This window comes from Carcharodon carcharias, chromosome 11, assembly GCF_017639515.1.
Source record: "Carcharodon carcharias isolate sCarCar2 chromosome 11, sCarCar2.pri, whole genome shotgun sequence".
NCBI classification, from domain to species: Eukaryota; Metazoa; Chordata; class Chondrichthyes; order Lamniformes; family Lamnidae; genus Carcharodon; species Carcharodon carcharias.
In genome coordinates this window covers 160,499,887-160,644,065 of record NC_054477.1, presented here as the reverse complement: position 1 = coordinate 160,644,065, position 144,179 = coordinate 160,499,887, and the positions used below count along the sequence as shown (strand labels likewise).

General features: G+C 41.6%; 1 protein-coding gene across 3 annotated transcripts; it reads right to left on the bottom strand.

Moving 5' to 3' along the window:
• Window positions 1-27,778: 27,778 nt before the first annotated feature.
• Window positions 27,779-133,461, bottom strand: clybl (citrate lyase beta like). 3 transcript variants are annotated; one of them, XM_041199961.1, is made up of 9 exons: window positions 133,401-133,461; window positions 127,999-128,076; window positions 45,640-45,847; window positions 38,728-38,916; window positions 35,648-35,749; window positions 34,628-34,721; window positions 33,818-33,985; window positions 30,032-30,156; window positions 27,779-28,964 (listed from the first exon to the last, which is right to left on the bottom strand). In XM_041199961.1, the coding sequence occupies exons 1-9, from the start codon at window positions 133,427-133,429 to the stop codon at window positions 28,869-28,871; spliced, it is 1,089 nt and encodes a 362-aa protein (XP_041055895.1). In that variant the 5' UTR covers window positions 133,430-133,461; the 3' UTR covers window positions 27,779-28,868. The 3 variants fall into 3 exon arrangements, with proteins under 3 accessions (XP_041055895.1, XP_041055896.1, XP_041055897.1); XM_041199962.1 differs by lacking the exon at window positions 38,728-38,916; XM_041199963.1 differs by lacking the exons at window positions 27,779-28,964; window positions 30,032-30,156 and adding an exon at window positions 33,031-33,114.
• Between the last annotated feature and the right edge of the window lie 10,718 nt (window positions 133,462-144,179).

Below are 144,179 nucleotides of genomic sequence, written 5' to 3'. Positions count from 1 at the left end.
GACAAAACTCCACCTTTACAATATCTTCCTTCGTTCAGAATCATCAGAAAACCTTGGATATCTCGGGGTCACCACCTCAAAATACCACTCGTCTTGAAAACACTTTCCTTGCCCGCTTTCTGGTTATGATGGGACGGGGATTTCAAATGTACACGCACTTTCAGCTTTGCTTCAACGTGATGATGGAATAAAACGACAACTTTCATTTATATAGCGCCTTTAGCATAGAACGTCCCGCGGCAGCAGCAGCAACAAGGCCCGCCTCAGCCCATCTACCATTCTGCTCGCTTCGTAAAAGGTTATTTAGAAAATGACACAACCTTTACCAAGTTCGCCCATTGGATTAAGAAAAATATGCAGCTTGAAAACTGTGGATTTCCAATCTTTATTTGCAAACAGTTACTTAAAAGTCATTTATTCCTGCGACCCGGGTCTTACCTTCTCACTAATGTAATTAAGAACAGTGACTCAAATATGGATTTCAAATTTTTTTGGACCAAATTATTTTCCACCTAAAATGATTATTATTTAGTCTATACCCGTGAGATGAATCATTTGCATATATCCCACTCCTATCGTGTCAGTTACTATCTTATATATACCATTACCACGCAGTAATGTGAAGTATAGATATACAGGATCATTATAAATGTTATTTTGGTGTTGTGATCCTGAATTATCAGTCCCAGATTTACACCTTTAACTATGTGTTGCTTAACAAAGGATTTTTTTTACCTGACATTTACTGTGAAGATGGATAGATATACCCTGGTTAGGGCATAACAAAGCTCCTGGTGAAACTTGATAAAAAGAATAAATAAATGGAAAAGGTGGAGAGTTTTTTTTAGAAACTGTGTCCAAGGAAGGAGTGTAGGAAAATTAAACTTCAATTCTTCAAAAATTCAATTCACAAAGCAATGGTGATTCTCACACTCCTGCCCAATATTAAGGCACAATAGAAAGAACTTGCATTAATATGGTGTGTTTTGCAACCTCAGGATGTTCCAAAGCACTTTACAAATCATGAAAGGATTTTGAACTTTAATCTCTGACACAGCAAAGCCCCACAAACAGCACTGTCTTAGTGACGTAGACTGAGTGATAGATATTTGCCAAGGCACCAGGTAGAACTCTGTTACTTTCAATCAAAATGGTGGCCTTGGGGGCTTTTACACCCACCTGAGAGGGTAGATGGGGGTCCTTGGTTTAAAGTCTCAAATTCCTCTATGGCAATATCTCTCCCTATCTCTTTACCTCCTCCAGCTCTACAATCCCGTGAGATCTTTGTGGTTTTCCCAACGAGCCTCTTGTGCATCCCCAATTTTCATCGCTTCACCATTTGTGACTGTGTCTTCTGCTGTCTAGGCTCTAAGCTGTGCAATTTTGTCCCTGAACCTCCCTAACTTTCTCTCCTCCTTTAAGACACCCATTAAACTTACCTCTTTAACCAAGCCTTTGGTCATTGGTCCTGATATCGCCTAATGTGGCTCAGTGACAAATTTTATTTGCAACTGTTCCTGTGAAGCCTCTTCAAACATTTTACGATGTTAAGGGTGTTTAGATGCAAGTTGTTGTTGTTGTTGTACAAGAGCTTAGCTTTACAGAAGCCTTTCTCACAAGATAGGACCTAAGCAGCTTATGATTTTATATCTATTCATTTTAATGGATGGAAAATCTCAAGCAGTTTATGCCCAATTTTACCATTAAATCTCCCACCCCATCAAGCTCTTACTACACTGATGATGAAAATCCAGTCCCATGAGTTTTAACCAAATGATACACATCTTTAATTTGTTAAAGGACACTGCATTGGTGTAGCCAAACAAGCTAAAATTCTAGATTAAAGACTAATCCATTCTTCCAATTATTACTTTGTTATCTATTCTTTTCTCCAGCCTCTTAAGTATGTTTATTAACATACTTATCAGTGTATTTAGTGGTCAGTTATTTAGGTTACATTGGTTGCTATCATATTTACATTAATAAAAATTATAAGAGAATAATTTTTAGATTGATCAAGTACATTTTTCATCTGCCTTGAAGATGCACGCCTATGGTGTGTTATGTCTTCATGGCTGCAGGCATCCCTCCAGCATCTCATCAAAGGCATCCTCAAGAAGGATCATTCGATAGCAATCAGGAGCAAGGGCTCTGGTCAGTCTCTGCACCTTCCAGGTACTGGGGCACTAAACTCTAATTTTAGAATCCCTAATGCCTCCCTGGCTGTGATCAGCTAACTCAGTGCAAAGTGCTGATGGATCCTGTGGGCCTACATAATCAGTCTGATTGAATATCATACTGGGTATTGGATTTGTCCATTAAACTGGCAAATTGCATCTCTAGAAAAGAGAGGCTAATGGGAGTGGCCTGCTAATCAAAGAGTTCAATAGGGTAGATGTAGAGAGAATGTTTCGACTCGTTTGGGTATTCACAACTAGAGGACATAAATATAAGCTAACCACTAATGAATATAATGGGGAATTCAGGAGAAACTTCTTTACTCAGAGAGTGGTGAGAATGTGGAACTTGCTACCACAGGGAGCGGTTGAGGTGAATAGTATATGTTTAAGGGGAAGATAGTTAAACATACAAGGGAGAAAGAAGTAGAAGGATTTACAAGTAGTGGTAGATGCAGAAAGACAGGGGGAGGCTCAAGTGGAGCATATTCTCCAGCATAGACCAATTGGGCCGAATGGCCCATTTCTGTGCTGTACAGTTGATGCAACCCGATTTGTATCAAAAGCACAGGTTACATTACTCAACGAAAATTGATGTCAAAGGGATACAAGGACTAGGGATTTATTGTGGCATAATTGATCCACAATTTGCCATTGGAAGGAATACACTCTATCGGGTTTACAAAGCACTATTAGTACCAATACAATAAAAGTACAGTCCCAAATTCTTCATTAGTGCATGTAGATGGGATGGAGTAACACTACCCAACTGCACTGTTCTGGGGGCAAAGAATGGCTCAGTACTGTATCATTAAACACGTGACTTGACAGAGATCTAAAAACACCTCTTCAAATGTTCATGGATTCTTTTAAAATGAGAAGAAAACTAATCATCCTACTGGTTTGTTCCTTTGACTAGAAATCTAGGGTGCAGTTATACGACACTTAGTTATTTCAAACTGTATGCTGGCCATGGTTTAGTGGGTTACACTTGCACCTCAGACTTAGAATGTAGTGGATTCAGGCCCCACTCTAGAGCCTCAAGCACATAATCTAGGCTGACACTCCCAGTGCAGTAGTGAGTGTGTGTGCTGCATTGTCAGAGGCACCACCTTCCAGATGAGACACTAGACTTGGGGCCACAGCTGCACTCTCAGATGGAATCAAAAGGTCCTATGGTGCTATTCAAAGAAGAGTGGGGTACCTCTACTTGTGTACTGGTCAATACTTATCCCTCAACTAAAACTGATGATCTGGTTGTTTACTTTATTGCTGTTCATGGGACCTTCCTGTGTGCAAATTGGCTCCTGCATTTCCCATATTACATCAGTGACTACATTTCAAAGAGTATTTCATTGTACACAAAAGGACTTTGGCATGTTCTGCAAACATGGTTGTGCAAAGTGAAGCGGAGCACTGTAATTCTGTGAAACAATAAACCAGTGAGGAACCTTCAGAGTAATTAATTAGGAAGGTAAATTCCTAATGAGCCAAGCCATATCCAGTAAGGCTGCATTTAAACAACACAAAGTGGTTATGCTTCACAGCTACATAATGGTTTGTACTGCCGGTCTGAAAATATAACATGGAAGGAGGCTATCTGGTCCATCGTGCCCATGTTAGCTCTTTGAAAAAGCTGTCTAATTAGTTCCATCCTGCTGCATTTCCCTACAGCCCTGCATATTTTGCCATTTTCAAGTACACATCCATTTCCCTTGTGAAAGTTCCTATTGAATCTGCTTCCACCGTCCTTTCAAGCAGAGCATTCCAGGTCATGACAACCAGCTGGGTAAAAAATATTCTCCTCATCTCCCCAGTGGTTCTTTTGCCAATTATCTTATTTCTGTGTCCTCTGGTTGCTGACCATCCCTACCCACCAATGGAAACAATTTCTTCTTAATTACTGTACCAAAATACTTCAGAATTTTGAACACCTATTAAATCTCCCCTTAGTCTGCTCTGCCCCAAGGAGAACAATCCCAGCTTCTCTAGTCTCTTCACAAAATGTAAGTCCCTCAATCCCTGAAACCATTCTAATAAATCTCCTCCTCACACTCTCCAAGACTTTGACATCCTTCCTAAAATGTGGTGCCAGAATTGGATACAATACTCCAGCTGAGGCCAAAGGGTTTCTTATAACGTGCTTGCTGTTGTATTTAATGCCTCTATTATAAAGTCAGGATCTTGCAGTTTTTTTTTCATATTAAAAACAGTCTTATCAACCTGTCCTGTCACCTTGAAAGATTTGTGTATGTTAACCCCCAGATTTATCTGTTCCTTCACCCAGTTAAGCTTGTACCATTTAGTTTATAGTCTCTCTTGATTCTTCTCTCATGAAGCTATTGTGTTGGACCCAAATTCACATTATAATTTTAGCTTTGGTGTGAAGCAGAAGAACTTGGCATGACTTAATCACTGTAGTGTAAATTCACCACAAAATACCAAAAAACATCTTTTTTAACTTAAGAGATAATCACTTATAATATATTTAAGGAGGTATGAATGCAAATGGGGAAGCATTAGAAGTCATATTGATATGTAAAGGTTATTAGACTGTAGTATGCTTTACTGCAAATGAAAGCAGAGTCAATCACAACTGGGGCCAGTGAAGAATCTAGTAGCATAGGAATGATGGGATAAGCAGCCTTATATTGTGATATACGTAGGAGTTTGCCATACCATTGGTTGCTGCGGCTTCGGTTGCCAAGATCCTAATTTCTAGAATTCCCTGCCTAAACCTCTCTGCCTCACCTTCCTCCTTTAAGATCCTCCTTAAAACCTACCTCTTTGACCAAGCTTTCAGTATTCTGACCTCATATCTCTTCATGATCACGATAAGGCACTGCACATAAGACTACTTAATAAGATAAGAGCCCATGGTGTTGGGGGTCGTAAATTAGCATGGATTGAGGATTGGCTAACTAATAGAAGACTGAAGTAGGATAAGGGGGACATTTTCAGGATGGCAACCTGTAACTAGTGGAGGGCCACAAGGATCACTGCTGGGACCACAATTATTTACAATATATATTAATGGCTTGGATGAGGGAAGTGGATGTACTTTTGCTAAGTTTGCAGATGACAGAAAAATAGGTGGGAAGGCAAGTGGTGAGGATGACACAAAGAGTCTACAGAGGGATATAGACAGGTTAAGTGAGCGGGCAAAAACTTGGCAGATGGAATATAATGTGGGAAAATGTGAGGTTATGCATTTTGGCAGGAAGAATAGAGGTGCTGAATATTATTTAAATGGAGAAAGACTGCAGAAATCTGCAGTACAGAGGGATTTGGGGTCCTCGTGCATGAATCACAAAAAGCTATTATACAAGTTCAGCAGGTAATAGGGAAGGCAAATGGAATGTTGGCCTTTATTTCAAAGGGAATGGAGTATAAAAATAGGGAAGTCTTGCTAAAACTATGCAAGGCACAGTTAGATCACACCTAGAATATTGTGAATAGTTTTGGTCCCCTTATCTAAGGAAAGATATACTGGCATTGGAGGCAGTCTAGAGAAGGTTCACTAGGTTGATCCCGGGTATGGAGGGATTTTCTTATGTGGAGAGGTTGAGTAGGTTTGGCCTGTACTCATTGGAGTTTAGAAGATTGAGAGATGACCTTATTGAAACATAGAAGATTCTTAGGAGGCTTGACAGGGTAGATGCTGAGGCGTTGTTTCCCCTTGTATGAGAGTCTAGGACTGGAGGGCATAATCTCAGAGTAAGGGGTCGCCCATTTAAAACAGAGATGAGGAGGAATTTCTTCTCTCAGAGGGTAGTGAGTCTGTGGAATTCTTTACCGCAGAAGGCTGTAGAGGCTGGGTCATTAAATATATTCAAGGCAGAGATGAATGGATTTTTAATCAGCAAGGGAATCAAGGGTTATGGGAAAAAGGCAGAAAAGTGGAGTTGAGGATTATCAGATCAGCCATGATCTCATTGAATGGCGGAGCAGACTTGATGGGCCAAATGGCCTACTTCTGCTCCTATGTCTTCTGGTCTTTGCTGCATATTTTGTTTTAAAATTCTCCCATTATGCGCCTTGGGGCATTTTATTAATTAAAAGCACTATACGAATGTAAGTTGTAGTTGTTTGAAAACAAAACCACATATATTTAGTATAAGCATAACTGAAAATATACCAACAATTTACATTTTTGAAGAAAGCCAGGAGAAGTTAGATCGATACATCAAAGAAGAAAATAATTAATAAATGATTTAATAAATATACAGCAGATAAAAGAGTTTTTCAGTCTCCTAAAGGAGTATTATGGTCATTTTGAACTGCAGCTGTGATTTTAGTGATTGTTAGATGTGAGTAATTGACAAATTTTCAATAACCTGCTACGATTCTAACAAGCTATTAAATTAGGTAGTTTATTTTTAATTTTGTCTTCCTGGTTTAATCAAAACTTTTGATTGTATTTTTATGAGGTTAAAGGCTTTGTGCTTTTGTGTACCCTCCACACACAATTGTGGAAAAAAATTGATTTGTGTAAATTTGAATAATTCAACACAATTTAAAAGTAAATTGAAAAGACTTGGTAGATAGCATGAAAGCTTGAAGCATAATTAAAAGCTTTGCATACTGCTCACTGAATCACCATCATGGCTGAAAATTAACTGTTTTGTTAAAAAAAAACATGAACCATCGTGGAAACCAGTACTTTCCTTTCATTTTTACTCCTCCTTCATATCAATTCGTAACATAAAATCTTTTTTTTCAGTTGGATGCAATTATTTGTGGCTGCATTAAAAACATCCTCTCTATTTTTAGAACTTTGTGACCAGCGCTACTCTTTGAAACCACCTCTTAGTTGGGTGTATTATTGGATTTCTGTCTCATATTAGAATTCATGAAACCTCATCCATCTTAAATCCATACCATAATCACCTCCAAACCCTGCCTTAACCATTGATCCATTCTCATTGAATGCTTGGCTCTAATAGTATAATTACCCCAGAAGTACAGCAGCAAACTGTACAGTCTAGTCTGATGCAGTAGGGGCTCCTGGGGAGTCCTCCAGTGGTCAGGCGCCATGATAGAAGCTGGTGACGTCAGTCTTGCCCAAGATCACCCCCTCCCCTCAGATGTGAGTGACGTGTCTCGGGGGAGTGTCAGCTACTCTGCTACATAAACAGATCGCTGACATTTAACCCGGCGATTTAACCAAGATAATGGGACTTATCAATCATACATTCACAATCTCACAGCACCACACACAAACACAAACCCGTAGCAAAGAACACAATAGAAGGAAGGACAATTGTCAGCATTTTATTCCACTAATAGTTACTTTAAAGTTTACCTTTAGTGACACTGTTATTTATTCCTTAATGAAAATATCACTTTACACATTTTCAATTAGATTTCCCGAGCCAACGAAAATCCTCTGTAGGTTTCCACCGCATATTAAAATAGAAGGATAATTAACTCAGGAGTGTTAACGACATAAAGTTAAACTTGTGCTAACCAAGCGCTGAAACGTTTCTTTCAAAATAATCCAGCATTTGCCAACCAGCCACGTAATTCGATCACAAGAAATTATATATTATATAATAAGTAAATTTCACCCAGCATATTTTCTTCAATGCCAACATTTTAGGGGCTCGTAAATATCCTGTAGTAAATTGTGTAACACGCATTGAATTCATTAAATGGCTGCTTTCAAACCCTTAGTTTATCGCTATTCATTCTGCATGAAGACAAAGCAAATGTTTTGGCAATTTTTTCACAGGTTGGGTGGGCGGTATGTTACTTTTGACACTTAAATTAAGGAAATAGATGAATACGTAATTTCATATTAATATACTCTTGTTACCAGGTAGAATTCCCCCTCCCCGGTTCGGTCTACAATGACGACGCGCGTTTCATTTAAATCTCCTGGTCAAGAAATAACAACTTGCATTTATATAGCGCCTTGAAAATACTGAGACGTCCCAAGGCGCTTTTTTTTTAAAAAAAAATCTCACAAACACAAATCACAGGACGGCCGAAATTCTCCGAAAGTCGAACAGGGGCTCGTTGACGAAGGTGACGAGGTTAGAGCAATTTTCCTCAGAGCAGCAAATTTTAAAAGCGACCGTGTCTCTCCCTTTCATTATGAAATGATTTGTGCTCCAGATTTACTGCCGGTGCCCGCGCGAACTGTGTAAATCCTAATCGGCTGACTGTCATTACTGGATCACATTCAGGGCGCTAGCCTTCATTCCTTTCAAGTAAAGAGGAACAGCAGTAACTGGGAAGACATCGCCTCCCCTTACCGCGAGTTCCCTTTTTTTCCAGGTGAGCATCGATCAGGAAACTTCCCAAGAGAAATTCACTTGCGCCGCTCAGGAAGCATCTCCTTCAGGATGTCGGCTGGTTCCTCATTCTCGTGAGGAAGGAAACAAGGGATAAAATTCAAGGCGGGGAACAGGCAACCTGGACAACCCAAGAAAAGGCACATGGGTGCTGTGTGACCCGGTAAATGAAAGCACTAAGAATTACAGAATGAAAAAGCAGCCCCAATACGATGATTAAATCCAGACAGAAATGTGCAAGAATGTTCAACCGGCGAGTATTCAGCGACTTCATTCTGAAATCCCAAGTATGATGCAAAACCCAGCGAGCTTAACCCAGAAATAGTCCTCTCTCTTCCCATAATGCAAAACCTGAGGCAGGTGCAACCCAAAACGCCAGAACACCACCACCAAACTATCCAAAACAGGAACACAGCAGATAGAACAAAACTAGCTCCTCAAAGTATCACGAGGAGAACCGTCACATTGACCAAAGCAAACCAACGGACTATCCAACCGGGGTAGATGCAACACAGGCATCTTAACCAAAACACCCAGTTAACACAGCGAGAACTGAACAGGGACACACAAAACAAACTCAAAAGTAGCACCCAGGCAGCCACCCCAACCAGGGGTAACCTCAACGCACACACACACTCAAACTGGTTAGGCTGAATGGCTTATTTCTGTGCGATATATCCTATGTATGTACAACTAAAATAATAACATAAGCCCAGCCAACCAAAAGTGAAGCAGGGTGAACACACAGCGATATTGCCAAGAACATACCAAAACCAAACCATAGCTGGAAGAACACACGAACCACTGAACCATCACCACAAGAACATGTCAAACACTGAACCATCACCACAAGAACACACCAAACACTGAATCATTGCCACAAGAACACACCAAACACTGAATAATCACCACAAGAACATGTCAAACACTGAACCATCACCACAAGAACACACCAAACACTGAATCATTGCCACAAGAACACACCAAACACTGAACCATCACCACAAGAACACACTAAACACTGAACCATCACCACAAGAACACACCAAACACTGAACCATTACCAGAAGAACATACCAAACACTAAACCATCACCACAAGAACACACCAAACACTGAACCATCGCCACAAGAAATGCCAGACACTGAACCATCACCACAAGAACACACCAAACACAATCATCACCACAAGAACACACCAAACGCAACCATCACCACAAGAACACACCAAACACTGAACCATTACCAGAAGAACATACCAAACACTAAACCATCACCACAAGAACACACCAAACACTGAACCATCGCCACAAGAAATGCCAGACACTGAACCATCACCACAAGAACACACCAAACACAATCATCACCACAAGAACACACCAAACACAACCATCACCACAAGAACACACCAAACACAACCATTGCCACAAGAACACACCAAACACAACCATCACCACTGGAACACGCCAAACACTGAACCATCAGCACAAGAACACGCCAAATACCGAACCATTACCACAAGAACACACCAAACACTGAACCATCACCACAAGAACACACTAAACACAACCATTGCCACAAAAACACACCAAACACTGAACCATCACCACAAGAACACACTAAACACAACCATTGCCACAAGAACACACCAAACACTGAACCATCACCACAAGAACATACCAAACACAACCATCGCCACAAGAACATGCCAAACATTGAATCATCATCACAAGAACACACCAAACACTGAACCATTACCACAAGAACACACCAAACACTGAACCATCACCACAAGAACATGTCAAACACAAAATTAGCTTTCAGTCCAGGTTTAAGTTTTAGCATCAGTTTTGAGCTACTCGCCCATGCTCAATATAGATTGAAAGGTACTTTTAATTGAATTCTAGACATTATGGGAAAGACACTGATTGCTAACCTGTCTGCGAGGTTTAGCGGTGCAAACTGTGCATCCTTTGCATTTTGCGGATATTTACTATATAGATCGATAATGTACAGTGCATTATTTATAAAGTTGCATAAAACTCAGCAAGAAAATAATTGGAAAATCTGATGCTTCCAACAAAAAAGCGAAACAGGACTTCCCCAGAACGCCTCCACACCCCCCCCCCCCCCACCCCCACCCCCAACACAACTAAAACAAATATGAACAGAACACACCAGCACACCCAGAGAGGGAAAACGAAGGAAACACATGCGATCTCCTCCCCCTTAAAAAAAAACACGAACCATAATTCACGAGGATACAGGCAGAGCGGCAGAAATTCCTTAATCTCGAGACAACATTAAACTCTGTCCAAGATCTGCAACAGTCCCTTTAAAATTCTCTGAGGTTGACCTTCACACCGAACACTGAAAATAATCTAAACCAATTAGTAATCAGCAAGCAATGTTTCAAAGTTAATCTCCGTTCTAATTTTCAGAAATTCAGCACTTTTGGGGAGAATTCTAATTTATATTTTTAGAAAGTAAGGGAATCTTGCAAGAACATTTTCGATGGCACAGGGAGGAGGTAAAGGCATTAACACCGTTTTAAACTGAACAGGTTACCTTCTGTCTAGGACCTCTCAGATTTGAATTTCTAGCGATTAAAATGTAATTTTTACAGCTCACCATGTTTTTTTCCTGAAATTGGAAATAAACAAAACAAGGAAGCTACGAGTTTCGGACTCTACTGAGAGAGATTCGATGGTCCAATCTATCAGAACAGAATGGCGACAGATCAGTCTAATTTACAGTATCACCCTCTTCTTTAATTCAATTTAGCACAGTTATCTGAAACACGTCCGTATAAAGAAAAGAGAACACAACACAATTGTGATTCATGTAATCTTAAAGCCTCGAGATAGACAAGAGTCCCACTAGCTTTTTATTCTGTGGCTTGTTTGACTTAACACTGAATTAAAATCCATCTTGCAGAGTCACGCTTCGTAAAGCGAGGTCCGTGTGCTATGTAAATTAAAATTACAATTATTCAATTAAATGGGGGAGATTGCGGATTCACAAACGAGTCTCGGCGCCGATTTATCGATTTTTACTGAAGTTTTGTTCTATGAGAAATAATAAGAAGTTGGTTTAAAACAAACGAATGCATATTCGCAGAGGTGCTGTCACATTGTCATAGCACTGGGATAATTCTCACAATATTGTTGTTAACTCAAATATTTAATACTACTGAGTTTACCTAAAAGCGTACTCGATCCGTTATTTACATGTAAGACCGTGCACAGAGACATAGATTGGAGGGTTTTACTGTGAGCTCTAGTCCCCGACTGTAACAATTCCTTAAAAGATTTCCTTTATTGTGTAATAACATTGAGGAAAATAACATTGATAACAAGTTATTGTTCAAAGACAATCTGAAGCAGTTAGAGATTGAACTGCATTTGGGTGATGTAAAATAAAACCCCAAGCATAGCAACACTCCAGACATCTTCGTCTAGAACCATTTGCGAAAAGCGGTTTAATGTTTCGTTTTCCTATATTGATCAGAAGGTGTTCCTCTTTTGCGAATTTGTGCTAAACAATAGGTCAAATGAATAGCGGTTCAACCTTCATAAACAATCACATTTATCCCTTAGAAGCTTCTCACTAATACTGGCTATTAAAGCGAAGTGGTACATACATAATGATTGATATTTTAGCTCAAATAAACATGTGGGACGCTTTGAGAAGTGGGAGTTCGTGTACAAAACGTGTGTGTGCTTTCGTGTGGATTGTTTTTTTTTACATTTTGTTTATCTCCCTATCGTTTTTTTTGGGGGGGGGGGGGGCGGATGGAAAGCAAGACCATGTTGGTTTAAAAAAAAAAGTTCCCTGGCTTCAGACACGCCACAGCCGCAGGTGCTGTGGGTTTTGGAAATATTGCTGAAATAAAAAAAAAGTTGGAGAGGCAATTGTCACACTGTAACGCGTCTGATTAGCATGCCCGTGACACTTTCTCCTTGTAGATTCGGATCCTAGCAACAACAGACAAAGGATAGAGCGGCCTTAGTGGGGTCCACTGGGAGACACTGAAGCCTTTGATCTGTCACTATTAAACACAGAGAGGAGAAAAAAAGTCAGAACCATTAACCCGGGCCAGAACAGAGCCGGGCCGCGGCACTCCTATCCACACACACTTCAAACTTAATAACCAGCTCCCAAAGAAAAAAGGATTATCTTTCGGTGAAATAGACAGCGACATCTTCCTTTAGCGATAGTGGAAATGACATTGAATTGAGAAAGTTGCACTAGGTATTTGGGCCAAAAGTTAACAGACTGTGTCACATTTATCTGGGAGTGTTTGCTGTTTATCTTTTATTTGCCAGATTTGATGTTGGCTTTTTTTTCGAGGCGGCGGGGTGCAGTTTTACCCTCATTTTATGGCTTAAAATTCACTTTGGTGAAATGAAACAGCGCGCAGCGCCAGATATCACAATTATTGAACATAAAATAATTCGCACGGGTTAAATATAAACTGCAGGTCTGGGTTATTCAGTGTAATCGTTGCATCAATAGGGTGAATAATGCAATGGCAACTTCTAAATTTGGAGAACTAATAATGGTTAACAATTCGGATTTGGCGGAAAAGTCACTATACAGGAATCTTTCGTTTGATTGCTACTAACTAGTCTGTAGATTATGGTGATTTTGGGATCAGCCTTTGAAGACTTGTCTCTTTCATTTATTTTTGACTACAACACAAAGCACTCATGTTTGGGCTGTTATATGTGCTCGCTACAGCAGAAACAACACGGTTCTGCCAACAAAAAACGTGAGGTTGAAATACCTCTGCCACATCAGCTTTATCTTTCCTGTTCAGAAAAGAGAGAGAGAGCGAGAGGGAGAGAGAGAGCTCCTGAAGAGAGAGCTTTTCAGCACCAGTCAAATGTACCACTCTCTAACAGCCCCACACCCGCCCCCTCCTCCAACTCCAGGAGCACCGAAAGTTGGGCAGGATTTAACACAAACTCACCCCACACCTCTCCAAAAAAAATCCCCCAAACTGCTTCACTCAAATCCTCCCCCCACACCAACCAAAAAAAAAACAAGCGAAGCGAGTATGAACACATCGTTAAAACCGAAGGGAAACTTCTTAAGAGGTTTTTAGGTGCAACTTGAAATTAGTAATGAGGCTTTTCGCTCGAATCCGTCACCATTTCGATTCCTTTTTGCACGTTTGTAATCAATACCTTGTGTGATTAAATATGGCAAAACCGATGCAAATTGTGCAAAAGCGAAACACCCAGCATTTAATTTATTTCCGTGAGATGGAGGAAATGGACTTGGCGTTTGATCAGCTCGCGGTTTAAAACTTGCACTGCCTCAATGTTACGAATTCAAACGATTTGTTGATTTTCTCCTTTGTATTTTGTTGTGAAATAGAAACTTAGCGGCTTGTTAATAATGCAGTGACAGACAAAAGAACGAATAACGAAACATGACTCTCGTTCAATTGTAAACCAGTTTGACACAGAAAGTAAAGGTTTCATTTTCACGGGTTGTCTAACCTTAGAAAGTGAGGGATTTTCAAAAGCATTTTATTTGGGGTTATTTGGGTTTGCGACGGTGATAATATTAACAATACTAAGAGGGATATGTGTTTCAATTCGGACTGACTTTCATCCCTGGCCACCTTCAGTCGCATTTTCAAATTTGCTTGCAAATTATTTGCAAAAATCGGAAGTATGTTACCTCTTTCAGGTTAGTCTTTCTGCAGGAAAATGTTTAAGCTACTTTCCATTCATTGCACCGAGTTATGTTTGCATCTCTCCTTAGGACACAAAGGAGCCACTAGTCCATTACGGTGATATTAATGGGAAGAGTTGAATATCAGAAAGTGATTTGAACTCGGAATGTTTGTCTGCCATGTGGAGCAGAAAGACAGAGAGGAATACACGGGGGAAAGAGGATCCCAGCAGAAACACACTTCCAGCCCTGAAATTCGATGTAAAACAATGCTTTATTTCAGTCCAAACAATCCACACCGACCCTTAAATTCACCTTTGCTAGTTTTCAGCGACTTTTGGGAACTTACACAAGTTTTAATATTCCCAGAAAAAATATTATAAAGATCCTGGTCAGTCAGATACACCGGCAAAATCGGAGTTATCTTTTGTGAATATTCAAAGGGTTTTTAAAAAAAAAATAATCTTTAGGGTTTACAATATGTCGGTGAGTGTAATGTAGATTTAGTCTATCAGACCGCAGGCAATATACTCCTCCCCTGTACTAATAAAATCCATTAAAACTGAGTAAAATCATACGGTTACAGTCAAACTCGTTCACCGCAAATTCTATCCTACTGTCATTTTACGAGAAATCATTTTGACAGTAACTGGACATTTTACTTTAACAAATTGCTTCGGAGAAAACTTTTTAACAATAGTTCTACACCCCACCACCACCCCCCCCCCCCCAATTCCCAATTCCATTCTCCTAACAGCAAATCTAAGCACTCGGTTCTAATATTTACTGCACCTGCTATTTTACAATCCCAACCGGTATAAAAAAAAGTGATCCGCACACCAACTGCATGCCGATCTCATAATGTCCAAATACGGATACTCGATTAGGAGGGTTTTTTTTTGTTGTTTTTAAATCTTGTCTTACTCTGGATTTAAAAAAGCGGAGGATCCTTTATTGCAGGAAAATTGACTGTCTTGACCTCTCACATAAAAAGCTCAGTAATAATCAGACTAACACCTGATTTGTTTTAATATTACACGCTGAACAAATACTTTACAGGATGCATCAGGCTTCTGGACTGGAAAGTGGGAGCTAAACGCTTGAAAATTCGTTCATTCCCGATACTAGGATTGTTCTAATTTTCCAAAATAAAACAAAAAAGCTCTCGGTCAGTAATTAAAGTTAATCCCCCCCACCCCCCCCCCCCCCCCCCCCCCCCACCTCCCCTCGCACCCCAGAAAGATTAAATTATTTTTAAAAATGCAAATTTTCAGACTCATAATGGAGCGTGCGTCTGATTCAAACTTTTTTTCTCTCAATCTAACGGAGATTTCTATTTAATTTTCCTCCTTCCTTGGCCAGCAGAGCAACAACAATTGACAGAGGTTTTAAAGATTTAAGTCTGCAGAACTGGTAATTGCTTTTTTCCCCCTACTTCTCTCCCGAGTTCCGCTGTAAAATATCGGCGGGAGGTCGGATCGGTACAAAGCAATGGGCTCCATTCTGGTGTACTAAGATCTACAATTACAAATGCATTATTTGCACTTCGGGGTCATTAGTATGCACAAAATCCCATAGCTAATCTTATAATCCGTTTTGTTTCATTAATTGCCTTGCTAACGCAGGCGGAAAAGAAGGAAGGGTTAAAAAAAATTTACTAAAAACATCTCGAACCTTCTGCTATGGTACTCAATACTTTGTCTCTTAAAGAAGATGGGGGGGCGGGTGTGGGGGGAACAGTGCGCGGACATATTTACACGTTTCACCAGGGATATCAACACATTTCGGCATCTGGCACCAAACCCCTCCTCCCCCACCCCCCCAGTCCGACATATTAAAGTCAACAAAGAACAATTTTTTTTGATATAAAAAAAATAAACACCAATATTAAACCGATTAAGCTGCCTCTGCCTGATGTTTAAAACTCATTGGTAACCTTCGCTCCATTCCAAAAGCAGGGCAAGTCCCAATATTCCTCTCTGATTTGGCCGCCCAATAACAGATTGCTGTTCCCTCCATTAGCATTTATCATGTCACACAATGGAGCTCGGGCAGGCACAAAGAGTGCAAGAAACGGCAAGAGCCACTCTAGAATGTCAATCCCTCCACCACCTGGCCCCTCCCGCTCCCTCCGTAATCTGCCCCAGCCCTCTGTGATGTCTGCAATCCCGTCCACTTGCTCCCGCCCGATTTTAACCATCCCACCATTGGCGGCCGCGCCTTCGGCCGCCTGGGCCCTAAACTCTGGAATTCCCTCCCTAAACCTCTCCGCCTCTCTCTCTCCTCCTTTAAGACGCAGCTTAAAACCTACCTCTCGGGCCAAGGTTTTGGTCACCTGCCCGTATACCTCCTTATGTATGTTGGGGTCAAATTTGGCTGATATTTGCCCTCTTTCTTATATTAGGTTAAAGGCGCTATATAAATGCAAGTTGCTGTATAAATGGAAGGAGTCCATGGTCAATTCTAAACAAATTAACATGAAAATACTGGGCAGGGGTTCAGGGTTATCACTGCAAAAGTGGGGTTCAAAGGAGTCAAGAGAAATAAATGGGAGAGGTTTTAAAATGTTCTCCCATCCCCACCTGGAGGTAAAGCAGCAACCTTTCACTTTTGAGGTGCCCATCATTATATTGCCACATGTAAGACCAGGGTCTGTGTAATTTCAGACAATATACTGGATTTAAATCAATCTGGGAGTATTGACAATTTTTTTTATCACATGTGAAATGTAACGCATGCTGTGGTATAGATTGGAAGAGGAATATGCGCCTTCCCCTTGAATACAATTGACTAATGAAGAGGAAGTCGTTTTCTTATTGGCCAACAGCCAACTGAGTATGGATCAGGTGACTGACAGAAGGCTATTACAATCCTTTGTGAGGTCATCACGGAAGGATTACAGCAGAGATTGACTTGCCACCATGCTGTTCGATAAAGAGCAACAGATTCATGGGAATTGTTACCAGGATGGGATATTCAAGAGTGCGGTGACCTCACCAACATCGCTTGTATTTTCTCCCAATGTTAACCCTTCATTCACACAGGTAGAGAGATGGCAGGGGGTGCATTTACTCCAAAACATCTAACACACGGTGCCATCAGATAGGACCTTGGTTTACACTTGGTGGCTTCACACCCAATACACTCTTCACCTTGATTGAGCCATCAAGTACAGCATGTTGACCTGACTCAGGGAAGAAGGGATGTATCTACATGGTATTTACATGGCTTTTATGTTTTCATTTACATGGTAGCTTCATGGCTCAAATTGCCTTGACATCATTGCAACGGCACAGCTGAGACATTGGGGATCAATGAACGGTGCAAATAACTTGGAGGAAATTGGGGAGGAGGGGACACGCCACATTTTCCTGGGACATTCTGCACTGCTCTGCCATTACCTTCATGAAAATTAATGATCACGGGCCCAGAAATGATGGTAAAAATAAAGACAGGTTTACAGTGCTAACTGCCAGCCATCGTTGGTGAACACAAACACCCAGCAAACTGTGGCGAGGGTGAGATCCCCGCGTGAGTTGTGAATCTCCGCAAGTTCCTGGATGATTGGCTCCTCTCTGTCGTTCGCCTGGTGAAAATGGCAGCTCCTCCTCAACTTCCCTGCAATTTTCAGGAAATCGCTGCAATAAAAAGTGTTAAACCCACTGCAGAAAGTGAGGCCTGGTATTTCATGGCATAAGGATCCAGTGAGTCATGTGATTTACGTTCCTGACATGAAACTCAATCAAGGAAGTCCAGAAAAGGAATGATTGAAACTGTGGAATCTCATTGTCATAGGTAGAAACTTGCTCCTGGAGGTTTACTAAACCTTAAATTACAATGTTTTTATTAACTTTCCTTGTTGGTGTATTATCTCTCCCTTAATCCAATCTTTTTCTTCTCTTTTTTTTCCTTCTGTACCTGATTTGACTCTAAATCTTTCTCCATCATTCCTGTTTCTTTCTCAGTCCTTCAATCTCATTGGTTGAGGAGATAGGCTGTTGGAGCCAGTGCCCATTGCTCAGGGAGATTGTAGAGGCCCCTGTTGCAAAAGTGAGTGGGGTGGGGACCAGGGACTGGGCAGTGCAGCAAGTGGGCCATGCACAGCAAAGGGAAATTGGAGGGGAAGATTGGCGTATTGTCCCTGCCATTCGCATTTCCCACAACTTGCAGTGATTTGAATGATGAGAGAAGTAATCTGATTCAGAGTGGTCACTGTGAGATGGCCCAATCCAGCAAATTCTGGTTTGAGGTGTCCAGAAACTCCAAAGGGCCACCTGAGCTCTTTGAAAACCAGCAGTTGACACTCTATTGGAATTTACAACCCATAGAGCGTCAAAGCGAAGTCATTGAAAACTAATCTTCCCATAATCACCTCTTGCTTCAGTCAGTTTAGGCTGTGCTCTGACTGCTGATGAATACTGCCAATTTTTGTTTTTAAAAAAGTATTATCTCAGGATGTCTTCTTCTTTCATGTGGTAGTAACAAAAAAAGGATTAAATATCAATATCTAAATCAAATATCTAAGCCAAAGCTCAAGGTCTAACAGCGTGAATATCTTGGAGGCTGTCTGTGAATTTCCTCAGAGCCAGTGTTTGAGGATGTAATCCAGGGACTGATTAGATGCTCTGCAGTCACATGATGTGAGTAATGCTGGCAAGATCCCATTTATTGTCCATCTCAAGTTGGCTGAGATAGACTGCTGTCTTGAACTACTGTCATCTTGCATAGTGTGAAGCAGAAAGCATTTAATATTAATGCTGAACTGACAGTCACCTTCGACCACTGTCCTGAACCAGTTAACAGGCTACATTTGACACAGCAGTGAGTGACACGTCCCATCTAGAATCATGGAATCATACAGCACAGGAGGAACACATTCGGCCCATCAGGTCTGTGTCAGCTCTTTGAAAGAGCTATCCAATTAGTTCCACTCCCCTGCTCTTTCCCAATAGCCCTGCAAATGTTTCCTTCTTAAGAATATATCTAATTCCTTTTGAAAGTTACAATTGAATCTGCTTCCAGCATCCTTTCAGACAGTGCATTTCAGATCACAACAACTTGCTGCCTAAAAAGTAAAATCCTCATCTCCCCTCTGGTTTTTTTGCCAATTACCTTAAATCTGTGCCCTCTGGTTACCAACCCTCCTGCCAGTGGAAACAGTTTCTCCTTATTTAATCTATCAAAACCCATCTCTTAGTCAAAGAATGGTGTTAAGACTATGCAGGCACTGAAGGAGGGAGGGTGATAAAATAGAAAAACTGAAGCCAAAGAAGGATTTCTGTTAAAACAAGATGTGACAGCCATACTGATTGTAATTGGAATGCAGAAGTGAAGGTTTGGAAGCAGATTGTGTTGTAGGACTTTCAGGATAAGGACCTTTCTATAAATATTAACATTCTGGAGTCTGTTGAAGAAACTCAGTGTCTCTGTACTTTTTTATATATAAACAGCTAACCTGCAAATTGTCAGGTGTAAAACATTTTCCTGTCATTTTCAACCTCTGATATCAGCCAGCTATAATTCCAATTGTCCTGTGTTAATAACTATCTTTACACTGTGTACTTCACAGACAATTTCAACTTCTTAAAGAATAGTACACAATTTATGGATATATGGTCATAAATAAAAAACGTATGTGTAGGGGTACCCACATGAAGTTATGGGTTGTACAATCGCTTTTACCACATTAGTCACAAACCAAATCAGAACCATCCGTGAATCAATATGCATACAATACTTTACTATACAGCATTTATTTTGCATTATCAATCAGTGCAATATATCAATAAACTGTCACATCAACGACTTGCATTTATATAGCACGTTCAAACATAGTAAAACATCCAAAAGGCGCTATGCAAGAGTTTCATCAAATGAAATTTCACACAGATCCACATAAAGTGATGTAAGGAAAGAGGCAGGTTTTAAGGAGTGCCTTAAAAGAAGAGAGAGAGAGAAAGTTGGAGTTTCAGGTGTGGAATTCCAGTGCTTCGGGCCCAGACTGGTAAAGCATGGCCACTAATTAAGGAGCAAAGGAAATTGGGGATTTTACAGGGCTATTATACTACACACATAACATGGAGCTTTTAGGAAGTTCCCCTACATGTCTGCAAATCACAGTAAGAAAAAGGAGAGCAACCACAACTGTAAAATCGACACATTCAACAACAAATCCTCTCTTTCCCTCTAACCCCATCTGCCAATAAGCCCATCTGCCTCTGCTTGGAGTTGATTCACTTCTTATTAGTTTTTGCACTTCTTAATCATTCCACATCAGATTTCCCTCCAGCAACCCCCCACCCCTGCACCCACTAAGAGCCCTCCATCCCCTACCACCCAAACGTCTTCTCCTCTCCTGTAGGTTCATCCTTATGCAGGAATAGAGCTCCGTTGACACAAACCCTTCAGTTTTTCTTTCAGGATATTTCTCAACATGATATTCAGAGGACAAACCTATTCCTATCTAATGCTCAAATACATGAAGTTGCAGCGTAGGTAACTCAATAAGAAAGAGAAAGAACTTGGAATTAGGTAGCAACTTTCACAGCTTCAGGACATGCTGAAGCACTTTAGTACCAATGAAATACTTTTGAAAGATATTCACTGTTTTACTGTAGGAAACACGGCAGCAAATTCATGCACAGCAAGCTCCCATAAACAACAATGTGATGATGACCAGGTAATCAATTTTAGTCACTGGTTGTGAGATAAATATTGGCCAGAACTCCCCTGCTCTTTTTCAAAATAATGCCCTGGTTTCTTTTACCTGAGAGGGCAGGTGGGGCCTCAGTTTATTGTCTCATCCGAAAGACAGCATCTCCAACAGTGCAGCACTTCCTCAGAAGTGCATTGGAGTATCAGCCTGGATTTTGATTGTGCTAAAGTCCTGGTATAAGATTTGAACTCATAACCCTTGACTCAGAGGCAAGAGTGCTACCCACTGAGCAGTGGCTCAGACTAGAATCACTAGGAGTGAGAAGACTAATCATTCTTTCCCTGCCAGCATTCTAGCACGTTTGAACTATTTGTTGCAGCCCTACTGCACTCCATTTGAGCTCAGGCAACTCAGCATAGATTTATTTTTGTTAGGTAAGGCTAATAAAGATTACAAAAGTAAGGCAGGCAAGATGGAGTTGAGATACAGATCAACCATGGCCAAATTGAATGGTGGGAAAGGCTTGAGGGAGTTTAATAGCCTATACCTGTTCCTATGTGTTTCAGCATCTTAAAGAGTTGTACATTTACCCTCTTGAAACATTAAGTATTTGAAAACATTTTTCCCAGATCTCTGCTTCTTAGTGATATAGCTGCTGTCATACCCTCCTGCCATAGTTGCATCACATATTGGCAAGGGGCTAATCACGCACTCCAAGAATGACAATATTTCTGTCCAGAAAATTTACAAGGCTGTGGTGAAAGATCAGGTGAGAATGGGAATAATTGGACATCTCTTTAAATGTCCGGCACAGGCATAATAGGTTGAATGACCTCCTTCTGTGTTGTAAGATTCTATGAAAATTAAACATAAATGATGATATAATTACAAAAACCAAAGCTTTCTAGATGTGATTTGACATTTAGTTTACTTGTGGCCAGAAGACCTAACAATCTCTCAGCTTTATTGCTTGTGCTTTATTGGAATCCATCCAATTATTTGAATGTTGTATCACTATAACCATTGTGGTATCTTTTATCTTCTATAAGACTACAGTCATTTATAATAAGCAGCTTGGCTGCTTGTCATGACAATTTTATTCTCTCCTGAAGGCATTGGCACTTTGCAGTGTCCATGGACACTGGTTGCAGTCCTTGGTAACTCTCTCTCATGTGTATTCCCATATAGCGAGTGCTTACAGGTTGTTTGGCTGTGGGGGTATTGGGGTGAAGAGGGGTGGGGAGAAGGAATCACAAAGGGCCTAATCCAATGCCCAAACCGCTTCAGCAGGGGCTAATGGATAACAATCAGGAGAGCAAAGATTGTATGTGTCTTTCTTCCAAGGATGTTGATGCCAATTGTAGCATTGCCTATTGTTTCCCCGGGTTTGACAGAACAAAGTTAAAATCAGCTGTGATGTAGCCCTTGAACAAATAGCAGGCTAACAGGACTTGGACATAAATACAAGTAATAGTATTCAATTACCCTTTGGAAAAGTTTACTGATAGATTGGGCTTGTTATTTTTAAGCGAGGTCAACAACCTGAATTTATATAGCACCTTTATTATAACAAAATGTCTCAGGGTCTTTCATAGGAGGGTTATTAGACAAAAGCTGACACTGAGCCACATAAGGAGGTATCAGGCCTGGTGACAAAATGCTTGGTCAAAGAGGTAGATTTTAAGGAATATCTTATGATGGGAGAAAGAGGTGTGAAAGGAGAAAATTCCAAAGTTTAAGGCCTGAATTTGCCAGCTGAAGGCTGTGGAGTGAAGGAAATCAAGGATTGGGAGGAGGCCAGAATTGGAGGAGTGCAGGGATTTCTTTTCTTTATTCTTTCATTGAATGTCAGGGCCAGCCAGCATTTATTGCCCTCTGAAATGTTCAGTCCAAGAGTCAACCACATTGCTCTGGATTTGGAGTCCAGACCAGCTAAGGATGGCAGATATCCTTCCCTAAAGGACATTAGTTAACCAGATAGGCTTTTACAATAATCAGTGATACCTCTCACGGTCATCATCACTAAGACTTAATTCAAATTGCAGGTTTAGGAATTGATTTTAAATTCTAGCAGCTACCATGGTGGGATTTGAACCTATGCCCCTAAAACATTAGCCTGGGCCTCTATGTTACTAACCCAATGATGTTGCCACTGCCCCACCAGATCTTTGTAGAGTTGGATCTTTGTAGAGCTGGAGAAGGCTATAAAAATAGAGAGGGATGAGGTCCTGGAACAACTTGAATAAAAGAATGAGAATTTTAAAATTGATGCGTTGCCAGAATGGGAGCCACTGTAGGTCAGTAAACACAGGGGATGATGAATGAATGGGACTTGATGCAGATAAGGATATGGGCAGCTGAGTTTTGGATGAACTCTAGCTAAACAGCTAAAACTATAATGGTTTTCTTATGAAGGAAAACTGAAATCAGTTATCACCCAAACCTTCCTTTCAAAAACTTTCTCCTGTGAACGATATTCCAGTCTCTTACACAAAGGTGCTGAGTCCATTTGGAACGATGCTACAATCCTCCTGACTGGGATCTATTAACACAGTGCAGACTTTAGAATGAATCTGACAATTTCCTAATCTGGATTACGAACAGGATGAATTCATTGAGCCATCAAGAAAATTGCATTTACATTTCTGAGGATAAGCCACTGTAAATGGAAATATTACATGCTTTTGCTAAAGATAAACTTTGCAAAAAGCCAAAGGGTACTGGGATTCATTAAGCCACTCCTCCTCTATGCTTTATTAGGCTAATGAGTGTTAGACAGGCAAGATTTGATGCATTTTCCCTTTGTCCCCAAAGATCAATAAATTACTCCAGTCGGTTTTAATTTAAATGAAACGATTTATTTAATTGGGAAAATTCTCTCTGTTGCGAAGATGATGTTGTCAAAGATTGTAATAAAGGACCTTGAAACAATGAAGACATTGGTTGGGAAGCCCTAGGCATGAATTAACAGAATAAAACAAATGTTGCCTGTGTATCCTGTTGAGATGAATGAAAATATTATGCAAACACATACAATGTAGATTTTATTAAATTCATAGGGTTATTTTGGTTTTGTTAATTTGGAGATTTAGAGCTGCTTTATTTAACCGTAACATATTCACTTTTTGCCTAATACATTTTATTTTATTATGCTTTGTGCATAATCTGGTTACATATGCTATTCAAATCGAAATATTTTAAATTAAAAAGTACCAAACAGATTTCAATATTGAATTAAGTCACCGACTCACTCACTAACTGTGATACATTTACTAATTCATGGTCTCCATTAAGGCATTTGACAAGCAGAATACTTATTAGGATATAGTGCAAACGTCCTGTAAAACAATTACATCTAACACTAAGTCAATAGGTTAGGGGAATGCAATAAATAATATAGTGTACATTTGAGGTCAGGGACAGATATGTAGGTAGGCTTGTGTACACACTGTATGTGACAGTGAAAGATGGAGTTCATTTTTGGTGCATTCGGAAGTGTGCACTTTAATTTCATAAAATGACTCTTTTGTCACAATGCCAATTACACACCAGTTGAAGGTTGTTATCTGAATGTGGCTGTGTCATGTTTTTAATAATACTCCATGTAAACTTCAAAAATAATTGTAGAGTTACATTTTGGTGGAATATTGCCATACCCCTATTTGCCAGGCATGGACTTCGCATGTGCTCATCGTTGGAACATGTCACAAAGTGAAGATCAAGATCGGACAAAGTAAATCAGAATTCCTGGAAGTCTTGACTGTCTTGGGATTTGTAACATGCTCCAGGTATCTGAAAGAATTTAACAGACAGAAACGGGTCATTCGGCCCAACAGCTCCATGCCAGTGTTTATGCTCATAGAAGACTCTCAGCCCCCTTCATCTCCAACCCTGTCTCCCTCATCCTTTATGTAGCTTTCGCTTAAATGCATCTATACTATTTGTCTTAGCTATTCCATGTGTTAGCGAGTTCTAACCATATTCTAACCACTCTCTGCATAAAGAGTTTATCTTGAATTCCTTATTGGATCTACTAGTGACTATCTTATATTTATGCCCCCTAGCTTAGGTCTCCTCCATAAGTGAGAACATCTCTTTCACTAATCTATTAAACCATTTATAATTTTAAATACCTATCAACTCACCCTTAGCCCCTTTTCTAGCAGAGAGCCTCAACCTGTTTAGTTCTTCCCAATAGTTATAATCTTTTACTGCTGGCATCATCTTTGTAAATCTTCCATATTTATGATCACAATCCAGCTTTCCTAAGAGTGAATGCCTTTTAGTAGGAGCATAGAAACAGGAGGGGGCCATTCAGCCCCTCAAGCCTGTTCCCCATTCATTTAGATCATAGCTGATGTGTCTTTTCTTCATCTGCCCTGGTATCATGATTTTTAATAGCCTTGTCTAACTAAAATCTATTAATCTCAGTTTTGAAATTTGATATTGATGCTTCCCCAGCCTCAATAGTGTTTCTGGGTTTGGGGGGGTGGGGGTGCGGAAAGAGTTCCAGATTTCCACTCCCCTTTGTGTGATTAAGTCCTGCCTGACATCACTAAAATAAAATCAAAATATTACAGATACTGGAAGTCCGAAATGAAAACAGACTGTTCTGGGAAAACAACATCTGTGGAGGGAGAAACAAATTTAACATCATGTGTCTGATATTCTTCTTTGGAACCCTAAATAAGTAATCAGAACTAGTTCTGATGCAGAGTCATACGGACTCAAAACATTAACTGTATTCCTCTCCGCAGATGCTGTCAGACCTGCTGAGTTTTTCCAGCCATTTTTGTTTCAGATTTCCAGCATCCGCAGCATTTTGCTTTTACTTAAATTAGTCATGTTGGTCTTGCAACGTTAACTCTGTTTTTCTCTGCATAGATGCTGCCAGGTCTGCTGAATTTTCCCAGCACTTTCTGTTTTCCTTCCTGATCTTACCCCTGAACAGCCTGGCTCTAATTTTGAGGTTGTGCCCCCTATGTCTGGACTCCCTCCTCCACAGGGAATGGTTTTTCTTCATCAACCCTATCAAATCCTTTAATCAAATGCCTCAATTGGACCACTCTTTAATCTTTTATATTCAAGGGAATGTAAAGCCTAGTCTATGCGACCTGTCTTAATTAAACTCTTTTAGCCCCTGTATATCATGCTGGGGTGAATCTGGGCTGCATCTCCAAGTCTAGAAATGTGCAACTTACTGCCAGAGTTAAGATCCTTTTGGACCAGAGTAAGCTTTTCACTTTAAACACCGAAAATTGAATATTTCTGAAAATAGAGACATGTTGCTGGATCTATGTTCAAGCCATGCGTCTTTTTGAATTACCTAGAAGCATGGGGTGCTGATAAATTCCCCATTGCTTTTCCATGGCAAAACCTCAGCCAATCAGTGTTGACTTACCAACCAATCAACACCATTTTCTCCTGTAGTATAAATTGTTGTGATTGTTTGAAATTTGTGTTCTTGTGTTTGTCCTGATGAGAGCAAGCCAAAAATATACGTCTCTCTTTTCAGCAATATTCAAGTTCTCACTACCAAGTAATTGTTTGTGTACACTGAAAATTACATTCTCCAAAACATTGTAAGCAATATTCCTGTACTTGTTCAAATATAAAATCAGAGTACAAGAGCAAGGAGGTTATGTTATGAACTTGTATAAGACCAGTTAGACATCAGCTTGATTATTGCGAACAGTACTGGAGCTGCATTTTAAGAAAGTTGTGGTTCGGGTCAGGAATGCACTGCCTGAGAGTGTGGTGGAGGCAGGTTGAATCGAGTCATTCAAGAGGGAATTAGATGATCATTTGAAAAGAAACGATGTGTAGAGTTATGGGGAGAAGGCAGGAGAATGGCACTATGTGAAATGCTCACTTGGAGTGCTGGTGCAGACATGAAGGGCTGAATGGCCTCCTGCTGCACTGAAACAATTCTCTTAATTCCGTGATCAGTAATGTTTGAATAGATATTAACTATTAACCTAATGACTCATAAGCTTATGAATGTACCTCAATTTGAATGATTAATAAAGATTATATGCTGAGGCATATATAAAATGGATAAAGAACATTTATACATTTAAGGAAATATACTTCACACATTAAAACATAATAGGTGATAAATCTATATATAGCTAAACAGAATGTGTCAGATGCTAAACCTTTCCTGATTTTCCATGGACTTACATTATCAATGTTTCAACTGAAATGTAGAATAATGCTATAGGCAACTGTGAAATAACAATTCATTCCAGAATGTTTCAAACGTGAAGAATGACATGCACTTATATAGCACCTTTCATGATCTCAGGGGGTCTCAAAGTGCTTTACAGCCAATTAAGTTTTTTTTAACTGTGGTCACTGTTGCAATGTAGGAAACGTGGCAGCTAATTTGCCAAAAGCAAGTTCGCACAGGCACAATGTGATAACGACCGAATAATCTGTTTTTAGTGATGTCAGTTGAGGGATAGGTTTTGGCTAGGGACAGAGGGAGAACCTCCCCTGACCACCCTCCGGTCTTTAATGCCCACCCGAGAGGGCAGATGGGGCCTCAGATTAATGTCTCCAATTTTAGGTCTAGAAGGAAATATGCATTCAATCGTGATTTAAGTGACTTGTTCACTCTAGAAAAGCTTGAGAAATTGGGCTGTTAGCAGCAATTGGACACTCACAAGATAATGGTGATGCTTAAAGTGCCTTATTTTGTTTAGTGCCATGCAGGAACACCTGTTCTACATTATTTACAGTACAAAATGACAAAGATGGAGTGTTCAGCAGTGCTATTTGCACTTTGAACGCTACATGACTTCCAGCCCTATTGGAGCCACATGTAACTCTAGATCCAGATTACATGTTTGATTTGAAAAAAAGGATTTTTTTTTTTTGGACTGCTCTTCAGCTTGATTTTACAAAAGCCCATGTGTATGGTAGATGTGAAAGTAAAGCACATCAAAAGCATTTCACTTTGTATGCAGCAATTAATTTTATTCAGATGATGGTCTTGAGTCACTGTACAGTTAAAAAGAATTTCCAGTGTTCATAATTGTAAGCAATGCTGATGCAGTGAAGCAATCTTTGTTCAAAAAGATACAACAATAAATCTTTGGCAGCAGAAAATACAATATGAGAACAGAAAATTATCACTGCGTCAAATATACTTCAATCATTGCCTTTTATAAAATGTTAGAGTGGAATTAACCATAGGATAGCAAACCAATTTTAGAACTTGTCCATTTTTAGATTTGTCATGCAATAAAATCAAAAATACACCTCGATTAATTAAGATTTCTTTTTAAAAAATTTCAGGAAATATTAAAGAATATCCAACTCTGAAGGAACCAGATTTGCTGATGAGCAGGGCTTGGGGCAGGGTCAAATATTTCTTTAATTTTAAATTCGTGAAAAGCCCTGTTTTTCTGAGGGGCTTTCACAGCAATGTGAATTTCATTTGGGTTCCATAGTAACCAAAATTCGGCCCTTTGCAACACTTGACCCTTCTGCACAGGATGCTCTGCTGCACCGTGTAACAATGGGTGATTGTTATGCTTATTTACCCTGTTAAAAGCTGGGCAAACCTCTAGTTAAAGAGGCTTGTACCCCAGCCTGTTAACCAGCCAACACATCTGACCTGCAGCAGTGTTATTTTTTTAAATGTGATGCAGAAACTGACAGGGGTCCACCCAGACAAGTTCTGCTGCACTGTGCTTCTAATCGTTGCAACAGAAAAAATTGCTACAGCTTGGTATCTATCAGTGTCCCTAACTATACAGTATGAAGTTACTGGGGACTAGTTATGCACGGCTGCTGCACTCAGTAGGTGGGGGGGCTTGGTCTAGACAATCTCATATGACTACACCATGCAAAAAATTGAACTAAATGTTTTTTTTTAAAATTACCATGGCACAGGCCTTAAGGTATCACATTATTAAACCCCGGCAGTGATGCAGTGACCTCCATAACACTTCCCACAGGCAACTGGTCTCTGTCTTCATTTTCTACTGACCACTGCATCTGCCAAGTGATCTCTGGCACGAACCTATCGCCTCTCGAGCTTTCATGCTTCTTTGATGGCTGAGGCCAGTGTAATGATGTTCTGTGCCTGCTTCAAAGATGGCATGTCGATCATGCTTCCATGAAAAGTGAAGGCTCCCTGGCACAAGTAAAAAAAAAACAGGAAGAACAAAAACTTTCAGCTTCTCAGAACGACACAGTTTCACGTTTTATTGAGACTTCCCTTCCCATTCGTGCACTGCAAATTCAAGTATTTGAAGATTGAAAACGTTAAAGCTAAAATGTTACCTTGCACAGAGAATAATATTAAACATTTTCAAATCAGCTCATGCAAGACTTATTACAGTAAAAAGGCACACGCATTTTCTCTCCATGTTGGAGTTAACACAGTGCACCAATTTATTTCCTATTACCTTGGCACAATAGACTATTATCTAAAAATATAAAGTTTCCTTCAAATGCTTCACAATTAATAACTGCATACATTTCCTAATATGCACCTTGCAAGTAAAAAGAACACAAAAACAAATTTCATAGGCATTTTATATCACATTTCATTTTGCAAGGAGTTAATTTCACAGAATTGTAATTAATTGTAAAGATTTGTTTCTGTAACTTATCAAGTTTTATGAATTGCTACTCCTGCAACTGAAGAAATAAAAATAGAACATTGTTGTTCATGCCAACAAATATGATTTTGCACAAAAAATTCTTAGAGAGGAAGACCACAAGCTAGGGCAACTGTTGGGATGGATGATGAAGATTATGTGGTGTTAAATAGTTCCTATGGAAGAATTCGTAGGATGCAAACATAAGGTTCTTCTAAGATAATTAACTGACAATGTCGCGATTACCACAAATTCTTCCTCGAGGCTATCCTTAATCTGAGCATCAGTGGGACAAAGCGGGCGCAGACTGTGGATCACCACTGAAATATATATACAACAATAACCCACAGAGCAGGAAGCACAATGCGATTCAATGATGCAATAAATTAGGAAAGCAATGCGACATCACTAATTTACTTCTATTTGCCACACTAATGGGCCTCAAAATGTTTTAATCCCATTTGAAGAATTTAGTTCTCATACGGAGACTTAATAACCTTAGCATTCACGTGCAAAAACAACAAAACTTCAATTTGGTTGTTAACCAAACTGTTCAAATAATTAAGCAAGGATGTGGTGTACAAGTATGAAAGTTCACCTTTCCTAGTTTTTGATGTTCTTCAAAAGCATCAATCAGTTCCTGCGCCCATTTCATTTTCTCAGGGCTTGGTGAAAATGCTTCTTGTACAATTGGAATCTGACTGGGGTGAATCACTTGTTTACCTGAACACAGAAACCACATCGCAATTTATTATTCTTGCACAATACTCACAAAGATATACGTTCAGAAATATACAGCACATATATTAATTGTGAAATATTGACTAATATCCTGCATGCATCATTACTCGGCCCAGCTGTGGGATTTTGTCACATCCATCATCCTCTGTAAGGGCAACTGCTTCTGTTTTATATTTGCACACACAGGTATATCTTTCTTCAACATATCTACTGTGCTAGCAATGAAGGTATTAAATAAGTAGGTTATTCAGGAGAATTAACCTTTCAATTAATAGTTTCAGTATTGTGCACTTTATATTGAGTCATATAAATACTGTTATTTTGTGCTTTAGAGATAAGAATTATCTGTGTACATATATTTACAACAATCATTTCACACCTTGGGCTGTTAGATAGAACGTTCTGGCCACCTGCAGACCATTGAGAAACAGAAACACTCTCTATAAATTAATTATGGCAATTAAGATTTCTTTTTCGACTGCAAGTACAAATTACTTGTGTTGAGTTGACTGTTATACATGCAATTTACTGAGTTGCAGATCTCACCTCACTGAATACATTTGGTTAGAATGCACTTTGCATTCACATCACGATTTCGTAATACCTATAAGTTAATGTTGTATGTTACTGGGCACCATCATAAATGCAATTAAACATTTCTTAGAATTTCAAGTTAAATTGCAAATATTTAACATTCTAAACTAGAGACTTCCAGTTGTTATTAATAAGAATACAAAAGATAAAATGTGTTTGATTTGATGCAAGAAATGTGCAAGGTCAGATGTTAGTCATATCTCAGAACCTCAGTTAGGCAACACTGCTAGAGTTCCAAATACATAATCAATATATATTATTTTATACAGATATATATCTCTATAAATAATAGTGCGCTTTATTATTTTTATATATAATTATAATAGTGGGTACTAATTTATATTAATGGTTAGTATATTATACATATTGCATGAAAAGTGTATGATGGACATGATATAACATATAAATTAATGGAATTTGTCCTGTAAGCCTCCTGATCAGAGTCACAAGTTTGAATGCTAACCTTGATTAGACACTCAAATTTATCTGACTTCACTGATCAAGCTTCCTTCAACCAGCAGTCACAACAGCAGCAGAAATCTTCTATCTCCGGGCACAGTGTGAGAAGGTAAACAGGAAAAAACTGGCAGGATCAACTGTGTCCAGAATCAACAAAGTGCTTCCAATCTGCTGACCATGGGACAGCGCAGCTGGATGCTCTGGACATTCCTGTGTCTCGGATTATGCTGCCTCCCAGTCAAAGAGGGAGAGTATTGCTGGGTGCGAGCACGACGAGGCCATTATTTGTTTGTGTGTGTATGGACATGAAGGGGTGAGAATCATGTTTTAAGAAGTAAAACACGAATTAGCTGCATGCTTAATGTACCTCTGAATGTCGGTGAAAAGCTATAATCACTGGATTCTCAGCCTGTTAATGGTACAAAATGGAAAATTCCCTTCATCACTGTCATTACTTTGACCATTGTATGCAAACTTTAAAAATAATCTTTAAGTCGATTTCCATTGTTAAATTTTTCTCAAATTCAATTCCTTAATGAAAATACTTTGAAGTGCAAAGCCTCAAATAGTGAGCTACATAAGCAAAATGACTGAATTGTTACTTAAGCTTGGCCCTGTTAGTTTTTATTGCAGATTGTGCTGACTGACACAGAAAATCATTCCTTAATAAGCCTCTGCAAAAAGACACTGTATAAAACTGATAAATTTGTGCCTTACATTAGTAATCGAACTACTGAATGCATGGCTTTAGAACATTTCATATATTTATTTACCAATCTGCCTCATCTAAATGGATAATCCAAATAATCTGCTACTATTAGCAAATTAATTAACGTTTCTGTAAGCTCTCAAAATTATCTCTGCATCAGAAAGAACATCCATCAAAAAGATTGTCATTACAAAGTGAAAGTATAGACATGCAAGGAACTTATTTAAGGTTTATTCATTTATAAAAATATTAATTAATATTTAATTGTGGTGCTTTTAAAGTGAACCCCAGAATATCGGCATTAAAATACTGATTAAGTTGTTTTGAATGCTATAATTGCTGTTTTGTCAAAAAACTTCCACTGCACTTTTTTTAAACTTGTATAAGTTCATATTCATAGTCAACAATCATATTGCTCACTTAACAGAATTGCAGCAATCAATTGCAATCAGCATCATGGTTACATCTCTTGAAACATGTTTCAAATTGGTTTCTCAGGATTTAATTATATGAGCTGCCAAAAATTTCTTAATAAAACACCAAACCATATTCACAGGAATGTTGTTCTTCTCTATAAAGAAAATGTTTGGTTTTTAAGCGCAGTAAGGTGATATTTCCAGTGGACAAAAATTACACGCATTAAGAGCATGAAAATCAGAAAAGATTGCTAAAGCGTGATAATTTGCAGTTGGGGAAATGTGTCATCCTACAACACCATTTGATGTGTCCTGTTCTTGATCAATTTTGGCCCGATCCATGCTGAAAGGATGACATTAAAGGATGACCTGTCCCAAACCCCTGTACAAGTTAAAAACTAGTTTAATTTCAAAATTTATGCTATTGGTACAAAAATGTTAATTTTTACTCAAAAATACCATTTTAGCGAATGCATTGCACATACCTCAGGGAGAGTTTAATGTGCCGCACAAAACTGGTAACATTTTAGTGCAAACATTTCCCTTTTCTGCATACAGTTTTTTCCAGGAGCAGTGAAACTATAGCTCATTTATAGCTCATCATGTTTAATAGGGAAAGAGAAAAAACACAAATGTTGGAAATCTGCAATGTGAAAAACACAGAAAATACGGCAAACATACAGCAGGTTTCACTGGAAGGGACATGATGGGCAAATGTCTTCCCTTCTGTGCTCTAAAATTCTATGATTTTCTGATCAGCATCTGAAAGTGCAAGGTTAATAGTTAGGATTCCAAAAGAGACTCACAGCTATCCTCCTCTTTATGATGCTGTTTGAGTATTTTTGGTGTTTCCTGGTGAATTTTATATTTTAACTTAAGGCTGAGTTCATTATTTTTGCATAGTATCTCTAAGTTTTACTGTCAAAAGTCATTTTACATTTTTAAGTAATAATGAGCAAATTACCTCTTTAATAATATTTTTCTTTGTCACTTAAAGTATATTAGAAAGGAAAGATACCACAACAAGAAGTAATGGGGGAAACTGAAATCTTATAACACTCTTTGCAACATCACCTGTGTAATTAAATCAGAGAATGAAATTTTCAAAAACAATTAACTTATTTTGCTTAACTTTGAATAGAATTTCCGAATAATCAAATTGATATAAATTGTCATTATTTAAGCACCTATGGAAATATGCATGCATTGGTGCTTATTCCTTATTAAATAACGATTTCTTGTTAAATAATTAAAATATGAGGGCTCAATATTTAAACTTTTTCTTAACTATCTCAAATTCCTGGCACGTGATATGTTGTCTGATAACCTCCCTTAAAACATCAAAAATATAAAAATCATTTTTGATGTCATGTCCAGAGCAACATACAGGTAGACTTCTTGTTCTGCCCACTATTATAAAATGATTTAAAAAAGAATAAGGGGCATGATCAGCTGTTAAACATACCAGTGAACCCCATCAAGGCACCCTCTCTCGATTGCATATAAAGGCCCTCCTCATCCTTGTAGTCAATATAGACAAGATCTATGGCCTGGAGACAAAATGCCTTTGCTGTAACAACAACCTTCTGCCTCGCGTAAACAAGCTCTCGAGCATCTTTAGTTCTGGTGGCACCTGCAAATGTGGAACAAGAGTAGTGAGAGCACAACTGCGGTATTTCCTCAAGGAAATTATTCCACAAATCGGTTTTAAAACAGTCACGTTTCATGAGCTACACACATTTCTTTCCTACTAGACATTACAGAAGCATTTCATCTTTTAAAATAATTGATACGTGCAAAATGAATGACCATGAAAATCGTGTAAGATATTTAATCTTCCTGCGAAAAGCTCAATGAAAGTATTTCTTGCGATTGGTAACGATTCCCATGCTTTGTTTTGGTATTTCCGGCTACAGTAAGTAACAGTTAGCTGAATTAACAACTCAAATACTGAACAGAATCTAATATAAGTAAAAAGTTTGTTTGGAAATGGAAACGAGGAACATGTAAATACTTTATGAATTTGTTTTTAAAGTTAGCTATTAATTACAATCATCAAAAACAAATGAAGATAAAAAGAACTATACTTAGTGTGGATCGAAGCTGGATTTCAGTGTTACAAAATAAAGTTACTAATTTAATTAATTTGTTTATAATGTAAAAATGTGGAGGATTTTCAGACACATTCTAGAAAAGTAAAATATAAAGAATGAGTGTGTCTGTACGTGACAGCTGAAGAAAGGAGAAACACTAAGAAAAGGGCCCTTTTTCTCACCTATGCTGGCACAGAAATCATCCGATCCAAATACAACTCCGTCGAGTCGGAAGCCAGCATGTGCACCTAGACGCTGTGCTTCTTCACATCCAGCCTTCAAGACAAACAACATTTCACAATGCCAATGTCAATGGGTTCTACACACCTGGTAATTTACAAACATGGTTTCAATCACGCTAACATATTCGGGGGCTATAGCACATGTAATAACCATTCAGCCCAAATGAAGGGCTGTGAAGATTTTTCCCTTCTTGATTGTTAAGTGCATGTGAAAATTCTATTCTGTAAGATTTTCGGGTCGCTAGATAAAAGGAGACTAACTTAATTTAGAAAAAGAGTGTCACCATATTTATCTTTTCCCCTGGACAACTCCTTTAGGAAAGACAACACACAGACATGTATAACCCTCTATAATTCAGTAACTGTGTATTTTTCCATTTATTTTTCTTGTGGCAGTCTGGTTAGCGAACTTCAAGAAGAATTTGATTATATCTTTTTTGGGGATTGCATATTGGTGCTGAGACACAATAATCTTAAGTAATTTTTAAAAAATGCATGAAAAAATTATGTTAGTGTCAGGAGTCTTGTATAACATTACACATTTCTGTTGTTTATTGAATACCTCATTAATTTCACACATTCTTATTTTTAATGCTTTTCAAAATAAAACAAGCTTCTGGTCATAAAATAATTTATAAAACAGTATTTATGATCAAATGTTAACTGGATAATTTTAAAATTAGTTTAATTTGCATGCTGGACATGTCCCAAAATTTTCCCTGATTGCTTTGTGATAAATAAAATTAAATATTTATTTGAATTTGTGTTACCTGGACTGAGTTTACATGAAGGCACGTATAGCTAACTGGATTCAAGTATTGTAATGTCTTAATTTTTAATTTATGAAACCATGATAATAGAGAATCTACATATGAAAAAATACTTACTATGCTTTATTTTGCATTAGTCTTTTCGTCCATGAGTTAAAAAATGATTTTGTTTGAATATATTTTTTGTTACCTTGAAATTCAGCAATCCTACTGCCGTCTCCACAAAAGTGATTAAATTCATTGGCTCCTTTAATGTCCGACCCTTGGTGTATTTTGAAAATCTGTCTGCAAACTAGAAATGGAAATCATTTTACTTATTTTTTTCCCCCCGGCTTTAAAAAAAAATGAAGAAATAATGCCTGAAAAGGTTTCGATTTGTACTCCAATGTTAAGTAATTTTATATTTCGTAATAAGCATGATTGCATTCTCAAGGCTCCTTTAAACGATGCTGAAAATCGAGTTTTATTTCAAACATTTCTTTCAGATTATTAAATATTTAAAAGGTGTTTTAAAATAAAATTTACACATTGATTTTATAAGTCTCACATCATTAACACTCAGATCTATGTTGATCTACAACTTAAGAGTGGCTAAATATTCACTTTTAATTTATTGATGTGGTAGTATCCTAATTTCAAAACATGTACAACTAAAAAACATACACTTTAATGTATTTGATTCCAGCAATAATCGCAGAAATTAACATCTTCACATACACTGCCTTTTTTTGCTTGCAGTTTACACTGAGGTGGCACCAGCTCTCATAGTGGTTCATTCATTTTTGGGAGCAGATTTGAATTAAACTGGACTACGTTATAAATACACATAATATGACACAAAGTCTAATAATTCAGAATTCTGAAAGGCAGGGATTACAACGGACAAATCCTTTTGCCATTTTATTATGCTGGTGGTGTAATTCCCGAATGAAGAATCAGCCTCTCAGACTGGCAAGCTCTCTCTTCAGCTTTTATACTATATGATTTTCCCTAATACTTTGAGTTTTAGTTGGGGTGTCATAAAGAAAGCAGGTTTCTTTCTTTGAACACTGAGGATTGGAAAAATTGTCGCCAATTCACAGCCCGTACTGGGTTGTCAGTGGGGTATCCCAAATTCCAAAATCTATCATCTGGAAAGATACAATAGCTCTTGCACACTACTCTTTTTTTTCTTTCAGAGGCAGGATTAGAGTACAAAACGTACTACATTTTAGTTGTAATCATCATAGTTCTATAGCTGATGAAAGTATCTCAGGTAAACCAGTGAAGACAAAAAAAATGAACATCTAAAAATGTAAAGAAAATTCATTTGTTGAAGGATTTCAAATGAAAAAAGGGGAATTTTAATCATCTCCCCATTCAATCTCAGTTGGGTAAATCATATCTAAGAGATTTGCATAAATATAAACCATCAAAGCCTTTTCATCTTCAAAGGGGGTTTCGGGACCCTATAAGCTTTGTACTGTAATCATCACAGGTCACAACCCTGCAGGAGTAGGGCTGCTATGGCAACATAAAAAAACTAATGCTACAGGCTTAACATAATATTCTGGTTCATAGAAAAGTGCAGTGACAGAAATGCCTTTTACAAACTGCCAACTTATATTACAATACCTGAATTTCACTTTTGACTGCATTAAGTCCCAATTGTTCTATTAATTACATATCGTAGATGCAATTAGTTTTGGATTCACATTTTTTTTTTAAATAAAACAAATTATTACTTCACTTTGTTATACTATTTTCACCATACCCACACCCATCGACCTTTACCCCACCAAAAGGTTCTTTTGTTTGTGCAATTTGCAGATTCAAACCATAAGTTATCTACAGCGAATATTAACCCACAAAACAGAATGCCATGGTAAACAGGTTTCAATTAATTTTTTTTCTCTCTCAAAGAGACGATTAAAAGTTTCCGGCTTGGTCCAGTGTTCACTGCACCGAAGTAAAAGAAAGAGAAATTGGGGAGGAGAAGTAGCAAGCCTCAGCAATTCTTTCAATTCCAAAGCACACCCAATACTTTGTTGGCAAGAACGCACATTGTTCAGGATTTGCGGTGGAATTGTTTCACAACAAAGGAGTCAGAGTTACGCTTGTTATAGTCCAATAAGCCATGCCAGTCAAACAAGTGCCCAAAGCCAGGACAAAAGAGAGCAAGAGATTCTCACACAATAGACAACAAGCAAGTCCATCTTTTAGTTACAAAATCAGCCTCCACGTTTATTCTTAATATAATTTTTTCTTTCCCCCGAACGGGCAAAATGAACAGTAAAGGGATTTCAGTAATGCTTGCAACCTGGAAGAATGCAAATGGGTGTGTTCAAACCGGGATTCCCCATGAGAAATCGAAAATTAAGCAAAGGACGGTCAAACAGAGTTATCTACCAACTCGTAATGTTGTAACCTCAACAGCAGAGAAAGGGGGGGGAGGCAGGGGGTGAGGGCAAAGAATGAAAAGGGACTATTTTATAAGTCACTGTCATTCTTGTTGCAAAAGCAGCCAAGGCACTTTTCACTGCTGCTGAATACTCATATTAAGACCCTCAATCTCTGTAGCCATCGCAAAATTTAAAAAAATTATAGACACAGGCATAGAGTCAGTTTTAGTGGGTGAATTTACTTATATTTTCATGTGAAAACAACTGCAGTAAACACTTCAGAATAAGTAAGTATTTCACTTGTCAGTCATAAAAATCAGAGTTAAAGACACTTTTATAAACTTTTATAAATAGGTTTGCTTCAATCCTATTTAAGATTAACTGTTCCTATATTTTATACTCGTCCCTATTTATTGAAAGCATGTTAAGGTAATGAGGGCTATTTCAAAGTTGACTTAAGTAATTTGATGTGTCTCCTGTTTTTATTTCAAGACTTTACGGGCTTAAAAAACCCCAGCCATGGAGCAAAAACACACCTGCTAGCAATTAAAAAGAAACAAATACAGAACTATTCAGGAAATAATATCTGTAGTAATTAAAAACAGTGGTTAAAAGCTTCCTGTTCATTTCTCTGGTTTGCCCCAAGCACAACCCCTTATATTCCTTTTCCTCTTTTTCATTTAACCCCTCTCTCTCTCTCCCTCTACTTATACCAGCTTCAGTTCATTCTTTATTTTCCCAGCATCAGAATCCCACTTTCAGCCAGGGTCGGAATTGTCAGAAGGTATGGGCAGTTCAAACTTTCCTGACCTGATCCCCCCACCACCCCCACTCCCTTTAGCCCAAATGATCTGGTGTGTGATCAAAGTATGAGTCTTTGCCAACTCACCCATTTTATTTCTTCGACAGTTTCCACTTTAGGGAGCATCAGGGTTGGAGGAAGCGCTTTAGATTCTAGGATAACTTCCATGTCCAACTCAGCCAGGCCACTTGAGACAGAGTTAATCCGCACACATAGGTCTGTGCAGCCTACATGAGGTTGAGTGAGCATCTTTGCGATTGTCAGCCTTGCTTCTTCCTTTAACCAAAAGAAAAATCTATTCTCAGAGGCGACTTGTGATTTTAAAAACGATGGAATGTATCATCAAAATAAGAAAAGCATTCAACAATTTATACTGCCTGCAGTAGATTTTAGTAATCAATACAAATTGAACATGGATCTCTGGCATCGATATGCAGTGAAATGAACTGCACTGCAATATAAAATAATCTATAAAAAATCAGCAGTTTCAGGCCTGCTGTATTAAATTTAGAGGCGTCTGTTTCAAAGATTCAGCTATCTCTGGTGCTGGATGTTTGTGATCAGATTAGAGATTTGACAATCTTCTAGTTAATTCACCTTGCAAGGCCCTGGTGATATTTTTTTTTGCAAAATAGCATGGATCTGCCACACGCGACACAAATAAATATGCTGCTGATTAGGAGAGGAGAAATGAAGCCAAACATTGTCAGGAGTGTGGGCACAATTGCGGATTTGAAACAGGCAGATGTAAAAACTATGCCAAAGCGCAGGGGGAAAAGAAATGGCCGTAAGATTTGAAAATGTGGTCTGAGTTAAATGGCGTGAGGAAACAGTAGCTTACAGTTGTCAGATCAGATCAGAAATGGGCACATAAAGTAGCTTAAGACAGCTCTGCAGAGCCACTGATTTACGGGGTTTAGGCTGCTGATAATTAGAGTAAGCACAGACACAGAATGAAGTGATGGCTCTCTGCAGTTCAAGTGAAAAGAATAATAAACCCCAAGGTTAATGAAACCTGAATCAAATAGCCTTGAGCCTGGTATCATCACACTTTCATGAAGGGCTAACACATGCCAGTCAGTGGGAGGGTGAAGCTGGAAGCGGCTGGTGATCATTACTATAATGCATAAAATGCTGCAAGTGAAAAAATTAAATAAATAAAGGCGCATAGGAACCTGCAGACCAATCCAGATGCAACTTTACAATAAAAAAAATGAAAAAAGTACAATGCAACCAAATTGACAGCTGCTCATCATTCCTGCCACAGATGAACTCAAAGACTCTTGTTTCAACAACCAATCAAATCACACTTCCAGTTCCATATAAATCATGCTGAGGATGGACTTAAAATGGACACAGCTCAAGATTTCCATATTGTTAACCGTTTAACTCTTCAAGTTCCACGCACGTTCATTAGTCAAAATCAAGAAGTTGTCCCGCAAGCACCCAGGAATGATTACAAACAAACCCAGTTATCACAGAACCATACAGCCTAGAAGGAGGCCATTCAGCCCACTGTGTCTGTTCCAGTTCTTTGAAAGGTCTAACCCATTAATCCCACACCCCCTGCTCTTCCCCCCACAGCTCTGCAAATTTTTCCCCTTCAAGTATTCATCCAAATCCCCTTTTGAAAGTTACTATTGAATCTGCTTCCACCGCCCTTTCAGGCAGCGCATTCCAGATCACAACAACTCGCTGTGGAAAAAATATGTCTCCTCATCTCTCATTCTGACTGACTAAGTGGAGCTTATTGTACATGCAGAACAAACAGTACATTTCACAGTGAGAGAGAAATACTCATTCGACCACCCTTAATGGTTGTTTTAAGTGTCTGAGCTGCTTTTTCCTAAAGATTTAGTAATGAAGCAGTGCTCCCAAAAACAGCCCCAACATTGCTTTGCTATTCAAGGCACTGCATTAAGTAGGTTTCCTTGAAAAATGTTCTTGTGTCCATTCATTTGTACATAAGATGGATTTAAATGTGTCAAAATAGATTTGAAATCCTCAGCAGACCCTTTGGTTTCTAATGGGACCTGACAGTAACGGAGTTACATTAAATTATCAGTCTGGCTGCTCGGTGCAGCAGCTGAAAGTGTTCCTAGTTGGATGTTGTAGGTAATCTCAAATGGTCATCTTCATTAGAAATGATCCTGATATTCAGCCACATGGACATTTTCATCAGCGCCAGGCACAGACACCCAAAGCAGATGATATTATTCCCACAGCGATGCAATCTGGTGTTCTACTGCAAACAATCTATGTGACATAGTTAGAAATCAAGGCCACGTCGGCACAAACAAAACTTCCTTTGAAATAAGGAAACCCAAAACTAAAACACTTCACATTTTTCTCTGGGCTTGAAACGCTACCTCTGAAGTGCATTTCAAATATAAAGCCTAATACTTCCCCCCTCACTTTTCTGCATCACAAAATAGCTCCACACTTTTCCATGGATTTGTTTGCATTATCAACCTCATGTGGCCTTTGCAAGAATGTAGAATTGTCTCATAGGGAATGATTCTGAAAGCTCTGTAGCCTCTCTAAAAAGTCTGGCATTTCACGATAGGCTGAATGGTCTCCTTCTGCATTACATTATTGTAAAATGCATGATTCTATAAGTAAATAGTGTTTTCTGACTCATATCACTGATAAACAGGTAGAATTCCCACAATGCAATGCTCTCAGGGTAGCGCCAAGGTAACACAATAGCCTTCTCCAGTGAGCAGCATTAACGTGTCTTCCATCATCACCTCTTGTTTTAGATTCTGACGTTAGAAACACAGACCAACGCTGTGAAATTCAATTTTTAGCTCTGTCCCATAACCGCCTAACAGCACAGGAGGACCAGCAGCTAATAAATATGTTATTGTGCTGACTATCACATACAGCTGTGTGCTGATGAAAAGCCAAGAGACATTATGATTTCCACTATCATGCAGCCACAAACACCTGGAGCAGAATAAGGGCCGTGTGCCGACAGGGAAGGAAGGCTGCTCTGGCCCAACGCACAAGACGTCAATGATTAAAGATGAGAACGCGCGTGCAGCCGCACAAAAGAGGGCAACAAAAAGATTAATCAGCAGCCATTAGACCCACTAACCAATCAGCCTTGCGCATTCTGAGCTCCTGAATGATCAAAACTGCAAAGAAAACAACATCCGTCCACTTTCACACTCCAGTGGAAATGGTGCTCCCTCACGGCAGGCCTGCACAGTCGCACCATCTGGAGAATAAATCGTGTGTGAAGTACAGTATAGTTTGGGACCGAAATCTGTGGCGGCAACTCAGCGGTTAGTTCATTAGTTCCAAACTTCCAGGGATTAGTCCGGCATCTATTCTGCTGTCAGAAGGGATAAGACAGACAGAATGCAAAAACTTCAAGGAGGACTGGGACAACCAGGGAGAGGGGGGGGGGGGCAACCCCAGGGCTCATTTTCAAAGTGCAGAGTATATCCACCCTCAACCCCCATCAAAATTGTCAATATCATTATTACTAAACAAAATGATTAATTCATTTGTTTGACCGCAGCATATTAAACAAGTCACATGATTGAACAATGTTTCAGTTCTTCAAATGGGAGTGTATTAACAAGATAGTATCACACAGCATGATATCATAGTTTAGTGGTTACATTACAATAGTATGGTCATGGGTTCTTAGACTAGCGTTGTCTGACACTTCAATCTGCCATCTACATGTATATAGGTACTCTTATTTTCCCAGAGGGGAGACTCGCTTAGCCTCAAGATAAAAAAAAACACACAAAGGCTATTTAAACATAAGAATTTATTCAGTGTGGCACAGTGATCAGTTAGGCAACCAGCATCACTACATCTGGTCATTATCACTCTGATGTCTGTGGGTTCAAGTCCCACTCCAAAAGACATGGGCGCAGAAATCTTGACCAACCCTCCCAGTGCAGTGCTGAGGGAATGCTGCACCGTCAGAGATGCTGCCTTTCAGATGAGATGCCAAATCAGATTTGGACATGACAAAGGGAGATCTAGCCTCAAAGTCCTCCTCATTAACAGTTTAAATGCACCTAAAAATGGGGGGCCAACCTGGTGAAGCTACATGCATGCCGAACAGCAAAAGCAACACACGTTAAACAGAGCTAAGTGATCACACAAACAACAGATCAGATCAAAGCTCTGCTTTGCTACCACATCCAGTCATGAATGGTGGGCAAATAAACAACTAACAGGAGGAGGAGGCTCCACGAATCTCTCCATTGTCAATGAAGGGGGAGCCTAGCATGCCAATACAAAAAACAAGGTTGACATGTTTGCAAGCATCTGAAGCCAGAAGTGCCAAGTGGATGATTCATCTCGGTCTCCTCTTGAGATCCCCACTCTCATAGAAGCCAGTCTTTAGCCAATTAATTCCATGTGATATTAAGAAACAGCTGAGTGTACTGGACACAGTAAAGGCTATGGGCCCCAGCAACATAACCACCATAGTGCTGAAGGCCAGCGCTCCAAGACCAGCCGTGCCTCTGGCCAAACTGTCCCAGTACAACTACAACACTGGCATCTACCCAAAAAATAGGTAGAAAACACAAGGCTGACACCAAGTCACATGAGGAGATATTAGGATAAGTAATCGAGAGTTTGGACAAAGGGGTAGGCTTTAAGGAGCATCTTCTAGCAGGAAAGAGAAGTTGAGAGGCAAAAGGTTCAGGGAGGGAAATCCAGAGCTGAGGGCCTGGGTAGGTGAAGGCATGGCCACCATGGTGGAGTGATTAAAATTGGGAATGCTGAGAATTGGAGGAGAATTGGATGGTTGTAAGACTAGAGGAGATTACAGAGATTGGGAGAGGCGAGTCTCAGGGAGGATTTGAAGACAGCGATAAGAATTTAAAAATTGAGGTGCTGTTTAAACGGGAGCCAGTGTAGGTCAGCAGCATAGGGGTGAGGGGTAAATGGGACTTGGTGAGAGTTAGGACATGGGCAGCACAGTTTCATATGAGGTTAAGTATATGGAAGGGAGAATGTGGGAGCTGGCCAGGACTGTCTAGTCCAGAGATAAAAAAAGGTATGGATGAATACCATCTACAAGGTGTAGCATCTTGCTAAGGCTTCTTTGACACTACCTCACACACATACTGCAGCTAGCCAAGAAGACAGCTCATGACCACTGTAGGATAAATGACTGAAAGCTTGGCCAGTGATCGGTTTTAAGGAGGGCCTTAAAAAAGAAGAGAGGGGAAAAGCGGAGCGGTTTAGAGAACGAATTCCAGAACATAAGGCAGACAGAACTGAAGGTTAAAGGTGCTTTATGAATGAAAATTAATGTTGCTGATGCAAAACGCTTATTTAATGTCTCCACCATTTTTTGATCACCATCTATAAAATTGATATTCCTCTTCTCTTAGACGTCCCATTTCACTTTTGCCAATTCATCTTTTTACTGGTGTCTATTTTGAAAACGGTAGCTGTGTTCGAATTGGGTGGGTTTGAGAAAATTGCATGAGAGATTGACAGTGGAGTTGAGAAAGGGCAGTGAAATGAAAAGACCGTTGAATAATTTAGTCCTTAGTCCTGTGCTGGACTGAAGCACTCAAATGCAGTTAAAAATCTTTTGATCAAAGAGATAGGTTGTAAGAAGCATCTTAAAGGAGGGGAAAGAGGTGGAGAGGGAGTTCCAGGGTTTAGGGCCTAAATGAATGAAGGCATCTAGGATGCGATATAGAAGATTTATTACAAATATTAAAGATCATTAGCCTTAGCACCAAGGTAGTATTTTCATTAATCACATCTTTCACAATAGAGGGCAAGTTTTATAGGAACTCTGTGAAGCCTACGGGTGGGGGGTGGGGTTGTGATTGTTTTGCATTGTGGGATTCATAGGCAGTGACAGAGTTACGATGTTAGCTGCTTAATGCTTTCAGCCACAGCCAACATAGGAACACAATAAACAGCAGCTTCACGTTCTGACAGTGGGAAATGATGCCATGCAACCCAGCACTCAGCAACAATAATCACATGTCAGCACCTTCATGAGCAGGAAATAAGCCTGTTGACCTCTTGCGAGGCACAAGAAGGGCAATAATCCACATGGGCTGGTTGGACAAGTATAAAAGTTGATTAACACGAGTCAGCATGGGTTTGTGAAGTGAACGTCATGGCACAGGCATAGTGGGCTGAATGGACTCCTTCTGCTGCTATATCATTTTATAACTCTTGCAAGCTGCCTGTCTAGGAAACAAGAAAGGCATGTTTTACTGAAGCAGCTGGTGACATTACTGAAGAGGTACAGTGGGGAGAACAGCTTTCTTTAGCACTGGACCTCACTTTCCCTAAACAACAGGGTAATAAAAAAAAATAAATTCTCTTGAGGAAATAGCCAGGCACTTAAAAGCTATTTTGACCAACAATAGGGTGACAGAATTTCAGAAATGATTTATGGTATCAGCTGTGACTCAGTGCATTCTCACCTCTGAGTCAGAAGGTTGAGGGTACGAGATGCCACTCCAAAGACTTCAGCACAAAATCCAGGCTGACACTCTTGGTGCAGTGCTGGGGGAGTGCTGCACTGTTGGAGTTGCTGTCTTCCAGATGAGATCTCAAACTGACGCCCCATTTGTCCTCTCAGGTGGACACAAGATCTCATGGTCACTATTTTTGAAGAAGAGCAGGGGAGTTCTCACAAGTGCTAATATTGCACAATCGTCACAACTAAAAATCTTATAAAAATGTCTGGTCATTGTGGCATGGCTGTTTGTGGGAGCTTGCTGTGCACCAATTGGCCACTGTGTTTCTTACATTACAAAGGTGACGAAATTTCAAGAGTGCTTTTGAATATCTTGAAGTCATGAAACGTGCTGTAGAAAAGCATGTCTGTCTTTGGAAATCAGACCCAAAAATGTCACCTTGAGGAAAACTTAAGAATGTAAATAATTAGCAGCCCTTTGTAATACTGCACTCATCCAGTAGGTTCACAGTGACACCTTGTGCTACTGCGTGTTTGCATCTTCATTTGTGTGCATTGCGCAGTACCTTCTTGTTTAATGCAACACCATCTTCACAGTCGAGGACAGCACAATCTACACGGAGACTGGTAATCTTGTGGAGTTTCCTTTCATCATTTCCAGGAACGTAGAGCACCGCTCTCCGAGGCACATACTTGTGTGTGGTGTTTGCACTGCAGGTGTAGTGACAACACTCCACAGGCCTGAGAGTGCTGCATGTCTTGGCAGAGTTACCTCTGAAAAAAACAACGGCAAATGTCATTGAACATTCAAAGTCAAAGGAAAACAAAGAAAAACAGGCTTCAAAACGTTGCAAGCAGATTGGAAAAGCTAATCATCCATTTACTTTCTAGGGGGAAATATGATTAGCATCAGCACTGGCATGTGAATTTCTGCAAGTTATCCAGTAGTACACCTTTCATAACAACTTGACGTACAGTATAGGGTGACTTAAAGACAATGTTTTGTGTGTCCTCTTGGGTACTGGCTTAACAGAATGATTCACTAAAGGATCAGGCTGAGTTTAATGGCTGTACTAAATGGGAGCAGGAGAGGGTGGGGGTAATACGGAGTTGGAGAAGATGTAGGGAGAATGGGAAAAGGATAAGGAGGATGGGCAGCTGAGTGGGAAGAAGTGGGTCACACCAACATAAAGTTGCATTTATATAGCACCTTTAACATAGTTTAAAAATAAAAAGCAATTATCAGATAAACTTTGGCACAGAGACACATGAGGAAATATTAGGACAGGTGATTAAACGCTTGATCAAAGAGGTAGGTTTTAAGGAGCGGTTTAAAGGAGAGAGGCAGAAAGGTTCAGCGAGGAAATTCAGAGCTTAGGACCTCAGCTGCTGAAGACACGACCACCAATGGTGGAGTGATGGAAATTAGGATGCACAAGAGACCAGAAATGGGCAGGCGGCAGAGATTTTGGAGGGTTATAGGGCTGGACGAGACCACAGAGGGGTGAGGTCATGGATGGATGTGAACATGAGGAAGAGAATTTTAAAATAGAGGTGTTGCTGTACTGGAAGCCAATGTAGGTCAGGGAGTTCAGGGACGCTGGGTTAATGAGTCTTGCTACGAGTTAGAATATGGGCAGCAGAGTTTGGAGGAGTTCAAATTTCCCAAGGGTAAAAAGTGGAAAACCGGCCAGAAGAGCCATGAAATGGTGAAGACTAGAGGTACAAAAAAGCGTGGCTGAGTGTTTCAGCAGTAGGTGGATGAAGGGAGGATCAAGGATGGGTGATATATAGGCGATGGATGAAGTAGACAGTCTTGGAGTAGATACGGGGAGGAAGGGTGGAGAATGTTTAGCATTTTAATGCTGGGGAGCTACAGTTTTGCAGAGCCTGTTTTGATATTCTGTGCAAGGGAGTATAGGGGGCTGTGGGTCAGGAACAATTTCCCTGTCCACAGGGAAGGGACTGTTAGACTGGGTCAAGGTCATTATGTCTTTGGAGCTTAAAAGAATAGAAGTAATCTCATTGAAATATCTAAAATACTTAGCGGGCTAGATGCTGAGAAGCTGCAGAGTCTACAAAAAGGGGTCATCATCTTAGGAAAAGGAATTGGCCATTTAGCACTGAGACCAGGAGAAATTCCTTCGCCCAGAGGCATGTGAATCTTTGGAATTCTCTATCCTACACAGTCATAGATTCACCATCACTGAGTATATTAAAGGCCGATGGATTTTAGGGTGGGAAGGTGGAGTTGTAGTATTGGGTGCCAGAGCAGTGAACTCAGGTTTAATATATTCCTTGAGGTTTCATCACATGAGTTTCTGCTGCCAGTCAGCCCAACCCCAAGCTCCTGTAATGATTGCCCAACATACCCAACCATGCACCACCTTCCAACAGCAATCAGAAAGAATTGTCCAACTCAATAACTCCTCACTGTCAGTCAAACAGTGCCATTTCCATGTCCAATATTTTTACAACTAATGGACAAAAGTGTCCAAAGAAAAATGAAAAAGAAGAAAAATGTTTTATTGCCCCTATCATTTTTCTCCTAGGTTTGCTCACAGTGGTGGTCTTGAGGATTTCTGGAGGGAGGGAAATCCTAAAATGGGTCATCTTGCATATCACTTTATCATACATTCTCAGATCTAAATATGTTACAATTAAATGTACCGACAGTAATGTGATAAAGACCAGAAAGTCTGTTTTAGTGATGTTGGTTGAGGGATAAGTATTGGCCAGGACACCATGGACAACTCCCCTGTTCTTGTTTGAAATAGTGCCGTGGAATGTTTTACATCCCTCTGAGGAGGCAGACAGCACCTCAGTTTAATGTCTCTTCTGAAAAATGGTACCTCCAACAGTGTGGCACATGAAGTATAAAGTTCACTGACTGTGCAGCCATGGGCACATGGCAATCACAGGACACTTCTCCCAGCGATCCCAGAATATGCCTCAGTGTACCCCCACCCTGGGACCCTCTTCAAAACACATCTAGACTCTGAGATTTCATCAGTGTTCTCTCAAATCTCTGACTGATAACCATAGGGCACAGATTTAAGGTAATCGGCAAAGAACCAAAGGCAAGATGAGAAGAATTCATTTATGCAGCAAATTGTTGCACTGCCTGAACGGGCAGTGGAAGCAGATTCAATAGTAACTTTCATAAGGCAACTGGATCAATACTTGAAGGGGAAACATTTACAGGGCCATGGGGTAAAGGGCAAGGATTGGGATGAAATAAATAGCTCTTTCAAAGAGCAGGCACAGGTGCAATGGGCTGAATAGCATCCTTCTGTGCTGTATCATTCTCTGACTTCACATCTGCTTACAATGTTTATGTCCTTGGTAATAATACTTGGCATCATTATTGCCCTGCTTCGACTCACCATAAGCAACACTCTGTGAGAAATCTGTTTTATATATCAGATAGCGACAGGTTTGTGATGCTCCTTGCTATGAAGTAGTCTTTGTCATCGTCTGGGTGCACACAGAGAACCCCGAAGATTTACAGCACAAAATAAGCAAATGAAAGCTAATCTCATTGCCCTGCTTCCTCGGCTTGAGATAATTATCCGTTTTTGCCTTAAAAGATGCAATGGTATCTGCCAAAGTGTTCCCAGTGGCAAAACATTGTACGCTAACAATTCTGAAGAAATGTCTCCTCGCCTCTCTGAGTAGAAGTCTTAAATTAAAAACCACTCATCACTGACTCCCAAAGCACAGGAAATGGTCTTTTCCTTTTTGCCCTATTAAAATCCTTTAGAATTTTAAAAGCCTCTATTAAATTGCATGGTCTCCTGTACTCCAATGGAAGTAATCCCAGTAACTTGAACCTTTCCTCATAACAATCCTGCTTTATCTCGCTGAACCCAATTATATGATCTCTATAACTTAATGCGCTTTCTACAAATGTGGCCTCACCATTGCCTTGTACATATTTATCTCACCTTGTAGCATGTATCCAAAAGCTTTCTGAATACCTTTCTGCAAAACACTTTCAGAGACTTGAACCACCACCCCAGCAAAAGTAAGAACTTGCATTTATATAACACATTTCATATCCTCAGGACGTCCCAAAGCGCTTTACAGTTAATGAAGTGCCTTTGAAGTGTAGTCACTGCTGTCATGTAGGAAATGCGGCAGCCAATTTGCACACTGCAAGCTCCCACAAACAGCAATCAGATCATCTTTTTATTTAGTAATGTTGATTGAGGGATAAATATTGGCCAGAACCTTCCTGCTCTTCTTCCAAATAGTAGCCATGGCATCTTTCATGTCCACCTGAAAGAGCTGCCGATGCCTTGGTTTTAACGTGTCATTGGGGAGATAGCAGTTTTGACAGTGCGCACTCCCTCAGTGCTGGATTCTGTCTCCAGCATGGGGCTTGAAGCTACAACCTCTGACTCATAGGTGAAGGGGGCTTCCCAGCAAGCCACAGGTCAAAGATCTCTCTAAACTTGTCCCAAACTAGGAGGGGGTGCAAACCACAGGGGAAAGGCTGAATAAATTGAAAGGTACTGGAGCTAGCCAGGCAAACGGGAGGTTTCTGTGGAAGGGTCATGAGGACTCAAAACGTCAACTCTTTTCTTCTCCGCCGATGCTGCCAGACCTGCTGAGTTTTTCCAGGTAATTCTGTTTTTGTTTCATTTAACATACCTTCATTTGAAGTGATGAGATTAGGAAAGGATAGTAAGCAGCGACAAGAAATAGTGACGCTGATATATTCTTACAGCAGAACATGGCACAGAAAGGAGATTTGGGTGGGAGGAGGCGGTACTTGGGGTGAGCTGGTCAATATGTCACTGAAGCCATCAGCACATCATGCAGCAGCAGTAAAGAAAACATATAGGATCTTGGGCTGAATAGAATCACATGATGTATGGAATGGAATCACAGAACAATTAATATAAGTTAGTCACTAATAAATACAATAGGAAATTCAGGACAAACTTCTTTATCCAAGAGGGGTGAGAATGTGGAACTTGCTCCCACTGGCAGTGGTTGAGGTGATTGGTTTAGACACATTTAAGGGGAAGCTAGATAAACACTTGAGGGAGAAAGGATTAGAACGATATACTGATAGTGTGAAATGAGGCTGGACTGGAGCATGAACGCTGGCATAGACTTATTCGGCCAAACGGCCTGTTATTGTGCTATAATACTTGTACTTGGAGGGAATTCCTCGGCTTAGAGCTGAAGCCCAGCCACCAATGATAATTGATGAAAACTGGGCTTGCACAAGAGGCCAGAATTGGAAGAGCGCAGCGGTCTAAGAGGGTTGCAAGACTGGAGGAGTTGACAAGGTAGGGAGGGGTGAGCCCATGCAAGAATTTGAACTAGAGGATGAAAATTTTAAATCTGAGGCATTGTTGGACTGGGAGCCATTGTAGATCAGTGAGCACAGGTGCGAGCTAGGATATGGGCAGCAGAGTTTTGGATCAGTTCAAATTTATGGAGAGGGTAAGGTGCTTAACTTAGTGACGGATTCTAAACAAGAGCCTCAGCTGTAATACTGTGTTCAATTCTGGGCACCACATTTTAAGAAGGATGTCAAGGCTTTGAAGAAGCTGCAGGAGAGATGTATCAGGATGATCCAAGGGATGAGGGTCTTCAGTTAAGTGGAGAAGCTGGGGTTGTTCTCCTTAGGCCAGAGAAGGTTAAGGAAAGGCCTAACAGAGGTTCAAAATTATTAGTCTTGATGAAGCAAATGTTTCCTCTGGCAAGTGAGTTGGTAGCCAGAGGTCACAGATTTAAAATAATTGGTGATACAACTGGAGGGGAAATGAGGAGAATTTTTTTCACAGAGGGCTGTTCAGATCTGAAATGCACTAACTGAAAGGGTGGTGGGATTTAATTGCGTGGCGACTTTGAAAAGGCAATTGGACAAGTATTAGAAGTGAGCTAACTTTCAGGGTAGTATGGGACTAATCGGATAGCTCTTTCAAAGAGTTGGCACAGGCATGATGGGTTGAAAGGCTTCGTCTGTGTCGTAAGGTACTATGATCCTACAAAAGAGGGATATGGTCTCAAAGTCAGATCAAAGGAGGTTGAACAGGCACCTTAGCTTTAACTACTAAACATAAAGGATGGTGTACACATGGAACGAACTGTCAAGAATGGAATGCAGGCTGATTGTGCTAATAAATTCAATAAACAGAGGTCAAATTTATATCTTATGAATGAGCAGGAAATTGGCGACTCATTTTACATCCTGTCCAACTGGAGCCAACAGGAAGGAAAATCGGTCAAAATTGATCCCAGAGTTGGATGAGCACCTGGTGAAAAGTTTGATAAGGAAAGGAGAGGTATTCTAGCCTCTTGAGTATCTGCAATTTCCATCATTTCACCACTGACAGCTGTGCCTTCAGGTGCCTGGGCCCTAAGCTCTGGAATTCCCTCCTTGAACCTCTCTCCCCTCCTTTAGGGCATTCTTTATGACTTTTCTTGGTCAGCTGTCCTAATATCTACTTATGTGGGTCAATGTCAAAGTTTGCCTGATATCACTCCAATGAAGCTCCTTGGGCCATTTTACCATGTTAAGAATGCTATATAAAGGCAGGTTGTTATTGTTGTATAATGATATAAAATGCTGTAGACACACAGACTGCCTGATGGATTGCAGTGGTCCTTTTGGTCCTGTGCCTTTCTATGTCCCTGAAGCAGAGTGCATGTGAACTGGAGTGACAAAGAATGGGATAACTCCCAAATCTTCCACCAGGTGGTTCAGGGCAGACTGATAAAGTAATTCCCATGGGGAAAGTTAAGCACAGGCAGCAGCACAGAAGGGGGGAGCTCACCGCCGTGTCCTGGCCAATATTTATTCCTCAGCCAAAATCAGTAAAAAAATAAATCTGGCCATTAACACACTGCTTTTGTGGGAGGTGCTGTGCGCAATTTTGGTTGCTGTGTTTCCTGGCATGACGAAAGTACTTGGAAAATACTTCATCAGGTGTAAATCGTTTTAGGACCTCCCGAGTTCGTGAAATGTGCTATAGAAATGCAAATTTTTCTTCCTTTTACAGCCTAGGAGTCAACCTCAAGGTGCTAAATTAGGAATTCAGTCATCTTGTACTGTAACCGAAGCAATTCATTAATTAATAAAATTAATTTTCAGTTAATTAAAAAATATAGAATTGAAAGCTAGTCTCAGTAACATTAACCATCAAACTGAGATCAGTTGTTGTAAAAATCCATCTGGTTCAATGATGTCCTTTAGAGAGGGAAATCTGTCATCCTTACTTGATCTGGTCTACGTGATTTCAGACCCACAGCAATGTGGTTGCTCTCTGAAATGGCCAAGTAAGCTGCTCAGTTAAAGGGCAATTAGGGATGGGCAACAGATGCTGGCCTTGCCAGCAATGCCCACATCCCATGCCAGAATTTCAAAAAATCAGACAGCTCAGGTTTCATCTTCCCTTTTATTATTTTATTCTTTTATTTTACTCTTTTCTCTTTAACCTTTATTTTGACGTCAAACAAATATTCCAGAACAAAAACAGAATTACCTGGAAAAACTCAGCAGGTCTGGCAGCATTGGCGGAGAAGAAAAGAGTTGACGTTTCGAGTCCTCATGACCCTTCGACAGAACTGTTTCGAGGACTCGAAACGTCAACTCTTTTCTTCTCCGCCGATGCTGCCAGACCTGCTGAGTTTTTCCAGGTAATTCTGTTTTTGTTTTAGATTTCCAGCATCCGCAGTTTTTTATGTTTTAATAAATATTTCAAAACATTAGCTGTAAAACAATTAGTATAGACATTCTACCAGTGTGAGTAAAATCACTGAGTCAATCTGTGCAAGCTTATTCCCTCTGGAGACAATGACAGCTTCAGCAATTCCAGTACAAATTTTCCATTTATTCACCTTACTAAAACATATAGTGCTTAGTTTTTTCCCCCCAGTTTCCAGTCTTTTCCTGGATGTTTTTTTGCTAAAAACAGCAAATTGTCAACAACACTGAGACTTTAATCCAAATAACGAGTCACAACCACAGCCCTGCAAACAGGAACTCTTGACTTTTAAGAACTGCGAAACACCTCCAATTAAGATGAGGTCCAGTCACTGTTGCAAAATTGTACAATAGCTTAAATGTGTGAGTTATTTCAGTTCACCCAAAACTCTGCTAGCTGAGTAGTAGTTCAAATCGCATTCACCCACCACTCCTGTGCTCACTGACCTACATTAGCTCCAGGTCCTGCAAAGTCTCAATTTTTAAAATTCTCATCCTTGTTTTCAAATCCCTCTTGACCCTTGAAGACTTGACCCTTCCCTGTAAGCAGTGCAATCCCGATTTTAATCGCTCCACCATTAGTGGCCATTCAGCTGTCTGGGCCGTAAACTTTGCAATTGCATCCCTAATCCTCTCCACCTCTCTATTTCTCTTTCCCCCTTTAAGACGCTCCTTAAGCCTACTTGTTTGAAGAAGCTTTTGGTCACCTGTCCTAATATCTCCTTACATGGCTCAGTATCAAATTTGGTTTGATAACTGCTCCTGTGAAGTGCATTGGGAGAGCTGGCTATGTCAAGGGTGCTATAAAAATGCAAGTCATTCTATTTTCCACAACTAGCATCCAAGGGTCAGGGACAGAAGGCAAGTGCAGCCTGTTTGTTGTTGGAGCCAATCCTGTACAGAACAAGGGGTATCAGGCTTACGATGACACTTGCCAATGACAAACTGGTTCGGCAAGGTCTTGGCAAAATCGGGTTTGAACAGAGTGCGAAGAAAGGGGTGTGTGAAAGTCTTTCTTTCCCAAACATCAACTCTCCCTTGTAAAGTTTGTTTTGACTTGAGCTGCCCATTCAACAAGGTTTGCAGTGTGGGCCAGCAGTTCCCAATAGTCTATCAAAGCCAGATCAGATGCAATTGTTCCTCACTTAGTCAGCCCTGTGTGAGGCTTAGCAGATACCAGCTGAATAAATCTATTCAAGAACAAGCACAATTGAGCAAAGGGGAACAGATTAAGAATCCTTAAAAAATAACAGGACAAAAATCTACATAGAACTGCCTTCTAATTAAAACTGGAAGACTTGAGATGTTTGTTGTAAATAACGGCAAGTCTTACACAAACATTCACTGTTCACAGCTACTGAAATTCAGTTGTCGACACTCTGTATTTGCCTAATCAGTGCAGTTGTCCAAACAGTTGCACCATTCCTGCTGCAAACCACACATTTTATCAGAAATGCCAATGATCACTGTTAACAGCCTCTACTTCCCACCATTGGTTCTGCAGTCTTGTTTTCTCAAGCAATTAACGCTAATGATTCGCACAAAATTGCATGGATCATATATGCCTAATCATGGTGCAACACAGTGCCCGCCTGTTTTTAAATCGTAAAACTGTTCTTTTGGGGAGTGAGTGAGAGAGAGGGAGAGAATGAATGTGCGTGCCAGTGTGTGTAAGAGAGTGAGTGTGCGAGTGTGTGTGTGAGTGAGTGAGTCTGTGTGCCTGAGTGATTGTTTGTGTGTGACCAGTGTTTAAAAAAGAGAGTACTCCTAAAAGTGAATGACTAAGCGTTTTCTGTCTCTGCTCTCATTGTTCCCACATAAATGTAAAGTCACTTCAAGAGGCACTTAATCCCATCATCTACACTGACAATTGCCTTGAAGCATCAATCAAACAGAATCAGAACCCAGATGAAGTACTGCTATGTGGTGTAATTAAAAGCAATTCAGGTAGCTGTGCCTTTGGGCGCTTTTCACTTACAAATACATACAGTACCTCAACAGGGATCTTAAATACTATGGTGTTTAAAAAAAGAAGAGGTCAGTGACAATATCGCTGAGCAAAGCGGAGGGGGGAGGAAGGGGAGGAATAAACATAGCTTTGCTTTATATAGATTGTAAAACAGCAAAAAGGGGGAGGAGCATCCAATCTCCGAGGACAAAACAAAAACCCTGCAGCTACTGTATTGAACAGGAACAAAAACAAAACCAGAAACAAGAGGAGGGTGAGGGGAGAGAGAAAGAGTTTGCAAAATCTTGAGTATGCAAGTGAAAAGGTGGCATGGGAGTTACAAAGTGCTGCATATTAACTATAGAGACAAATCCAATGCAAAAAACAGAAATTAATTATGTGATGTTAGTCAGGAAAGGAGTTTAAAGGGAGGATCAAATTACCGAAACATTATTGTAATATACTCTAATCTATGCTTGTGTTGGGATTGTGGATGGCTACAAACCAATGCAATTTTACTTACCAGTGCAGTTCACTTAACACATTACCATGTATTAACAAGTCTGAACAAATCACAGCAGCCAATTTCTAGTAATTGAAACAACAAATCATAAAGTACAGGGTTCTGCATAATAGATTTAAATACAGTGCTTCATTAGACTACCATCCATGAGACCCACGTGAGACAGAACTTGCAATGATATAGTGTCTTTCACTTCCTCAGGGTGTTTTAAAGTGCTTTATAGCTAGTGAAGTGAATCTGAAGTGTGGCCACTGTTGTAATAAAGATCATAACAAATAGAAGCAGGAGTAGGCCATTCAGCCCGTGCAGTCTGCCTCACTGTTTAATAAGATTATGGCAGATCTGATTGTGGCCTTAACTCCATTTTCCTGTCTGTCCCCCAGAACCCTTGACTCCCTTGTAGATCAAAAAACTGTCTAGCTCAGCCTCCACTGTCCACTGTGGAAGAGAATTTCAAAGACTTTCTCTCTCTGGTGGTCCCTCAAGGAGAGGATGATGCTTGCTACAGAGTACAGGCCATGGTAAGAATCTGTGCATGGAGTCTTTTAAAATGGGGCAGTTGCGCTGTAGCTACCACACAGTTCTGGCTGACTAGGAAACTGTTCCACTCTTACCGCCTGCCATAGACATATCAGAATGTGTTACTGTGTGCACACACAATCACTCAGGCACACACACTCACTCACTTACTCACACACTCACACAGATATATCGGAATGTGTTACTGATGGATATCAACCTATTTGGGTGCATTATGTTGCATCTTCCATGGCCATCAAGTCTGGAAGTGAATTTTGAACCTGGAGCTTCTAGTCCAGAGGCAGGGACACTACCACTGTGCCACAAGATCTTCTATTCCAAAGAGCAATGGCCCTCAAAGAGGAGAAATTTCTCTTCCTCCTCTGTCTTCAATGGGAAACCCCTTATTTTGAAACTGTGTCCTCTGGTTGTAGATTCCCCCACACGAGGAAACATCTTTTCAGCATCTCCCTGTCAACCCCGCTTAGGAACTTACATGTTGCAATAAAATCAAGTAAGAAACACAGTAGCCAATTTGCGCACAGCAAGCTCCCACAAACAGCAACGTGAAAACTGACCAGGGAATCTGAGTATCATGGGCCTGAATTTTTCCCCTGTCAGGCAAGCTTGGCGGGAGCGGTCACGGACTCAACTGCTGCCCATGATCGGCTCCGCAACGCCATTTTACATGGGTGGGCCAATTAAGGCCTGCCTAGTGTAACACGCCAGCAGTAGTGCTCAGCGCTACCTGTGCGGGCAGGGGGAGGAGGGAGAGTCAGGGCCAGCGTGAAAGAGCACTTCAATCTCCGTGAGGCATGGAGCTGCCTCAGGGAGATTGAAGTGCTTTTGAAATAAATAAATAAATGGAATAAAAATGTAATGTCACATGAGGTGAGACATGTTTTTACATTTCAGAAATGTTTTTTATTCAATTTGTTAAAGCTTTAGGAAACCTCATCCCGCTAAAAAACACAAAGGCCGCTTGGCCTTTTCGCCTGCCCGCCAACCATTAGGTTGGACGGGCAGTATAAGTTTGAAATTAATTAGTTCCTTAATGGCCTTAATAGGCCTTGTAATTATTGGCAGGCGTGCAGCCGGGCCGAACAAAACACCGTGAGACAGCGCGATGATGTCGGGACGCACGTGTGTCATTTTACACCCCAGCGTGTTGGGCTCACCCTCGCACGTCAACTGAAAAATCTTGGCCAGGATGTTGGCTGAGGGATAAATATTGACCAGGACACCATGGAGAACACCCCCCCCCCCCCCCGCTCTTCTTCAGATAGAGTCATGAGATCTTTTGCATCCACCCGAGAGGACAGACAGGGCCTCAGTTTTAACATCTATTAAAAGAAAGCAAGCAAGACCTCACATTTACATTGCACCTTTGACGACCTTAGGCCATTCCCATTTTGTCTCATAGTCAATGAAGTACTTTTTCAATTCTAGTCACCGTCAGTTGTAATGTAGGAGGAAAACGTACACAGCAAGCTCCCACAAACAGCTGAGAGTTGCATGCATTGAAGGGTCAGCGTGGGTTTTGTGCTCAAGTCTCTAGGTGGGGTTTGCACCCGAGACCTTGTGATTCAGAGGTGACTGTGCTAAGCACTCAACCAGGGCTATAGGTATCGTTTCAATGTCGGAAGAAGAGTCATAAGGACCTGAAACATTAACTCTGTTTCCTCTCTCCACAGATGCTGCCAGGCTTGCTGAATTTTTCCAGCACTTTCTGTTTTCATTTCAGATTTCCAGCATCCGCAGTGTTTTGCTTTTATCTTGGTTTCAATGTCTGGTCATTTATATCCCATTTTTAAAATCTCATTGCTGTTTGTGGGAGCTTGCTGGGCACAAACTGACTGCCACATTTCCTCCATTACAAATGTGACTACACTTCAAAAATACTTTCTTGGCTGTAAAGCACTTTGGGACTTTCTGTGGTCACGAAAGGTGCTATAGAAATGCAAGTCTGTCATTCTTTGATGTTATCTCTTTGAAATGGTGGTGGGAATCCCTTCAAATACCGCTTGTGAAGGGTCATGAGGACTCCAAATGTCAACTTTGCTCTTCTCCGCCGATGCTGCCAGACCTGCTGAGTTTTTCCAGGTATTTCTGTTTTTGTTTTGGATTTCCAGCATCTGCAGTTTTTGGTTTTTATCTCAAATCAGTTCAAGGACCCTCATTATAATATTTTAATTGACTCTGTGCTTACTTTAGGCAGGTGCCTGGCATGTTGACATCAATATGGTCCTGCCGCACTCTGTTGCATTTCATCCGTGCGGTGTCTGATCTACAATACTTTGGGGGGCCCATTTCGTGCCGGGAAAATGGGCAGAGGGAGGTTCAATTTCACCCTGAATTAGCTAAAATGCTTCCTATGGTGCTGTCAACCTCTTTGGTTCTATTACAATGAAGGTTAGAAATATTAGGAAAGGCAGAACAGGCTGGGCCTATACTAGAAGGAGAAGGCTGAGAGGTGACAAGGCATAAGATAGACACCAATAAATCCAATAGTGACAAATAGGGAACTAAGGAGAATTTTTTTTTACTCGGAGATTGGTGAGAATCTGGAATTCGCTACCACAGGGAGTGGTTGAGATGAATTGCACAGATGGATTTATGGGGAAGCTACATAAATACATAACGGGGGAAGGAATAGAAGGGTATGCTGATAGGGGGAGATGAAGTAGGGTGGGAGGAGGCTCGTGTGGAGCATAAATACCAGCATGGACTTGTTGGGCCAAATGGCCTGATTATTATTGTACGCTCTGCATAATACGTACAGTTTCCATCTGATATCTTATCCAAGTGTCCATTATTCATTGTCAACTGTGACAATGATTGTTGGCTGGCTATTTGACTGATGGGGCATAAATACCATGTCTAATCTTGTTCTTAAACAGTGTCCACACATTCATACACTTCCAGCAGAGTTCACTGGATAGTGCTTCGGAGTAAGAACACTGTCCAACTATCAATGCCTGAACGTACAGATTCCTAGGCTAACTATAGTATCCTGACTAATGTGAGTTTAGCTACTTATCGAAGATCAGGGATGAGAACCTAGGGCTTCCTTATCCTTGAGCCCCACTGTGACATCCTAGCCTTTTCAAACATTTCTATAATCATACTTGAACTATGTCCATAATGCTCACTAGTATTTAAAACATTCTGCATACTTTCCAAAATCACCAAAAGCCAAACATGTTACGCAGCTGCTGAAATGTATTTTATGTGATACATTCTCAAGTTATGTTACCATATGGTCTGGTTTATTGCCAGCTATCCAAAAGGATACAAAATTAGTTTGGATAAGAAGAGTTCAGCATACAGGAAAACATTCAGGAAACGAGCTGGGAGGAGGCAGTGACACTAATGGTTCATAAAATACAAAGCTTCAATAAGTCAAAGGTCAAATAATTACTTAGCAAAATACACCATCCATCTTTCAGATGAGACATTAAACTGAGGCCCCGTCCGTTCCCTCAAGTGGATTGTAAAAGATCCCATGGCGTTAATTCCAAGAAGAACAGTGGAGTTCTCCCCAGAGTCCTTGCCGATATTTATCCCTCAACCAAGATCTCCAAAATGGAAATACAGATTATCTGGTCATTATCACATTGAATTTTTTGTGGGGTCTTGCTGTGCACAATTCTACTTCAGCATGTCCTCCATTACAACAATGACTACACTTCAAAAGTATCTCATCAGCTGTAAGGAGCTTTACAACGTCCTGAGGCTGTAAACAGCATTATTGAAATGCAAGTTCTTCCTTTTTATTTATGAAAAAAAATAGCTGTTTACATGATTTTGGCTCAAAGCATTTGATTTCCTAAAAATATTGTCTCAAGAATGGAGCTAAAATAATTATGCAGACAATATGACATAAGGTTACTGGAAAAGAGTGTTTCAATCACTGTCTCAAAAATGTTGACTCTGTACTAGGACAATCTGAAATGGTGGCAGAATGGAAGAGACTGTTTTTGTTGTCAATTGGATGAAGAAAATGCTGATGAAGGAATTGTGAAAGAATATTTACTTAAAAGAAAACTTAGCTCCTTTGTAAATTTCTAACAAGGCAGAGTATTCAAAGGGGAGTTAATCAAGCAACGTCACGAAATCTTCCAATATTGTAGATCAAATCCCTCCAGTGCCTTGCCTCTTCCTATCTCTGTGACCACCTCCAGCCTTACAGCCCCCTGTCTCCAGAACACTGTGCTCTTCCAATTCTGGTCTTTTACGCAATCCAAATTTCATCACTGCACCAATGGCGGTCGCGCCTTCAGTTGTCCAGGCCCTAAGCCCTGGAATTTCCTCCCTAAACCTCTTCACCTCTCTCTCCTCCACATTCCTGCTCCATAGAGTTGTAGTCCATTTGCAATGCTCTCTGGCAAAAACACACACGTGGGCGTAGGAAATTTTGTTTATGAAATCCTGGAAGATTGTCAATGCCCGTATGGAACGGGAGCCCAGCAAATGTGACAGCCAATTGGTGCATGGTAAGCTCCCATAAAGGGAAATGTGATAATGACCTGATAAGGAGAAATTGAATGGATTTGGGCTATATTTCCTGAAACTTAGAAGAATGAGAGATGATCTCATTGAAGAAAGAAAGACTTGCATTTATATAGCGCTTTTCATGAGCACCTGATGTCTTAAAGAGCTTCACAGCTGATGAAGTACTTTTGAAGCGTTGTAATGTAGAAACCGCAGCAGCTAATTTGCACACAGCAAGCTCCCACAACCAGATATACTATCTTGTGATGTTGATTGAGGGATAAATATTAACCAGAACACCAGAGATAACCCCTCTGCTCTTCTTTGAAATAGTGCTATTGGACCTTTTACATCGACCTGAGAGGGCAGATGGTTTAACATATCACCCGGAAGACTCTTATGGTTTAGCACTCTCTCAGAACTGCACTGGAGTGTCAGCCTTCATTTACGTGCTCAGGCTCTCGAGTAGGACCTGAACCCACAAATTTCTGACTTCTGAGGGGAAGTGTTACCAATTGAGTCAGGGCTGACACACAACATGTTGGCTAGGATTTTACAGTCGGCGTGCGGGGGCGGGCCTGACACGCTGGTGCGTAAAATGACGTCAGGCGTGGCGTCTCAACATCATTGCGCGGTCTCGCGATGTTTTCTTCAGAGAGCGCGCGCTGGCCGATAATTAAAAGGCCTATTAAGGCCATTGGCAACCTCGTTAAGTTGAAATTTACAACACCCGTCCAACGTAACGAAAAGGTCAAGCAGCTTTTACATTTTTTAGGAAACCTTATCCACAAACGGGATGAGGTTTCCTGAAGTTTTTACAAAGAGCCCGACGTGAGAAAAATTCTGCCCATGATATATGAAACATATAAAACTCGTAAGGGATTTGACAGGATAGATGGTGGAAGGATGACTTCCCTGGCTGGACAGTCTAGAACACAGGGGGCACAGTGTCAGAATAAGAGATCAACCATTTAGGATTCATATGAGGAGAAATGTCTTCATTTCTAAGGTTGTGAATCTTTAGAATTCTCTACCCTGACAGCTGTGGATGCTCCAATGTTGAGTACATTTGAGACAAAGATTATTAGATTTTAGATATTAAAAGAATTAAGGGATATGGGAATCATGTGGGAAGGTAGAACTGAGATAGGAGATCAGCTAAGATCATATTGAATGACGAAGCAGGCTCAAAAGGTGGAATGGTCTACTCCTTTGCATAGTAGCAGCAGTGTGTACCATCTACAAGATGCACTGCAGGAACTCACCCAGGCTCCTTCGGCAGCACCTTCCAAACCTGCGACCTCTACCACCTAGAAGGACAAGGACAGCAGACACATGGGAACACCACCCTCTGCAAGTTCCCCTCCGAGTTACACACCATCCTGACTTGGAACTATATTGTCGTTCTTTCACTGTCGCTGGGTCAAAATCCTGGAACTCCCTCCCTAACAGCACTGTGGGTGTACCTACACCACATGGACTGCAGTGGTTCAAGAAGGCAGCTCACCACCACCACCTTCTCAAGGGCAAGTAGGGATGGGCAATAAATGCTGGCCTAGCCAGCGATGCTCACATCCCGTGAAAGAATAAAAAAAAGTAAACTCCCACTCCTGCTTCTTATGCTCTTATGTTTTAATCTGTTTACAATGATGTTGATTGAGGGATAAATGCCAGCACACCAGAGAGAACTCCTCTGTTTTTCTTGGAAATTGTAGCATGGTATCTCTTATGTCCAACTGTGAGGGCAGACTCAGTTTAACTTGAGCTGCTGCCCCACAAAAAATGCAAAAGAGTTAAAATTTGTTGGGTGGGAGAAATAACCAATTAAAGCACTGTCTTGCTTTCTGCTTTCCAAAACTAATGTCAGAATATTCTCAGAAATACACAATAATTAATTTCCTAGAAAAATAATCTGTTATCTATCAAGTACTCAGAGAGCTTAAGTGATCCATTAATTTTCATTAAGAAATGTATTATGTGACTACCTGTGACTTGAGTATTGAGGATTACAAGTGAATACTGTAATTGCACTTCCAAGGGGGATTTCAAATGACTGAAATACTTACAATTACACAATTTGAGTCAGAGATTGATTGTGGTGATTATAAACCACTATGCTATAGAAATTACATTGTAAAACATGTAGATTTCAAACTCTCAAAACTTGAAATGGTCAGAAGATAATTTTTATGATTCAATTTCATGCTTGTTCTTTAGTTAACTATTTTAAGATATCTTGTTTATTATCACGGATTGCTTTCACTTGAAGCCCTGACTCAAAGAGTGCAAACCAGTGCGATAAAAGTTAGTACCCAGCGTGAAACAGCAAGTCACTAGAGGCAAGGAATCACCAAAGAAAGGCATTCACAATGAAAGGATAGAGAAAAAATTTACTGGATTTACCTGGAGCACAAAAACATGGAGCAGGAACTAATCAAGGTATTCTCCTCAACACAAGGCTAGATTCAATGTCCCTGTCCTCATTAAATGGGATAAACCAGTGGTAAGTGGTTTCAATAACCAATCTCAAGAGCTATCCAAGTACCACTTGTGTCTGTTTATTCCTTATGACCTCATTAGTAAGGATTTTCTGGACGAGTCCAAATAGTTAAGTTAGTTACGTTAAATGCAACTTCCCTTAAGAGATGACTGATCCATAAAGCAAACACAAGCAGCCAAAGACAAAACAATCACCTAAACATGATATATAGGCAAATGCGAGAAATCATTACAGATGGTAAACTAGGCAGGAGCTGTTAACTTAGCACTTTATTGACTTTGAGATACAGAATAACCTGGCACATTATAGTGTGCGTTCTGGAGCAGACATTCAGTGCCTTTGGTCCCTATTGTCCTACTTTGAAGAGAATAAAGAAAACCCCCACTGTTAGGAATCCAGCAGAACATCCCCACAACACAGCACAACTGTTCCCTCATGCATGAATGGGAGAGAGATAAAAGAAAAAATGGACTTCTGAGGTACGGGAAGAAACAAAGGCAACAATAGTGCTGATCATGAGGGAATGACACAATCCGTTGCTGTGGAAAGGGAGATGGAAAGAAGTTCAAACAATAGTGCAGACAGCTAAGTGACTTGTAGAAAAATCGAAAAAAAAAAATAAACAGAAGAAATGCTTCTTTTATTGTGGTATAACTTAATGGGGAATAATACACTTCAAATTCCTTGAGTTTTAAAAAAAAGTCAAATCTGTTACTGACTCAATACGGAGTGTGGACGTGCCTGCAGCAAGCAAGCTTCAAATAGCTCTCAGCAAATCTTGCTGCACTTTCCTGCAATACTCCATAAAACCAATGTAGAATGATTCAACCACATAAGCTCCTAATGAAATAAAGACTTGCATTTCTATGGCACCTTTCATGAACACAGGACATCCCAAAGCACTTTATAGCTAATGAAGTGTTTTTGAAATATAGTCACTGTTGCAATGCAGGAAACGCAGCAGCCAATTTGTGCACAGCAAGCTCCCACAAAAAACAATCTGATAATGACCAGACAATCTGTTTTTTGTAAAACTAATTGAGGGGTAAATACTCACCAGGACACCAGGGAGAACTCCTGCACTTTTCATTGGAGTTGTGTCCTGGGATCTTTTACACCCACTTGAGAGGGCAGACAGGGCCTTGATTTTAATATCTCATCCAAAAGTTGGCACCTCCGAAAATGCAGCACTGGGAGCGACAGCCTTGATTTTTGTGCTGGAGCAGGATTTGAACCCACAACCTTCAGATTCAGTGAGGAGAGTGCTACCCACTGAGCCACAGCTGACGCTTGATGGATGACACAACCCCCTAGTCAAGAGATCTTCAGCACCAAAGAGTAAGCACTCAAACCACAAACATATCTTACTCTTTCAGTGTTTCCCATTCACTCATTTTCTTAATAGGTGCTCTAATTAATGTTTAAAAAAAACATAGGGGTATTAATATGTTTGGTTGCTCATTCATCAACCTGATACGTTAACTCTGTTTCTCTCTCCAAGATGCTGCCTGGCCCACAGCATGTTCCAACAGTTTCTGTTTTTATTTCAGGGTTCCAGCATCCACAGTATTTTGCTTCTGTTACTATATATGTTTAGATTGCTTTTTGTGGGAGCTTGTTGTGCAAATAATTGGCTGCTGTGTTTCCTACATTACAACAGTGACTACATTTCAAAAATACTTCATTAGCTGTAAAGCGCTTTGGGATGTCCTGTGATCATGAAAGGTGTCATAGATTTCAACCATGAGTTCCTCAACAATTCCTGGCATATGTTAAGTTAGTTATCTCAGCTGGACTGGCAGGAGGAAAGCCTTGTATTTATATTGTGACTTACAACATTTCACAAATGTCCCAAAGGTACTTTGCAGCCAATGAAGAATTTTAATTTTTAAAAATTTATTCTTTCATGGGATGTAGGTGTCGCTGGCAAGGCCAGCATTTGTTGCCCATCCCTAATTACCCTTGAATTGATTAGCTTGTTAGACCATTTCGGAGGGCAGCTGAGTCAACCACACTACTGTGGGTCTGAGGTCACATGCAGGCCAGAACACGTAAGGATGGTAAATTTCCCTCCTGAAAGGACACTAGTGAACCAGAAGGATTTTTATGACCATCGACAATGGTTTCATGGTACCATTATTGAGACCAGCTTTCAATTCCAAATTGTAGTCACCATTGTAATGTAGGGAACATGACACCCAATTTGCTCACAGCAAGTTCTCACAAACAGCAGTGTGATAACAGCCAGTTAATCTATTTTAATGATGTTGGTTGAGGGATAAATATTGGCCAGGGCACCGGGGAGAACTTCCCCTGCTCTTCAAAATAGTGCCAATGAATTTTTACATCCACCTAAGAGGGCAGACAGGGCCACAGTTTAATATCTCATTTGTAAGACAGCAACCTCTGACAGTGCAGCACTCTCTCAGTCTTCAAGTCTCCTATTGTGTTCTCTTTCTCATCCTTTTCCTGTCCTTTCCCCCCTACTTCTGTAGAGCTTTTCCTCTAACTGAAACCTTACCTTTACCTTTTCTTCTGAATTCCACTGTTTATTTTAGAAATAGGAGTAGCTTTGAAAAATTGGGCGTTCACTGAACCTGTGTCCAAAAGCCACTTAATCTCTATAAGAGCACATCAGCTCAGAAAGAGCTGCAAAATACTGATTGATGAATAGAGGGTTAAAATCACAAAGTTTCAATACTTACCAAAGGCATTGCATTGGGAATGTCACCATCTAATTCATTACCTTTATAAGATTTTACATTTAAAAACTGGTTATTTCTCCATAATTTCCCATTTCAAAAGTTATTTCTCCCTCTACAGGCTCTCCAATGCCATCTGAGTAGGCAGCTGATCTGATTCCTGACCTCTATTCAGGTGTCACTCTGAACCACAGATTGAGATTCACTCACCTTTCAATTTCCCTCCCCTGTGAGGGATGCATCTCACCTTTCCCAGGTGAACGGAGTTTCTGAACCCTGTATGAGGAATTACAGCACTGAAGCAAATCCATAGATGGTGCTGGCTGAAGGTGTGCTCCACATGAGCATTAGTCCTAATCTTGCTTAGTTTTCAAATCTTTAATTCCTCTGTCCTTTAAACACTTATCCAACCTACTCTTAATTGTTGGCATAGTTCCTTATCCCTGGTACCATTTTAGTAAATCTCCTCTGCATCCTTTCAAGGACTATCCTTCAATATTTATCCCTCATGAAAGCAGGTTGTCTGGTCATCATCACATTGCTATTTGTGGGAGCTTGCTGTGCGCAAATTGACTGCCCCGTTTCCTAAATTACAGCAGTGACTACACTTTAAAAAGCACTTGAATGGCTGCAAAACACCTCGGGATGTTCTGAGGTTATGAAAGGTGCTAAATAGGTTGCAGTTTTCTCTCTTTCTCTTTAGATCCAAAGATATTAAGAAAAATGTAACATTCACAACACCCGCACAAAACAATGAATTATCTACAGAGTTGCTTCAAGATCTATGATTGAACGCATGTTTGCCTGTCAAGGAGGGTCAATGTTCATGCATTTCTCTACATCACCAAACACTACATATACAGACCTGTCAGTGCTGCACCACAGGAAAGGGAGTGAGGTAGAACCACTTGAGACAATGTCACATCCGTTATGAGGTGTGGAGCAGGCTTGTGCACCAGCTAGTCTTTTCGTGTTTGTCAAATGTGTATATTTGGTGAGATGTGCAACAAGGATTTTAGTCAGCATGACTACACTCAGTGTGTACCCAATATCCCCCCTGCTCGCAGTCCTACATAGCCTCCTGGTTCCGCAATGTCTCAATATTAAAATTCTTATCCTTGTTTTCAAATCCATCCATGGCCTTGCACTTCCCTAACCTCTGTAATGCTCTCTAGCCCTACAACCCTCCGAGATCTCAGTGCTTTTCTGATTCTGGCATCTTGAGCATCCCGGATTTCAATTGCTGCCTCATTGGCAGTCATGCCTTCAGATGCCTTGAAGCTAAGTTTCGGAATTCTCTGGCTAAACCTCTGCTCCTCCACAAAATTCCTTAAAACCTGCCTCTCTGACAAAGCTTTTGGTCATCTGTCCTGATATCTCCTTGCATGGCTGTGTGTCGGATTTTGTCCGTTAACATTCCTGGAATGTTTACTGCATTAAATGGCTCTATGTAAATGCCAGTTGTTGTTGTTGAGTTGTACTCTGGAGGAAACCCCAGTGAATAGTGATGCATGGACCACATGAATCCAGAGAACATTATGAATGAGTTCAAGAAATGCTGCACATCCAACACCACCTATGGGATTGAAAATGGTGGTCTAAGAGAGACTGATGTATGCGTGAGAGATAGCCTGACCACACAGAAGATGCTAATGACAATAGGCTATCAGTCAAACACTGTGCACAACTTAGCTAACACTGAATTACGTGCTTTATCAATTAATCAAATGATTCCAGATTTAAGGATTTCCAAAAAAATAATTTGTTCCATAATTACCCTAATATTTCCTCATTTTCTGCATTTTCTTTAGTTGGCGACCAACTTAACTTATGCACTGCACTTCAAGCAGTTCAACAAAAGTCAGTTTTAGCTATTCCTCGGTCTCTTGAAAATAGTTTTAATTTTAGGTTTTGGCAAAATATTCAACCTTTTCTAAGGTTGAAAGGGAAGGAGAGAAAGTGGACATGAGACACAAAATTTTACAGTAAATGCATTATTAAACAAATGGCATTGCATACTTTGCATTTAGGATAATGCATTGAATCTGAAGAAAGCCAGACATAAAAATAAAAGATCTTGCTCACAACAGCAAGTTGGTCATGACAATAGAAATGAACAAAGAAATTCTGTAATGTACATAGATAACAATGGCTCTTAAATTAAGTGTAAGAGAAATACTGAGCGATACTAATGGAAAGATGGTGAAATGTTTTGCGGTCTGAGTAAATGAAGGTATATGAATATTCCAACACACAATATAATACTGTACGATAAAGATGAGACAGCTGCAACATAGTCAAGGCATTTTCAGTCTGTTATTTACAAAGATCTAATGCTCAGAATACCTGGAGATTGTGCAGTGTGTAATGGAACCAACCAAAGGCTGTACTATACACCTGAAAATCTTGTGCACAGTCAAAGGGAGAAACATCTGTTACACTTCAAAAATTCCTTCATATTTACACCTGATGGGGTCAAATACATTCATTAAACGAAAGGCCAAACTTGCATTTTTATGGCACCTTTCGGGACCTCAGAATGTCCCAAAGTGCTTTACAACCAATGCCTACTTCTGAAATGTAGCCACTGCTCTAATGTAGCATATGTTGCAGGGAAATTGTGCACAGCAAGCTCCCACAAACAGCAATGTGATAATGGCCAGATAATCTGTTTCTTTTACTGATGTTGGTCAGGGGATAAATTTTGGACAGGACACCAGGCTATCTCCCCTTTGAAATAGTGCCATGGGATCTTTTACATCCACTTAAGGCGGCAATCAGCTTCTCAGTTTAACATCTCATCTGATAAATGAAGAACAAATTAACAACCTGCATTTAAAACAGCCCACATTAATATAGAAACATGTTGAAAAGCGTTTCACAGCATTGTAATTAAAAACAATGGGCCACATGCCAAGAAAGGAAATATTAAGGTTGAGGTGACCAAAAGCTAGGGCAGATTTGAATGAGAGTCTTGAGGGAGGGGGAGACAGAGAGTCTTAGGGAGAGAATTCCAGACCTTGGGGTCTCAGCAGCTGGAGGCGTGGCCGTCAAAGCTGTGGAGAAGGGAAAGCAGAATGCACAAGAATCAGAACTTGAAGGCATCACAGAGATAGGGAGGGGTGAGGCAATAAAAGGGTTTAAATGCAAAGATGATCATTTTAATTTTGAAGCACTGGGGCTTGGAATCTAGTATAGGGCAGCAAGACTGATGAAGAATTGGGCCTGTTACCATAACAGCTTACAAGCAGAAGAGAAACTGATTAAAATCAGAATCACAGAATCTCATAGCTCATCGTGTTTGTTATGGGTCTTTGAAAGAGCTGTCGCATTGGTCTCACTTCCCTGTCCTTTCCCTTCAGTCCTGAACATTTTTCCTTTTCAAGTACTTATCAAATTCCTTTTTGAGAATTACTATTGAATCTGCTTCCACTGTTCTTTCAGGCGGCACGTTCCAGATCATAACAAAACCTGATGGCGGGGTGGGGGGTAGTTCCAGTGAGGGGCTTGGGTCAGCAAACTTGCAGTGGGGGCAGGGAAATCCCAACATTTTTTAAGGGGCTTGGAGGAGTTCTGCCATTCCTGCCCCCAAGGAATCTAAGGAAATAGCAATAACTTACCTTGCTGGACCTCTCCTGGTCCTGGCTCATGTTCCTAGCAGGCTTGGTCTGACTACTGTTGCTCTCACTTGGAACTCACGTTAAGCTTTTTAATTCCCCTATGATTTTTTTTCATCTCCGTTGAGACCATTAACATTTAAAGAGAAAATCTAACACCCCATGAACAACAGGCCACAAGATTTCATGTTTTTAAACAAAAACAGACTCTATATACAAAAAAATTAAACAAAGCAAGCAGTCAAAGCTTGTCAAGGCTTAGAGTATAAATCCAGTTTTCCTTTATATTTCCTAATTCCAACCCCAAAAGTTCCCTTATACATTAAGAGATTTTGAGGGTTCATTCGCCTCTCCTTTTGGAACCAAACCAAAGTATGCCACAGGTCTTAGGAATTCACTTTGATTTATTCTCAGTGTTCCAGTTTTTATCTGAGGTACGAGATTTAATGGGGATCCTTCCCTTAGCTTTTGGCAAAGCGGTCTTCCAACCTTTTTCAAAACCTTATGACTGTGGACTTCTTAGCTCAAGCCTGGACCTTACTGTATTTGTGCTCAGTGATTTAAAAATCAGGATCACCCTGGTTTCTAACAGCCTCTACGTTCTTTGTCCTGGCTTTGGACAGACATAGGCTGCTTTCTCCCAGTTTGCTGCCACAGCTCCTTTATAGACCTTGGTCCCACAGCTGCTTTACAGCTCCTGTCAGCTTCTATTGCTCTCTCTGGCTGTTTCCAAGCTGAACTGCCTGCTCCTGTGAGCAAAGACACACAAATAATTTAATACAAAGGAACCTCCCTAACTCCCCCACAACCCATCTCCATGGCAACATGGCATACTTTAGGGCATTTGCAATCTGAAATGTAAATTAATTATCTTTTACTTTCAAAACAACCTTTTTATTCTGTGACCTCTTTATAGAGCTAGCCAATTAATCCCATTACCCTGTAAATGTTTCCCTCTTCAATAATTTATCAACTTCCTATCCAAAAGTCACTACTAAATCTGCTTCCATCGCCCTTTCAGGCAGCACAGCCCAGATGATGACAACTTGCTGTGCAAAAATAATTTCTTCTAATTTTCCCTCTTGCCAATTACCTTAAACCTGTGTCCTCTGCTTATCGACCTTCCTGCCACTGGGAACAGTTTCGCTTCATTTATTCTATCAAAACTCTTCATAATTTTGAACATCTCTATTCAACCTCCCCTTAACCTTTTCTGCTGTAAGGAGAACAATCCCAGTTTCTCCAGTCTCTCCACATTACTGGAATCCTCATCTCTGGAACCATTCTATTCAATCTCCTCTGCACACTCTCCAAGTTCTTGATATCCTTCCTAACTATGGTGACCAGGATTGGACACAATATTCCAACTGGAAGCTGATCAAAATTTTATAAAGGTTTAACTATAACTTCCTGGTTTATTTGTAGCAGTGTCCTTAAAATTAATCTTTAACTCATGGAGCCTCATGGAATCCTAAAGGGTTGGTAACCCTATGTACCCCCAACCCCTTAACAATTCTATCTCCTAAATGCAGTAATATAATGCTGGCGTATGGCTACATTGGGTTAGGTAGCTCACCACTGTGCACCCAACCCCCACCCTTCCCCCATTAATGACCCTCAGCATGTTTCATTCTTTGAGCATGAGCCTATGTGATGAGCATTAACAAGGTTCTACAACAACAACTTGCCTTTATATACCGACTTTAATACAGTAAAACATCCTGAGGCGTTTCACAGGTGCGTAATCAAACAAACTTTGACACTGAGCTAGATAAAGAGCTATTAGGACCAAAAGCTTGGCCAAAGAGGTAGGTTTTAAGGAGTGTGTCAAAGGAAGAGGAAGAGAGAGAGAGAGAGCAGAGAGAGGTTTGGGGAAGAAACTCCAGAGCTCAAAGCCTAGGCAACTGAAGGCACATCTGGAAATGGTGGAGGATAAAAATAAAAATTTGGAGTGCGCAAGAGGCCAGAATTGGAGGAATGCAGAGATCCCAGAGGGTTGTTGGATTGGATGAGATTACAGAGATAGGGAGGGGGTGAAGCCATGGGGGGATTTGAAAACAGGGATGAGAATTTGCATTTGAGGCATTGCCAGCCTGGGTAACCATTTAGGTCAGCTACTGTAAACATGGCAGGGAAGGTTCTTGCATTCACTACTTGAAAAAAATTCCCACAGATACACTCTTAGAGACATTTCCACATCATGCTTGTAATGTTGCCAAGACAGATGGGTCAAAAGAGATCTTTTGCCCAGCCAACCTGTATAGGAAATTGAAGTTGAATTTTACTTCCCCTCATCCAGGGAAGGAAAGGACAAAGTTTCACTTTTATATCTTAAACTGCTTAAACCTGTGACTTTCTGATCTATTTGGTTTAAGTATGTAACGCTGGACAATAGGAGGAAGGCATTGTAGGATACACAAACCAATTAGCATGGTAGAGTCCATTCATTTGAATTGGACTAACTTGGTCTGTGCTGTGAGAAGATTTCAACATTATTTGTTACTTTATACAGTGCCTTTCATAACCTCAGGATGTCTCAAAACGCTTTACAGCCAATGAAGTACTTTTCTGAAGTGTACTCTATGTTGTGATGCAGGAAACATGGCAGCCAATTTGCGCACAACAAGCTCCCCAAAACAGCAACGTGATAATCACCAGATAATCTGTTTTAAGTAGTGTGGGTTGAGGGTTAAATATTGAACAGGACATCAGTGAGAACTCCCCTAATTTTCAAAAAAGAGTGCATTGGGATCTTTTGCATTTACTTAAGAGGACTGAAGGGAACCTTCCATCTGAAAGGCAGCACTTACAACAGCAAAGCACTCCCCCATTCATGCACTGGAGTTTTTATTTTTTTTAACTGATTCATGTGATGTGGGCATCGCTGACTAGATCAGCATTTATTGCCCATCCCTATTTGCCCTTGAGAAGGTGGTGGTGAGCTGCCTTCTTGAACCGCTGCAGTCCAAGTGGTGTAGGTACACCCACAGTGCTGTTAGGGAGGAAGCTCCAGGATTTTGACCCAGTGACAGTGAAGGAGCGATGATATATTTCCAAGTCAGGAAGGTGTGTGTCTTGGAGGGCAACTTGAAAGTGGTGATGTTCTCAAGCATCTGTTGCACTTGTCCTTCTAGTGATATAGTTCATGGATTCGAAAGGTGTTGTTGAAGGAGTCTTGATGAGTTGCTGCACTGTCAGTAAGAATTATGTGCTCAGGTCTCTGGGGTGAGACTTGAAGCCACAACCTTGAAACTCAGAGAAGACAGTGCTATCAAAGGAGCTATAGGAGAGAATGGAATGGAGGGATATGTTGATAATGTTAAATGAATTACAGTGTAGGAAGCTTATGCGGAGCATAGACGCTTGCATGGGCTAGTTGGGCTGAATGGCTTGTTTCTCTGCTTTAAAATTCTACATAATTCAACTCCCCACCTTGTAGCCCCCTGAGTTAAATAAAAGCCAATGTCTGAAAACGTACATAATAGTCCCTATCAATACAGTGTTGGAAGGGAGTTCATGCTCATGGAATGCCAGTGAGAGTCAGCATCTCAGGAGAGGATCAGAGAAAAGAAAACAAAAAGAACGAGGGTTTACAAATCAAAATAGAAAAAAAGGATGAACAGAAATTTCTTATGGGATCCAGGGCTTTATAAATAGCATAGTAAAACATGGAAGTTATGCTAAAAGCTTTATAAATCACTGGTTAGGCTCTGGCAGGAGTATTGTGCCCAATTCTGGCCACAACATTTTGAGAAGCATGTCAAGGTCTAGGGGAGGGTACAGTGAAGGTTTTTCAGAATGGTACCAGGGGTAAGAGGCACAGTTTATGTGGAGAGACTGGAGAAGCTGGGATTGTTCACCTTAGTGGGGAAGGTTAAGGGAAAATTTAATAGAGGTGTCCAAAATTTATGAAGGGGTTTTGAGTGAATAAGGAGAAACTTTCCACTGGCAGGAGAGTCACTAATTAGAAGACACAGATTTAAGGTAATTGGCAAATAAACCAGAGGCGAGATGAGAATTTATTTTTTAAACTGAGTGAGTTGCTATGATCTGGAACACACTGCTTGAAAGGGCGGTGGAAGCAGATTCAATAGTAACCTTCGAAGGGCATGAAGGAGGAAACAATTACAGGGCAATGGAGAAAGAACGGGGTGTGGTACTAATTGAATAGCTCTTTCAAAGAGCTGGCACAGGCACGATGGACCGAATGCCCTCCTTCTGTGTTGCATCATTCTATGAAATTGCAGGATAATACAATATATAGAATATGGTTTAACTTTAAACAATTCATTAAAGGCACTTAATCCATCACATTTTGGAGGAAACACAATGATAATCTGTGGGTCAAGGGGGAAAATATGACAGAATTTAGAACAGAAATAAGTTAGAAATCTGCTGAAACATTAATACTTGTAGCACACCTCGCAATGGGTTGAGTCGTAACTAAAGGGCTATTATTAGGCTTATGAAAGCCTGCCACAACGCTTGATTAATGGATAAATGCTGTAATTGATTAGCAGAGGAGTGGGAATTAAAACTGAGTTCAGCATCAATAATGATTGCTTGACAAAGGCAGCTGACATAAAATGTAAAATGATAGCCTGCAGCCATAATGCCATCAAAGAGCAAAAACAGTTCAAATCAGGAGACTGCCTGGTCTCCTGTTCTCTGCATTTCTTGCCTTTTCTTTTGCTAATGTGTGTTAAACTGACAGGAGCCATTATGGAGGCTGCTTGTCAATTCACCTTCATACATCAAGTTGTAAACTTGCAACAGAAGAGAGCTAAATGGCTCCATTATATTCTATCCTCTTAACCAATGCAAAGGTTTTTTTTTATTCTCCCTATCATTTTAAACATAACTTTCCCTCATATTGTTATTTAATCAAAACTCGTTGGTTCCATTATTAACTCTTGGGGTGAAATCTTTCAAAATGCATGATCCCTTCATCTTCAGATTAATATTACATTTTAGTGTGGAAAGTAAATTAGGAAGATTTAAGTTTACCTTTAAGCTTCCCCTGAGAGTTGCATAATAGTATTTAAGTTCAGCAGGATGTTTTTTTAAAACAAAATAAGGGTTTAATACTAATTGGTCAAAGATATATAGATCACCAGGTAATTTAGCAAGCCATTCATTTTTACAGAAATGTGTCAATCACTTTCAGAATGAGGTATTTGCATTCATGGAATCATAAAACAATATCAAATGAAGAGAAAGGGGCTTTCTACAAGTAAAGATAGATAAAATTATTCTGTGGTTTTAAGTATAAATAGCTGAAAAAACAACTGCTGTGGTTCTGGCTCCTTAATGTAAAATATAGCAATTTAATTCAGCAGTGGGTAAATTAAAATGTTAATATTACCTGACGGACAAAAAAAAATTACACTTTTTTTTTCTCAAGTGCCTTTTGGAATAATTTGGAAAAAAGGACAGTTCAAACAGCCTTTCACTTGTAGTGGGAAAGTCCAAATGAAGCGCAACAGGAAATTGTGTGCACCTCATATGCTCAGACTGTCACCTCCCTTAAGCAAACACTATGGGTCAAAAATACCAAATTTAAGTTGAAGCTTTAGAATCATACAGCAGAGGGGAAGATGGTGGTGTAGTGGTAATGTCACTGGGTCAGTAATCCAGAGGCCCAGGCTAATGCTCTGGACATGGGTTCAAATCCCAGCATGGTAGCTGAGGAAATTGGAATTCAATTAAATAAAGCTAGTCTGGGTAATGATGACCATAATAACTATCGTTAATTGTTGTAAAAACCCACTTGGTTTTTCCTTTAGGGAAGGAAATCTGCCATCCTTACCTGCTGTGATCTACATGTGATCTAAACCCACAGCAATGCCCTCTGCAATGGCCTAGCAAGTCACTCAGTTCAAGGGGAATTAGGGTTGGGCAACAAACGCTGGGGCATTTGGCCCATTATGCCTGTGCCATCTCTCTGAAAGATCAATCCAATTAGTCCCACATTTTCATTATTACTACTGAATTTGCTTCCACCGCCCTTTCAGGCAGCGCATTCCAGATCACAACAACTCACTGCATGAAAAAAATCTTCATTTCCCAGCTGGTTCAAGTACAGCTGACAATGCCACTCTCCCTTAGTAATGCACTGGATTCAGCACTCAAGTCTCTGACTGGGACATAAATCCATGGCCTTCTGATGCAAAAGCAGAAGTGCTACCCACTGAACCACGGCTGAGGCAAGGGATAGGTGGTATACCTGCCCACAAGATGGGGCTCCTTATCTCCTAATATTTCTCTGTTCAGTTTGAAGTCTAGAAATTAAACCACTTTGGGTAGCACCTTCTTACTTCTAGGTTTACTGTCTATGTGTGAATGTTGAATAATAGGGTTCCTGGTGGCAAGTCAAAGGTGCATGGGCCCTGGCTCAGTGAGATAGTTGGCCTGAATGCTCCAATAGTCAAGAGACTGGGACAAGACTAGAACCTGTGCTTGAGTGTACCCTTGTGGTCACAGTTCCAACAGCACATCTCCTGGGCCATACCCTCCATTTTTGAGGACCTGAATATGTAGTTTTGTCTGGCAACATTTTGATTTTAAAATCGTCAATCCTTGCTTTCAAATCCCTCCAGAGCCTCATCCCTATGGCTCTGCGATCTCCTCTGGCCCCATAACCCTCTGAGATCTCTGTCTTCCTCCAGTTCTGGTCACTTGAACATCTCCGATTTCCTTCATCCCTTCACTGGTGGCCATCCCTTCGGTTGCCTGGACCACAAGCTCTGGGACTCCCTCCACTTCTCCCTCTCCTCCTTTAAGGCACTTTAAAACCTACCTCTTTGACCAAGGTTTTGGTCAGCTGCTGTGAATCGCCTTGGGAGACTTTTCAATGTTAAAGGTGTTATGTAAATGCAAGTCTAGCTGTTCATGTTCAGTTTAAAGAGATGTGGGACTAAGGTTCATCTTGTCTGGTCTCTCACTGGAGGGGGGAATGCTGGTGAGGTAGGCTGCAAATTGGACCTATATTCTCTGGAGTTTATAAGAATGAGGCGCAATTTCATTGAAACCTACAATATTCTGAAGGGATTTGACAGGGTGAATGTTGACAGATTGTTTCCATTGATTGAAGAATCTAAAATACAGGGGCACAGTCTCAGGATTAGGGGCCGATCATTTAGAACTTGCATGAGGAGTAATTTCTTCACTCAAATGTTGTGAATCTTTGGAATTCTCTATCCCAGAGGGTTGTGGATGCTCCATCATTGAATATATTTAAGGCTGGGACAGACAGATTTTTAGTCTCTCAGGGAATTAAGGGATATAGGGAGCTGGGGTGGGGAGGGGCAGGAAGTTGGAGTTGAAGCCCAAGATCAGTCATAGTCACATTGAATGGTGAAGCAGGCTCAATGGGCAATGTAGTCTACTCCTGCTCCTATTTCTAATGTTCTTATTAGCCTTTTATACAGAATGAGGAGTGGGAGCAGATAATTCAGATATATCTTCTAAACATGATTTCAAAAGCAACTCATTTAAGCCTGATAGGAATCTCCTCTCAAATCTCAGGTGGGGGTTTGGGTCCAAAACAAGGGAACATAATATTCAAATTAGAATCAGGCCATTCAAAGGGTTAACAGGAAGCAATTCTACAGACAAAGGGCAGTTGAAATCTGGAAAACTCTTCTCCCAAAAACAGCTATTGAAGTTGGGGGACAATTGAAAATGTGAAAATAGACTGATAGATTTTTGTTGGGTAAGAGTATCAAGGGTTACAGAACCAAGGCAAATAAGATCGAATTAACATACAGATCTGCCATAATCTAACTGAATGGACAGGCTCAAGGGGCTGAGTGGCTTCCTTCTGTTCTTTTCTTCCCAAACCAATGAAAGGCTATTCTCTGCATCCAGGGATACCAGCAGGGTGGGTATGTTTGTGCAATGGAGTGATACAGCATATTGAAAAATGAAAGACATTCTCTACTGTTTTAAATAAGTCAACATGCATTAGTCCAGAGGCTGCACAAAGAATTAAAACATGATTATTTCTTGAAACAAATAACATTAAAGGAAACAATTGATAAGACTAAGTCTTTAAACAGCTGGAGGCATGGGGAGGGCTCTCAATTATTAAGTCCTGTAATTCATTAACCTTCCTTGTGAAGATAAGCCATCAATCACGAGGGCCATCTGCCATAAGACTTAAAAAAGACAGACTTGCAATAATACAGCATCATTCAGGATGTTCCAAAGTGCTTTACAGTCAATCAAGTACTTTTTTGAAATGTAATCACTGTTGTAATGTAGGAAATTCAATGGCCAATTTGTGCATAGCAAGCTCCCACAAACAGTAGCACGTTAATAGCCAGAAAATCTGTTTTGATGAATTTGAGGTATAATTGAGATCAAATGGAAAATATGTAAACAGCATTCTTCTTCCTCTTCTCAAAGTCTTGGCTCCATTCTTTGGTACAGTTCCAAGGATCTCAGTTGCCCATCTCATCCAAGTGGCCATTTTACAAGACATTCTTTACATGTACAGCCAGACTTGACTGGTCCTCACTGAAGCATTTATATAGTGCCCCTCGCAATTACAATATGACCCAGAGTGCTGCAGAGCGGAGGCAGGTTCAATCGAGGTATTCTAGAGGGCATTAGATGATTATTTAAATAGAAACAATGTGCAGGGTTATGGAGAAAAGGCAGGAGAGTCAAAATGCTCATTCGGAGAGCTGGTGCAGACACGATGGGCCTCCTTCTGCACTGTAACAATTCTGTGATCCTGAGAAGACTTTGGGATTCCCTTTTATATTAGCTGCCAGTCTCTATTCAAATTCCCACTTGAGCCTTCTATATTCAGATGACTTACCATTGTACCAGGGAGTAAACTGAGGACTCTCCATTGGCTGTATGGCTTACTTGCCTACAGGGTAAACATGCTAACTCATTGTGGTTGCCTCCTTACTGAAGTATTCTAACAAAAGGGCATCCGCCTGAAATGGCCCCAGGCCTGCTAAGTATTTCCAGGGTTTTCTGATTATGAAAGGGTTTAACTTATCAGGAAGTAACCTTTACAAAATATAACTTCCCTCCATGATTCTCTCTCACTCCATGCATTGGAGAGTGGGGAGGCTAAACTGACAATGATAAAGTAACAGCATTGAACACTGGCCCTCTAATCAACTCTACCTGTCCCACCCCTCCCTTAAACCAGCTTATATTTCACCTCTTTCTATTTTTCCTTAGTTCTGTTGAAGAGTCATATGGACTCGAAATGCTAACTATGTTCCTCTCCGCAGATGCTGTCAGATCTGCTGAGTTTTTGCAGGTATTTTTGTTTTTGTTTTGAACATTTCAATGGCTTTTTTGCATCTCCTCTTTGGAATGGAACGACTGAAGTGATAATTTCCACCTCCAAGAAATGGTTAGGCCTGTTCACCAATCTTCAGAGAACAAGTGCAGCTGTGGAATGACGTCAACAGATTGGTGCCCTCTGACATTCAGCTGAGGTGGTACAGGCAAATGACAAAATATAAAGTCATTAAAAGGTATGTCTTTAAAACTGAAGTACTTCAGTATTTAATTGCTTGTCTATCTCAATTTGAGTACTGTTCATGCTGTCTCATGATTTTATCAGTTCCTGTCAGGATGCGTTTGAACCGAGGGTTGTGGGGCTGGGAGGAGATTACAGAATTAGGGTGGGGTGAGGTCATGGGGGGGGGTTCGAAAACAAGGATGTGAATTTTAAAATTGGGGTGTTGCCGGACTGGGATTCCCATAATCAGAAAATCCTGGAAATAATCAGCAGGCCAGGGGCCATTTCAGGCAGATGCCCTTTTGTTAAAATACTTCAGTAAGTATGCAGGATGGAGGCATCCACAATGAGTTAGCATATTTATCCTGTAGGCAAGTAAGCCATACAGCCAATGGAGGGTCCTCAGTTCACTCCCTGGTACAATGGTTAGTCATCTGAATATAGAAGGTTCAAGTGGGAGTTTGGACTGAGAGCCAATGTAGGTCAACGAGCACAGGGGTGATAGGTGAACAGGACTTGCTGCAAGTTAGGACACAGGCACCAACGTTTTGGACGACCTCAAGTTTATTGAGAGTGGAACGTGAGAGGCTGGCCAGGAGAGTATTGGATTGGTCAAGATTAAAGGTAACAAAGGCATGGGTGAGGATTTCAGCAGCAGATAAGCTGAGGCAGGGGAGCAGATGGGTGATGTTATGGAGATAGAGGTAGGCAGACTAATGATGGAGTGAAAATGGGTCATTTGCTGTCAGAATCAACTCTATCTTGTTCTACACAGAGACAAAGTTCCTCTGTTCTGAGCTTAAGGATTGAGACTGATTCCACATCTTTGGTGGTTGTTTCCAGATAATTATGTTATTGGAAAACCTTGGAAAATAAAGTAACTTGCCTCAAACAAAAACAGAAAATGCTGGAAAAACTCAGCAGGTCTAACAGCATCTGTGGAGAGAAACACAGTTAACGTTTCGAGTCCGTATGACTCTTAGTCACTAAGTCACTTACTAAGAGTCATACGGACTCGAAACATTAACTCTGTCTTTCTCTCCACAGATGCTATTAGACCTGCTGAGTTCTTCCAGCAATTTCTGTTTTTATTTCAGATTTCCAGCAAACGCAGTATTTTGCTTTTATCGAGAGTATCTTGCCTGTATGGTTGCTGTTGGTCCACACCAACTCAATCCTTTTTAATCCATGGACCAAATCACGAACTCCACACTTCTGATCCCCACAGCTAAGACTAATTTAATTATTGACTCTAGCAAGACATAGGACTGAAGCACCACACTTTAAGTGCCTTTGTAGTGTATAACCCAAAGGAAGCTGTTGTGACAGCATAAACAATGCAACACAATTTAATTTTCTTTAATGCCATAACAGAAAGCTGTAACAAACACCCGCTACACTCTATGGGCTTGGGTAATCTTGTTGTAACTGGTATCCTGGCCTCTGATATTCATCCATTAGGCTAAGTTACTGGTGGTGCCCTCGAAAGGCATCAGAGGTTAAAAATGCAATAACCTTATCCTGGAGACTGGACCACAGCTTCAAAGGCAAATGAAAACTTTGGAAATATCGCATTAGGAACCTTAAGCTTTCTCACGGACAGCCTTTATTTTGTCAGTATTAGAAATCCTGGATGATGTTTCCCTTTTCTAGCCCAGCAGCACAAAGGTAAGCATTTATTTGCTACATTACCAGTGCTATGGTCTGGAATTCACTGCTTGAAACTGTGGTGGGAGAAGATTTGATGGTAACTTTCAAAATGGAATTGGATAAATACTTGAAAAGGGAATATTTGCAGGGCTATAGGGAAAGAGCAGGGGAGTGGGACTAATTGCATAGCTCATTAAAAGAGCTGGTATGGCCACGATGGGCCAAATGGCCTCCTTCTGCGCATCATACTATACCATAGGAAGAGACAGTGCCTTCAAGAGAGGACAGCACTAAGTCAGTGATTTTGCATACACACCTCTTGCATCAATACATAAAACCACAAAGGGAGTTTAAGAAAAATCCTGTGCTACAGAACAATTAGAATTCTTTTTTTGGCTATTAATTCACTAATCAGTCTTTGAAAGTGGCACCTGAACAACAGTGCTGATACAAAGAGCAGCAGGGTTAGTTGCAGGATGGCACATTCCAAAGATTTAATCAGCATTATGAATATACATGTCAAGACACTGCATTCCGATGTTATTAAATGTAAACCCTGTCAACAACAGCGTGAGACGGCAACATGTTGGGGAAATGAAGCTTTCACATTTACGCTAACTCTTGATGTAATCTTTGAAGATGGCAGGGTAAATTTTAGTTGAATTAAGTGAAAAGAATTTAGAATATAGAAAAAAAGGCACTTGCTAAAATGAACCATCAGAATAGACAAATGAAATTAATTATTACTTTGTACAAACCCTACTGCATATTGAGCATTCCACAATGCAGCATGCGCGCGCACACACACACACACACACACACACACACACACACACAAACAATCTTGAAAGCTTCAGCAGCAAGCCTGTTCTATGTCCTCAAAACTCTTACACAGGCTCATTAGATTAACTACTAATCAGTGATCTTGTGGGAAGTGCAAGGCCACATCCATATAACAATAACATGTTTGGCAGATTGCCTTTGAGCTTCATGTAAAGGCTTCATGTAAAGATTGAAGATCAAGGTAGTGATCTTCCAGAGATCCTCTTTGAGAAATTGGTTTCCACATTTGCAAATTCATAGGAAGAAAATCCTTTATGTACTTCTTCCTCAGCATCACAAAACATATTTCATTCGAAAGCAAATAAAGAATAAGTAATTTTAAACTTGTATTAAGAAAGATTTGCAGGGATTTGGAAAAAGATCAGGCAGTGGAATTGGATAACTCTTCAAAGGTCTGGCACAGGCACATATGGTTGAATGGCCCCCTTCACTGCTGCATCATTCGATGATTTGGAATCTCTTCTTCTTGGGTGGAGGGGTCTTCTAGTGCAGTGAATATCATCCTGCCTCTCTGACAGAACCTCCAAGTTTGAGTCCCATCCCTGGTCTTGATGGCCATGGAAGGTGCATTCATAATGTGGCTAAACAGGTTGATTATCAACCTGAAAATTCTTCCAATATGCCTATAGCAGGCCGTAAGAGCGGGAGAGTCTCCTGGTCAGCCGGTGCTTGATGAGGAGTGGCGCCCCTCAAGCTATAGCCTCTGGCAACAGGTTAGCGACCTGTTCCAGGAAAAACTAGCTATGGAAATAGACATGAGCACCTGCTTTGACTGCCTCGTGAGAAGCTCCAGATTCCAGTCCCATCCCAGGACTTGATGTTCAAGGAAGGCATGTTCATAACACAGCCAACACATGCCAATGGCAGATGGTAAGAGTGGGAGAGCTCCACAAATATATCCATTCTCAATGATGGGGAAGCCCAGCACATCAGTGCAAACAATAAGGCTGAAGCATTTATTACAATCTTCAGCCACAAGTGCCAAGTGGATAATCCATCTCGGCCTCCTCCGGAAGTCCCCAGCATCGCAGGCGCCAGTCTTCAGCCAATTCGATTCACTCCACGCATTACCAAGAAACAGCTGAAGACACTGGATATGACAAAGGCTATGGGCCATGACAATATTCTGGCAATAGTACTGAAGAATTGTACTCCAGAGCTTGATGCGCCCCTTGCCAAACTGTTCCAGTACAGCTACAACACTGGCATTTACCCAGCTATGTGGAAATTGCTCGCCTATGTCCTGTACACAAAAAGCAGGACAAATATAGCCCGGCCAATTACCGCCCATAAGTCTATTCTCGATCATCAGTGAAGTAATGGAAAGGGTCATCAACAGTGCTATTAAACGGTACTTGCTTAGCAATAACCTGCTCACTGATGCCCAGTTTGGGTTCCGCCAGGGCCACTCAGCTCCTGACCTCATTACAGCCTTGGTTCAAATATGGACAAAAGAGCGGAACTTCCACAGTGAGGTGAAAGTGACTATGCTTGACATCAAGGCAGCATTTGACCGAATGTGGCATCAAGGAGCCCTAGCAAAACTGGGGTCAATGGGAATCAGGGGAAAAACTCTCCGTTGGCTAGATTCATACCTAGCACAAAGGAAGATGGTTGTGGTTGTTGGTGGTCAGTCATCCCAGCTCCAGGACATCGCTGTAGGAGTTCCTCATGGTAGCGTCCTCAGCCCATCTTCAGCTGCTTCATCAATGACCTTTCCATCACAAAGTCAGAATTGCGGATGTTTGCCAATGACTGCACAATGCTCAGCACCATTCGGGACTCCTCAGATACTGAAGCTGTCCATGCCCAAATGCAGCAAAACCCGGACAATATCCAGGCTTGGGCTGACAAGCTGCAAGTAACATTCTTGCCACACAAGTGCCAGGCGATGACCTTCTTCAACGAGAGAGAATCTAACCATCGCCCCTTGACATTCAATGACATTATCATCACTGAGTCCCTCACTATCAACATCTTGGGGGTTACCATTGACCAGAAACTGAACTGGACTAGCCACATAAATATTGTGTCTACAAGAGCAGGTCAGAGACTAGGAATCCTGCGATGAGTAACTCACCTTCTGACTCCCCAAATCCTTTCCACCATCTACAAGGAACAAGTCAGGAGTGTGATGGAATATTCCCCACTTGCCTGGATAAGTGCAGCTCCCATAACACTGAAGAAGTTGGACACCATCCTGGGCAAAGCAGCCTGCTTGATTGGCACCACATCCACAAACATTCACTCTCTCCACCACCAATGCACAGGGGCAGCAGTGTGTACCATCTACAAGATGCACTGCAGGAATTCACTAAGGCTCCTTCGACAGTGCCTGCCAAACCCACAACCACTACCATCTAGAAGGACAAGGGCAGCACACACATGGGAATACCACCACCTGGAAGTTCCCCTCCAAGTCACTCACTATCCTGACTTGGAAATATATCGCCGTTCCTTCACTATCGCTGGGTCAAAATCCTGAAACTCGCTCCCTAATAGCACTCTGGGTGTACCTACACCACATGGACTGCAGAGGTTCAAGAAGGCAGCTCACCACCACCTTCTCAAAGGCAACTAGGGATGGGCAATAAATGCTGGCCTAGCCAGTGAAGCCCACATCCTGTGAATTAATAAAAAAAAAATTCTGGTCAGCCATGTGATGAAAAGAAAGTTGGAGTCACTACCACCGCTATCCATACTCCAGACTACAACATGCATGTAAAAGTGCATCTTGGCACAGCAACTCGGACTCTCACACCAGCACCACCAATGAATCCAATGGAGAATTCAGGAGAAACTTCTTTATCCAGAGAGTTGTGAGAACTTGGATCTCGCTCCCAAATGGAATAATTGGAATAGTAAGGACACATTTAAGGGGAAGCTAGATAAACGCTTGAGGGAGAAAGGAATAGAAGGTTATGCTGATAGGGTGAGATGAAGTAGGATGTGAAGAAGCTCATGCAGAGTATAAACTCCAGCATGGACCAGTTGGACCAAATGGCTGTAAAACATCCAAATATGTCTAAAATCATAGAATGGTTACAGTACAGGCATTTTGGATCATTTTCTCCACGTTGGCTCTCTGCAAGAGCAGCTCAGCTCGTTCCACTCCCCAACTCTTTCCCCATAGCCCTGCAAATCTTTTCTCTTCAGGTGCTTATCCTTTTCAAACCCACAATTGGACATGCCTCCACCACACTCTCAGGTAGTGCATTCCAGATCCTAACCACTTGCCGCATGAAAACACTTTTCCTCATGGCACTGTTGGCTCTTTAGCCGATCGCCTCAAATCTGTGTCCTCTGGTTCTCAACCCCTCCACAAATGGGAACAGTTTCTCTCTATATAGTCTGTCTAAACCAGTCATGATTTTGAACTCTTTAATCAAATCCCCTCCCTTGCATTCTATCAGGGGGACATGCCCAGCTCCCCCTAATTGAGCTTACTTCATTAAAATTAACAGACACAAGAGAAAGATACAGTTGGCCTGTACCACCTATTACAAGACACAGTTAAATTTTGGTTTCCAGAGGTGAAAGGCAACCTAAAATTCAAGTTAAATTATTACTGTGAGGTCACTTTGCATGACTCCATTCACACAGTAGCAGAACTCAAGATGCCCAAAGTAGTAAGCTAGATCATACGTTTGAAAAAGATGTCTTTCATGCCAGCACACTGGCATCCCTTACTGCCTGGAAAGAATTAGCTAAGCTTGAAACATGGAACATACAGAGTAAAATCCTTTCCATCTTGCTACCCATGCTATTATAGGAATGGACAAGGTTTAGTTTAGAATATGACGTAGTTGACATCTTTTGAGCTTAATGTGACATGCATGGTTTACATTGATTTAGTAGCTTCATGTAACATTATCCAAATGAACTGTCCATGAATTGGGAGTCAAGCAAGTTTCATTATACTGTGTGAGTCTTGGTAATATAGTCAATGACCCAGCCTTCACTGCTCTCTAGGGTAAAGAATTCCAAGGTTAACCTCTTCATCTCTGTTTTAAATAGGAGGCCTCTTATTTTGAAACTGTGGTCCCTGGTTCTAGTTGCCCCTTCTGTTTTTAGTTTTTAATTTGTGACAAGTTGTTGTGATCTAGAATTCACTGTCTGAAAGGGTGGTGGAAGCAGATTCAAAAGAGAATTGCATAAATATTTGAAGAGAAGAAAGTTTGCAAGGCTATGTGGCGAGAGCTGGGGGAGTGGCACTAATTGGATAGCTCTTTCAAAGAGCCAGCATGATGGGCTGAATGGCCTTCTTCTGTGCTGCATCATTTTCTGACTCTAAAGCTTCAGAGTATCACAAAAAGCTAGGGCTGAAGTCGATATTTTGACCTCCAGCATTGTTAACTTCAGGGAGGTGACAACATTTCCCACCATGCACTATTAGGATTTTCTCATGAAAGTGAAAGGCTGTTTATCTTGTGAGAAATTCTCCGACTTTCCTTTTTCCAAATGATTCCAAATAACACTGTGGAAAAAATGTCATGGTTTTCTCCTTCAGGTAATGTTGACATTTTAAACTGCTCATTGCAGAATTCAATTGCTTAAATTTTATATTAAAGAGCCAGACACAGAGCATTGTCCTATCTGCTACTTACATGGGAAGCCACGCAATCATTTTATTTACTATTATCAGTGGAAAACTCCCTCGCTCCAACTTGAATTCACATTGAACAAAAATTTGCATTCATTTAGCACCTTCCATGACCACAGGACATCCAAAAGCACTTTACAGCCAATCAAAGATTTTTGAAGTGTAGTCTCTGTAATTTACACACAGCAAATTCCCACAAAGAACAGTGTGATAATGACCAAATAATCAGTTTTAGTGATGTTGGTTTAAGCATAAGTGTTGGCTAGGACACCTGGGATAACTCTGCTTTTCTTCAAAATAGTGCCACAAGATCTTTTACTTCCACCTGAAAGATCAGATAAGGGCCTTGTTTTGGAGTCTTGTCCGAAAGCCAGCACCTCAAACAGTGCATTACTCCCTCTGTTCTGCACTGGGGCATCACCCTAAATTTAAGACTTAAGACTCTGAAGTTGGACTTGAACCCACAATCTCCTGACTCAGGTCAAGAGTGTTACCCACTGAGCCACAGCTGATATTTGACACAAATAGAAAATAATTCCTTTTGTTTGCAGTCAAATGAATGCTCACAGTTGCAGCAGGGTTATGGTAAGGTAATGGTGGAAGGATCAAAGTTGTGGAAATGGAGGTGGGGTATCCTGCTAATATACGGCATGGTTTGAATGGCCTTCAATCCTACAACCTTGAAATCAGTTTCAACTGCCCATTTACTATCCTGAAACAAGTCGCACTCACCCATCACCTCTATGCTACATTGGCTCCCTATCACCCAATGCTTCCAATTTAAAATTCTCAACTTTGTTTTAAATCCCTCCATAGGCGTGACCCTCCTTACCTCTGTAATTTCCTCTAGCCCCTACAATCTATATTCCTCTGACTCTGGCCTCCTATATATCCCCACCATCTTTCACCCCACAATTGGCCCTAAGCTCTGGAAATCCCTCCTTAAACATTTCCACTTTATCACCTCTCCTCTTTAAGAGGCTCCTTAACACCTACGTCTTTGACCAAGCTTTTAATCATCTGCCAAAATACCTTCTTTTTTGGCTTAGTATCAGTTAATTTCTGTCAGATTGAAATTCTGTGAAGAATTCTAGAATTTTGCTCTGACAACCAATTGCATATATATAGCACCTTTAATCTTTAGAGATAGATATTGGACAAAACACAGGTGAGAATGCCAGGCTGCCCGAACTCCTCTACAAAAACATGCCACGGGATCTTCTACATCCACCTGAGAGGGCATCTTTAACATAATGTCCCAAGCCACTTCACAAGAACTTTATCGAACAAAATTTGACACCAAGCCACATGAGGAGATATTTGGACGGCTGAAAGAGGTAGGTTTTAAGAAGCATCTTAAGGGAGGACAAAAAGATGGAAAGGCAGGGAGAGAGAGAAATCCAGAGCTTAGGTCCTAGGCAGTTGAAGGCATGGCCACCTATGGTGAAGCAATTAAAGTTAGGAGTGCACAAGAGATGTCAGGCTGGAGGAGGTTAGAGATAGGGAAGAGTGATGCCTTGAGAACAGGATGAGAGTTTTAAAATTGAGGCTTTGCAGCACCCAATATAGTTCAACGGGCACAGGGGCTCCATGTTAAAAGCACATGTAAACGAGTGTTGTTATTGTCTCAGATTCTAAAACAACGATTGTAGAATGTATTACAATTCAGTTACTTCTGGCTGGTATAAATTCCTCTTCTATAAAGGGTTGTAATGTTACCGATGATCATTTTACTCACTAATCACTCTTTTTTCCATTCAGACAAATCCCGAGGAAGGAAGACATAAAATAAATTTCCAAAGAAGAGGGAAAAAAGAATGGGGTGATGTATGTATTTCAATGCAAACGGTAAAAGAAAAACACATTGGTCACAGTAAAGGTAGGAAGTAGCTGATTGAGAATTGCCAGACTAGATTTAGTTATTTGGCTTTTGGAGTGTGGGAATGAAGGGAATACAACACCCCAGAGACCTGTCAACAAGTGGCTAGGTGGCAGCCTGATGCCTCCCCTCCCCTACAGGCAGGAAAAAACCAGTGAACCCCTCCCACAGGATATGTCAAACAGGAAGGAAGAAGAAGGCAGAGACCGAATACTGTTTCATAAGCCCGGGCTGTTACTGATGAACGTCAAACTGTCAATTCAGCGTATACCAAACCCCATGCCACTAAAGATCTTTTCGGTTCTCTCCTCTGTCTTTTTTGATTACAGCTGTCTATTTTATTAATAATGTTAAAGACAAAACACACGTTTATTCCTTTTCCATATAGATGCCAGCTACAGCCCTATTTTGAAAAAAAATCTTAGAACGGTCATCTGAGGAGATCAAATATCTATAAGAAGTTGACTCCTTTTAGCCACATAGATGCACTGTATTTTCTAATTATCACCTTTTAAGGGACCAGCTGGACTCCATTGTTCACCATCTAGGGGGCAATTCCATTTGCATTGCTCCTAGACTTAGTCATGATCAGCCAGTCTGGTAGTGAAGTTTATTAGACATAAGAGCCACACTATTACAGCTAACAACACTAATACAATATACACTGTATCTGCTACCCAGCTGCTTGCAGGGGAGTGGATAGGCAGGGGATGTCTTCCTTCTTGCAATCTTAAACGACTTCAATTCTAACTTTATCTGTGTGCAAATATCTCCCCCCACCACCCCCCAAAAAATTAACTGATAAGAGTAAAAGAGAAACCACAATAAAGCAACGGGGATCATCGGATTAGAAAGAAAGCATTACAAAGTGTTAAAATCATTTGTTGCCCTCATCTGAGGAAAGTCAAATCAATGCATAATGAGTTGTTTACTGGTGTAAACTCGTCCACAACATTTAATAGGTGTTAATTATATTAGAAGAAAAATTCTTTCATCCTGACTGTTTGATCTGATGTCATTTTCCCATGAGAGCACTAAGCTTCCTGCGTTCATTAGAATTTGGCATTTGGAGGTCCAAATGTTTAAAGCAGGACGTAAATATTTACTACATGAGTTTTCAATAAAATGGAAGAATCTAAACGTCCGTTGGCTCTACAAATTCATGTTGCAACAAAGCAACAACAACTTTGCATTTATCTAAGACCTTTCACATAGTAAAATGTTCCAAGACACTTTACAGGAGTGTTATCAAACAAAATTTGACACTGCAGGGAAATATTAGGGCTGGTGATCAAATCTTGGTCGAAGAGCTAGGTTCTAAAGGGGTGTCTTAAAGGAGGAGAGAGAGGTAGAGGGACCGGTAGGTTTAGGGAGGGAGTTTTTCATAGCTTAGGGCTTAGGCAGCTGATGGCACTGCTGCCAACGGTGGAGTTACAAAAATCAGGGATGAGCAAGATGCCAAAATTTGAGGAGGGTAGAGATCTTGGAGGGTTGTAGGGCTGGAAGGAGTTATAGTAGAGATAGAGAAAAGGAGAGAGGCCATGGAGGGATTTGAACAAAAGGATTGAGAATTTTAAAATTGAGGCTTTGCCAGACCGGGAGGCAGCCTAACCTTACAACACAGAGACAGATGAGGTATTGTGAGAAAGGTGAAAAGGTGGATCTCAGTGTCGCCAGCATATGTATGGAAGCTGATTTCATGCCTGGGGATGTTGTCACCAAGGGGCAGAACACAGAAAAGGATAAGAAAAGGAACTGGCCAGGTATGGACCCTTGGCAGGGGGAGTGGAGGGGAGTGGTGCAGGGAGACAACCAAGGTTGAAGGATGCTAGGAGGGGAAGAAAGAGTCTCTTTTCCAGTATGGAAATCCACTTCAGGATTGAAAGCATTCCAGATGGTAAACATGGCAACCATTCTGTTTTGGCTGCCAGGGCTGACCTGTGTGGGCAATCATCTGACATGCCAAGGAGATTTACTAGAATGGTACCAGGCATGAGGGAGTTCAGTCATATGGAAAGACTAGAGGAGCTGGAATTGTTCTCCTTAGAGCAGAGAAAGTTAAAGGGAGATTAATAGAGGTGTTCACAATGATGAAGGGTTTTGATCAAACAAATAGGAGAAACTTTCTGGAGAGTCAATAGCCATAGGACACAGTTTTAAGATAATAGGCAAATTAACAAGATGGGGGATGGGGAAACAGACCTTCAAAAAGCAAATTGCTGTGATCTGGAATTCACTGCCTGAAAGAACGATGGTAACAGATTCAATAGTAATTTCCAAACAGGAGTTGGAGAAATTTTTGAAAAGGAAAAACTTATAGGGCAAGGGGGAAAGAGCAGGGGAGTGAGACTAATTGGATAGCTCTTTCAAACAGCCAGCAGAGACACAATGGGATGAATGGTCTCCCCTCTTATGCTGTAAGATATTAGGGAATGTCTGTGCCAGGGACAAACACATTACTTTCATTCGGCACAAGATGGTTGGCCAGAGGATTTCAATTACTTAGAAATTACAACACACAAACAGGCTGTGTTCCTACTCAGATCCTATCCCTTCAACTATTGACAGCACAGAAGGGAGGCCATCTGGTCCATTGTGCCAATGCCTGCCCCTTCCTATCTATGTAACCTCCCAGGCCCTACAACCCTCTGAGATATCTGCACCCCTCCAATTCTGGTCTCTTGTACTTCCCCAATTTTAATCGCTCCACCATTGGCGGCCGTGCCTTCACTGCCAAGGATCTTAGCTCTGGAATTTCCTCCCTAAACCTCTCTGCCTCTCCACCTCTCTCCCCTCCCTAAAACCTATCTTTTTGATCAATTCTTTGGTTAGCTGTCCTAATGCCTTCTTACGTGGCTTAGTGACAGATTGTTGCTTGATTGTTGTCTGTGAAGCACCTTGGGACGTTTTACTATATTAAAGGTGCTATATAAATAAAGTTGTCGTTTTATATATATATCCAAACACAGGCAGCAGTGAAAGAAATGCTTCAGCATGCCCACATTTCATTCCTGAGTCTTGCCATGCATAAAAATGGCATCTTCGCAATACTCCCAGGTTGCAAACAGAGGTCACACATTAAAGAAAGAATTTACATTTATGTAGTCCCTTTCACAACCTCTGGATGGCCCAAGGCACTTTACAGTCAATGAAGCACATTTGGAAATGACCAGGTAATCTGTTTTTAGCGATGTTGATCGAGAGATAAATATTGGCCAGGACACCATGGTGAATTCCTCTGCTCTTCATCAAAATAGTACCATGTGATCTTTTGTGCCCCCCTGAGAGGGCAGATGCGGCCTTGGTTTAATGCTTCATCTGAAAGACGGCACTTCCAACAATGCAACACTCCCTTAGTAGTGCACTGGGAGTGTCAGCCGAGACTTTTGTGCTCAAGTCTCTGGAGAACTCCCAAAGGCAAGCTTGATTTCAAGGATATTGGGCAAATGAAGAATTCTCACTGCCCCACTCCAGAGATCTGAGCAAATAATCTACACAATCAACATACAAAAACACATTATCTGGTCATCATGCTGTGTGTAAGTTAGCTGCTGCATTTCCTACTTCATGACAGTAACACTTCGAAAATATTTCAAAGCGTTTTGTGAAAGGCATTATATAAATTTAAACAAAGAAGGAAAATATATTTATATATGTTCAGAACAAGTTGAACAATTACAAGTTAAATGAATGCCAACTGAGTCAGTGCTCCTTGTGATCTAGTATACTGTATTCTCTATACTGAGCAGAGCAAACACATTAGGGTCCAGACTTGTCAAACAACCTCAGTCTGTGCTCAAACATGACTGCAAACTTGCTGTTGCTTACCATTTCAATTCCATGTTCCACTCTCACTCTAACCTTAACAAAAACAGAATTACCTGGAAAAACTCAGCAGGTCTGGCAGCATCGGTAGAGAAGAAGAGTTGATGTTTTTATCTCACTCTAACCTTGTTCTCTTTGGCCTCCTACACAATTCCAATGAAGCTCAATGTGAGTTTGAGGAACATTGCCTTTTCTTACTAGTAAACAAATGTGTAGGTATTGGCTTTAATAGCTTCAGATCTCAAACATAGCTCCCACTTTCTCTTTGGCAATATGGGACGATGTTCCAATGATCCCAGCATGGGCAGAGGGGATGTGGATGATGGGGTTGCTGAGGGGCAGGTTGGTGCTTTGGATGGGGACTCCTCCTTTGCAATGGTGTCTGATCGGGTAGGCCTACACACTCGATGGTGACCTGTCTTTTTTTATTCTCTGAGACTTATGGATTTCTGGAGCTTGTTACTTTGGCAAATTTTTGTGCTTCCATTTCTGCCAGCCTTATACTGAGTTCCTCACCTGTACTCACAGTGTGCGTATGTGTATGTGTGTCATTAATGTCATTCAATTCACTGATTTCTCATAGAATCATACAACACAGGCCATTCAGCCCATCAAGCTTGTGCTGATTTTTGAAAGAGCTATCCAGTTAGCCCCACTCCACATTCCCCGTAGCCCTGTAAATTTTCCTTTTTCAAATACTTATCCAATTCCCTTTTGAAAGGGAATTTCATCTAATGCCCCTATTGTTATGTTAATATGGCTTCTGCCATTTTATCATCTCTTGTTTTCCACTCAAGTACTTGGAGACTTATTGTATGCATTCTACTGTGTGTGCTTTTCCTTGCCTAGATCCCTTTATTCTATTCCCTTTCTCAATGCTGTTCACCCGTAATATCTTCCAGTTCTGATGCACCCGAAACATCAACTTGTCTGTGTCTCCGCACAGATGCTGACTCAACATTGTAGTTTCTGGGGCCCTAGCTTTCCCCTCTTGCCCAGACATACATAGGTCAGTTGAAAAGCCCTATGTTCCAGCCAGCTGAAATCAGCTAAGCAAACTGGGACAATCTTAATTGGTAATGGCTCAGCAACATAGCTACAAATTGAGTCACCAGAACAAGAAAGAAAGAATTTACATACATCACCTCAGGGACATCCCAAAGCTTTTTCATGCCAATGAAGTAGTTAAAAAAAATATTTAAATGTAGCTGCTGCGGTGAAGTCAGAATCTTAGGCAAGACAGTGGTGCACTGGTAATGTCACTGGACTAGTTATGGGGACACAGGTTCAAATCCCACCATGGCAGCTGGTGGAATTTAAATTCAATTAATAAAAAAATCTGGAATTGAAACCTAGTCTCAGTAATGGTGACCATTAAACTATCATCAATTGTTGTAAAAACCCATCTGGTTCACTAATGTCCTTTAGGGAAGGAAATCTGCTGTCTTTACCCAGTCTGGCCTGCATGTGACTCCAGACCCACAGCAATATGGTTGGCTTTTAACTGCCCTCTGAAATGGCCTAGCAAACCACTCAGTTCAAGGGAAGTTAGGAATGGGCAACAAATGCTGACCTTGTCAGCGACGCCTACATCCCATGAGAGAATAAATTTTTAAAGAATCAAAGCAGCCAACTGGTGCACAGCAAGCTCCCACAAACAACAAGGTGATAATGGCCAAATCATTTCTTTTTATGTTGGTCTAAGGATAAATATTAGCCAGGAGGCAGGGGAGAAACCCCCAACTCCTCTAAATAAACATGCAGCGGGGTCTTTTACACCTACCTCGAGGGCAGACGGAGCCTGGGTTTAACATCTCAGCTGAAAGGCAAAAGTGCTGCTAGATTTCTTTTTTAAATTACTAGCAAACTATGAATGCTGTTAAAAATATTGAAACTGGGAAACGTCTGCATTTATATTGTGCAAAAAGGATATTTTCCAAATATATTACAACACAATAAAGCTAAACCATGGAAGGACTGCATTGCTTTCCACATGCCAGATGGCCCAATAATCACACATTTGACATCTAGGCCCATTGGACAGATCCAGTTTCAAAAAGCACAACAATTGATATGAGCGTAAACAGCTATTAATACATTGAAGGTACAGAAACCTGCTGGGAAAGAGGCAGAATGGTGCTGCAATAACATTTTCTGCTCAAAAACCAGGGCAACGAGCATAGAGATCACTGTTCAATGCAGCTGAACAACAGCAATTTGTTGTAAAAAGTTGAGGATTCAACTGCTAATAAAAAAGATAACTTGTGTTGCAGCAGCAGGGGGGGTTAACTGGAAATGTTCACAGTGGCGACACCACAAATAACTGCCGTGTAGTTTGATGTACCCATGGTAACAGGAAAATGTTCCCTTAACATTCAATACTCTGGGTGAAAGTAAGTAATACAGCTACAATTCTACTCAATTTCTGCATCATTTATATGCATATCCTTCTCATGATTAAAAAGTCATATGTGTCACTAAAGGATCTGATTTTTTAAAATATTATTGAACCACTTCTGTATCACTGAAAACTGGAATGCACTGCCTGAAAGGAGATTCAATAGTGACATTTTTAACGGGGGTCACAGATAAATGTATGAAAAGAGGAAATTGTCAGGGCTGTGGGGAAACAGCATCTTTAGGCTGCGCTGTCAGATCTCGTAGAGGCACCTCTCCCATTTTGAGTGTGTTTTCAGGCCAGCACCTTGATCTTGAGTGAATCATATCCTCCTCGTATGCCCTCCTGCTCTCTTTTTCATCCCCTCCAGTGGATCGCTTCCTCATCCTCTGCCTCTCTCTGCACCTTCTCACCTCCAACTCCCTTTGCACCTCTTCTCTCTTTAGCCCCACCTGCTCACTCCCTCCATCTTGCATTTTTCTGCTCCCTCCCTCTCTCTTCTCTGTCCCCCTTCCTTTTTTTTCCCCCACCTGCTTTCTTAATGCTATGTTTCTGCTCTCCCTCTCCAACTTCTCCCTCTCCCCCTTCTTTTCTCTCCGAACTGCCTCCTCCCTCTTTCCCCTGCCCATACCTCGGTCCAATTAACTGTCCCCTTCTAACATAGTGTGACCCAAATCCCACACTTGGTCTTAAATGTAAGCTGCTGTTATTAAATCCCGGTGCGCAATGTCACAGGGGATTGACAAATAGATTTTAAGCTTTACTTTTCCATGGCTATTGGGAAAGAGCAGGGGGATCGTACTAATGGGATAGCGCTTTCAATGAGCCAGCAGTCACAATGGGTTGAATGGCCTCTCTCGGCACTGTGTGATTCTACTTGATGTGGTTCAGTACTGTACAACCCACCCAGCCAGCTTACATAGGAGGGTGGATACCAGAGTACTTGTGTGAACAAGCAACTCTACATGTGCAATAAACAGCTTCAAAATTGCAAATGGACTTTGGGACTGTAGCCACACAGTAGCTGTGCAATACCAATAAGGAGTTCCCAAGCTTGATCTTCAAAGCTCAGCTTGCTGAGACACGGATGTAACAAGTGCACACTGGGGTTAGGGAGGTGTAAACTGCCCAGCTTCCCACTCCCGTTGGAAGTACATGCAAGTATATGTCACGTTCAGACATTATAGGTGTTTAGTGTGAACCCCACCTCAACCCCCATGCCCAACTTGGATTCAAGTAGCATGCCAATATTTATTATGCATGGTCACTTGGGTGAGGTACATACCAGAAAATGGCCAGCCCCCATGCCTCAGGAGAAGTGGAATAGCAAAAATAACTGTGAGAAAGGTACAAATCACAAGCTTCATTTCTGACTACTAAATCTTTCTCTAGAGTTCGGGGAAGGCTGGTTTTGGCCAGAGTGGCAATAATCACATCTTTGGCCTGTATGGCCTGTCTGTAATGAGAATAAGACAGGACAACAGCTGCTATATTGGCATCCCTCACTGCAGCCTGCTCAGGAAAACCATTTCTTCTGGTTGATCTTTAGTACCTTCAGAGCAATTGGCATCACCATACACTTGCCTTAGAGTTGATTGAGTGACAGACAGACAAAAAGAAAAAGAAAACAAAAGGCTTGCATTTATATAGCAACTTTCAGGACATCACAAATGCTTTCCAGCCAATGAAGTACTTTTGCATAGTCACTGTCGTAACGTAGAAGGTAGACAACCAATTTGTGCACAGCGACCTCCCACGAACAGCAGTGTGATCATGGCCAGATAATCTGTTCTTCTGATGAAAGATCATCGACCTGAAGCATTAACTGCTTCCCTCCCCACAGATGCTGCCGGACCAGCTAAGTATATCCACCATTTTTTGTTTTTATTTCAGATTTCCAACATCTGCAGTATTTTGCTTTTTTTGAGATATTTGATTGCGGGGACTGAGGGTAAACCCCCTGCTCTTCTTCAAAATAGTGTCTTGGGATCTTTCATGTCCATCTCAGGGGGCAGATAAGGATTGGTTTAACATCTCATCCGAAAGGCAGAACCTCCTGTCATGGAACCCATGGTTGCCAAGCTTGTGTTTCTTGAGACAGACTCCAACAGAAAACGGAAACTGAAAAGGGAAACCGGAAAAGGAAACAAAGAAAAAAAATGACCCTCCCAATTTTTAAGGAAACAAAAACTGAAATTGGAAACAAAAACTCCTGGGCAGACTGAAACCCGTTGAGGTTATAAAACGGGACGCAGAGCCATCCAAGCTGGGTAATAGCAAATGATGAGTCCAGTGGTGTAGTACAGACAAGCTGAAGGAGGCAGAGGCCAGATCCAGAAGCTGAGAATAAGTTGCTGCAACTGTTTCTGTTACTTGTGTCTAATAGGTGAATATCCATTCACTGAATCAGGCAGCAGAAGACATTCTGTGAATCACAACTGTTTTATTGCTAAACTATAGTTCAGTACAAATACCAGTTCCCACTCTTCCCTTCTGGATCCTTTCCCTGTCCAGAAGCAAAACACCTCTACTGGGGAAAAAAAAACTAGCTCTTAAGTTCAATGAGGATCACCTGCTCTTAATTCACCCTGAAGATGTTGTGGTTTACTCTTTAAGGGGCCTGCATTTCTAATATTGTCAACTTGAAGATAACATTGGTAGATCTACATCATACAGACTGGGTTGAGGAGGTTCTGTAGACGTGTGCCATTTTTGGTGAAGACCATGACCACCTTCGACGCTGCATCATTCCATTAGTACTGGCAATGGGAATATCAGCCTTGATTTTTCTGTGTTCAAGTCTGTGGAGTGCGACTTGAAGCCACGGCCTTCTGACTTAGAGACAAGCACGTTATCCAATGATTCCAAAATATTAATGTCAGAGATGCTAGCAGTGACAGCACTGGAGGATAAATGCGACACTGGAATTGCCGGTATTTCACAATTAGTTCATTTTATTTACTATATACATCATGTGACATACCCTCTCACCAACAGTAATAATTCACAGAAACATTTGAATGACTCTTAAAAAACAGCTCTTTTTAAGAGCTCATAATGTAACAAAAGTCCCAAGGTCCTTAAATCTGGAGGGAACGTTTTCAATTCAACATACTTTTTCCAGAAGAAACCATCAGTAGCAATAGAATTTCAATTGTTCACTCTATTTGAAACATCATTTTTATTATTGGTATGGAGATGCTCGGACAAGGTTTTCCTCCCTCTGCTGATGTCACCAATGGGAAGGGAAGTGACCTGATTTCCGAGGGTCAGGCCTGGGTGAACTTCAGCCGGATGATGCCTCCCCATCACCATGATGTCATATTGTGAAGATTGTGGGGGGGGGGTGTTCACCCCAGTGTCCTGCCAATGTTTATTCTTCAACATGTAAAGGCAGATTATCTGGTCATGATCACATTGCTGTTTGTCAGAGCTTGCTGCGCTCAAACTGTTTCCTAAATTACAACAGTGATCACAATTCAATAGTACATCATTGACTGGAAAGCATTAGGGTATCTTCGGGTCATGAAAAGCACTATGGAAACGAAGTCTGACTTTCTTTTCTTTCCACCTTAGTAACAATCGTCTGACTCTGCCTTTGCCTCAGTTCATCTCCAATTGAACCTTCATCTTTGATCTAGATTTTGCTAATCCAACACACTGGCTGTTCTCCCACATTCTACCCTCCGTGAACTTGAGGTCATCCAAAACTCTGTAGCCTGTGTCCTTACTTGCATCAAGTCCTGTTCCACTATCACCCCTGTGCTTGCTGACCTACATTGGCTTCCCCCAAGCAACTCCTTGATTTTAAGACTCTCATCCTTGTTTTCAAATCCCTCCATGGCCTCATCCCTCCCTATCTCTGTAATCTCCTCCTGCTCCACAACCCTCCGAGATATCGGTGGTCAGATAATTCTGGCCTCTTGAGCATTCCTGATTTTAACCGCTTCATCAATGGCGACAGTGCCTTCAGCTGCCTGGACCCTAAGCTTTGGAATTCCCTCCTTAAACCTCTCCACCCCTCCCTCCTCCTTTAAGATGCTCATTAAAACATACCTTTTTGGCCAAGCTTTAGGCCATTTGCTCGAACATCACCTTATGTGGTTTGGAGTCAAACATTGTTTCATGATGGTCCTGTTATAAAGCGCTTTGGGCCATTTTATCACATTAAAGGTGCTTAATAAATACGAGTTGTTGTTGTTTTTAGAAGGGAGAGAGAAATTTATATTTGGTACTTTAGTCCTAAAGTAGTTCTTGATCTTTGAAACATACGTTTTATCGAAAGTTATACTGTATATCAACATTCACAGATCTAAACCCTAATTGTGAAGCAATAAAACATAGCCATTGCACAAGTGTATTTTTTAACCTATCATTGTTGCTTATCTATTTTCCAACGAAATTGCAACACACCATCAATGTAAATGTAGAACTAACTGGATGCTAAAAAAACGATATGCTGATCCAAAACCTATACGTGGCATAAAAAGTGCTGCATACAGTTGGTTAGATGGTTTTCAATGACAGCTTTGTAATCCATCTGCTGCTAATAATAATGTGGCTGAACATAGACCTTCCTTTTTAATACATTACTGTATAATTGCATTGGGACAGCAGAATTTCTAAGTTAAAAGAAAACTGAAACAGTACACCATGAGTGCTTTAAAAGCTTGCACCTCAATGGAAAAATTCTGGACCGCAGCCTTAACCTAATAGGAAAACAATTCATCCATCAGATGGCGGAAGTTCCTGTATTACACCCTAAAGTCCAATTAAGCATGTCAAGAGATTCTTTTTTGAAAATTAAAAATGTACACTGTTTTGCCCATATCATCGGAAAGAAATGTTCATGAAACAACACTGATGTTTTGCCAAATCATGGATGAATGCCAAGTCACTGCCTTTTCATATTTTTGTCAGCTATTTCAAACCTTGCAGGAAAATAACAGGCAAAATAATCAATATGACTCTTCTTGCTTTACTTAATCTCTTAACCCTCTGGTTACCAGGAAAACCATTTGTAAAACTGGACTTAATGCTGCCTTGAAGTTCATTGACAAAATCCAGATTTAAAACAGAACATTCAGTAAGATACTGATCTCATGTTAAAATTAAAATGTAATAACATGGCAAACCACAAGATAATGAACCACTCTCAGCCCGAGGCTACAGTCCTGAGAAATCTGGAATGAGCTGGGGCTCCCAGTGATTGCACAAGGCATGTTAAAATAAATTATCAAGGTATGTTTGTTTTACCTGAACAAATAAAATTGGCTCTTCAGATTAAGGCACAGGCAGGATGGGCCGAACGGCCTCTTTCTGTGCTCTCTCATTCCATGATTCATTTGATGATTAACTGAGCCTGTGCACAACAAGAAGGTCCTGAGGTCAAGGCTTAGACTGTGCTCAATTAGCTGACCTCAGGAAGGGTATGAGTGCTACACCTGGCCTCTGTCTCTCTGGGTTAAGGAAGGAATAAGGAATAAAAAACCTCAGTCAGAGTTCCTGTGCTTAATTGCTATCCAGTAATTCCTGTTGGAAGCATGTGTGTATTTCAAGATTAGCCTTGGATTACCATCTGTGCAACTGCTTCTCCCCATCCCCCTGTCCAACAGCCCTATACCTCCCCACAATCTCCCACCAACACCCCGGGCTTTTGTTTCTGACCCATTTCCTCAACTGTCCTCTCAAAATTCACACATTAACGTAGGACACAAAACTCCAACGTCCTAGCAGGTAAAAGCCAATATCCATTGTATAAATTCCCCATACACAGAAAAAAAGATTCCATGTTTAATCCCTGATATGTATCAAGTTTGCCCATCTTCGCCCCTGTCTCAGCTCATCAGTTGCTGAAACCCTCACCCATGCCCCCATGCTTGACCATTCCAATGCTTCTTGGCTGGCTTCCCATTGTTCACCCTCCATTAACCACTTCAACTCATCCAAAATTCTGCTGCCTGTACCCTAATTTGCACCGAATCCTGACTCATCACCCCTGTGTTTTGTTTGCTCACTTACATCAGGTTCTGGTGTGACTCGATTTTAAAATTCTCTATCCTTGTTTTTGAATCCCTTCTTGGTCTCCCTATCTTTGCAACTTCCTGCAGCTCTATAACTCACCAATATTCAGCACTCTTTCAATTCTGGCCTCTTGAGCATCCTGAATTTTAATCACTCCACCATTGGAGTGGTCATGCTTTCAGCTGCCTGGGCCCCAAGCTCTGGGATTCCCTCCATCTCTCCACCTCTCATTCCTCCTTTAAGACACTCCTCAAAACCTACCTTCTTGGTCAACTTTTGGTTACCTTTGCTAATATTTCCTTATGTGGTGGAATGTCAAATTTTGATTGATTTACGTTCCTTGGGATACTTTAATACATTAAAGGTACTGTATAAATAGACTTCGTTGTTATTGATCAACTGGCTAGCATCTGGAGCTCCATTAATGGTTCCTAGACGAGAGTCAGAAATGAACGAGGGTTTGATCCCTCTCCAGTTTACTCTAGGTTAACCCCGCTCTCAATAATTCATGTGTGAGCATTATAGGTGAACAGAACCAGGCTTGTCTGTGATACTCCCAATGTTAAAAAAAACCTTACCATTCCCACAGTCTAGGTTCACACATGAAGACAGGCCACAAGGTACAACAGTTACAATTGCGTGACTAGCCCCATAAAAGATAGAACTAAAGAACTGCATTTATCTAACACTTCTCACAACCTTGAGACATCCCAAAGTGCTGCACAGCCAATGAAATACTGTTTGAGGTGTAGTCACAGTTGTAAAGTAGGAAATGCAGCAACAACTTTTGCACATCAAGCTCCCACAAACAACAACAGGATAAGCAGCCAGATCATCTGTTTTATTTAAACGTTCGTTGAGGGAGAAATGTTGGCCAGGACCCCAGAAAGAATTCCTTTTGCTCTTTTGCAAAATAGTGCCATGGGATCTTTTAAGTCCACCTGAGAGGCCCGAAGGGTTATGGGTTCAAGATGTACTCAAGCGGCTTGAATACAACAATCCCCTGCAGTACTGACGGAGTGCAATATTGTCAGAGGAGCTGTCTTTTGGATGAGGTGTTAAACCGAGTATCCATCTGCTCTCTTAGGTGTATGTAAAAGATCCTGAGACTGTTTCGAAGAAGAGCAGGAGTTCTCCCCAGTGGCATGGCCAATTTTTATCCCTCAACCAACAACACTTGTAACAGAGCATGATCTGATCTCTATCACATAACAGTTTATGGGAGCTTGCTGTGTGCAAATTGGCTGCTGCATTTTTACATTACAACACCAACTTCAAAAGTATTTTGTTGGCTGTAAAATGCTTTGGGACATCCTGAGGTTGTGAAAGGTGCTTTAGAAATGCAAGTCTTTCTGTCTTCTTTTCCACATAAATATCTCCCTATTAACTTGACTGCAGCAGCTACTCAGTCAAGACTGATCTGATCCAAGGCAAATTTAGCAATTTGTAGCACCACCTTCTGGCAAGGCTGATTGTAGCATGTCCAACTTGATATAATTACAATGGAACATTGTCACATTAATCTACTGATGCAGCAAGCAAAATAAAATACTCTTGAAATCTCTTGGATAAATTTAAAACAAAATCAAGTTAGGTGTTGGATCAGAATCATAAGCAAGTCATTTATCACCAAAAAAGCAGTAACTTCATCTTTATTGCTGAAAATTATAGTACTATAGATAAATATTGCTTGATTCAACCTCATATGAATAAGGGATTCATGAATCAATCTCATGTAGCCTTGTTTAAATATTTTATTTAAATGGAGTGATAATAACTTGCATTTATATAGCGTCTTTAAAGTAGAAAACATCCCAAGGTGCTTCACAGGAGCGTTATCAAAGAAAATTTGGCACTGAGTCACATAAGGAGATAATAGGACAGATGATGAGGTAGATTTTAAACAGTGTCTGAAAGGAGGAGAGAGAAGTAGAGAGGTTTAGGGAGGGAATTCCAGAACTTGGGATCCAGTCACTTGAAGGCATGGCCGCCAAGGTTGAAACAATTAAAATCAGGGTACGCAAGAGGCTAGAATTGAAGGAGCTTAGAGATCTTGGAGGGTTGTAAGGCTGGAAGAATTTACAGAGACCGAAGTTGGGGGGGAGGGGAGACAATGGAGGAATTTGTAAGCAGGGGTAAGAATTTTAAAATGAGGTGCTGCCGGAACAAGAGCCAGTGTAGGTCAGTGAGCACAGGAGTGATAGGTGAACGCGACCCAATTCAAATTAGGACACAGGCAGAAGAGCCAGAAGAGTTTATGGAGGATGAAAGGCCAGCCAGGAGAACATTGGAATAACCAACACTGGCGGTAACAAAGGTAGGGATGAGTGTTTCAAAATGGTGGCTTAGTAGAACAAGATGCTCATTTCTGTAACGCAGAAGGTAACCTCTAGACAGAGGTGATATTGAGGACCAAAGTGAAAAATTCTCAGATACCAACAGCTGTGTAAAGAAGACAAGGGAAACAACTTGCTAAGTGAAGACAACAGTGGGAGCACTTATTTTTCTTTTACAAATATTGACAAGCACCTGGAGGAGAAAGTAAACAGCAGAAAGGATACTTCATGGAACCCCGATTGAAGTAGTGCCTCCAACCCCCCTGCCATATTCCAAAAATACCCTCATCAAACAATGTCCTGTGAAACACTCAGCTCCCCCATCTCTTCTTCTCCCTCACTGCTGAAGTGTTAATCCACACATTTATCACCTTCAAAACTCAAGTTTTCCCATGGTCTTCAGGCCAATCTCCTTTTCTACTTCCACCCTCCAACAGTTTGACAGGATTACATAGAATTTACAAAACTGAAAAAGGCCTTTCAGCCCAACTGGTCCATGCTTCACACGAGACTTCTCCCACTCCTCTTAATATATCTTTCTATTCCTTTCTCCTTTTCATATTTACCAGGCTTCTCTTTAAATGTATCTATACTATTCACGTTAACTATTTCACATTCTCATCATTCCCTGGGTAGTTTCTCCTAAGTTCTCCATTTGTTTGTGATAATCATACATTTTTGGCCCTTGGTTTTGTTCTTCCCCACAAGTGAAAATATTTTCTCTACATCTACACCAGCACCTTCAGCTCAAATTCAGCTCCAGGTAGCCACTCAATGAGCTGTGCTGGGACACAGTGATCGGATTTTCAGAACGGGGTGGGTAACCCGATACCCAGATGAATTCCAGATTCCGACGACGCAATCTTCAAATTTAATTGGCCAGGAGGTAAATGTGGTGCCCAGTTAGAGGCACTGAGCACCTCAAGGTGGCAGGAGCTTTCTGCTGGTGCCAGCAGCAAAGGCAGGCATCAGCCATGTTAGAGACTGCCGCTGCTTTGCCGATTTGATCAGGCAGCTCCTTAGACAGCCACAAGGTTGAACAAGGCGGACAGCAGCCTTACATGACAAAATGAGGGACAGCACTCGTGCCGGAGCTAGTTGACTCTACTGATTCCTCTCAAAACCATCTCTAAAGAAATTTATTCGGCCCCCATGGTGAACCTGACAGCTGTGAACTGACGTGTGCAAGACTGTTGGCTTGCCGGGAAAATTTTTAAAACTATGTTCTGCTCTGGACAGGCCCTTTAACAAGTTCCTCAAGGAGCTGTTAATTGGAGGAGAGCTCTTTCCCCAATTCCTCCCCACTGCCGACCCATTGAAATTTTGGAACTTTCCTTTGACTGGGACCCCGATTTTCAAAGCCCACCCGCACCAGGTCCTAACACTCCTTTGAAAATTCCAGTGGATGTGTCTGTGGACAGGATTGGGGTTGGCCATGATGCACCAATAGTCAAATTGCATGTCAACACTTATCAGCGAAGCTCACACAAAGGAAAAGATCTGCTTCCACCATGGAACTATATCCCAGGCTAAGTCAGAATCTTGAAAGAGGATGCAAACTCAAGACAATTTCCCTTCTTGCCTTTTGTTTAGGCAGCAGAGATCAAGCCACATCCGAGGTCACAATTTAATTTATCCAAAGACATTAATCGAGAAGAAATGGGTATGACCCAGGAAGCAACACTGGGTGAGTCTGTCATGCCTCAGGGGGTAGCACTCTGGCCTCAGCAGGCTGAGTTTAAGTCCTACTTCAGGGACTTGATCACAAAATCGAAGCTGATATTTCCAATGCAGTACTGAGCAAGTGCTGCACTGTCAGAGATGCCATTTTTTGCATGAGACATTAAACAAAGGCTCCGTCTGTGCCCTCAGATGGGTGTAAAAGATCCCACAGTACTGTTTTGAAGAAAAGTAGGGAGTTTCTCCCTTACTATCCTGGGCCAATATTTATCCTTAACCAACATCGTTAAAAGAGATTATCCTGCCTAATATCTCATTGTTGATAGTGGGGCTCGTTTCTAAATTGGTTGCCGTGTTTCGGGTGTTACACTTCAAAAGTACTTCAATGGCTGTGAAACACTTTGGGACATCCTGTGGTTGTGAAAGCCACTACATAAATGTCAGCCTTTCTTTTTTGGAACATTTAAAATCTCTCCTATACGACACATTTATTGTGATATATGAGTTTTAAGCATAAACTGCAGTTGTGGAAAGAGATCATTTTGAAATTACCACGGTGGGGCGGGGGCACGGTCTACACCAGAAACTTGGGGAAGACTTTCTATTGGATTTTTCTCTTCACCAATCCAATGGCTAACTGTCTCAACAGCTAGACAGGTATGATTACAGGGAAGAGGGGATAGACATATAACAAGACCTTTCCCAACCACTGAAGATATACAATCAGCTCTTGCATGAAGCAAAGACAGAAGAGACAACATGAGAGATTCAATCGAGTGTGTTCAAAATTCATGAAGGTTTTGATAGAGTAAATAAGGGGAGACTGTTTCCAGTGTTAGCAGGTTCAGTAACCAGATGACCAAGATTTAAGGTGATTGGTGACAGAACCAGAGGCAGAATGAAGAAACATATTTTACACAGTGGGTTGTTGTGATCTGTAATGCATTGTCTGAAAGGTTGGTGGAAGCAGATTTGATAGTGGCAGCCAAAAGAGAATTGGATAAGTACTTGAAGGGGAGAAATTTGCCAGAACTGTTTTGCAATTTGTATTTTATTTCAAGATGTGTGCATTGAATTCAGTAGTAATAATTCCAATGAGTCTTAGAGGTTTTTTAGAAAATTAAATTAAACATTAATAAAATAATTTTAAGTGCATACAAACGTCTACAAATTACTACTATGATAACTCCTAGCTCCCCTAATTAATCCGACTCCCAATTACCCCCGCATTAAAGCACCAGTAAAAACAAAATAGATTTTAACAGACCAAGGCAAAGCACATGATACCCTGGACAGAGATATTCACAGTGAATTCTCTTAGCTTCGGTTTCTATAGGCAGCAGCTTTGTACATAGAGGCTGGAGGCTTTTCACATTTGTCAGATCTTAGAATGCCTTTCCCTTAAACATGACCTCATCTCATTTATGTTTCTCCCTTTTTAATGTAAGTCCTATTGTTCTAATATGTCTTTGAGCTTTACCTTTCTAATAATAAAAATCTTTCATAGCACCAATTTTTATCAGTAAGCTTTGAGAAAAATAAACACACTGGCTTCTTCTGGCTAAGTGTAACACTTCACCCTCTCCTTTGAAATTCAAACTACTTTGGTTTATCTAAAAATGCAAATTTTCCTTTACACCTCACATTCTAAAACTTCAGCCATGCTTGCTTATTTAGCATTTCAAACCTATCTTCTCTTCTGATACATCAAAGCTTTCAGACCAGCTATCTTTAATTCAATTAAGTCAGACACACACACACACTATCCAGACCCCACTATTCCTACTTTACACTAAATCCCAATAACATTATGAAAATCATATTTTTATGACACCTAGGTGCTCCACAACACCAACTAGTAAATTTACCAACATCCACTAAGAAAAACAGTGAAATTGAGAATGAACATCAACATTTTTTTTGCATAATACGATACAGAACACAGCCTGATACATAGTATTTGCTCAACAGATGATTACATCTCATGGATCTCATGGATTACAAGCCTCCAAATAGTTTGGATATATTAGTCACAACTGATTTATGTAGTGTGTGGATGGTATATCAATGAAAGATGGAAATGCACATGAGCTAATGTGCGTCATGTTAGAACATCACTACTGTGAATCCTGACTGACAGTGGAGTCAGATTACACCGGAATGTTGTACGACACACTGCAGTTAAATTCAATTAATCTAATGCTTTAAATGTACCCTACCAAATAGTGAAGGAACCAAGTATTTCTAAGAGTAAGGTTTGGCTGCAAGATAAAAGAATCAGAAAAATGCTGGCCGATGTTCATGGAGTTTGCTGGATATTTGGTTCAATGCCAGCCCATTTGGCCACTAATTCACTGAGTCAGTTTATTTTCAATTTAAGGTTTTTAAACCATGGCCTTTCTGTCCTCTCGGGTGGATGCAAAAAGGGAGCAGGGGAATTCTCCCCATTTCCTAGCCAACACTAATGCCTCAAATAACGTCTAAAAACAAGTGACCTGGTCATTATCATATTGATGTTTGTGGGAGCTTGCTGTGCGCAAATTGTCTGTCCCATGTTCCTAGTTAACAACAGCAACTTGACTGGTTGTAAAGTGCTTTGGCACAGCCGGAGATTGTGAAAGGCATTACATAAATGCAAGTCTTTACTATATCAGTTGCAATAATGCTGCAAGATCCCACATTTCTACATCTCAGCAGCTTAGGACTTACCGAAGATCCAATATGCGTTATATAAATGTAAGGTTTTCCTTCTCGTCTGACATTTGTTTAGTTGTGCGTTGTGGGACAGTAGCCCTTTACTAAAACCAGTTCCTTTATCCCAATAGAAGCCTATTTTTTTCCAAAAAAATATGTTTTATAAAATTTGTAATAAGTACATTACATAGTTCAAATTTGACATTACATAAAGTGCAATACAGATCAGTTTCTTTCAATGCAGTACTTAAGTTGCCTCACTACATTTGCTGTTATAGATTAAAATTACATTGTACTTTAACATTTAATGTCAAACATTCTTTTGTGCATACAGCTGGAAAAGTTTTACACAGTTTCCAGCTCCTTAGTGTACAGAAAGATAACAGATCATTAAATGATTGCCTCCCCTTTTTAGTTTCGCGCTATAAACCTTGGGAGCTGAGAAATTCCTCTTCTACGTCCTGACCCATCTCACTTTGATTCTGGTCAAAAAATATCTCAAGTACTTGTGTGAAAAAGTGAAGAAAATGCTAAACATGCTCATAGTTCTGTTATAAAGAATGGTAATGAAATTTGGTGGGACATACTGTGACAACAAGAGATGGAACTTTTTCCTACTTTATTACCTATGTCTTATCTCACTTCAAAGAGGGAAAGAAGGAGTAATAATGAGAGGTGACCTGATAGAGATGTGTGATAGGGCAGATGTAGAAATGTATTCGCTTTTGGGGAGACCAAAACTAGGGGCCATAAATATAAGATAGCCACTAATATATACAACAGGGAGCTCAGGAGAAACATCTTTACCCAGAAGGTGGTGAGAATGTGGTGTTGTAGTCCATAAAGCCAACTAATGAAGGATGATACTCGAGTCAACTTTTGCTCAGTCTTAAGATTTATTCAACATTGTAATCATACACCTCTTAATCCAACCATGCTAAAGTATCAGTAAGTGGCTGTTCATATATGCTCAAATAAAAACCCAAACAATGCCCTCCACCTGCATACAATTAAACACAATTCATATACAATTAACATGTGGAACTCACGACCTTAGGGAGTGGTTGAGGCAAATAGAATAGATGCATTTAAGGGGAAGCTAGATAAACACATGAGGAAAAAACGATTAGAAGGTTATGTCAATAGGGTGAAATGAAGAGGCTTATAAATATCAGCGAAGAGCATTGGGGTTGAATGGTCTGTTTTTGTGTTGTGAATTTTATGTAATATATCAGAAATTCCTACTGTCCTTAACTTGAACCATAATGCCATTATGCGATTTACATTATTAACTGTTTCTTGATTTTTCTATTTCTTTAAAAGTTTGCTACAAAAACAATACTCACTGGCTGTTTCAAATGTGCTGATAGTTTATGACTTGTCAGACTGCCTTCAACAACTGGTGAACGAACACACTAGGGTTTTTCAGAAACCTATTACAAATGCAAATAAACATTACCCATATCTATATGACCAAACAGTAAGTTAACCCTACTAGAAATAAACAAAAAAGCCAATCACGATTCAACTATAATCATGCTTTCATCCCACCATATGATCAGCATAAGTTTGTTTCTCATTCTGGAATTGAATATTTCTTACAACACAGCACAACTCGAGAAAGAACTGAAAAGCAGAGAGGTTATGTTAAATTTGCATCGAATCTCCCTCAGGATAAATGTGCACAAGTCTGGTCTCCATATTATAAAAAGGATAGAGAGACACTGGAGAAGGTGCAACAAAGATTCACAAGGATGTTCCCAGAACTGAGAGGTTATAACTACAAGGAAAGGCTGAACAAGCTAAGGCTCTTTTCTCTCGAAAAGAGATTGAGAGGTGACCTGACGGAGATCTAGAAGATTATGAAAGGATTTGGCAGAGTAAGCATAGAGAAGATGTTTCCACTTGTGGGAGAGTCCAAAAGTCGGCACTATAAGTATAAGATAGTTACCAATAAGTTAATAGGAAATTCAGGAGAAACTTATTTACCCAGAGAATAGTAGGAATGTGGAACTCATTATCACAAGAAGTAGTTGAAGCGAATTATATAGATAGATTTGTGGGTAAGTTAGAAAGGTACATGAGGCAGAAAGGAATAGAAGGATATACTGATAGAGTGAGATGAAGTTGGGTGGGAGGAGGTTCATGTGGAATAGTTGGGTTGAATGGTCTGTTCCTGTGCCTGAAGCTTTATATAATTTTCCATAAGTAAACAGGATAATTTTCTCCCAATTCAAAAGGATGAATTCCAACTTGGTCACTGCAACTAACGACAGGAAAGTTATGAAGATTTTAAATTAAGAAAACAAGTCCAGTTGGAATAAAACCATTTATTTCATTTGAAATGCATTTCACATTTTCTCACACTATTTATAAGAATTTTTTCTTCCCATTCTAGCTTGTAACTATGTAATGTTCTCTCATTAGGAGAATGAACAGTTTGAAACAACGTGAAAGACTTGAAACTCTACAGCATCTTTCGACACTTCAGGACGTGTCAAGATACCTTACAGCTAATGAAGTACTTTTTGAAGTGTAGTCACTGTTATCATGTAGGGAATGTGCCAGCCAATCTATGCTCAGCAAGCTCTCACAAGCAGCAATGAGATAATAACCAGATCATCTGCTTTTTAGTGATGTTGGTTGAGGGATAAATATTGGCCAGTACACCAGGGAGAATTCCCCTGCTTTTTGACGACTGTCATGGGTGTTTTTAAGATATTAAATACAAAGTTGTTGTGGCATAGCTTCCACCCCTTTGTATTCCAAGTCCCTTGACATAAAGACTAACATTGCACTGGAGTTTTCCTGCTCTCTATGACTCAAGGTAAAGTCACCAAATGGTTGAGGAAATCCCAATTTGATGTAGTGGGTCTTTTCTCATCTGGCTGTGGCTTCTCAAAAGATTTACCTACATTTGTCATCAAGTCTTTGGAATATCAATTAAATTAGAGTTTTCACAGCTGTTGTACATGCAGAGCCAGGGACACACAGCAAATGTCTAAAACTAACAAAACAGTGTTGATTAGTTTAGCACCTAGTATCGTTGACTTTTCAATAGCATGTAAATAACTCAGTAGTTCATCGTTAATTGACAAACATTTAAGAATTAAACCATCAGTCACTTGGTAGTACTGAACCTGAACATTGCTGAAAAGAGAGAAATGTTTCCGAAGCTTTTTGTCTTGCACTCATCAGGACAAATGCAAGAATACCAAATTTCAAACGATCACAACAATTGTTTTGATGTTTGAAATTTGGCATTCTTCTGTTAGCCCTGATGAGTGCAAGACAAAAAGCTTTGGCAACATGTCTCTCTTTTCAGCAATTAAACCATCATATGGTACCACACAAATAATTCAGCAAACTATACATTAAAATGTTAAAAAGACTCAGCAGGCCTCTACATACCAAATTTATTACTGTGTGACGACTAGGGTTTGTAATCGTAGAACCTATAATGGAGAAGGGGGCCATTTGATCCTTCATGTTTGTTCTGTCTCTTTGAAAAAGCTATCCAATTAGTTCCAACCCCCCTGCTCTATCCCCATAGCCCTGAAAATGACTCATTTTCAAGTATATGTCCAATTCCCCTTTGAAAATTATGATTGAATCTGCTTCTGGCAAGTACATCCCAGATCACAATAACTCACAACATAAAATCATTCTCATCTGCCCTCTTTGAATTTTTTGCCAGGTAACCAATTCATACTCGCAAAGTAAGGAAAGTTTAATCAATGCAATTTCAGTACAGGGATTTGGAATTTCCCAGGAAATTCAAATATAATTACATTTTAAAAAGTGCTTGTCAATCTCCTCAGTCTTGACATTCGGGACCAAGTGTAGGGTTGCATCAAGCAGAGTTAGAAGGCAACGGATAATCGGACCAAGGAACGGGAAGGGGGGCAAGGAGGAGACAGTTGGGAGACGGAAAGGGAGAGCAGAAAGAAAAAGCAAGTTGGAGAGGAAGGGGGTCCAATTACGAGGTAGGAGAGGAAGGAAGGGGAGAAAAAAAGAGAGCAAGAGGGCTGAAATGAAGACATGAGATGGAGAGAGGAACCAGGTGAGACAAAAGAAAGAAGAGAAAGAGGTGGAATAATAGGTGAACATAGATGGGGAAAGAATGGGAGAAGAGTGGAGAAAGGCAGGGGGTGATGAAAAGAAGTAGTAGTGATTCAATGGAGGGGGTGAGAGGGAAGCAGAGAGAATGAAAATGTGAAGATATGACTGGCTGAGGATCAGGGTGGCAGCCTGAAAAACATTTGACTAGGGAGAGCTGTAAAAGATTGTCTAAACTATTGAAACGAGGCCAGGTCCCAATTTCAGGCAGGCTTCAAGTCTCCCTGTGGGGCCCCAGGCAAATTTCAACCCCAACGAGTGCTGGCAGCATGGTTCACAATGTGGAGAAAGCATCCCAGCTGATCCAGGTCACACTAACACACAACCACATACGTAGACACACACACTTACACACACAAATATACATGCACATACACTGTGCACACACATTCCCATGCACCCAGACACTTGTACACACACCTACACAAACAGACACTTGCACACACATGCACAAATGCAATAATGTGCACGCACCCACCCGCATACACATAAGCCCACCCATGCACACAACCCCATGCATTCAGACACTCACGCACACATCTACACACATACACAAAAGCACAATTGCTTAAACACATACCCAGCTAACAAACACACCCAAGCGCGCGTGCATACAGGTAACTGGCTAGTGACTGGCAGCAGGAACCCTGAATTCTGAGCTCTTTAATCCAGAAGCACTGAAACCAATGGAACTACATCCAGATGAGAGAACTTCACTTAGCAAAGATTTGGAAAGGTGCCTATTCATGACTTCAAAATGTCCCACAGCACTAACAACCAATGGAGTAAGTTGGGAGCATAGTAACTGTTGCAAACATGACACAGCAAGGTCACACTAACAGTAATGTGATAATGGCCTGATAATACTTTTCATCTGATGTTGTTTGAGGGATAATATTGGCCAGGACATTGGGGAGAGCTCCCCTGCTCTTCTTCAAAATAGTACCATGGAATCCTGAGAGTTTAACATCTCATTAGAGTACCTCTAACAGTGTAGCACAGCCTCAATATTGCAGTGGGAGTGCCAGCCTAGATTTGTGTGCTTAAGTCTCAGCGTAGAATTTGAACCCATAACCTTCAGGCTCAGATGCAAGACTGCTACCAACTGAGCCACAGCTGACACTTAGAACCAGAGAACCACAGCAGGAGTCCATTCAGCTCTCTGTGTCAGCTCTTTCCTATAGCAATCCAAATTTCTGCATTAAGGGGCACATGAGATTAAGGCAGTAAGTGACCTAGGTAACATATACATTTTTTCTTATTCTTTCATAGGATGTGGGAGTCACTGGCTAGGCCAGCATTTATTGCCCTTCCCAAATTGCCCTTGAGAAGGTGGTGGTGAGCCACCTCTTGAACTGCTGCAATCCATGTGGTACACCTAACAGTGCTGTTAGGAAGGGAGTTCCAGGATTTTGACTAAGTGACAAGTTTGAAAATGACCAAGCAGAGAGAGAGAGAGAGAGAGAGAAAGCAGCAGGAATTAGTAAGTGATCTGATATTGAGATGGGAAGAAATACTGTGGGCAATGCCCACAGGCTGGTGCTTCAGAATACAGTTTCTCATCTCTATAAATTCCATGGATTCAGATAAGTACTGCAAAGTGATCAAATTATATTAAGGTTGGGCAAGAGGAACAATCAAGCCTGATAAAATGGCAGAGAAGCTACAAGAACTGCAGAGGAACAGGAAAAGGCCATTCAGCCCCTCAAGCCTGTTCTGTATTTTAAATCCATTTACTTACCTTGATTCTGTAAACCTTAATGCCCTGGTCTAACAAAAGTCTATCAATCTCAGTTTGGAAATTTTCAATTGACTCTCAGCTTCACCAGCTTTTTGGGAGAGACAGTTTTTACATTCTAACTGCTATATCAACATCTGTAAAAACTTAACACAAGATATTTAACATATACCTGGCATATCTTTATTATGCACAACCAGGATCTATCTTCATCCCAGAGTAATTCTAGTTCCTCTTTAATTATCTTTTACTTTTAATATGCTTAGAAAAACCACTCATCATTTTTTAATAATGATGATTGCCATTCATTGCAATAGTGGTTGAAGAACTTTCAAAATCTAGGTTGACACACAGTGCATTACAGAGGAAGCGCTGCAGTGTTGGAGATGCCATCTTTCAGATGAGACGTTAAACTGAGACCTGTCTCATTTGCCTCCACAAAGACGAGGATTTTAGAATCAATTTTGTTGTTTCCTGGAACTTTGACTTTTAATAATGATATATGTCATTGCTATGATTAGTTTTCAGCAAATTCAGGTCCTGTTTAGTACAGATCTGCAGCTGATGATGTGTCAAACATGTGTGCCCGCAACAGTCTGTCTTTTTATTTCACAGGATCTATAATCCATGGCTGTTTCTAAGCTCTATTTTGAAGCTGTTGGCCAGTGTCTGCCAATTTTCTAGATTGGCGCATTGGGTTTGTATGGAAGAATGAACTAAGAAGATCACACTGGGCCTCGCGCCTCCCCACCCCCCTTCACTTTTGTGAAGGAAGATTGCTTTTGGCAAGGTCTCAGATGGCTGGTACACCAGCAAAAGTCGCCACCTTCAGGAGCGGGGAGATAGAGGGAGAAAGAAAATCGGGTGTGGGGGAGGGGAGGGAAGTAAAACCAAGGCTGACATATTCACTGAACCCCTGCCAACACTTGTCGGTCTTTCGAACAACGGATTATTAAGCATTACTTCTGCTTTCTCTGTGCAACTACTGTTAGATGCCGGATACTTTCTCGAAAGATAAAACATGATTGACATTCATTTGCAAAGACCAAACATATCGACCTACAACCTACAGACTTCATGTTCTATTCCTTTCTGCTTAACTCTGTTTACACAGGCGTAAGCCACCAGCTCCTTGTGTCCATCTCGATCAGATCTGTTCTGTAGATCAAAGATTCTGCACTGGAATTGAAGAAGTTGTCCCTCTGGAGCTGCTAGCACTTTCTATAGGACTCCAAACCTGGTTTTCCATCTGCTATCCTTATGTACTTTGGGTTATCCTGAAGTCCAATCTAGCAGCTCAAATGCCTTCTACATAACAACTTAGTTTATTCAGCTGGTTTTAAAAAAAACTTTTTGACAACTGTCTTTGTTCAAACATTACACAAGGCAATAACAGACCATTTACTATATTCGAAAAGTAGCAAGACTGAGTCTTCTAGCTGTCACTCTGGCATACGGCTGCTCAGTTACATGTAAGTGCAACAGTCTCGAGGATAACAAACACACAGCAGATGGAAGCTAACTCTGCTGGACCCAATATAAGTGTGCACAGTATGTTGCTTCTATGGGCACCTCAGATTTGGGCATTAAGATAAACACAAGCCAAATACCTACTGAGAGCTTACGATGTGTGGACCCACCATCTTCTATGCAAGTCTGTTGGTGAAAACATACTATATTTCACTGTTAAACTAAACTGAGGGTATCAAGCTTCGTAGGATTGCTTAGTGTACAGGAGAGATGACAGAAATTACAGTGCAAAAGTAGAAGGGAGAAGAAGAATTCTAAAATTCCATCTTTCAAAACAGTGCAATAAGGCACAGAAGCGGGTAATGTTATACAGATGAGATGTTAAACCGAGGTCCCACTTACTCTTTGAGGTGGGCGTAAAAGAGCCCGTGGCATTACAGTGAAGAGCATGGGGGTGTTCTCTCCAGTTTCTTGGACAACACCTATTCCTCAACCATCACCACCACAGATTTGGACTCAGTTACCAACCCTCCGGGATTGGCCAGGAGTCTCCAGGAATTCAATGAAATCTCCAGGACACTGCTGTGTGCAACCCTGGAGAAATATCATAGGGGCATTAAAAATGATTTTTTTCTTCATTTTCTTTGAACATTTCTCTTTACGAGATATAAAAAATATTGAAAATTTGAAAAAAGCATGTTTGGCTGACAGTTAAGCATCTTGCAATTGGGTAATGAGTCTTTTTGCTTTCCAGTTGGTGTAGGCAAGCAGTGCACCACAAGAATGGACGTGTTGGTTGCAAAACGGTTGGCACATGGGGGACAAGTCATGTGATGAAACCTCCAGGTATACATTTAATTGCGGTTGGCAGCGCTTAATTGGACCATTTAATTACATTGCTGTTTGTGAAATCTTGCTGTGCATACATTGGTTGTCACATTTCCTACCTAGCAGTGACTACACTTCAAAAGTACTCCCTTGGTTGTAAAGCACTTGGTATGTCCTTAGATCATGAAAGGCATGTTACATAAATAAGTCTTTCTTCTTTCTTATCGTAACGGAGTAGTTCGAGTAACTTAGAATTTTAAGATTAAAAAGTAGCTGTGAAGTTAAGGATAAAATAGTTGAAAAATAAAATGAATATTTCTAGAAATATACAACATATTGATATAGCACCTTCAATGTAATGAAACGTCCCAAGGCGCTTCACAGGAGCATCGTAAAACAAAATATGACACCTAGCCACAGTGAGCTCAAGTTTGTGGAGGATACAAGGTGGGAGGCCGACCAAAGAGCGTTAGAGTAGCTGAGCCTGGAGATAACAAAGTCATGGGTGAGGATTTTAGCAGCGTACAGGCCGTGGGAAGGGGCAGAGGCGGGCAATGTTACAGAGGTGCAAGTAGGCGGTCTAGGCAATCAGAGGATAAGGGGTATCCAGCACGCCAGGCTTCTTTCATTCATTCTTGCGAGGTGGGCATTATTGGCAAGACCAGCATTGTTGCCCCTCCCTGGTCAAGCTTGAGAAAGTGGTGGTGAGCTGCTGCCTTGAAGCCCTGCAGTCTGTGTGATGATTATACTTTGCTGTAGCATCAAACACATATGGATGGATGTAAAAGATCTGACGGCGCTATTTTGAAGAAGAGCAGGGGAGTTCTCCCCGGTGTCCTGGCCAATATTTATCCCTCAATCAACGTCACTAAAACAGATTATCTGGTCATTATCACATTTGCTGTTTGCGGGACCTTGCTGTGCACAAAATTGACTGCTGCGTTTCCTATAGTTTCATATAGTAAAACCAGTTTACATGGGCCCCTTTTAAAGCCCCTTCTCAGTCAGTTACCAGAAACAGGTCCCAATGGCAGTGGAAATTAGCAGTTCACCTACTTAACCCATTGAGTTTAAACAGCATCAAAAGTAACTATAAACGAACTTCAAACATTGCTACTAAAGTTCCACTCCATGCTTGCCAAACATTGTAAAATCTTGTTGATCAAAGTGAAGTGTTACCATGATTTCTTAATGCATGAAGGATATACTATCATGGAAAATAGGTCAATATAAACCACTGCATGTCAGTATAATGTACAAGGTTGCTTAAGATAGATCACTGAAGTCATTCTGTAAAATTTGATAGCAAACTGCCCATGTTAGGTATTTCTTTTTGTTTAATGCAAGTCTAACCTGTTCTTAATTTACAGCTTAGTATAGAAACACAGTAAAAGTGGACTTGTGTTTGACCTAAGGGAAGAATAGGCTAGGTCTGCATAGATTACTGGGCATCTTGACATAATTTTAGGCTTTTTGTTTGCCGCAAACCAATATCATTCACTTGAATTCAGCACATTTTACTTTGCTCATACTTTTCTTTTGCCAGCACAACTTTACTAGATGTCCACTGTGCCTTCTCACAAAATGCTAGTGTTCCTGCTAGTTACCTTTCCCAAACAGCCATTCTCTTAAATAAATTCCTGGGCACTGGCATAGTTCAAAATCAGAAGCAGATGCCAGTTTGCCATTCCCAGTCCATAGGTCCATCTTTACCCAGATAAGGTCCAGCTCGGTTAATATCAATCGCTTATTAAAGGCACAGTGAGACAGATGGACAAAAAATGGGATATGGATCTTTGTAGGAAAGCAAATCTGACTTAATCAGGTAAGCTGCAATGAGTGGTGCAATACTGAGCTGACAACAACTTGCACTTTTAGAATACGTTTGACATAATAAAGCCCTTCACAAAGTGAATTGAATAACAGACTCTGAACAGTGTTGGGAAAAGGCTTATAAAAGCAAGGGATATTTAACCTAGTGGTTATGGTACATGGTCCGCAACCCAGACATTATTTCAAAATGCATTCAAAAGATTTGTTAACTTGTGGGAGAAAGAAGTGACGACAAAAATTGTCAGATTGTCCTAAAACCCAAATGGTTCACTAATGTCCTTTAGGGAAGGGAACTTGTCCTTAAATGGTATGACTTTATTGGAAACATTAAACCGCGAGCGTCCTGCCCACTCAAGTGGATTTAAGGGTCCAGTCTAAGAGTGGGAGAGTTCTTCCCAGCATCTTAGCCAATGTTTATGCAAAAACCAACACCATTGAAAGACATTATCTTATTCAGACTCTTGATGTTTGTGACATGCAAAATGATTGCTTTGTTCACCTATAACAGTGACAACATTTCAGAAGTATTTAATTGGCCATGAAACATTTTGGGATGTCCTGAAGTCAAGCAAGGCGCTATATAAATACAAGTTTTTATTTCTTACGTGACTCCTATACCACTCCATGCGATTGACTCTTAGTGTCTACAGGTCAATCAATGCTGCCTTCCTGGTGTCATTCACATCCCAAGAAAAAATTAGAAAGAAAGCAATGCACAGGGACTTAGGAAGAGGACTCCAGAATTTGGAATGGCTGTGGGTTCAGTGCCAAGGGTTCCAGGCAGAGGAACATAAGATGCAAAGGTTGCCGAAGATGGAAAGACAAAAATTATTTATTTGGATTCTTTCTTGCTGGTCATGGTGCACATAAAAGGAAAGATATAACATCCTTAACAACCTCAGGATGTCCCAAAGTGCATTTGAGCCAACTAAATATTTTTGAAGTGCTGCAGCGTAGGAGATATGGCAGTTAAATTACACATATCAAGCGATATCATAACAACCAGATAATCTGCTTCAGGGATATCGGCCATGGAACTGGGGAGATCTCCTCTGCACCCCTTTGAAATAGTACCATGTAATCTTTTGTGTCCACGGGCAGACAGGGCCTCAAGTTTAACATTTCATCTGAAGGACGGCACATCCGACAGTACAGCACCTCTTTCAGTACTGGACTGGAGTGCCAGCCTAGATTTTTGTGTTTCAGTCTTTAGAGTCTCTTTATTTTAACAGCTGCATTTGATGTAGTCTAAAGGATATAGACACAAAATCTGAAGAGAGCGAGATGAAGATTTTGTCAATGGACATTGGTCCGAGGAGGGATAATCGTATCATTGAGGAATTGGGTCAACATGGGATCGCTGGCAGAAGAGGCGACGATCTTGCTTATGGGTTTGCGGTTGCGGAGAAAGAAGAGGCAGAAACTGTAGTGTGATATAGGGCAGGAGGGAGTGGCTGGCCCAGCAAAACACCATGGATCTCAATTTCTTAAACAACAATATCCATTAATTCCTGGTAATTTGGTACTGTATTGGTACTAGAAGGGTGAGGAGGGGGCATGGAGATTGAGCAGAGGAAGGGATCAGAGGAAGCAGTTTGTCCTTGAAAAGAGGAGCATTTAATTAGATATTTTGGGTGGGTTTGGACATGGAAGCTCCAAGCTTTACACTGAGTTAACTATCCTTGTGCATAGTACTGGACTATGCTAATGCCTCAACTTTAAAATTCTGATGAAAAGTTATTGACCTGAAACATCAACTCTTGTTTCTCTCCACAGATGCTGCCTGATCTGCTCAGTTTTTCCAGATTTTTTTTGCTCTAATTTAAAATTCTCAAACTTGTTTTCAATCCCTTCCTGGCCTCTCCCCTCCCCTTTTCTGTAGCCTCTCCAGCGCTACATCCCCCCCCCACATCCTGATCGCTACATTCCTCCAATTTTGGCCTCTTGTGCTTTTCATCACTCCACATTGGGTGAATGAGCTACCTGAGCCCTAAGCTAAGCTCTGTAATTCTCTCCCTAAACTCATCTGCCTCTTACTCCTTTAAGACATTGCTTAAAACCTACCTTCTGGCCAACTATTTTTGGCCACTTGTCCTAATATTTCCATGTGATGATACACTTTGTGCATTACACACTGAGGCAATCCTCACTGCAAGGTTGATTAGTGTAATCATTGCAGTTCATTGTGGCAAAACACGAGGGTTGATCTTTGGAAAACTATAGGCAATGCTTTTAAACACACTTGAAACCGAATTTGTGGGAAGATGGGGGTAGGACAGAAGTAGCAAAAAATTACACACAAATAATTTGTGCATTAAAAATAATTGTTTCACTGCGACAAATAGCCACATAACATCTTGAAACGAGTGTCACATTAGCTTTATTCAGTGCTATCTGCACAGAAACAAAGATATTGACACATTCAGTGAGTAAAACCTTAACTTCGGGAAGTACGTAGAAAGAAATGACTGCCAAATGAGATTGACTTATAATTGGTTCGAGTGAATAACAGAGAAAAAAAAACACTTCAAATAAACTAGGATGCTTTAAATATATGATTGTGTCGAAGTATTGTCTAATTTTGTACAGACTGTTTTCTTTTCTCATAAAGTATGAAAAGTTACAATTTGTTAATCTGCGTTATAAATGATTTTAACAATAACCGCACCAGCCAGATTTGAATCAACAAAATTTGCAAAAGTTTTTAAATGTTTTATTTTAGCTGCACAGTAAGAATGCTGCAAAGTCTGCTGATGCATTCATAAAATGCAGCTCAAAGCAGTGCAAATGTACTATGAAATTAAAAAGTTAATGTTATTACTAACATAGCACTGAGTGATGATGGAGGAATCTACCTGTGAGGGATACTCTAAGTAACAGATTTGCGAAGTGGAAAAACTCGTTGCCAGTTTTCATTGAAAAATAAAATTTTGGTTTATGTCCTTCGTTTTTCAAATATTATGCAAACTCTTTTTTATTTTAATAAGCTTTAATTAAAAGAGATTGCCAAACTCTGAACATGCTGTTTCAACTATCCCACAGGCTATGAAATAATCCTAAGAGGTCGAAGAAAACTATATTTGCCGTACATATATTCACACTGAAGGCTTGGGGATCAAGCTTCATCCATCTAGACCGGTGGTTCAATGCAGTATTGAGGGAGAGCTGTGCTGTCAAAAGTGCTCTGTTGTCTGAGATATTAGATTGATTGCCTAAACAAACTGACATAAAAGATCCGATGGATATATCTGAAAAGGTGCAGGGAATTCGCCTAGTACCCTGGCCAACATTCCTCCCTCAATCACCATCAAACACATCAACTGATCATTCAACTCATTTGCAGTTTGTGGGGTCTTGCCATGTGCAAGCCGGTTATTAAACCTGCCTATATAATAGTGATTACACCTCAAAACTAATTCAGTGAATGTGATGTGCATCGGGACATCCTAAAGATATAGTAAGAGATGATAGAAACACAAGACACAATTACTGTGACATATACACTTGTCTTCCCCAGCTGTGTTTTTTTAAATTGTCGATCTTATGGCACAGAATACATTAACAAAACTCCGGTCATCCTGTCTTCCTGTGGGAAAATCCTAATGCCGCTACAACAACAACCTGTATCTATAGTGCTTGGAAATAGGAAAACATCCCAATGTGCTTCATAGGAGCATTAATGAACAAAGTGTGACAATGAGCCACATAAGCAGGTGTTAGGACAGGTTTGGTCGAAGTGGTAGAAACTAAGGAGGGTCTTAAAAAAGGAGAGAGGCAGATAGGTTTAAAGACCAATTTCCAGAGCTTAGGGCCTGACTAACTGAAGGGATGGCAGCCAATGGTGGAATGATTAAAATCCGGGGTGTGCATGAGGCCAGAATTAGAGGAGTGCAGAGATCTCAGAGGGTTAGAGAGGTTGGGGCTATTTGAAAACAAGGACGCAAATTTTAAAATTAAGGCATTGCTGGGTGAATGGGACATGGTTCAAGCTAGGATACAATCAGCAGAGCTTTGGATGAACATTTAAAGTTTATGGAGGATGCAAGATGGGAGGCCAGCCACAATGCTGGAATAGTCAAGCCTTAAGGTAACAAAGGCATGGATAAGGGTTTCAGCAGCAGATAACTAAAGCAGGGGCAGAGACTGGCGTTGGTACAAAGATGGAAGTAGGCTATCTTAGTGATGGTGAGGTTATGCAGTCATAAGCTCAAATAGAATACCATGTGAACCCCCACCTATGGCACCACCCATGCCCACGTAATATTTGTAACACCTGCCCCTTCACTTCCTCTCTCCTCACCGTCCAAGGGCCCAAACACTCCTTTCAAGTGAAGCAACATTTCACTTGCATTTCCCCCAACTTAGTCTACTGCATTTGTTGCTCCCAATGCGGTCTCCTCTACATTGGAGTGACCAAACGTAAACTGGGCGACCGCTTTGCAGAACACCTGCGGTTTGTCCGCAAGAATGACCCAAACCTCCCTGTCGCTTGCCATTTCAACAGTCCACCCTGCTCTCTTGCCCACATGTCTGTCCTTGGCTTGCTGCATTGTTCCAGTGAAGCCCAATGCAAACTGGAGGAACAACACCTCATCTTCCGACTAGGCACTTTACAGCCTTCCGGACTGAATATTGACTTCAACAACTTTAGGTCTTGACCTCTCTCCTCCATCCCCACCCCTTTTCTGTTTCTTCCCCCTTCCTTTTGTTTTTTTCCAATAAATTATATAGATTTTTCTTTTTCCCACCTATTTCCATTATTTTTAAATATTTTTAAATCTTTTATGCTCCCCCCACCCCGACTAGAGCTATACCTTGAGTGCCCTACCATCCATTCTTAATTAGCACATTCGTTTAGATATATATCACCAACTTCAACACCTATGTGTTCTTTTGTTCTGTTGTCTATGACATCTTTTGATGATCTGCTTCTATCACTGCTTGCTTGTCCCTACAACCACACCCCCCCCTCCACTTCTCCCCCCCCGCCAACACACACACACCTTAAACCAGCTTATATTTCACTCCTTTCCTATTTCTACTTAGTTCTGTTGAAGGGTCATGAGGACTCGAAACGTCAACTCTTTTCTTCTCCGCCAATGCTGCCAGACCTGCTGAGTTTTTCCAGGTAATTCTGTTTTTGTTTTTACCATGTGAATTGTCTGGCTCGGCATCAGACAGCTGCCAGATAAAGAGATGGGAGTCCAGGGAACTTAATTTGCGGTTGGCTCTGAAAACAATGGCTTTGGTATTTCCAATATTTAGTTGGTGGAAATTTTTGCTCATCCAGTACTGGATGTTGGATAAGCAGTCTGACAATTTTGAGACAGTGGAGCAGTTAAAAGAGGTGGTGGTGAGGTAGAGCTGGGTGTCGTGAGTGTAGATGTGGAAACAGATGCTGCGTTTTCAGATGCCTGTGAAAGGCATCATGTAGATGAGGAATAGGAAGAGGTTGAGGATAGACCCTGTGAGGACATCAGGTGTAACAGTGCATGGACAGGAAGAAAAGCCATTTCAAGTAAATCTCTGGCTATGACAGAATAGAGCGCAGTTAAAGAATATTTCACCAAGTTGTGTATTTAACAGTAACAAAAGATCCATCCAACTTTTTTTTGATTTGTTAATATTTATTATCATTGAAATAAGTAAATACATTGAAAGTATTATTGATTATAATGTCAATTTCTTCACATTTAAGCTTCTTTAGCAAAGATGCTGAAGCAAAATTACATATGTCCATCTTGGAGAAAGGTCAAAATGAATAAAGGATTTAATATCTTGCGTGTATTCTAAATGGTAAAGATGCACATAAGACAGACTTGCATTTATTTGGCACTTTCACAACCTCAAGACCTCCCAAAGCTCTTTACAACCAATTAAGCACTTTTTTGAAGTGTAGTCACTGTTGTAATGCAGGAAACGAGGCAGCCAATTTGCGCACAGCAAGGTCCCACAAACAGCAATGAGATTCTGACCTGATAATCTGTTTTACTGATCTTGATTGAGGCACAAATAGTGGTCAGGCCTCAGGAAAACATCTCAGCTTTTCTTCCAAAAGTGTCATTTTCTTATGCCCTGGAAAGGGAGTTGAAATAAATGAGGGAATAATCCAGCATCACAACACTGAAACCACACAATTGAATTACTGCCTTAAAGTTCACTTACACGTGTACATTATACTCCATAAAAATCATTGTGGAGTAAATTCACAGTCATTAGTTTCTAATGTAAAAGAGAAAGTATCATGTTTCACCTGGTAACTTTTCAAACAAAAACACAGTTAAAACTCAAAAAATGCAGCACCTCCCTTTTTTAAAAAGACACAATTTATAGGTGCATGTAAACTGAGCAGCAATTGTGACAAATCTCCATTTTACACACAATTGACTTGTCAGATTGAGTTTAACCTATTTATATACAAAAGGAAGTTCAAGCTCTCCATTATCTAAATTTGTCATCAACAAAATAAGTAAAGCCTTTGCTTTACTAACTGTGTTGTGTCACAGTCCATTCTGGAAATTCAGCACTTTATCAGTTAACCCAAACTGCAAAAGAAAAAAATCTGCAAGAGTCTAAGTGGCTAGGCTTAATTGGATATGTTGTAGGAAATAGATTACACTTCTGATTTTTATAACCTGCACTTTAAAGCTTTTGCAGGCCAAAAAAGGGGAAACTGCCCATTAACTTATCAGTTCCAGGCCTTGCCTTTTTAATTGACAACCTCAGGGCTACTTTCATCACTTGTCGACTTCATACATGCAGTCAATTTTTTCCTTTGGGATATTACTTAATCTTTGTCACGATGGTGTTCCTGATACAATGCAGCCCGCACTAGAAAGCAGGCAAGATATTCAAGCTTTGCAGAAAAATAAAACATACCTTTCACAACAAATGCCTGTTATGAACTTGCAGTGCATATTCCTACGTAACAATAGTCAATGAACTTCAAAGGCAAGTGAACCACTGGTGAAGAACTTTGAGACTTTTTGACGTCAGGTTCCATATAAATGCAAGCAAACGTTGTTTTAAATAAAATCTGTGAAAACCTTAATTGTTAACCTTTTCCTTCACCTCCAGATACTTACATTTTATGTTGCTGCAGAACTGCAGCAGTAATTTGAATTTCACAATTCTCATCTGTCCAAGGCACTAATATCTTTGATCTCAACTTCATTATCAATGTGACAAAGTTTATGTACAGTAATATCTTCTAGCACATGTCTCAAAGCAGCCATAACATGGTGTGACAGATACTCAGTATGCTCTTGCGTTCAATTCTGTGCTGAGGATTAGCAGAACCTCTATAATTGGGTCTTAGGAATGTCATCTGCCATGAATTACATACACCTGGGAACATGGTTTGATGCTCAATATGGACAGATTACTGGAATTTTCAAACCGTGCTTTCTTTGTAATTGACATTTAAATTGTTTGAAGTTTCTCATTAACTTCTTTTACAAATTAAGTGCAGATGTATATAACTTAACAGTGTACAGTACAAGGAAAATTGATGATTGAATCACAATTTCTTTTTAAAATCCAGCACTACTGGATTTAACTCTTCCAATGCTGGTGAGTCTTAAAATTCAGAACTCTGCATTCTTGCATGGATGTGCGTTTGATTCTTGCATTTAGATACATTCCCAACAGTTTAGTTCAGTGGATAGCACTCTCACCTCTGAGTCAAAAGATTGTGGGCTCAAGTCCAAACTCCAGAGACTTAAGTATAAGAAGCCAGGCTGACACATAAATACAGTAATGAGGGAGTGTTGCACTGACGGAGGTGCCATCCTTCGAATGAGATATTAAACCGAGGCTCCATCTGTTCTCTCAGCTGGATGTGAAAAGATCCTGCGGCAGTATATTGAAGGAGGAAAGGGGAGCTCTCCCTCATATCCTGGATGATATTCATCTCTCAACCAACATTATAAAAACAGATTATCTGGTCATTATTGTATTGCTGTTTGTGGGAGCTTGCTGTACTCAAATTGCCTGTGTTTCCAAAGCAGTGACCACACTTCATTGGCTGCAAAGTGCTTTAGGTTATCCTGAGGTTCTGACAGGCACTGTAGAATTGCAAGTCTTTCTTCCTTTTCAAAGTAATGAACATTATAAAATCTTCTTCAATACAACTGAACATAACTGTCTGTTAACAGTCCCTGATGCATCAGTTGCAAGTCCCAGCTGCGATATCCTGCCAGGGTGAATTAGTTTATTGCTGCCAGGTCAGCAGCAAAGGGGTTAAAATTGCCCTCAGTCCTGTTCGACTAGGGAAAAAGGGAAAATCATCCAAGGTTTCTGCTCCCAGTGAAACACCTATTGCAACATGTGGGAATAACAAGATCAATCTCAGCTACATCTCCAGTTAGATCAACATCTGTCACTCACTGTCTAGCTCAAATATAGAGAGTAACTTCTAGGTGATGTATTTGAGTCCTCTGCCAGCTGGCAGCAGTGAAGTTGTATTCCAGCATGCATCAGCACCTTCAGAAAAGGAGGAAGGGCAATGTGGGATGGGCAGATAACCACCTTCCTACAAATTTTCAACAAGTTTCACTTAATCAATGTGCAGTAAACTATCATTTTCCTCTGGCACCCCCACCATAAAAAAGAATCAACTTGTCAAAAACATTGCATCATATCATCACAAGAGACAGTACCAACGGAATTTGACCCTTTCCCACATCAGCACCGTACTTAGTTTGTTACAATATAGGCCGTTCAGCCCATCGAACCTCTGAAAGCGCTATCCAATTAGTTCCACTCCAGCTGCTCTTTCCCCATAGCTCTATAAATTTTCTATCCTTCAAGCATTTTTCAAATTTCCTTTTGAAAGTTATTACTGAGTCTGCTTTCACTGCCCTTTCAGGCAACGCGTTCCAGATCATGATAACTTACTGTGTGAAATAAATTTTCATCTCCCTGCTGGTTCCTTCCCCAATTACCTTAAATCTGTGCCCCCTGGTTTCTGATCCTCCTGACAAAGGAAAAAGTTTCTCCTTATTCATTCTATCCAAATCCTTCATAATTTTGAACATTAAATCTCCCCTTAACTTTCTCTGCTTTAAGGAGAACAATCTCAGCTTCTCTAAACTTATTCATGTAAATCAATTCCCTCAACCCTGGTTATTGAAGGCTATCAATAACTACATACCCAGTAGGGAGGCTGAAGAGGAGGAGAGAAAATCAACAGAAAAATTGGCAAATTACCTTATAATTTTCAACAGGTACTTGTTCCATTACATTTCCTTTTGCCTTGCAAAGGCCTTTTCCCCTTTTGTTATTTAATCTCTCCTTCCCATCACCCTGTCACAGATCTTCCCTTTTTTCCTTTCCTCCCTTTTTCCTGGCTCAGCACTTGATGAAAAACCATTAAGATCTCCAACTTCTTCCAATTCTGATGAAAGATTATTGGCCAGAAACGTTAACTCTGTTTCCCTCCACAGATGCTGCCTGACTTGCTAAGCATTTTCTGATTTCACTTCCGATTCCCAGCATCTGCTGTATTTGCAGTATTTGGAGTTCAGCCTGAAAAATCATCATTCTACTTGCTAAATAACTGTGGAGTATTTGGGGGGGAGGGGAAAAAAAGACAGGAGAAGAATCAGCCTGTATGAGTGCAGCTCCAACACCACTCAAGGAGCTTGACCACCATCCAGGAAAAAGCAGCCTGCTTGAGTGGCACCCCATCTACAAACGTTCACACCCTCCAGCACCGATGCACAGGAGCAGCATTGTGCACCATCTACAAGTTGCACTGCAGGAACTCACCAAGTCTCCTTAGACAGCACCTTCCAAACCCACTAACCACCACCATCTAGAAGGACACAAGCCACTCACCATCATGACTTGGAAATATATCACCTTTCCTTCACTGTCGCCGGGTCAAATTCCTGAAACTCCCTAACAGCATTGTGAGTGTACCTACACCACATGGACTGCAGTTGTTCAAAAAGGCAGCTCACCACCACCTTCTCAAGGTGAATTAGGGATGGGCAATTAATGCTGGCCCAGCCAGCGACGCCCACATCCCATAAATGATTAATTAAAAAAAACAAATGTTTAGCAACAAATTTGATTTGTGTTACATGAACTGTTGTTTACATCCACTCATTCCTTACAGCACAGGATTTAAGACCCTGAACGGATTAACTCCTACGCTATTCTTGGCAAGGTGTGTAATCAGTACTGATGACACTGTTAATTAACACATCTACCTCGACACAATATGGTCGTATCACACTTTACAAAGAAATAAAATTATCAAAAGAATAATAATTTGGGGGAATTATCAAAACAACACATATATATTATGCAAACAATTTCAGGAGGGGAATCTTAATGACATGTTTTAACCTCACAGTGTGAAGATTAATTGTCTTAACGTTTCAGGTCAATAACCTCTCATCAGAACACATGATTAAAGGTTACTGACCTGAAACATTCACTCTGTTTCTCTGTCCATATATGCTGCCAGACCTGCTGAGTATTTCCAGCATTTTCTGTGTTTATTTCACATTTCCATCATCCACAATATATTGCTTTTAAGTTTAATTGTGGCTGCTGTGAGTTGCCTGCCAATTTATGCATTTACATTTCCTGACATTCTGCCTTATATTATCTTGTCTTTGGTCCAATTTGAACTAATGAAACAAAATAAATTATTCATAACTCTGTCAGTTAAGATTTTGTTAAATAACTTTACAGTTAAAACAAATCTGATCGAGTATTCGCCATTTTTTGCAGCTAATTCTGCTCTGTTGCAATAATCTTGGTCAATCTGCAATTTGGGCAGTTGTTATTGCAGCTTACTAACTAGCCTGTGGCATTGAGCAGAATACAGCGTCACAAGGGTTTTCCAGGTAAGAGAAAACAGTGAAACACAACTGGTTATTGTTTTGTTTTTATAACAACTGAGATTATTTCTGAAATCAAGTTGTAAAACAAACTCAGTGTGCTGAGCTTCGAGTATTAAATCAAACACTGACTTCAAATATAAAGAAACGTCAGAAGTGTGCAATGTATAGCTACCCTGATGAATCAGAAAACTTTGTCCACTGAGGACAAGGTCGAGCTTGGACGTGATGCTTACCAGGTTGAATTGCCTCCTGGTAAGGCTGACACATGGTCACTTGGAGAGTGATTGGTGAAACAATGCTCCAGGTAAAGGAGAAGCAAAATAAAGGGAGAAAACTTGAGAGAAAAGTTCGGTAACAGCAGAAATATTACAACAAACTCACAGATGAGGGATCTGGATATACAAAACGGAATTGGATAAACACCTGATAGAGAAAAATTACAGGGCTATAGGGAAAGAGCAAGGGGAGTGGACTAATTGGCAAGATGAGCCAAATGGCCACCTTCTGTTCTGTATGACAAGATGCAGAACATATACAGGCAGCTTGAGAGATGTTAACAGAAATATGGGCTAACTGGCAAAAAGAACACTTTTTAATAATGTTCAATTGCAATAGTTTACTCACAAGTAAATTCCTCTGTCAACTGTTCTGAAGCAGATACTGCGTTGTGGAGAAAACCATCTTGTTACTCTGGTGAAGGTCCTGTGGGAAACATTACAGCATTCAAGTCAATCTAAGGAGTCACCATCTTGAACTAAGGCAATCAAATTGGAATAAAGCAATCAAATGGAAATAAAGCAATCTTACTAATATTTAGTTTTATAACAATGTTTAGGAAACCTCAGGAAAATAAAAAGCCTGAATCAAATCCATCCCTTTCTGCTGGATCAGTTTTAAGCGCAATAAACTCAGGAAAAACACTCAGTTTTGTTTTGGGGGAGAAGGAAAGTGCCCAAATGTGCAAAGTTGGAATGCGAGAGATTGTTATGAGTAACCTTCTGCACAGTATTTTTCAAGTTAAACTTTGTTTCACCAATAAATCTTACTTTTGGAACATTCACGTTCAGAAATCGAAGTATCTGTGATCTTAAATCACCTCAAACCTTTGTTGAAAATACTGTATACAACTGTCAGGTAGTTAATATGATTCACATGGTTTGAGAAATTGATATAGTGTGGGCTGTGAAACGGTACTTGAAGTAAATGGTGGTAAATTTCCACTTAGCTCAGTTGGTAGTACACGTCAGGGTTGAGGGTTCAAGTCCCACTTAAGTACAAATATCTAGGCTAGCACTCCCAGTGCAGCACTGAGGGAGTGCTACACTGCTGTAATGAATGGGAAGGTGTGAGGGGTGCTCAGCGCTACAAGGACTGAGCTCCAACCGCGGTCAATGCCACCTGGAGCAGCAGAAGGTAGAAAACAATGGACCTCAGCAAGCATTCACAGTTTATTCCACAGTGTAATAAAGAAGCATTTTATTCCATCGTATACATACAAGGACTGGGCTGTACATGTTTTTTCTATCTGTACTGTGTGTTAAACAAAATTGTGCGTAAAAACAAACGATCCCGGAATAGATACCCGAGAAAAGCAGCAACATGTTTCTGAGGAAAGGTCCAAACCTGACATTAACTTGTTTATTCTCCATAGATGCCAGTTGACCTACTAAATGCTACCCACATTTTTTGTTTTTGTTTCGCTTTTTCAGTACCTACTGTTTTTTTTTGTTTCTTTAACACTGTTCATCATTCAAGTGCACAGCTTTGACAAATTGGTAACTGCCTATCTTACTGAACTACCCTCAACAGGATGCAAGGCATCAATGACAGCTTGCATTTACATAGTGCCTTTAATGTAGAAAAACGTGCAATCAGACACAATGAATGGCGAGGCAAAGGACACACAAGTGGTGGCACTCCTCCCACAGTCCCTATCCCTCCCCACATATTCCCCAGCCCCCACCACACCACACCATGACACCCTCCCCTTAAACAGTGGCTGGGCTCAGTGGGCTGAATGGTCTCCTCCTGTTCTGAGATTAAAGTTTTTCTGCCTCTCCCCCAGCAGGTTTTAAGGATTCTTAGAAGAAAGGGAGATGGAGAGACAAAGAGCTTTGGGAGAGAATTCCAGAGCATCGGGCTAAAGCAGCTGAAGGATTGGCCACCAAGGAGAAAGGAGCAAGGGATTGGCAAGTGGCCTGCCAGAGGAATAGAGATTTGTACAGCCTAGGGAGGTAGGGGAGTTGTAGGGGTGGAAGAGGTTCTATAAGCAGGAAGAGCTATGAAAGGATTTAACCATGAGAATCAGAATTTTAAACTGAGGTTAACAGAAGACTGAGTATCAGTGTAGATTATAGGAGCGATGTCTGGGCAGGAGCTAGTGGTGGAATAGATAGCAGAGCTTTGGATTCAGAAGCTGATGAGCTGAAGGTAGGGAAGAGGCTTGCAACAGAGGAGGCGGAAGTAAGTCGTATTTACATTGGAGGGAATATGAGGACCTCAGCTTCAGGTCAAAGAGGAGATTGTGGCTGATCCAAGGCCGGATGTGGAAAGTACAGAAGACAGCACAGAGGCAGCGGAGAGGTGATGTGATGGGGTGAGAGCGAGAGAGAAAGGGAGGGAGGGAGGGAGGGAGGGAGCAAGGGGAAGCAGGCGTGAGGGAGAGGGGAGGGATGGAGGGCGCGGGGGAGCACCAGCGCAAGGGGGGGGAGGGATCGAGCTTGATGTCATCAGTATACAGCTGGAGGAGGGTAATCCTATGTCCATCACTGACATCACCAAGCAGAATGTAGATGGGGAAGAGAATGTAGATGGGGCAGCTGGGGGGTGGGGAGGGGGATGTGGCGGAGACTGCGGCAGGGGAGTGGGCGAAGAGAGTCGGTCGAGGGTGATTGGCAGTGGGGGGAGGGGGATGGGGAAGTGGAATGGTAAGGAGGGGGATGGTAATGAGGGGGATGGTGTTGGGGGGGGTGGGATGGGGGAGGGGGATGGGGAGAGGGGGGGTGGGAGAGTGGGGAGAGGGGGCTGAGTAGGTGGAGTGGGATGGGGAGAGGGGGGATGCGGGAGAGGGGGGATGGGGGAGTGGAGTGGGGGGATGGGGAAATGGAGTGGGGGAGGGGGAGATGGGGGAGTGGAGTGGAGTGGGGGAATGGGGAAGTGGAGTGGGGGAATGGGGAAGTGGAGTGGGGGAATGGGGAAGTGGAGTGGGGGGAGGGGGAAGTGGAGTGGGGGGAGGGGGAAGTGGAGTGGGGGGAGGGGGAAGTGGAGTGGGGGGAGGGGGAAGTGGAGTGGGGGGAGGGGGAAATGGAGTGGGGGGAGGGGGAAGTGGAGTGGGGGGAGGGGGAAGTGGAGTGGGGGGAGGGGGAAGTGGAGTGGGGGGAGGGGGAAGTGGAGTGGGGGGAGGGGGAAGTGGAGTGGGGGGAGGGGGAAGTGGAGTGGGGGGAGGGGGAAGTGGAGTGGGGGGAGGGGGAAGTGGAGTGGGGGGAGGGGGAAGTGGAGTGGGGGGAGGGGGAAGTGGAGTGGGGGGAGGGGGAAGTGGAGTGGGGGGAGGGGGAAGTGGAGTGGGGGGAGGGGGAAGTGGAGTGGGGGGAGGGGGAAGTGGAGTGGGGGGAGGGGGAAGTGGAGTGGGGGGAGGGGGAAGTGGAGTGGGGGGAGGGGGAAGTGGAGTGGGGGGAGGGGGAAGTGGAGTGGGGGGAGGGGGAAGTGGAGTGGGGGGAGGGGGAAGTGGAGTGGGGGGTGGGGGAAGTGGAGTGGGGGGTGGGGGAAGTGGAGTGGGGGGTGGGGGAAGTGGAGTGGGGGGAGGGGGAAGTGGAGTGGGGGGAGGGGGAAGTGGAGTGGGGGGAGGGGGAAGTGGAGTGGGGGGAGGGGGAAGTGGAGTGGGGGGAGGGGGAAGTGGAGTGGGGGGAGGGGGAAGTGGAGTGGGGGGAGGGGGAAGTGGAGTGGGGGGAGGGGGAAGTGGAGTGGGGGGAGGGGGAAGTGGAGTGGGGGGAGGGGGAAGTGGAGTGAGGGGGAAGTGGAGTGGGGGGAGGGGGAAGTGGAGTGGGGGGAGGGGGAAGTGGAGTGGGGGGAGGGGGAAGTGGAGTGGGGGGAGGGGGATGTGGAGTGGGGGGAGGGGGAAGTGGAGTGGGGGGAGGGGGATGGGGAAGCGGAGTGGGGGGAGGGGGATGGGGAAGAGGAGTGGGGGGAGGGGGATGGGGAAGAGGAGTGGGGGGAGGGGGATGGGGAAGAGGAGTGGGGGGAGGGGGATGGGGAAGCGGAGTGGGGGGAGGGGGATGGGGAAGCGGAGTGGGGGGAGGGGGATGGGGAAGCGGAGTGGGGGGAGGGGGATGGGGAAGAGGAGTGGGGGGAGGGGGATGGGGAAGAGGAGTGGGGGGAGGGGGATGGGGAAGAGGAGTGGGGGGAGGGGGATGGGGAAGAGGAGTGGGGGGAGGGGGATGGGGAAGAGGAGTGGGGGGAGGGGGATGGGGAAGAGGAGTGGGGGGAGGGGGATGGGGAAGAGGAGTGGGGGGAGGGGGATGGGGGAGTGGAGGGAGGGGGATGGGGGAGTGGGATGGGGGAGTGGAGGGAGGGGGATGGGGGAGTGGAGGGAGGGGGATGGGGGAGTGGAGGGAGGGGGATGGGGGAGTGGAGGGAGGGGGATGGGGGAGTGGAGGGAGGGGGATGGGGGAGTGGAGGGAGGGGGATGGGGGAGTGGAGGGAGGGGGATGGGGGAGTGGAGGGAGGGGGATGGGGGAGTGGAGGGAGGGGGATGGGGGAGTGGAGGGAGGGGGATGGGGGAGTGGAGGGAGGGGGATGGGGGAGTGGAGGGAGGGGGATGGGGGAGTGGAGGGAGGGGGATGGGGGAGTGGAGGGAGGGGGATGGGGGAGTGGAGGGAGGGGGATGGGGGAGTGGAGGGAGGGGGATGGGGGAGTGGAGGGAGGGGGATGGGGGAGTGGAGGGAGGGGGATGGGGGAGTGGAGGGAGGGGGATGGGGGAGTGGAGGGAGGGGGATGGGGGAGTGGAGGGAGGGCGAGTGGAGTGGGGGTTTGGGAGGGCGAGTGGAGTGGGGGAGTGGGGGGAGGGGGATGGGGGAGTGGGGGGAGGGGGATGGGGGAGTGGGGGGAGGGGGATGGGGGAGTGGGGGGAGGGGGATGGGGGAGTGGGGGGAGGGGGATGGGGGAGTGGAGGGAGGGCGAGGGGAGTGGGGGTTTGGGAGGGGGAGTGGAGTGGGGGGAGGGGGATGGTGGAGTGGGGGGAGGGCGAGGGGAGTGGGGGTTTGGGAGGGGGAGTGGAGTGGGGGGAGGGGGATGGTGGAGTGGGGGGAGGGCGAGGGGAGTGGGGGTTTGGGAGGGGGAGTGGAGTGGGGGGAGGGGGATGGTGGAGTGGGGGGGAGGGCGAGGGGAGTGGAGTGGGGGGGAGGGGGAGTGGGGGGAGGGGGATGGGGTGGGCGAGGGGAGTGGGGGTTTGGGAGGGGGAGTGGAGTGGGGGGAGGGCGAGGGGAGTGGAGTGGGGGGAGGGGGAGTGGGGGGAGGGGGATGGGGAGGGCGAGGGGAGTGGGGGTTTGGGAGGGGGAGTGGAGTGGGGGGAGGGCGAGGGGAGTGGAGTGGGGGGAGGGGGATGGGGAGGGCGAGTGGAGTGGGGGTTGGGGAGTGGAGTGGGGGGAGGGCGAGTGGAGTGGGGGTTGGGGAGGGGGAGTGGAGTGGGGGGAGGGGGATGGGAAGGGCGAGTGGAGTGGGGGTTGGGGAGGGGGAGTGGAGTGGGGGGAGGGGGATGGGGAGTGGAGTGGGGGGAGGGGGATGGGGAGGGCGAGTGGAGTGGGGGTTGGGGAGAGGGGGTTCGGGGAGTGGGGGAGGGAGCGGCGATGTGTGCGAAGAGGGGGGGGGGGAGGGGGAGATACCTGGGGGAGACGAGGGGCAATGTGGGGTTTTACACGCCTTACCGGTTGGGGAATTGGTGGATAAGGGCGGGGGTGGGTGGGGAATGGATTAACTCCCAGTATCGGCGCTTCTTTAATTTCTAACCCAGCACCGGCCCTTCGCCAACTTACAGCAGCGCCCGCGTCCGCACCGCCGCCATCTAACCGCCGAGAAGAGCCTGCTGATTGGTGCAGAGAGGCCCGCCTGCTGATTGGTGCAGAGAGACTCACCTGCTGATTGGTGCAGATTGGTCCGCCGGCTGATTGGTGCAGGGAGGACCGCCTGCTGATTGGTGCAGGGAGACCCGCCTGCTGATTGGTGCAGAGAGACCCACCTGCTGATTGGTGCAGATTGGTCCGCCGGCTGATTGGTGCAGGGAGGACCGCCTGCTGATTGGTGCAGAGAGGCCCGCCGGCTGATTGGTGCAGGGAGACCCGCTTGCTGATTGGTGCAGGGTGACCCACCTGCTGATTGGTGCAGAGAGGCCCGCCTGCTGATTGGTGCAGGGTGTCCCACCGGCTGATTGGTGAAGAGAGAGCGAGCGCGATGTAGAGAAAAGGGTGTAGAGAGAGAGAGAGCCGGCAGCTGGTTGGTGCAGAAAAGGAAAGAACCGCCTGTTGATTGGTGCAGGGAGAGTGTATCGCCTTCTGATTGGTACAGAGAGAAGAGCCTGTCAATTGGTGCAGTGTGTGTGTCTGTGTGTGCGAGAGAGAGAGAAAGAGAGAGGGGCCGGGTGGGGGAAGAGAGGAGCGTCTTGATTGGCGCAGAGAAAGACTCGTCTGTTGATTGGTGGAGAATGAACATGAGTCTTCTGATTGGTGCAGTGTGAAGATGAACCTGCTGATTGGTGCTGGGTTTCCTACCTGCTGATTGGTGCAGGGTGTACTACCTGCTGATTGGTGCAGGGTGCACTACGTGCTGATTGGTGCAGGGTGTACTACCTGCTGATTGGTGCAGGGTGCACTACCTGCTGATTGGTGCAGGGTGTCCTAGCTGCTGATTGATGTGGGCAGCCGCGTGTGCTGATTGGCCAAGGAGTGATTGACAAGTTGGTAAGTCCCGGGAGTTTTTCTGAGCGTCAATCAGGCGCCCTGGGAGCTGCTGCATTTCGGATGTTCTATAGATTGTGTGTATATTACAAATATAACAACGTCAAAATGTGGAACATGATTTAATGTATCTCATTTGCAAACGCCTCTGACACATGTCCTGCCAATCCTGTCCAGCAGAGTGTTAATTGTATATTAATGGTGTTTAATTGTGTTCAGGTGGTGAGCATTGATTGAGGATTCACAAATTTCTGCAGCTTGGAGCAGCCCATGTCTCTATTCTCGCTGGGAATTTGAATGCCACCCCACTCGCTGACCACTGAGCGGCTGCTCCGGGATGTTCCCGCTTGCAGAAATCCTTCTCACCGGCACCCAGAGCTGATAGGGAATCAGCCTCTAGTTGATGAAAGATAATGAAAGATACCCACACCACATGGACTGCAGCGATTCAAGAAGGTGGCTCACCACCACCTTCAGATAGGAGCCCATGCTGTTGGGGGTATATGAGCATGGATAGAGGATTGGCTAACTTATAGGAGACAGAGAGTTGGGATAAGGGGAGCATTTCAATATGGCAACCTGTAACTAGTGGAGTGCCACATGGATCAGTGCTGGAGCCACAATTATTTACAATATATATTAATGACTTAGATGAGGGAAGTGAATGTGTGGATGACACAAAAATAGGTGGGAAGGCAACTGATGAGGGTGACACAGAGAGTCCACAGAGGGATAGAGACAGGTTAAGTAAGTGCCACAAAAACTTGGCAGATGGAATATAACCGAATAATAATATAATGGAATAAAATGTGAGGTTATGCACTTTGGCAGGAAGAGTAGAGGAGCTGAATTTAATTTAAATGTAGAAAGATTGCAGAAAGCTGCAGCACAGAGGGATTTGGGGGTCCTCGTGCATGAATCATAACAAGCTAGCGCACAAGTTCAGCAGGTAATAGGTAAGTTCAGCAGGTAATAGGCAAGGCAGATGGAATGTTGGTCTTTATTTCAAAGGGAATGGAATATAAAAATAGGGAAGTCTTGCTAAAACTATACAAAGTTAGATCACACCTGGAATACTGTGAACAGTTTTGGTCCCCACTATCCAAGGAAAGATGTACTGGCATTGGAGGCAGTCCAGAGGAGGTCCACTAGGTTGACCCTGGGTGTGGAGGGATTTTCTTACGAGGAGAGGTTGAGTAGGTTGGGCCTGTACTCATTAGAGTATAGAAGAATGAGAGGCAACCTTATTGAAAAATATAAGATTCTTGGGGGTTTGACAGATTAGATGCTGAGAGGTTGTTTCCCCTTGTGGGAGAGTCTAGGACTAGGGCGTAGTAAGGGGTCGCCCATTTAAGACAGAGATGAGGAGTAATTTCTTCTTTGAGGGTGGTTAATCTGTGGAATTATTTACCACAGAGGGCAGTGGAGGCTGGGTCATTAAGTATATTCAAGGCTGAGATAGACAGATTTTTAATCAGTCAGGGAATCAAAGGTTATGGGGAATAGGCAGGAAAGTGGAGTTGAGGATTATCAGATCAGTCATGATCTCAATGAATGGGGGAGCAAATTCGATGGGCCGAATGGCCTATTTCTGCTCCAACGTCTTACGGTTCTCAAGGGAAATTGGGGATGGGCAATGAATGCTGGCCTAGCCAGAGAAGCCCACATCCCATGAAAGAATAAAGAAAATAAAGTAAGCTTGAAGCCTTCCACAAACAGGGTGACTGTCAGAAGGCCAGTACTGAGGGAGTGCTGCACTGTCAGAGGTTCAGTACTGAGGGAGTGCTGCACTGTCAGAGTGTCAGTACTGATGGAGTGTTGCACTGTCAGAAGGCCAGTACTGAGGGAGTGCTGCACTGTTGGAGTGTCAATACAGAGGGAGTGCTGTACTGTCAGAGGTTCAGTATTGAGGGAGCGCTGCATTGTCAGAGGGTCAGCACTGAGGAAGTGCTGCTTTGTCGGAAGGTTAGTACTGAGGGAGTGCTGCACTGTTGGAGGTGCGGTATTTTGGAGAATTTAAACCCAGGCCCCATGTGCCCTCCTAAATGGATATAAAAAGATCCCATGGCACTATTTTGAATTTTTGTATTTATCCCTCAACCAACATTGCAAAAAATATTGTCATTGTCTCGTGGCTGTTTGGATGGCATTGCTGTGTGCAAATTGGTTGCTGCGTTTCCCTATTGTATAACAGTAATTACGCATTAAAAAAAGAACTGCCCAGTTAGCTGTAATGTGTATTGGGATGCTCTGAGGTCATAAAAGGCGCTTTACAAGTGCAAATATATAACATATACATAATCTATCTTGGGCAAAGGAAGAAAGCTAGAATCGTCCCGTACCAAATGACCAGTAGGTGGTGTCCATGTGCTCAATTTTGAAATTGCCAACATTTTAGTTTGGTATCCATGACATAAAAAGACCAGATGCCACCATAGAAGATACATCATCAGCGACAAGGAGTTTAATATTATGGGTTAGTCTTTTGCAGGGTTGCTGAAACTGTAAATTTTTTGCTAAAATGTGAATACAAGTAAAAAGTGTTTTAAAATTAACAATTTCAAAATAATTTCACCATTCCTCACATGAAACCATAATGAAGCAAGATGTGGGAGCTAGAGGAAAGGCTGCATGTGTCACCTGTGGGCAGTGCTCGAACCTCTGAATCAGAGGGTTGAGGGCTTGAGTGTCACCGGCGATGGTATCTTTTTGGTCAGAAGGTATCAGCCTCAGCTCATCCGCTGCTGAAACCCTCAGCCATGCCTTTGTTACCCCCAGACTTGACTATTCCAACACACTCCAGGTTGGCCTTCCACTCTCCATGAACTTAAGCTCCGAAGCTCTACTGCCCATGTCCTAACTCGCACCTAAGTCCCGTTCACCCATCGCTCCCTGACCTAGTAGGTCCCCTAGTGCAGCCACACTTCTATTTCAGAATTCTTATTTTGTTTTCAAATCTCATGGTTTTGCTGCTTCCCCTATCTCTGTAATCTCCACCATCCCTACAACCCTCCTGCGCTCACCCAATTCTGGCCCCTTTCTGAGCAACCCTGACTGTAATCGTCCCACCATCAGTGGCTGCGCCTTCAGCTGCCTGGACCCTCAGCTCTGGAATTGCCTCCCTAAACCTCTCTGCCCCTCTCTCCTCCTTAAAGCCTACTCCGCCCCTATTACGTGCCACATCGGCAATTCCTATTTTCTAACATTCCTGTGAAACGCATTGGGAAATGTTACCAAGTTAAAGTAAATGGTAGTTCTGGTTATAACGGGTGGCAGTTGGTCTAACGTTACTCGTGCAAATGTCGAGGATCCATCGGTTAGTTCTCAATAATGGAATGAAAATCCTGAAAAATTTTGGCTGTTCAAATATTGAATGGTACAACATAAAAGAAAAATAGAGGACTTGTATTTCTGCAGCACCTTCACATCTCTGGAAGTCCTCAAGTGTTTCACAGCCAACAAGGTATCTTTGAAGTGTAGTCACTGCCATAATTTCAGAAACACAACAAGCTCCTGGGAACAGCAATGCAATAATAACCAGCTAACCTGATGTTGACCGGAGGATAAATATTGGCCAGGACACCAAGGAGAACTCGTCTGCTCTTCTTCAAAATAGTGCCTTGGGATCTTTTACGTTCACCTGAGAAGGCAGGCAGGGCCTTGGTTTAATGTCTCACCTGAAACCTCTGGAAGTGCAGCACTCCCTCAGTACTGCACTGGGAGAGTCGGCCTGGATTTCTGTGCCCAAGTCCTGGATTGGAATTTGAACTTTTGTGACTCCAAGGAGAGAGAAAGAAAGAGAGAGAGAGAGTCCTATCCACTCTCTTCAGCCATAGTTGAAACTCAACAGACCACAGGAAAATGTGCAAGATGAAATCTTCGTTGGAAAGGTGCAGCTTATCTTTGGGAATGGTTTTACCCAATACAACTTAAGCATAACATTGCAGAGTAACGTGGGTGTAAATGGGGATTAAACATTACACTTGTATCCAAGGTAGATACTGAGGTAGACAGCTGCCCCTCAAAGGAGATTTGCCATCCTGCAGAGAGCTTAAGTGTGATTGTGGTAACAATTTAGATCAGCCAGAGCGGTTACCATGGAAACATTTCATGGTATCACAGCGTCCCAAACTGTGACTGTAATAAAAGCTGTGTCTACGAACACCAAGGAACAAAGCACGTCGAGTGAAAACACACCAATGCTCTAACTGCATAGAAAATGCACTCGTTTGGACCTTATTGCATATCTTCAAGAGGCTGATTAAAGTATTCAACAAATTTACCAGTTGTTTGCAAGAAACAAGTAAATATGTGCAATTCTTTTGATTTTTAAAAATTCATCATGGGATGTGGGCGTCGCTGGCTGGACCAGCATTTATTGCCCATCCCTAATTGCCCTTGAGAAGGTGGTGGTGAGCTGCCTTCTTGAACCGCTGCAGTCCATGTGTTGTAGGTACATCCACTGTGCTGTTAGGGAGGGAGTTCCAGGATTTTGACCTAGTGACAGTGAAGGAACGGCCGATATATTTCCAAGTCAGGATTGTTTGGAGAAGAACTTCCAGGTGGTGTTCTCACATGTCTACTACCCTTGTCCTTCTCGATGGTAGCAGTTGTGGCTTTGGAAGGTGCTGTCTAAGAAGCCTGGGGGTGAGTCCCTGCAGTGCATCTTGTAGATGGTACACACTGCTACGTCGGTGGTGGAGGGAGTGAATGTTTGTGGATGGGGTGCTGATCAAAGCAGGCTGCTTTGTCCAGGATGGTGTCAAGCTCCTTGAGTGTTGTAGGAGCTGCACTCATCCAGGCAAGTGGGGAGTATTCCATCACACTCCTGACTTGTGCCTTGTGGATGGACAGGCTTTGGGGAGTCAGGGGGTGAGTTAATCACTGCAGGATTCCCAGCCTCTGACCTGCTCTTGTAGCCACAGTATTTATATGGCTAGTCCAGTTCAGTTTCTGGTCAGTGGTAACCCCCAGGATGTTGATATGGTGGATATCATGGATCATGAGATTAATAATTATCCCAATTGCAATTCATAATTGCAAATTGGGATTTACATAGGATTCCCACTACATAAGAACATAAGAAACAGAAAGAGGACGAAGCCATTCGAGTCTGCTCCACCTTTCAATAAGATCACACTGATCTTCTATCTCAACTCCACTTTCCTGCCCTATCACCATATCCTTTAATGCCCTTAGTGTCCAAAAATCAATTGATTTCTGTTTTGAACTCAGCATCCACAGCTCTCTGGGGCTGAGAATTTCAAAGATTCGAAACCATTTAGGGTGAAGATATTTCTCCTCCTCTCTGTCCTCAATGGCTGATTCCTTATTCTGGGACCGAGAGATTGTAACCATGTTCTAGACTCCCCAGCCAGAGAATACGTCCTCTCAGCATTTACCCAATCAAACCCCTGAAGAATTTTATATGTTTCATTGGGATCACCTCTTATTCTTCTAAATGCCAGGGAATATGGGCCTAGTTTGCTCAATCTCTCCTCATAAAACAATCCCCTCATCCCAGGAATCAGCTTAAGGTGCCTTCAATGCATCTGCTCTAAGGTAAGGAATATTTTTTCCTTTATTTTTTCACTAAAATGTGGGTGTCACTGGCAAGGCCAGCATTCCTTGCCCATCCCAAATTTCCCTTGATTGGAGTGGCTTGCTCAGCCATTCCAGAGGGCAGCTAAGAGTTAGCCACATTGCTGTGGGCCACACTGGGTAAGGATGGCAGATTTCCTTCCCTAAAGGACATTAGTGAACCAGGTGGGCTTTTACAACAATGATAGTTTCATGGTCACTGTTACTAGCTTTATATTCCAGATTTATTAATTGAATTTAAATTCCACCTGCTGCTGCGGTGGGATTTGAACCTGTGTTCCCAGAGCATTAGTCTGGATTACTACCACTATGCCACTGTCTTCCCCTAAGTATAAGTGGGTAAGGAAACCAAAACTGTACACAATATTCCAGATGTGGTTTCACCAAGGGCCTGTACAATTTTAGTAAAACTTCTTCACTCTTACACTATAATCCCTTTGACAGGTTTCCAAATGGCTTGCTGTATTTGTATATTAACTTTCTATGATTCATGTATGAGGATATCCAAGAGCCTTTGAAATACCAACATTTCCCAGTCTCTCACCATTTAAAAGATATGTGCAAAACTTCAGATAAAAATAGATATGACAAATGTACCAGAAATTTTATGGGCACAAGCAAATTACCAATGCATGCGGGAGAAAGGAGTGGAAGATTACACTGATAATGACTGGCAATGCCTCAATTTTAAAATGTTCACCCTTGCTTTCAAACCCTTCCATTGCTTCACTCCTTTCTATCTCTGTAATCTGCTCCAGCCGCACAAACTTCCGAGATCCCCGTGGCCTGTGCATTGGACTCGGTGGATATGAACTCAATTGGCTTTTTTCTAAAGCAAATGGGTGCTTTGGGTAAATTGGTGCCACTCGTGCGACTTTGAAACAAAGGTGCGCCCAGCTTCATTCTCTATCCCAGAGGGTTGTGGATGCGGCATCGATGAATACGTTTAAGGCTGGGACAGACAGATTTTCGGCCTCTCATGGAGTTAAGGGATGTGGGAAGCAGGCAGGAAAGTGGAGTTGTAGCCCAAGATCAGCCATGATTTTATCGAATGGCAGGGCAGGCTGGACGGGCCGTGTGGTCTACTCCTGCTCCTTGCGTTCCTGTCTTGATGGGTGTTTGGGCAATGATAACAGTGCCATCTTTCACAACTGAGTTTGGAGTTGGGCAAGAGTCCATCATCAGCCCAGATCTGTTTCCACTACACATAGACTGGATCCTCTAAACTGGGTTTGGGAACATTCAACAACACCGACCATGGGAACAGCTATTCCCTTGAGATGGTAAATCTGCGTGAGACTGAACCATTAGAACTTGCCCTTGACTGGTAGGGAAAAACCCAAATCACAGCAGTTTGAATTCCAATGTTCCAACCATCCGATATCACACTTTCCCAGTAATATTCTAAAGTGTCAGCTGAGATATGACACTGGAGTGGATCTTGAACTCACAGCCTCTCCATGCAGACTGGCATTTACCGCTATCGAATGTCATACTCTTTGATTAGTGTTTCCCCTCCCCTCCTTGGAAGCACCGGTTCCATTCCTAATACAGGCGCTAACTCCCTAATACACAAGCAAATTTCAATCCCTCCTGATCATTGGAATACTTTTGAAAACTACTTGAATAGAAAAATGAGAGCCGATCTTATTGAAACGTAGGATTCGAAGGGGACTTGAAAGGGTGGATGCTGGGAGGAGGTTTCCCCTTGTGGGGGGAGTCTATAACCAGGGGACGCAGTTTAAAAATAAGGGGTTTCCCATTTAAGACAGGGATAAGGAGAAATTTGTTCTCTCAGAGGGTGGTTAGTGTGTGGAAGCCTCTTCCCAAGAGAGCAGTGGAGGCTGGGTCATTGAGTACATTCAAAGCTGAGTTAGACATATTTTTGATCCACAAGAGAGTCAGGCAGGAAAGTGAAGCAGGGGCCACAATTAGATGAGCCAAACTCTCAGCAAATGGTGGAGCGGGCTCAAGGTGCCAACTCGGGCTCTTCTTTCTTGTATTCTTGGCTTTGTGGCAAGCATGCCCCTACCATTGAGCTTGACGTGGCTCAGAAACATAAGCTATTAATGACCAGTTTTGTAATTTTTTTTTTGTAATTTAATTCTGTTTGATTAAACAATTTCTTAACCATTCAACTTCCACTCTTAACTGTCTCAGCTTTTGAAGACCTGCAGCCCAAAAATTTTATACTTTCCTTTAACCTCCTACACTTTTAGAAACCTCCGATTTGGGCAAAAGCATGAAGCACCCCTGGTGAATCACGAAGGAAATCCAACCCAGACTCATAGCCGTTAATGACCAGTTCAACCATTTGGATCAAGTTCCTTTATGGTTCTTTTAAAATCATTAACCTTTGAATTTGCAAACTGTCGCACATTAATCAGTCTTAAGTGGAAACATTGATCAATTCTAGCATGCCTGAACCTGTGTCTTGCACTTCCTCTAAGTGAAACAATGCCTGTTTTTTTTAGCCATGCCAGATTGCCTGTACTGTAAGCAGGTTGACTATTCCTCCCACAAACATGTCCAAAATCCTTCAATTTGAATAGATTCACTCATCGGTGTGAACAATTTCACATTATAATGACTTACCTTTAAATATCTGCTTCTATAATAAAAAATGATAGAAACTAGAAAGAAACAATATCTTCCTTCTATCTTCATAAAAGCTATTCAAAATCCACAAAAGAACATCTAAATAGAAACAACTCACACAACTACTAATATCTGTTTTGAAAAAGGTTGAGTATTCAGGGACAAGTACAACACATGAAAAGCCCAAGAAGGGAAGGCTCACTATTGAATCTAATATTGGGGAATGATCCAGAGCAGAAAGGGAAGTAAAGGGGAACATCTAGGCAATAGTGACCATAACATAGTACTCTTTAACAAGATAATTGAAAGGCCATTAGTATGATGAAAACCGAATTAATAAATTGGAGAAAAGCTGATTTTGAGGGGCTGAGAACAGAACTTAGGGAAATAAAATGGACATTATTGGCAAGTAGCAATTTTTTGTTATTTGTTCAAGGGAAATGTGCTTCGCTGGCTAGGCCAGCATTTATTGCCCATCCCTATTTTCCCTTGAGAAGGTCATGGTGAGCTGTCAGAACAACATTTAAAACAGTGTTCAACAGAGCGCAGGAAAAATATATTCAGCGAAAAGGAAAGTGTTATGACCGATGCAATTGGTAAAGCCGAGTTATTTAAAAATCTCAGAGGGAAACTTTAAACAACTGTCATAACCTATAATTTTAAGTGTTATGTTTCAGACACGACTCTAAATTTCAGAATCAGACCACCAAGCTTGAGGTTTTACATTAAACGAAATGAAACATTTTATTAATTTACACAAGTTAACTATATACACATGGCTACAAATTACTATGATCATAATTTTTAACAAATTTCCAAACTAATCTCCATTAAGGCAACAGCAACCCATAGACTTAACCAAACACCAGGCAAAGCATTTTCACTTAGCGAATTCAACATGACGTTCTTTTCACTTTGGTTCCTGTGGATACAGTGGCAAGCTTACAGGCTTTGATCTTACATTACCTCTGCCCTGCACATCCCAGAACTGCTGAAGTTATACCTACCACCACCCATTGAACGTAAATTCTCATTGTATCACCTCTTCTAACAATAAAACCCCTTTCATAGTACCAATTTTATTAGTAATATAAACATGTTGCTTGGTAGCTGCTAGATTGGCATCAGTTTTCACCCCACTTCTTGAATGCTCTATTCAAAAAATGCAAATGCACTCTACCTCTCTTACATATCAAAACTAGTACACATTCAAAGCACCCAGACTAGCTGGTTTTAATCCAGTTAAGACACACTCACAGACTAAACCTCTATTTTAAAAGAAAAATATTTTCCAATAATATTATATACGTTAATAGCTTCATGACAGAAAGAACAAACTAAACATTAGTGAGACTCCATGAATGAATAAAGACATAAGGGAACAACTGAGGGTGAGGAAAGAGGCATACATTAACTACATAGACAGCAGAGGACTGCAGGAGAAGAGAGAATACAAAGAGATTAAAAGAGAAGTTAAAAGAATTAGGAAGGTAAAGAGGAACTATGAAATTAAATTATCAAGGAACATAAAACAAAATAGTAAAACATTTTACAGCGCATCAATATAAAAGGTAATGTTGGGAATAGGACCATTAAGGGATAGACAGGATAATACCACAGGTAATGATAGAGAGATGATGATATTAAATAATTATTTCACTT

Coding starts and splice junctions, on each gene's coding strand:
- clybl (XM_041199961.1), bottom strand. CDS start 133,429: ATGGCGGCGGTGCGGACGCGGGCGCTGCT. Junction 45,848..127,998: donor GTTGACAGAGGAATTTACTT/GTGAGTAAACTA, acceptor TGTTTTTTTCAG/AGGTAACTCTGCCAAGACAT. Junction 35,750..38,727: donor CTGTCGAAGAAATAAAATGG/GTGAGTTGGCAA, acceptor TTCCATTTCTAG/TTTGCAGACAGATTTTCAAA.